This window comes from Eubalaena glacialis, chromosome 18 (genome assembly GCF_028564815.1).
Source record: "Eubalaena glacialis isolate mEubGla1 chromosome 18, mEubGla1.1.hap2.+ XY, whole genome shotgun sequence".
Lineage (NCBI taxonomy): Eukaryota > Metazoa > Chordata > Mammalia > Artiodactyla > Balaenidae > Eubalaena > Eubalaena glacialis.
This window is the reverse complement of record NC_083733.1, coordinates 58,255,137-58,383,156: the sequence shown is the minus strand read 5'-3', so window position 1 is coordinate 58,383,156 and position 128,020 is coordinate 58,255,137. Positions and strand designations below refer to the sequence as shown.

General features: G+C 55.3%; 4 protein-coding genes across 7 annotated transcripts; 1 reads left to right on the top strand and 3 right to left on the bottom strand.

Moving 5' to 3' along the window:
* Positions 1 to 29,365: 29,365 nt before the first annotated feature.
* On the bottom strand, positions 29,366 to 32,316 carry RABAC1 (Rab acceptor 1). The gene is made up of 5 exons (XM_061172677.1): positions 32,146 to 32,316; positions 31,641 to 31,853; positions 31,229 to 31,326; positions 29,697 to 29,798; positions 29,366 to 29,614 (listed from the first exon to the last, which is right to left on the bottom strand). Exons 1-5 carry the CDS (start codon positions 32,199 to 32,201, stop codon positions 29,526 to 29,528), a joined length of 558 nt encoding a protein of 185 aa, XP_061028660.1. The 5' UTR covers positions 32,202 to 32,316; the 3' UTR covers positions 29,366 to 29,525.
* A 5,431-nt stretch (positions 32,317 to 37,747) lies between these two features.
* On the bottom strand, positions 37,748 to 57,404 carry ATP1A3 (ATPase Na+/K+ transporting subunit alpha 3). Of its 2 annotated transcripts, XM_061173680.1 has the most exons (23): positions 57,393 to 57,404; positions 53,160 to 53,249; positions 53,005 to 53,064; positions 52,659 to 52,862; positions 51,088 to 51,201; positions 50,840 to 50,974; positions 50,378 to 50,495; positions 49,976 to 50,244; positions 48,500 to 48,698; positions 48,313 to 48,422; positions 48,096 to 48,230; positions 45,287 to 45,479; positions 44,815 to 44,990; positions 44,593 to 44,729; positions 43,790 to 43,940; positions 43,499 to 43,667; positions 40,893 to 41,047; positions 40,692 to 40,815; positions 39,770 to 39,915; positions 39,079 to 39,209; positions 38,444 to 38,545; positions 38,084 to 38,175; positions 37,748 to 37,776 (listed from the first exon to the last, which is right to left on the bottom strand). In XM_061173680.1, exons 1-23 carry the CDS (start codon positions 57,396 to 57,398, stop codon positions 37,748 to 37,750), a joined length of 3,045 nt encoding a protein of 1,014 aa, XP_061029663.1. In that variant the 5' UTR covers positions 57,399 to 57,404. The 2 variants fall into 2 exon arrangements, with proteins under 2 accessions (XP_061029663.1, XP_061029664.1); XM_061173681.1 differs by lacking the exons at positions 51,088 to 51,201; positions 57,393 to 57,404 and having other exon boundaries at positions 52,845 to 52,862; positions 53,160 to 53,207.
* A 4,407-nt stretch (positions 57,405 to 61,811) lies between these two features.
* On the bottom strand, positions 61,812 to 112,812 carry GRIK5 (glutamate ionotropic receptor kainate type subunit 5). Of its 2 annotated transcripts, XM_061174459.1 has the most exons (20): positions 111,865 to 112,812; positions 108,227 to 108,355; positions 107,756 to 107,920; positions 105,327 to 105,424; positions 105,063 to 105,228; positions 102,191 to 102,369; positions 100,350 to 100,403; positions 100,089 to 100,250; positions 98,035 to 98,187; positions 97,569 to 97,673; positions 97,336 to 97,443; positions 87,728 to 87,931; positions 75,128 to 75,241; positions 74,841 to 74,950; positions 74,256 to 74,429; positions 69,612 to 69,777; positions 68,837 to 69,062; positions 66,920 to 67,048; positions 66,704 to 66,825; positions 61,812 to 62,814 (listed from the first exon to the last, which is right to left on the bottom strand). In XM_061174459.1, exons 2-20 carry the CDS (start codon positions 108,303 to 108,305, stop codon positions 62,386 to 62,388), a joined length of 2,943 nt encoding a protein of 980 aa, XP_061030442.1. In that variant the 5' UTR covers positions 108,306 to 108,355; positions 111,865 to 112,812; the 3' UTR covers positions 61,812 to 62,385. The 2 variants fall into 2 exon arrangements, with proteins under 2 accessions (XP_061030442.1, XP_061030443.1); XM_061174460.1 differs by lacking the exons at positions 108,227 to 108,355; positions 111,865 to 112,812 and having other exon boundaries at positions 107,776 to 107,848.
* A 661-nt stretch (positions 112,813 to 113,473) lies between these two features.
* Positions 113,474 to 123,892, top strand: ZNF574 (zinc finger protein 574). 2 transcript variants are annotated; one of them, XM_061172877.1, is made up of 2 exons: positions 113,474 to 113,796; positions 120,921 to 123,892. In XM_061172877.1, the coding sequence occupies exons 1-2, from the start codon at positions 113,649 to 113,651 to the stop codon at positions 123,626 to 123,628; spliced, it is 2,856 nt and encodes a 951-aa protein (XP_061028860.1). In that variant the 5' UTR covers positions 113,474 to 113,648; the 3' UTR covers positions 123,629 to 123,892. The 2 variants fall into 2 exon arrangements, with proteins under 2 accessions (XP_061028860.1, XP_061028859.1); XM_061172876.1 differs by lacking the exon at positions 113,474 to 113,796 and adding an exon at positions 118,322 to 118,482.
* The last annotated feature ends 4,128 nt before the right edge of the window (positions 123,893 to 128,020 follow it).

The window sequence follows — 128,020 nt, the reverse complement described above, 5'->3', positions numbered from 1 at the left end:
GCACGGATGTCCCTGGGGCTGTGGCCAGCGCGCGGAACGGTGTCACTGGGGGGGGCTGGCGAGGGAGCGTCCCCGGGGAGGTGGGAGCCGCAGTGCCACGCACCCCGCCTACCAAACAGCACTGGGGGAAGGGAGAGGGAGGGAGGCACAGCAACCACAGATGGACCCGGAGCCCAGGCTGCTCCCCCACCCTTGCCCCTCCCCTCGGAGACCCAGAGAGATGGAGGAAGCGCAGGGGTGGGGAGAGACAGAGAGACGGAGAGACACCCACAGAGGGAGAGAGACAGAGACAGAGAGACAGAGTGATGGGGAGAGGGAGACAGAGAAGAGGGAAGCAGCACAGAGCAGGAAATAGATGGGAACAGAGATGGGAGAGACCCAGAGAAAAGATGGGAGGCCAGAGAGAGTCCCACAAAGACAGAGAGGGAGCGAGAAGCAAAGAGAGAGACAGAGAGACAGGGACAGGGCGGGAGATCGAGTTAGGGAAACCCAGGAAAGGGGAGTGAGTCAGAGAGGCTTCACAAAGTGAATTAGAGCTGGAGGTCACGAGGAGAGAGCTGCTGGGAGGAGAGACCCCGGGTCAGGGAGGAAGGAGAGGAGGGGGCAGAGATGCGGAAAATTGAGGGATTAGGGCAGAGGCAAAGGAGAGGATGAGGGAGAGCTGCGGGGAGCTGCAGGGCAGAGGCCGGAGCCACAGGAAAGTGAATCCGTCAGCTGGCCCAGGCAGATCCCAAGTGCGGGTTCACGGCCACCTTGACACCCACCCTGGCCCTTCTGCGGTCCTGGGGGGGGGTGTCAGTGTCCCCGCGGGGCCTGACCTAGCCCCTGGCTGCCACCCCAACTCCAAAACCCACCCCTCCCCCTCCTCCTCCTCACCTCCACCTGCCCCAGCCCCAACCCCAGCTCCAGCCCCAGCTCCAACCCCTGCCTCATCCTGAACCTCACCCTCTTCCCAACACCAAGTTGATTCTCAACTGCAGCTGTCTCCCTGTCCCATCCTCACACCCCAGGCCCTGCCCCACTGCCTGGGCTGGACCTTTTGGCCCCTTGCCCTCTACCAGCGACAGTGACAGACGTTTAGGGGCAATGACCTCGATGTGGTGGTGCTGGGGAGGGAGGTGGAGGGACAGGAGACCGAAGGCAAGTGTGATCAGCCAGTCCCAGGAGCCAAGAGACCGCGAGAGGCCCTCTGGACTGTACTGGCCAAGGGGCAGGGATGCTGTGTGTCCTGGTCATGGGGCTGGGCACCAAGTATGTGCTCAGGAAATACTGTTAAAATGGAACTCAGGCTAAAGGGAGCAAGGCAGGGAAACAGAGACAGAGAGATGGTGAGTCAAGGGACAGAAAGGCAGAGACCCAGGGACTGAGATGGAGGTGGGGAGGCAAGACCTGGGGCGAGGGGGCAGAGAGGTGGGGGATGGAGGGCAAGACCCCGTGCCTGGAGCCAGGTGTGGGGCCTGGGCTGGCTGGAACTGGGTGCCTGGGCTTCAGGGATCCCACAAGGGCCAGAGAAGGGCCAGAGAAGGGCCAGGGTCCGGCTGGGCTGGGGGAGGCTCGGGGCTCCAGTGGCATCGCGCGGTGCTAATTCAGCGCCATCGATCAGACGGGATGAGAGCAATAAATTATTGTGACAAGATGCAATCCTGGCCCGCGCACTGCCGCCGAGGCGGATCGATCTCTGTCCCCAGCCCCACACCGGGTCGCATGCCCAGGCCTCAGCCGGGCCAGGACGCCTCTGCCCACGTCTCTCTCCATTCCCCCCACCACACACACTTCCACTGACAGCCAGGTGGGGCTGCAGCCCTGGGAAAGAGACAAGAACAGAGAGGAACCCACAGAGGGAAGGTTGGCCCCTATCTGCCCCCAGTCCTCTTGCTTCCCTCCGCATCCCATCCTTACTACAACCTGGGAGGTAGCAACTGCCATGATGCCCATTTCACAGATGTGGAAACTGAGGCTCCGACAGGGAAAGTAACTTGGCCAAAGTCCCACAGGGGTGAGTGGTGATGCCTGGACTCAAATGCAGGTCAGTATAACTTCAAGCCCCCCAAGATTTCCACTGTCAGAGGGGAGGGCAAGAGACAGAAGAGGAGGGAGGTGACAGAGAGAGAATGAGACAGAGACAGAGAGTGCAGGACACAGAGAAACAGAGAGTCAGGGTGCTATAAAGAGATAGGGAGAGATACAGAGACACTGAGAGAGACAGAAATGGAGAAATACAGAGAACAAAGACAGGGAGGGAGAAAAAGAGACAGGACAGAGAGAGACAGAGAGATTCAGATTCAGGGATAGGCAGATGGGGGGAGATGGGCAGACGGAGCAGGGATGGAGTAGAGAGAGGGGATAAAAGACAAGTGAGCAGATAGGAAACAGGAGCTGGGAAAGAGGTGCGAGATGAGTAGTTCCGGAGACCAAGGTGTATCTGGGGAGACAGGTGTGTGTTAGCAGGAGGCTGCTGGCTCCATGCAGCTTGGGGGGTAGGTGGGAGCCAGGATGAGGATGACAAGCTCGGCCCGGGGAAGTCAGTGTCAGAGAGAGACAGGTGTGCCAGCAGGGAGGTGGGGCATGTCCGAGGGCAGGAGTGGAGGGAGGATGTGAGGCTGGGGTGTAGGAAAGCTGGCAGGTGATTGGGAAGCAAATGATGCCAAAGTGACAAGGTGGACAGTGTCTATGGAAGAAGGCGGTCGCCTGATAGGCAGGCGTGGGGGGCAAGGACACCTGGATGCCTGAAGTCAGATGGCCTCAGATGGATGCAAATCTCCAACATCTACCAGCTTCTGAGCCCAGAAATGACTCCATTTCTCTGGGTTCAGTTTCCTTCTCTGCAAAATGGGAATAAGGGTTAAGTGCCTGCCTCATAAGGGTCTTGTGAGGATGAAATGAGACAATGGATATGAAGAACTGAGGACACCGCCTGTCACAGAGATGGGTTTAATTAGCAGTAGCCGGGGACATGTTAGGAGCAGGTGCTACTCGTGAGTGGTCCGTGACCCAGCAGCAGCATCACCTGGAACTTGTTAGAAATGCAGAGTTTCAGGATCCTCATCAGACCTGCTGCACCAGGATCTCTGTGGTGAGACCCAGGCCTCTGTGGTCCACAAGCACTCCAGATCTTTCCGATGCCTGCTGCAGTCGGAGAACCTCTGACTTAAGGGCTTCTGCACGCTGCAGCGGGCAGGTGTGTGGTCGGCTGGGAACAGGTGTTTTATGTGTTTAACAAATGCTACAGGTGTTACTTATGCTCACTGAGAAAGGTGTTCCCTGAGGAGGTAGATGGCTGGTGACAGGTTCTATGAAAAGGGACAGGTCTTACTAGAGGGGAGCGGGCTGGAGACAGGTGTAGGGGATCTGAAGGTTAGGCTCTAAAGGGGTGGAGGTGACAGGTTGTGTGGGCAGTGGTTGAGAGGGGTGGGGTGGGTGCACAGCATCTGAAAAAGCTACGAAGGAATGAGGGCTACGTGGATGTGGGGGGAGGAGAAGGCTAGAGGGGGACCCAGTGTTGGGTGTCAGGTGCATGTCTGTGGGGCAGGAGTAGGAGTTCCTTTGGGGACAGGCTGGGGAGGCCAGGGGTATGGCAGAGACCCAGGTGAAGACAGAAAGCAGAGAGAGATTAAGGAGGTGGCATGTGGAGGGCTCAGTACTTGTTTGCTGAAGAAATGACTGAACGTGGTACCGGAGCAGTGATGCCTGAGGTAGACAGGTGAGCAACGGGCAGATGTGTGGAGATGTTGGTGTGACCTTGTGAGGCAAGGAAAAAGGAAGTGAGAAACATGGGAAATTAGGTATGTGGGAAGAGAAGAGAGTGGGTAGGTAGTACCTGAAGGACAGATATACAGGTGAAGCAGGTACCTGTGGCCAAGGACAGATTCCCTGCCCAAACATGTATAAGTGTGAAGTTGTGCATTGGGAGACACAGAGAGGCAGAGACAGAAAGACAAGGAGAAGGAGTCGGACGCAAGGCCAGCAGCAAGTGTGCAGGTGGGGTTGGTGGGGCTTTCAGAGCACAAGGGCATGTAGGAGACATCATGGCAGGGGAGGGACCCGAGGAAGAAGGATACATATGATACCTGGGGGCTATTGCATGTGTGAGCCATCAGGTGCGGAGCAGGGTCGGGGGGGTGGGTTAGGAGACACCTGGGGTTGGCGCATGTATTGTTGTCTGGGATGAGTTACCTGAAATGACAGGTATGGGGGAAGCCTTTGGAAGTAGGTGTACTTATGTTAAATGGTGGGAGATGGAGTGTGAGGGAGTTAGGTGCAGGCAGAGAGAGTGCCATGAAGCAGGTGTGTTCTCAAGTGACACATGCGTGGGATGCTCTTCTGGAAGGACGGTGTGATGGCAGACAAGGCCAGCATCGTAAGGGAGAGGTATGGGTGAGAGCCAGGAGGGTGGGAGGGAGCAGGCGTTACCTGAGGACAGAGAAGGAGGATGCGCGTGTGAGTGCCTACGTGCAAAGGAAAGGGTGTGCATGTGTGTGAGAGAGAGAGTGAACAGGTACTGCCTGAGGGGAGACAGAGATGAAGAAATATAGATGTGTGAGAAACAAGTGTGTTTAGAGCTTTAGGGGGGCAGGTGGGGTGGTGCACGTGCAGGAAGGAAGGGGATAATGGGGTATGAAATGAGGCAGATGCAGGCATTCAGGTGGAAAGGGTAAATTTTGGAGAACAGGTGTTACCTGGAGGTGCAGGTAAGCTATATCATGGGCATCTTTGAGGCAGGTTTCAAGGAACAATATTACCTGGGGGGGGGGGGCAGGTGAAAGGAAACAGGTGATACCTATAGGGGCAGATGAAGGGAACAGGTGTGGAGGAGAGGGGTTACCTACAGGGCACAGGTATAAGGAGACGAATGTTACCTGGAGGTCCAAATGTGGGGAACTAAAGGGGGAACATCGATGTGACAGGTGCGTTGATAGACAGGTGTGGGTGAAAGGTGTTACCTGAGGCCACAGGTGTGTGCAGCATGACTCTTCGGGGTGGTGTGCTACCTCCGTTTCACTCCTTACCCCCTCCACCCCTCCCCAGGGGCCAGCTGTGCTCTCCCACCCCTCCCAGGGCTCTGGCCCGCGGCAGGGCATGCAGTTAGCTCTGGGCTTGGCCTGCCGGGCAGCCGAGGCTCCTGAGGCTGCTTGGCGATGCGGAGCGCGTCTGGGCCTCGGCGGGCTGGCAGGGCGGGGGGAGCAGAAGGGGGGGCCGTTTAGCCGTGATAGATCCGCGCGCCGCTTGTCTCTTAATCTCCGGAGCGACCGATCGATTCGCTATTTCCCTTTGTTGCCAGAAAATTCGATCCTGGGCCTGGAATTAGGTCCCCGGCTTAATCTGAGCGGAAACCAGCGAGGGGGAGACAGAGATAGAGACACTGGGAGAGACAGAGACAGAGAGATATTGAGAGACAGAGAGAGGCAGAGACAGAGAGACAGAGAGATGCTGAGAAAGATAGGGGAAGGCAGAGATAGGCACAGAGATTCTGAGAGACAGTCTAAGGAGTTGCACCCAAAGAGGTAGAGACAGATGCTGCGAGAGACAGAGTCACAGAGACAGAGGGATAGATTCTGGAAGAGCTGGAGGTGGACACAGAGATCCTGGAAGAGACAGGGACAGAGAGTCAGTGAGGAGAGACCCAGCCAGGAAAGAGATGTCAGAGGTGGCCCAGCGTGGTCCTGGGACAGTTGTGAAATGACTGGGACAGAAAAGGTGTGTGGCACTAGGCCACCTGTCCCCATAAGGACACGCCCCCCCCAAAGGTCACGGCCAGGCCTGCACTCCCAGCCCGGAAGTGTGCAGACCCCAGAATTGGCCCAAATGTCCTTCCCACAGCCCCTGGAACCCCTCACACCAAACATCCCGACCCCAAATATCCAGAGCCAAATTTGCAGATCCTCAGCTCTGAACTCCAGCTCCAAATCCAGACCTCCCAGCGCCCCGAATCCAACCTCCCATGCTGACCCCAGCCCCAAATATCCACACCCCTAGTCCTGACCCCCAGCCCCAAACAGTCAGCCCTCAATCCCAAATATCCAGTCTCTTGGCTCTGAGCCCCCAGGTCCCAAATTTCAAGCCCTCAGCCCTGCTCTCTAAACCCAAGACTCTCGCCCGAAAAGTCCAGAACCACCCTCAGGTCGGCCCGCCAGCCCGCGCTCTCACCGCCGCATCTCCCGCGCTCTCAACACACTCTCCAGCGCCCTGGTCCTGGACCCCTGCCCCGAGGGCGCACCTCCAGCCCTCTCTCCCTCCCTCCTCCCGGGAGTCGGACGCATCCCCACCCGCCTCCCCGCCTCCGGCTCGGGGAGCCCAGCTCCGGAGGTCTCTCGGGAGCGCCTCCCGCGGCCCGGCCCCCGCCCCGGGAAGGAATCCCCGCCCCCCATCCCCGCCCCTGCGCCGGCCGCGGCGCTCACTCACTTTCCGGGGCTTGCGCATCCGCACCGGTCCGGGGAGAAGTGTTTAAAGTTCGGATCCCGCAGCCATGGCCCCCGCGGCGTCCTGGGGAGTGGGCACCGGGGCGGGGGACGGGGTGGGGGGAGATGCCCGGAGCCCCGGGGGGGGACGGAGCCAGAGGGGGCGCGAGCAGGGAGCGAGAGTCACTGAGAGACCGGGACACCGAGAGACGGCCAGAGACACAGAGACGGGGGCGGAGCAGAGACAGGGAGATGGAGAGACCCCGAAACAGAGACGCGCAAAGAGAGATACAGACGCGGGAAGCTGGGGACGGAGCTCCGGGCGGGCGGCGGCGCCACGAGCGAGGCGCGGGGCAGCAGGGCCGGGGCGTGGGGCGCGGGGGCGACCGGCCTCCTGCGCCTCCTCCCGCTCTTCCGCCTCCTCCTCCCGCTGCTCTTCGGCGCGCGCCGCGCGCCTCCCGCCCTCGCGGCCGCCCGGCCCGGCTCCGCGCGCAGATATATGGAGGCGGCGGCGGCGGCGGCGGCGGCGGGCGGTGCGGGGGAGGGGGCGGGAGCGCGATCGATGGAATATAATTTTCCTCAAACTCGGAAAATAAAGTTCAGAGCTGATCAAATTTGAAAACAGATGTCGAATCGCGACTCTAAATAAGGTTCGATCCCGGGACTGAGGGAGTGGGGGCTGCGGGCGGGGGTGGGTGGAGAGGTGGAGACCCCCCTCTTCTCCCTTTCCCTCCCCTCCGCGTCCCGCCCCTCCCGAGGAGGACGCGCGGACAAACCGACGGGCATGAGGTGGAGGTGGCAACTACGTGAGCAGGACCCCTGCTGGACACGCAGAACTGGACCTGGACACGACTCGCGCGCACACACAGTCTGGGTAGCAGACACACAGACACGGACATAGGGACACACGAATACACTAACACAGACAGTTCAAACACACACACAGAACACAGCCTATGGGCACATGGATACACAGCCGTAGCAGACACACACACACACATATACACCAACAGATGGACACACAGCCTGCACACACAGACCTACCCTGACTCACAGCCACTCCCTGATCCACGGACCCACAGACTGGACACATGGACACACACAGATCCATGGTGACATACAGCTACACTCCACCCCTGACACACAAACCCTCTGACACACGAGCCCAGGGCATGGGGACAGACACACAGACAATCACAGACAGAACCGAGGGCAGGCACACTGACACTCCCCTTCACATGCCCACGCGGTCACAGGAGCACATACCCACAACTGCAGTGACAGGGAAGGGCCCCATCCCAGCATCCGCTCCCATTGAAATAACAAGGAAATAGCCACTGGCCTCAGGGCCCTGAGAGCAGCCCCCAGCCCATAATTCAGCTCCCACTCAGGTGCCCTAGCCCAGCCTGACCCTGGTCCTCACTAGCCACTCTTCTTTTCCCTCTCTCGCACCTACCTCACCCCTTCTCCTTCTCCCCCTTGCTGCTTCCCTCCCCCACTTTTCTCTCCCATCCCAAGGTCAGGCTCCACCCCCAAGCCTCAGTGCCACCTCCTCAGGGGATCGCCCCTGGAGTCACCTGCCTCCAGAGGGGAAAGTGTCTGGGGCAAGACAATAGTGGCCAGGACAGCTCTGTGAGATCTCCCCAGCCCCACTGACCCTGAGGTGCCAATACCAAGGTGCTGAAGGGATGAAGAAGGCTTCAGACAGGCCCCAGCTCCAGCCCCATTCACCACTCCTCACCTGGGCAAGTCACTAAACATCCCCCAGTCTCAGTTTTCTCATCTGCAAAATGGGGCAATAATGTCAATTACATGCTAGGGTTAAACAGGGACATGGGAGAGCACTTGGCACCATGCCAAGCTCCAAATAAACACCCCTGCTCTGAGCGTTACTACTTCAAAATAATCATATTGAAAATACTAAACATTCGGCTGGAAAATGAGAACTCCTTCACTTCTCTCTACTTGTCTCTTCACTTGTCTCTACACTTGTCTCTCTTTCAAGTAGGCAGCAGGAAGCCCCTGCCCTGGGTGTCTCTATCCCGTCATTAAGCAGAACTTGAGACACCCTCAGGAAAGCCAGCATCCTCTGGGTATCTAGAACAACCTGGACTGTACACAGCATCCTTGAAGATAGCTCACCAGCTGGACCTGTACCCCTGGGGTGTCTGTGACACCCACCAGACTGTGGAGAACATCCTCCTGGCACCTTCACAGTGGGTGGCTCTGAATGTTCTGGAACACCCTCTGTAAGGTAGGACGCTTCAGCTGCACGTGGTGCCCTTTGGGAGAGAGACAACACCCTTCAGAAAAGCTAGAACACTGTCAGGGCATCAAAAACACCAACTGGGATGTATTTTATGACCATTAAATGTGCAAAAGGGCACCTGAGAAAAGAGAAAAAACACCTTCTAGGCAGAAAGAACTCAACTGACTGTATGTTATCCCCTTCAGTAAAACAGCACACCCTCTGAGAAGATACCATTTATTACGGTGTACCCAGCACCCATCCTCGGAATGTTAGTGGCACCCATAAGACAGCAGAAAGCATCAGCCAAGATAGCTTTCACACCGTATCTTTAAGCCCCACCTCCAGGAGAGATGAAGGCATCTCAGGGTGTCAGAAACACCCCTAGAGTGTAGGTAATACCCATGAGTGGCTTACAATGCCCAATCAGAGGGTATGGAGGACCCCAAGGAGAACTCTGATGCCCTCAGTGGCCAGGACCAGATAGGCTGTACAACACCCATCTGACTGCTCAGAACCCCCTTCCAGAGAAGATGGCTTCCTGATTTCTGGGCTGTGCATCTTTGGATGATCTATGTTCCCTCTCTGAGCCCCAGGTGGTTGGGAGGATTCCTGAGATGGACATCAGTGTGCCCTGCCCTGTGAGCAAACAGTAGCTGCTCAATAAAAGCCAGAGTTCTTGTTGTAAGACATTTCCGAGGAGGGGTGTAACACCCACCAGGGCTGTGTATTCACTCGTTAGCAGTATCACCAACACCTACTTGACTTGAAGGAAGCATCTCACAGGAGGGGGACCATTAAGCTGTAGTTAACATCCCCAGGGAGGCTGCAAGAGCAGACGACTGTAGTTAACACCCCGCTGAGAGAGAACGCCCTCAGGGTGTTTAATGCCCCCTGGAAATGAGAGAGAGAGAGAGAGAGAGAGGACACCCTCACCAGCCTGAAGCACCCAGTGGACTGAATTTATTACCCATGAAGGAGAGAGAACACCTCTGGGGTCTGTAACATCCATTAGACTCTTTTCAAACCCCTAGGGAGTACAAGGATTTTCCCCCCCCCCCCGCCACCTCTGTGAGGGCTAATGCATCCCTTTAGATTGAGGGTAACACCCCTGAAAGGGTCTCCAGGTGCCTGAACACTATTAAAGGTGACTGAGGGTGAAACCAGGAAGGGTATACGCTGACCCACCCCCCTCCTGCCACAGGAATCCATCCCCCTAACCCACTTCCAGGCGGGCAAGGTCCTCCCTGAACCACAGGAGCACAAGAGGCAAGGATGGCAGTTGTGGGGGGGTGGGGCGCGGAGGGTGGAGTTGGGCTGAATAGGGTCTGTACACAGTTACAATAGCCATGACAATTGTCACTTCAATGGTATTTGCTCTGAGCAGGCACTGGCCCAAACTCTATACATAGATTAACTAATTCTCTCAACAACAACCTATGAGATAGGTGCTGTTATTAGCGTCATTCCCATTTTACAGATGAGGAAACTGAGGCACAGAAGTCACTTGCCCCCTGTTACACAGCTAGTTAGTGTTGGAAGTAGGACCTGAGCCAAGGCAGCTGGCCGGGTGGGGGTGGGTTGAGTGGGGGTGGGTTGGGGGGTGGCAGTCTATGCTCCCAAGCAGCAGGCTATACTACCCTGCTGTATACACTCCCACGTTAGACGCTGATCTTCAGCTCTGACACCCCGCAAGCAGAGTCCACCGCACCCCCCAGGCTCTCTGCACTTCCTCTGGCAGTCTGACACCCCCCCACTCCGGCCTCCCCCCCTACCCAGCCTGGCTCAAGGCTCCCCGAGGGCAGGGCCTGTGTCGGATTCATCTCTGGGTCCCCACTGAAGGCAGAGTCTGGCACAGGGAGGGTCAGGAAGGGAGTGAGAGGAGGGAGGGGGAGGATGTTAAAGAGAGCAGGGAGGGGAGGAGGGGGGAGGCGGTAAAGAGGGGTTCAGGGAGGAGGGTAGGCAGCCCTGGGTTCCTAGGGAGGTGGCTGAAGGAGGGCCGGGGGAGCGGGGCTGCAACGAGGCCAGGCCTGGCCGAGGGTGTGGGGAGCGCTGAGGAAATCCAGAGCCGGGGGAGTCAAGTCTGCTGGGGGAGGGGGAGCAGACAGCATCCCCCCTCCCCCACCCTCCCCTACCCCCACCGCCTGGAACGTGGAGAAGGATGCAGGCAGGGGATGACACAGAGGGCAGACAGACAGCCACACGGACCGTCGGGAAGCCGGGGAGAGGCAGCCAGCCAGGGCAAATGCGTGTGTGGGGGTGGGGTGGGAGTCAGACAGACGGACAAAGGCGGGTGTTGAGAAGACTGGTGGACAGATGGGGGGAGGGGTCCCAGGAAAGGGACAGACAGGCTTAGGGCTTGGGGTTGGGGCGGAGAGGACAGACAGACAGCAGGGGAGAGTGGCCCCGTGCGAGGGGAGGACAGACAGAGGACATGCAGGGAATCGGCGGACAGATGGACGCCGGAGGGATGGCGGTGCAGGCGCGGCCCGCGAGGCCGGGGCCAGGCCGAGGGCGCGCGCGGTGGCGGCCAGAGCGGGGAGGCGGAGGCCGGGTGAGCGGCGGTGTTTGTGGAGCTGTCGGCTGCGCTGGAATTATGAAAAATAGCAGGCATCGGAGCCGGCCTTCAGCTTCGATTAGGGGAGATGGGACATGACAGGTGCGATCAATACGCAGCCGTTCTATAAAGTGTCAAGTAATGAATCAATTTCGACTAAATTTTCCATTTTTCAGAGGCCGTTCTCCGAGAGAAGAATATCCTCTTTTGTAAAGATATTATTATCGATTTCGGCGGCAATTTGACATCAGGGGTAGTTAATTCCACTCAGAATAAAATTGAAAACACTTGAGAGAGAAAAGAGAGGCGAAGAGTGAGACAGAGAGGGAGAGAGGGGGAGGTAGGGAGGGGCTGGGAGAAGAGAGAGATGGATGGACAGAGAGACAGAGAAGGAGAGACAGAGAAGGAGACAGACAGTGAGAGAGAAGCTCAGAGAGATGGGCAGGGGGAGACAGAGATATGCAGAGACACAGAGACACAGAGAGAGAAACATAGAGATGGCAAAGCCTGAAGTCATAGAGAGGGAGACAGAAACCGAGAGAGACTCAGAGATAGAGAGACTGGGGGGGGCACTAAGAAATCGAGAGAGTTTGAGAGACAAACTGAGAGAGTCTCAGAGAGAAACCCACGTGTTAGAGACTTGCCACAGAGGTGCAAAGAAATGGACAAAGACAAATTCAGAGAAAAAGATGGAGAAAGAGGCAGGAGAAACTGACAGACAGACAGAGATGGAAGAGACACTAAAAGTGAGAGATGAGGAGAAACTTAAGGATCTGGGGAGAGAGACTGAGGGAGTGTTGAGCACAGAGAGGAGAGAAAATGGAAAGGAGAGAGAAGGGATGGGGGGCAGAGGGGAGGAGAGGGGAGAGAGGCTGCTGAGAGGGAGGGGGAGGGGCGGGCAAGGTCACCCAGGAGGGGGCAGAGGCTGAGGGGTCCCGGGGGCTGAGGGTGCACACAGAGATGGGAGTCTGGGGAGAGCCTCCTGCCCTGCCTGTGTTGTCCCCCAAAATCACTCTGAATGGAGGGGAGGGTGTGTGTGCGCGCGCGCGCGCGTGTGTGTGTGTGTGTGTGTGTGTGTGTGTGTGTGTGTTCGGATGGCACAGTCTGAACTGCAGGGCTGGTTGAGGCAGAGTGTGAGTGTGTGTGTTGTGTGTCTGTGAGCTTCTCTGGGGGGCGAGGGGTCTGATCCAGGGCTCCCGGGTGTGACTGGGGTAGGGGGTCTGTGTGTGCCCTTGCATGTTATGACGGAATCCTATTACTTGTGTGTTTCCTGGAATCCATCTGTGTGTGTCCCTGTTCCCGTGCCTGCACATGCTGTGGGGCCCTGGCCTTGCAGCCCCATGGGTCTCAGCAGCAGGCAGTGGTGACAACATTTCTGGTTAGTGCCTGTCAGTCCCCCAGCTGAAATCTCCATTTAGCCCTGAGCAGGTCACAGCCTGCCTGGAAGGGAGGAAAGAGGGGGTGGGAGGAAGGACCCCTGGGTTCTGAGACAGAAGGTGACAGGGGATTCTAATGCTTGGGTCTGAGGGAGGAGGAGGCTGGGGGGCTGGGGTCCTAGGTCTGAGGGAGGAGGGCGTGGAGACCCAGACTTCTGGGTCTGAAGGAGGAGGGGGCTGGTTGGCCTGGACTCTCCTGAGTTGGGATGGCAGACAGGCAGTGGGACAGCTGGGAACCTCCTCAGCCATCGGGTCAGCCTCCCCACCAGAAAAGCCTGTACCTGCTGCCCCCTAGTGGACATGGAGATTGGGCTAGCCAAGGGATAGGGAGCTGACAGGTCAAGGAACCCCAGGAAGGGAAGGCAGAGGGACAGACCCAAATGGGAGCAGAGACAGAGAGACAGAAACTGAGAGATGGGGACAAAGAAACAGATGGACATGGGAACAGAGATGAAGAGAGGACAGAGAAGTAGGCAGATAAAGGGGCAAGGGTCAGGCAGATAGGCTTGAGATCCTGGTCAAAAGCGAGAGAGAAGGAAAGGACATGGCACAGGGGCCAAATTAGGGAGGGATGGGGGAAGATGGGGGACAGAGGGGGGTCTGCCCATAGACAGTGGGCACAGAGTAAGGGAGACAGAAAGACTGCTGTTGGACAGAGAGAGGCTGGGCTAGTGGGGAGACTCCCGTACAGATAGCACGAGAGACAGAGACAGAAGCCATGTGGACAGAAGGACAGTGTGACAGAGGGATGGCGGGTAGATCTAAAGAAGGGAGAAGAAGGGAGATGTAAAGAAGAAGAGAAAACCCAGTAAGGAGGCAGAGAGAAATCAGATGGACAGAGAGAGATGAAGGAAGTACAGGCTGACATAGAGAAAAGGAAAGAGAAAGAGATGGGCAGACACTCATAGACAGACAAATTGACAGAAACTGGCAGGCAAACCCAGAAAGACAAGAAAGAGGTGGACAGAGAAAGACAGGTGGACAGAGGGGTATGGAGAAGCCAGGGCCCCCAAAGCCAAGTGGACACCCCAGGATGGAGCAGAAAGTGGTACGTAGGGGTGAGGCTGGATCCAGGACTGGGGGAGACTTTGGCCTCGCAGGGGATCCAGGCTGAGGGGCTTCCCGAGGCACAGATTTGGAGTGGAGCTGGGGACCGGGCTCCCCTGGTCGGGGTCTCTGCCCGCCACCCCCTCCTAAACCCCAACCCCCCCCCGACCCGGCGGGCTGCCCGGCGGAGGCGACAGATTGAGCGATGAGACGCATTACGCTCTTAATCCGCCTGATTGAATGTTTTGCTTTCGCCCAAATTGAAACATTAAACAACACGGGACGAGAAGAGGCGGCCGCAAATCACTCATGAAAGATTCATCTTCTCCCCGGCAGCCGCCACCGCCCGCCTCCACCACCGCCCGCCCCAGCCGGGAAACCAGGGGCTGGGGGTGGGGGGGACCGGGGCGGTGCCCCTGCCCACTCTGTGGGGCCCCCCCAGCCGTCATGGCCCAGGGAAGTTCTTCTCACTGTCTGGCCTCCATCCCACAGGTGGTCTCAGAGACCGAGACCCTGGATCCCTGGATCAGCCAGGGCAACATGACCTTGGCCCTGCCCCTGTAGGAGGAGAAGCCCTTTTGCCCCCCTCTGGAGTCTACTTCTCTAGCTCCCTTCCTGGACCAGCCCAGGACCCTGGGGCATGGAAGGTGCTGCTCAGTTGGCCTGGAGCAGGGGGATGAGGTCTGAGAGCCTCCTCTCTGTGAAGGGGACTTTCTGGCTTCTGGATGCAGCAGTGGGGGGTGGCACCTGGGGGTGAGTCGGGGGGGCGGGTTGTGTCAGAATGAGTGGAGATGGGAGGACAGGGAATGTGTGTGTGTTTCCTGTCATTCTGGAGTTCAGTCTGTCTGTCCGTCTGCCTTGCAGGGATGACCATACTTTCTGTCTCCCTCTGCCTATGTTGTTGTAACTTGCTGTGTGACTGTGCCTGTCTTTGTGTGTCACTACCCCCATGCCTGTGTGATCCTGTGTGTGTAGTTGTAACTCTGTGGGCCTGTGCATGTCTGTCTGTCGGCCTGTGGGCGTCTGAGTGTAACTTTCTCCATCTGCATCTTGTGTGTAGTATCTTTGTGTGTCTGTGTCTATGTGACTTTCAGGGTGTGACTATATGTGACTTCCTGTGTGTTCCTCTGTGGGTGCCTGTGTGTCTGTCTGTCTGTCTTCCTGGGTTTGTGTCTATGTGCTGCTTGCTCTGGGTCTGAGGGTCTGCATTTAACTATTTCGTGTCCGGGTCTGTTTTGTGCATCCCCGTGTCTCTGTGACCGTGTGTCTCTCAATGTCTCTGTCTCTGGGTGTTCCTTTGTCTCTGGCTGAGAGAGCACCTGCTGGGGCCGGAGACAAGTCACCAGAACAAGTGGGGCCAGGGTAGGGAGAAGCAGGGGAGAGAGGAGGCAAGAAAGAGAAAGACAGGACAGCGGTGACGGTGACGTCTGAAAGCAGGGGAGCAGAGAGCAAGCGCGAGGGAGCTGGGGGGGCCGCAGTGGGCGCCACGGCTGGAGCGGGTGATCAATATTCGATTTAGGTTTTAATTCCGGGGCTTTCGGAGCCTGTCAGCCCTGATGTATGAGCTCACACCGGGGCCGCCCAGCCAGCCACCCCACGGATGCCCATGGCCTGGTGGCCTGTCCTGGCCCCAGCTCCCCTGCCCGGCTGGCTGCCTGCTGTGGACGAGGGGGAAGGGGAGAGTGGGGCTGCGGAGGAGGAGGCCCTGTGCAGGGGCAGAGGGAGGGGCTGCACACCCATGTGTGCACAAGTTCACCTGAGTTCACAGTTGAGTTCACGACTGGTCACTCACTTACCCAGAGGACCTGCAGACCTGCTCCAGCCTGCCTGTGCCTGTGCCGGAGGGAGACAGGAAGGGGACCCTGGCTCTGTCCCTAGGGACTCCCAGAGGTCTCAGGGACACCGTGCCAGAGTCCCACAGCCCTCCTGTCAGCACTGGTCACACACATCTAGACACACACATGCACACACACATGCTGCTGCGCTCACGCATACCTGTGTGCATACAAGCCCTGACACACGTGTCCACACACAAACCCCGACAGTCAGGTGTCCACACACTTGCCCCTGGACTCAAACACACATTCGCACACACTAACTCTGACACACATGTATCCTCTGACATACACACATGTCCACATACACATTCTGACACACGTATGTGTCTGCACACATAACCCCAAGACTCACACAGACACATGGATAAAGGCTCCCCATTAATGGGAAGTGGGAGCAATGTGGGGAGACAGCCTTCCAGCAAGAGATCATAAAGAGACAGAGAGACGCAGAAACTCAGACACAGAGACTGACATGGTGACAGAGATGGAAGAGACACAGGCAGGTAAAAGAAGCGACAGAGAAAACCAGGGGAGGCCGTGAGAAGAGCTAGGGGAGCAGGGATGTGGGGGTCAGTGTGGGAGGGGGATGGGGAACTCTCCCTTCCTCTCTGGATGCGGCCCCCCCCAACCCTGTCTCTCTCTCAGGAAGATGGATCCACCGCCCTCCCTGATGACAATGCTGTCTGCGCAAACTTTAATTAACACTTTGAGTTAATTAGTTCGAGATCATTTAGGAGTAAAATGTTTTTATTAGGGAGGCTGCGAGCCTGTTGATGGATGGGGCGCGATTCGCTCTTCCGCCCGCCGGGGACAGCCGGTAAACAGAAATCAATCAGGGGCCTCCCAACCCAGCCCCCCCCCCCACTGCCAAGCTCCCAGCCCAGGGCCCAGGAGTTCGGGCTCCTGGCGCCCTCGGCCTCCCAGGTTCCCCGAGTTCGGGTCCCGAGTCCACCACTCTCCCAGATCCAGGTTTCTGGAACCCCGGCTTTACCTTCCCCCTCGGGCCCCTGAAGGCCTTGACTCCTCCAGCCTCGGTGGGACCCTCCCCATCCCCACGCCCACTCCCTTCCCGGGCTCTTGGGCAGAGAATTAAGGACCGATTCGCTGTTGCGGGGCTTCCTGGGCTACCGATCAGACCCTTCCCTCAACTCCGTCCCACGGTCCCTGACTCCCGCGTCCCCGGAACTTTCTCTTCGTCGTCTGGGCGTCTCTGTCTGGCTGCCTCGTTTGGTCTCTGCGAGGGCCGTCTCGGTCGGGCTCCCGCAGCCCCTCCCGCCCCGCGGACGGCTTCATCAGGTGTCCGGGCGGCGGGGGCGGGGGACGCCGGGCCGGGCGAAGGGGGAGGCCCGGGGCGGAGGGGGGGGGGTTCCGGGGCCGATAAATCTTCATCAGGCGGCGGCGGGGGGGCCATTAGGCGCTAATGGGAAGATGGAGGGGCCTGTCGGCCGCGCGGGCCGGGCCTCATTTGTCCTGCTTCCCGCTCCATTGGCCGCCGCCCCCGCCCCGCCCCGCCCCTCCCCCGCCGCCGCCGCCGCAGCCGCCGCCGCCGCCGCGCGCCCCATTTCCGCTTCGAACCTTTGGAAGAGATGGGGGCGCAGAGAATCTGGGGGGTGGGATTGAAGAAGGAGGGAGTTGGATTGCGGGAACAGACTTAGAAAAGAAGGAGGGGGCGTCGGAGGCGGAGGGGAAGGCAGTTAGGCCGCAGAGGCAGAGTTTAGAACGTGGGCGACTCAGATAGAAAGCAGGCGGGGGGGAGGGGAAGATAACTGCGCGGGGGGGTGAGAACGTGGACATAGTAAATAGAACTCCCTGGAGGAAGGAAGAGCTCGGGAGGGGCACGTAGAACGCGAGAGGGGACCTGGACCGCGGGAGGGGTGGGACGGGAACTCGGCGGGGAGCGGGAGGGGCGCGGGGTTGGAATTAGGGGAGGGGTAGGATCACCGGCCCCGGCCTCTAGGGCGGTGTCCCTCGAGGCAGAGGCGCGGCCCCCGCCCGCCGCCGCCGCCGCCGCCGCCCGCTCCCGGACTCGCGCCCCCCGCGCGTCCACTCTGATTTCTCGGCCCATTTTTCTTCCTCTCCTGTCACTCCGGCTCTCGCCCTCCCGCCGCCGGCTGCCCCGCCGCGCTCTGCTTCCCGCGAGAACCCCCGCCGCAGCCAGCCCCGGGGACCGCAGCCCGGCTCTGCGCCTCAGGGCCCCCACTCCCGCCCCGCCCGGGCCCCCTCAGTCCCCTCCAGAACTACGTAGGCCAGGCGTGTGACCCCCAAATCGGTCACCCTCGAAATGGATCACCCCTCCCAAAAGATCCACAGGAGGGGCCCGACCTTGGGGGCAGCAATGGAGCTGGGGTCCCCAGACCTGGGGATGGGGTCTATAGCACTTCTGGGCCCCAGTCTCAGATTCCCCCAAAGGAGGGGGCTAGAAATCCAAGAACCAAGCAAGTGAGTCCCCACCGGCTCTCAGAAACCCCCAGGCAGACTGGAGACCCCTAGGATCAGATCCATACCTTGAGCTGAGTCACCCCAGGCCATATAAAGTTACCCAGACTCAGAAACGTATTCTACCCACAGCCCAGCCCCAGACACCCCCAAATGAGGGTTCTGGGCCCCAGCCCCATTCACCCCAAACCTCCAGCCCAAGACACTGATAGGATAAGGGAGACGGGCCTTAGATCAGTCACCCCAAAATAAGTAACTCCACAAGTCACCCCTAAAGTAGACATTTATTCCCTCAGACTCAGTCACCCCAGAGTTAAGCATCAGAGGCCCTAAAGTTGAAACACCTAAACTAGACTTTCCTCATTGAACCCTAAACAAACATCAGGACTTTGAGATAAGTCACCCATGAGCTAGACAAATGGGCCCCCAGCTGCTGTCACCCCACTCAGGGCATGAATGCTGTTCTCAACACAAACTAGGAAATGGGACTGAAATTCAGTCGCCCGTAAACTGAGTAACTCCAATCTTGACAACTGGAGCCCTAGACTAAATCAATCCAAACTTGGGATCTGGGCCCCACCCAGCTTAAGACTCTCCCAAACTAGACAGTTGGCTCCAGACTCAGTTTCCACTAAGACAAGGTCAGGAACCCCCCCAGCAAGTCACCTTGACACTAGTCATCTAGGTCTCTACCATCACCCCCAAACCTTGCATCTGGACCCAATCATTGGTAACCCTAACCCAGGCATTTGAACAAGCAGCTTTACTAGCTCTCCAACTTGCCATCTGGAACCCCGTCATCAGTTGCCCTTAAAATGCACATCTGAGCTCCCCCCGCATCACCTCCCCTAAGAGTTAAGAACTTAGTAAGTTAACCCACAAACTAGGCAGCTAGCCTCCCAACCTCAGACATCCCCAAAGACAGGACTCTGACACTGAAGCTTAGTGATCCCCAGCCTATACCTCTGGCCCCAACCTTCAGTTACCCCTACACTAACCATTAGTATCTCATAGGCTGTTACCCTAAAAGTAGGCAAATCAAGCCAAACACCCCCTAGTCAGGCATCTGGAGCTGACCCTCAAGGTCAGTCATCCTAAAATAAACTCTGGGAACCCCATAATCAGAAAGATTCAAACTCAGAATTTAGGGTGCCTGCCTCAAACACCCCTGTAGTGGGTTGTGATGGCCCCCCAAAAGATGTCCATGTCCTAAACTGCTAATGTGACATTATTTGGTAAAGAGTCTTTGAAGATGTCATTAAGTGACAGATCTCCAGATGAGACCACCCTGCATTACCTGGGGTGGCCCTAAATCCAATGACGATGGTGATGTCCTTATAAGAGACCGAGACTGAAGAGAAGCCTCAGAGGAGAAGGCCATGTGAAGATGGAGCCAGGAAGAGGCAAGGAAGGATCCTCCCCTAGAGCCTTTGCAGGGATGGCGGCCCTGCTGACACCTTCATTTTGGACTTCTGGCCTCCAGAACTGCGAGGGAATAAGTTTCTCCTGTTTTAAGCCACTTGGTTTGTTACCAGCCACAGGAGACTAATTCAAGACCCCCAAAGCCAAGCCTCTGTATCCCTCAACTCAGTGACCCCCCAAACTAGGGATGTGAACCCCACAGTCAGGTGCCCCAAACTAGCCTCTATTCCCCAGATCAAACTTCTGGATCTCAGCCCAATTACCCACCATCGCGACACCAGGGACCCACAGTCACCCCCAAATTTGTTAATTAGGCCCCGAGGCTCATTCAGCCCCAAAACGTGTACATGGATTCACAGCCACTGTCACCATTAAAATAAGTAGCAGGAACCCCCATGGGCAGTAACCTCCAACCTCTTCATCGCCACGGTCTCACAGACACCTGACTTTGAGACACCTCAAAAATAGGCAGCTGGGCCCCTGGTCTCAGTACCTCCCAAATGAAATACGCATTAGAGCCCCTCTAGGTGGCAAACCCTAAACTCAGCATCTGGGCCCCGAGGTTAGTTCACCCCGAACTAGGTATTGAGACCCGCCCCCATTAAGCCACCCCTAAACCAGGCATCTAGGCCCTCCAAGGTCTAAGCCGCCATGTCAGTCAACCCTTAACTAGGTACCTGGGTGATTAGCCTCAGACACCCCCATACTAGGCAACTCCAAACTGCATCACCCCTAAACCAAGTACAAGGAAGCCCAGTGACAGTCACGGCAAACCTTGGCAACTAGGCCTCGAGGCTCAGTGAACCCCAAATTGTATGTAAGTATTAGGAACTCTTAATAATCCCCAACTAGGCAGCTAGTCCCCCCTCTTAAATGCCCCCCAAAACTAGCCTTCCTTTTTTTTTTGGACCGCGCCGAGTGGCATGCAGGATCCTAGTTCCCACCAGGAATCAAACCCACGCCCCCTGCGGTGGAAGTGCAGAGTCTTAACCACTGGACCGCCAGGGAAGTCCAAGGCTTCTGATACACAAGAAGGACAGGGCCCCTCACCCCCAGGGAGGCATCTGAAGACACAGTCAACTGCAGGTGACTGAGGGGGTCACTGCCAAACCTGACACCTGGGCCCCAGCCGTCATCCCAAACTGGCATTAGGACTCCCCGTTGGTCATCTCAACCTCAGCATCTGGGCAGCCCATATGAGGCCCCCTTAAACTAGACATCTGAGTAGCTTGCCTCAGCTATCCCCAGACTATGGCTCTGGGTCCCCCAGCCACAGAACCTCCCATCTGGACACCAGGGTAAGTCACCTCTAATTTAGCATTTAGGGCCCCAGCCTTAATCCTCAAATTAGAATGCAGACCACAGTCTCACCCCTAAGTTTACCTTCAGGGCCCCGCAGTCGGTGAAGCCACAGCGAGTCTCTCTCAGAATAGCATCTGAACCCCACGGCTAGTCACCCACAAGCTCGGCATCTGGCCTCCCAGTGTCAGATACCCCCAAACCAGGGTGTGGGACGCCCAGGCTCAGCGAGCCCCAAACTGCAGTCAGCTCTAAAGTAATCAACAGGACCCCAAAATGAGCATATGGGCTGCCAAGTGTGGTCACCACTAAACCCCAGACCAGTCACTCTCAACTGGACAGCTGAGTCTCCAGACTCAGCCAGGCTTGACAGGGGAAGCAGCCCAGGAGGCCCCTCCTGTGTCACCAGCTAGGCCCCCGCTGTCAGCACTAATGCAGGCCTCCATGGCCCCCTCCAGCCCCCATGTAAGTCTGCACTGTCGCAGATCTAGAGCCTGGCTTTAGGCACCCAAATCAGGAACGTGGGCTCACGAGCACCAGAACTCGGCAGGAGGGACTCCGGTCACCCCAAATTCAGTATCCCCCCCAAGTAGGGATCTGGGTCCCCAGTTTTCATCACCTGCAGCAATGCATCTTGACCACCATAACCATGTGCCCCAATCTAGACTTTGACCCTCAGGACCCTGTTGTGTTTGACTAAGGCAGCTGAACCCCCCGAGCCAGAAAGCCCCATAGCCCACTGTGCCCCAGCCTCAGGGACCCCACCCCCCCGCCTCAGCCCTGCATTCGGGCCCTGTCCTCAATCCTCCCCACGCTGGGTGTCTCTGCCACAGTGTCCATCACCTCCACGCCCACGTGTTGAGATATCCCAGCCTTGAAAGCCCTTGGCCCTTTGTGTCACAGACGTCCCCAAACCCAATCAAGCACCCCTCAAGTGGATCCTGGGCCCTGGGGTCCTGACCTCTCAGGTTCCAAATGCCCGGCTTCTGTAACCCCCAAATGGGGCTCCACACCCAGGCCACGCTTACTCAGAAATCCACACTTGTCCAGGGACCCCACACCTGGGCGCAGGAGACCCCTGACTCAGTCACCCCAGGAACACTCAGGTGCCAGCACGCTCAGACGCAGCATTTGGAAGGCACCACGTCCCCAGGCTCTGCACCCCAAACTAGAGGACTGGAATGACAGTTCCTGCCTCCTCAGACTAAAACCGGTGACCTTCCGTCTTACCAAAGGGCACAACCACAACCCCAGTCTCTCTGCCCAAGCTACACAGCTGGCCCCCATGTTGCCACCCTCTACACAGTCGGATTCCTGGACTAATGTCCCAGACTAGGCCCTGGACCCTAATCTCTGACATGGGAAACTAGGTCCCCACACCCCTGGTCACACCACCGCAAACAGAGCACCAGACCCTTGGTATGAAAATATAACCGATCTCCACGATGCCGTGTGTCATCTCAAATTGGGCCATTGGATCCCCAGTTTGTGTCTCCCCAGACTAGACAACTAGGTCCCCATCTGTCATCCCAAAGTAGACTAGCAGAACTCTAGTCTCCTACACCCCAACAAGGTACCCTTGGTCTCTGTCATCCAAAGAAGGCAAGCTAGTCCCCCATCTCAATTCTTTCCAATAGGGGGACTTCCCTGGTGGTCCAGTGGTTAAGACTTCACCTTCCAATGCAGGGGGTGCGGGTTCGATCCCTGGTCGGGGAGCTAAGATCCCACATGCCTCAGGGCCAAAAAACTAAAACAGAAGCAATATTGTAACAAACTCAGTAAAGACAAAAAAAAATTCTTTCCAACTATTCACCAACACCCCCAATCTCGGTTACCCCATCCCATCACCCCCAAATAGATTGTGAAACTCCAACTCTATCATCCCAAAGTAGATGATTGGCCTCACACAGTTTCTGTCACCCTAAACTGAACCATTGTTCACATGAATTGGCTCCAGACCCAGGGACAGGTAGTCTCTGTCACCTGGCACTGAGAGATGGTACCCCCCCACTGATGTCACCTTGGACACCTGGTCTTATCACCTCAAACTAGACGATTGGTCCCAGGACCTGTCTCCCCCAAATGGACAATTGAACCCCAATTAATGTCAACCCAAACTGGACAAAAGACTCCAGTCCTTATCACCCCCAATTATAAAACAAGACCAAAAGTTTCTGTCACCCCATGTGGGCAACTAGACCTATAGTCTCTGTCACCCCAAACATGACAATGGATGAATAAAGTCTGCAACATCAGGGACTTCCCTGGTGGTCCAGTGGTTAAGACTCCGCGCTCCCAGTGCAGGGGGCACGGGTTCGATCCCCGGTCAGGGGGCTAAGATCCCACATGCCACAGCTAAGCCCGAGCACTGCAACTACTGAGCCCACGCGCTCTAGAGCCCGCGCACCGCAACGAAGAGCCCTCGCGCTGCAACAAAGACCCAGCGCAGCCAAAATAATTACATAAATAAATAAATATTTTTTTAAAAGTCTGCAACATCAAACTGGACAACCAGCACTCAAACTCTCTCCACCAGTTAACAAGCTGAGCACCCAATCCCCCACCCAGACCATACCACCAACCTCTGGTCTTAACCAGTCTGTCACCCCCAAAACATCCTGGGATGCCAGTCTCTCAGTCCTACAAAATAGACGACCACGTAGCAGGCTTTGTCATCCCAAATGCTCCCTGGGACCTCAGTCTCTGTCACACGAAATTAGAACCAGACCCTAAGCTCTGTCACCCCAGGTATGCTCTGGGACCTGAGTCCTTGTTCCACAAAACTAGACAGACTTCAATCTCTGCCACCCCAAATACTCTCTGAGATCCTAGTCAATATCTGAGCAAACTAGACAACCAGACCCCGGTCTCTGTCACCCCAAATATACCCTGGGACCCCAGTCTCTGATCTCCAAAACTAGACCACCAGACCCCCATTCTGTCATCCCCAATACACCCTGGGACCATGGCATCTGTCCTCTGAAAACCAGACAACCATGTCCCTGGTCTGTCACCCCAAATACACCCTGGGGCCCCAGTTTGTGATCCACAAAACTAGATAACAGGCCCACAGCCAAACCCCCAAATACTCCTTAGTACCCCCAAGTTGCCACTCAACAGCCAGATCCCAGTCTGTCACTCCAAATACACCCAGAACCCCAAACTCTGTCCCACAAAACTAGGCAACCAGACCTCCAGAGTGTGTCAACTGAATGTCCCTGGGACCCAGTTTTTTCCCCACAAAAGGATACAACCAAACCCTCAGTCTCTGACACCCCAAGTATGCCCTGGGACCCAGTCTTTGCCCCTCCCCCCCAAAACAAGACAACGGTACCTCTAGGCTCTGTCACTCCACTTTGGGCACCTGGGTACATAAATGTCACCTCAAACTAGAGACCTGACCCCACAGCCCGTGTAGCCTTCACCTTGTCAATCAAACTCCGGTCTGTCATCCTAAACTGGACCACCAGACCCCTGGTCCCACTCATGCCAGACTAGACGAGCAAACTCCCATTCTACGTCACCCTAAATGAGACCCCAGAGCTCTAGTCATTTCATCCCAAACTGGGCAACTGATCCCTAATCTCTGTCATCACAAACTAACCTCCTAGTCTCTGTCACCCCAAGCCGGGTCCTGAATCCCAGAACCTCTGGTCTCTGCCACTTCAATCTAGACACATGAACCCTCACTTCTGATGTCCCAAACTAGACATCTGGACCCCCAGGCTCTGGCACTTCGCACTAGACAAAGATACCCCACAGTCCTCTGAAATCTCATGACAGCGGCATCCCTGGTCTCTGCTTCCCAAGCCAAACAGAAAGAGCCCAGTCAGTCTGTCACCCAAACTAGGCAACCAGACCTGTACTGTCTGCTTCTTCAAACTAGCCAAATGGTCACCCCAAGGTCTCTCACCCCAGATCAGCACCCCAACCACAGTGTCATCACCCTAAACTAGATAACCAGTCCCTTGGTCTCTATAACCCCAAGCTAGACAATCGGCCTTGTGTTTCTGGCACCCCAAAAGGAATAACCAGACCACAAGCCTCAGACACCCCAATGGAGTTCACCAGACCCCCGATTTCTGTTGCTCCAAACTAGAAACTGAAACTTCAATCTGATATCCCAAACCTCAGAATTTTGATATCTCAACCTAACAACTAGACTATCATTCTGTCACCCCAAAAAAGATTAGACGCTAACTCTGATACCCCTAAGGAAACTCCAGGGCCCAGTCTTGGTCACCGAAAACTAGACAATAAGACCCCCAGTCTGTCAGCCCAGACTAGACTAGTCCCCATCACCCCAACGTTGACAAGAACCCCAGTATCTGACACCTCCAACTCCGGTCTCTGTCACTCCCAACCAGACAAAAGAGTCCTAAGTCTGTCACTTAAAATTTGAGAACTAGACCCAGTGTTTCCAGCCTCAAACAGGTCAAGCAGACATTCTCCAAACTAAAAAAAATGATCTCCTAGGGAGTTCCCTGGTGGTCTAGTGGTTAGGATTCGGCGCTTTCACTGCCGTGGCCCAGGGGTTCAATCCCTGGTTGGGGAACTGAGATCCCACGAGCCGCGTGGCACAGCCAAAAAAGAAAAGCAAATGTTGTCCAAAAAAAAAAAAAAATCTCCTAGTTGCTGTCACTTCACACTGGGCAGAGAACCCCCCAATCTCTGGTGTCCCAAATTACACAACAGGATCCCCAGGCTCTGTCACCACCAACCAGACAGTGTTGCCTGTCTCTGCCGCCTCAAGAAACAATCAGACCCCGATCAGGTTGCTTCCAGCCCAGGGGACACCTTACCTTGTCATCCCAAACTAGGGCCCTGGACTCCCAGTGTCCTCAGGAATCCCAGTCTGTCACCCCAAGCTAGATAAATGACCTCAAAGTTGATAAAAGATCCCCAATTTCTATTACCCCAAACCAGAGACTGGACTCCAAGCTGTCACCCCAAACAAGACAATCAGATGGCCAGTCTGACACCCCGAATGAAGTGCAGGTACTCCCTGACTCTGTCACTCTACACTGGACAAGTAGATCCCTTGTCCCTGTCACCCCAAACCTGGGCCCATGGGCTCTTTAATCATGAAGTTGATGGCCAGAGCCCCAATCTGTCACTCCAACCAGCTAACTGGACCCCCAGACTCTATCACCAAAATAGACAACCAGACTTTTGGTCCCTTGACGAGACACCAAGCCCCCAGTTTCTCTTTCCCAAAACCAAAACTCTCAACCCCAAGGTCATTCAGGAAGGGATAGAGGGGGAAGTGGCCCCCCAGTTCTGCCCACCCCCATGGAAGCTTCTGGTCTCAACATCAGTTAGGGACCTGGAGTTAGTCACCTCCAGATTAGGCCTCTGGCCTGAGTCTCAGCCTCCCACCACCAACCCCCAGACCCAGGCTGCTGATCCCTTGCCCCAGGGATCTCAGTCCCAGGTCCTTGGGTCCCCGGCTTCTGTCATCTCCAAACAAGTCAGCCTGACCACATTGACTCCAGGCCCTGCAATGGAAACTGGACAGAGTGACCACCCACCCCGAAGGGCAGTCTCCCCTGGGAATACTGGCAGCTGGATTAACAAACTAAACGTCCTCTGCTACCCCCAAGTTGGGGTTGGGACCCTGGCCTCTGAGTAGACTCTCCTCGTCAGGCACCCCAGGTCTCCTCGGCCAGGACAAGTCCATCCCTGGCTCCCTCCCTGCAGAAGGTCTGGAGGAAGCCCTTTTCTGCCCTCTGGTGGCAGCCACTGGAAGTGCAGCCCTGGTGACTGGGAACAGAGTGGGCCTGGACACCCAAGCCCCCTAATCTTCCCATTTTGCCAGAAGTGCGGGGTCACCCTTGCCTGCTCTCTCCCACTCAGCTCCGATGCAGGTCAGTCGCCAAGCGCCCACCCTTGTCTTCCTGAATCTGCCTTCCCGTCCGTCCTTTCTGTTCCACGTCCCTGCCTCATCTTCCCCAGCTTGGCTCATCCTCCCTGGTCTCACTCCTTCCAGCCCATCCCCCACACGACACCGAAGGGATATTTCTTTTTCTTCTTTTTTTTTTTTGCCCGTGCTGCACGGCTTGCAGGATCTTAGTTCCCCGATGAGGGACTGAAGCCGTGCCCCCTGCCGTGGAAGCGTGGAGTCCCAATCACTGGACCGCCGGGGAAGTCCCTCGGAGAGATATTTCTAACGTTCACACCTGACCCTGTCCCTCCCCTGCTCAAAAGCCTTCCACAGTTCCACATTACCTTAAGCTAAAATCCAAAGACCTCCCGTGGCTTGCAGGTCCGGCCTCATCTGGTCCCCGACATCCTCCCCACCATCATCTCCTACGTCACTCCCTTCACCCCAGCCACAGCGTTGCCTTGTCACTGGGCAGGTCCTACCTCAGGGCCTTTGCACTTGCAGTTCCTTCTGGCTGGAATACTCTCCCCCCAGACCTCTGAGAGGCAATCTCCTCCTCATTGCCCAGCAAGGCCCTGCCCCTCCCCTCTAAGCGAGTCCCTCCTTCCCCAGCTACCCTCCAGCCTCACCTGTTTCATTGGCTTCGCTGAGAGCTTCCTGCTTGTTGTTGCTTGGCTCATGAATGTGGGCCTCGTCTCTTTGTGGCGCTGCTGGTTCCCCAGCATCTAAGCCAGTGTGTCCAGTAGAAACAGGATATGAGCTACAGATGTAATGTTGTATTTTCTTTTTTTTTCTGGCCGTGCCGCGCGGCATGCGGGATCTTAGTTCCCTGACCAGGGATCAAACCTGTGCCCCCTGCCGTGGAAGCGCGGAGTCCTAACCACTGGACTGCCAGGGAAGTCCCCTGTGTTTTCTACCTAATTACATTTTAAAAAGTAAAAGAAAAAGGTGAACATAATAATTTACCCTGGCATATCCAACAGATTATCCTTCCAACACATAACCAATATACAAAATTATTAACGAGATATTTTACACCCTTTTCCTACTAAGTCTTTGAAATCTGGTGGGTATTTTACACTCACAGCACATCTCAATCTGGACCAGCCATGTTTCAAGTGCTCAGTAGCCACATGTGGCTGGTGGCCACCATATGTGACAGGATTCCAGAACAATGGTGAGCACTCAGCGGGCCCTGAATGAACGATGAACCGGTGAGTTTTGGTGATGAGACACGAAGGTGGGGAGGCCGGGGGATGGCACTGCCAGGCCTGGGCACTGGCTGTACCTCTGCTTAGGCCGCTCGGCCCGCAGCTCTTCCTGTGGCTGGCTCCGCTTCCCTCAGAGCTCACTGAAATGCCACCTCCTTGGAGAGCGCTCCCAGACCAGCCCCATCTGAAGTAGCGTTTCAGACCCTATCTGTTACCACACTTTGCTGTCACACCTGCCAAGTGCTTTCCCTACCACGTGCATTTCTCTTTTGTCAGCGGTCCCACAGAGCAGCCTATGCGTTACAATGAAAAGCAAATTGTGTCACTCTCACCTCACTCAGGAAAACCAAAGCTCCCCCCCACCATCTGCTCCAGCCATACCGGCCTCCTCGCTGTTCCTCAAACCTCCAGGCACACTGCTGTCTCTGGGCCTTTGCACCTAATGCTTCCTCTGTCCAGAACATTCTTCCTCCAAAAGATCTGCAGCGGCTCCCTCACTCAATTTAAGTCTTCATTCAACATCGTCTCAGGGAGGTCTTCTTTAAACTATAACTCATCTCCAGAACTTTCTCTATGAGGAAGAGTTAACACAGTAGGCCCAAGACTGCTGCCCTTAGAGAGGCCTGCTTGCGTAGTGGCCCTTGGCTGGCATCTGGGAACCTGGGTTTCAGCAAGGTTCTCACCACTCCCTGAAAGAGTGGCTCTCATGTCTAAACTGTTTGTGCAAACGATGTTGTTTATGCTGAACAACTGCTTTCCTTCTGGGTACTAAGTCTCTGATGAGCTTCTCCGAAGACAACATTTCACTGCTGGGGGTATTACACTCAACCCAGGTGGCTCCACTGGGAGAGGACTCTGGGCAGCTTGTGCCTGGTTTCCTCTGGATTTCGCCCATGTGCCTTTTTCCTTTGCTGATTTTGCTTCATAGTCTTTCATGATAGTAAATCACACCTGGGGACTTCCCTGGTGGTGCAGTGGTTAAGAATCTGCCTGCCAACGCAGGGGACAGGGGTTCGACACCTGGTCCGAGAAGATCCCACATGCTGCCGAGCGACTAAGCCCATGCGCCACAACTACTGAGCCCGCGTGCCACAACTACTGAAGCCCGTGCGCCTAGAGCCCGTGCTCCGCAACAAGAGAGAAAACACTGCAATGAGAAGCCCGCGCACCGCAACAAAGAGTAGCCCCCGCTTGCCGCAACTAGAGAAAGCCCGCGCACAGCAACGAAGACTCAACGTGGCCAAAAATAAATAAATTAAAAATAAAATAAAATAAAATAAAGCCCCAGTAAGTGGCAATTCATTAGCTTAAAAAAAAAAATCACATCTGTGAGTACAACTAGATACTGAGTCCTGAGTCCTCCTAGCAAATCACCGAATATGGGGGCGGTCTCGGGGGCCCCTGGGATACTCTTTTCTCCTCCTTAGAACCTGTCATCGCTGGCCGTCCTATCATATTTGTTATTCATCTTGCTTATTCTCCACCACCCTCCTCCCACCACGCCCGCGGCCCACTCGCTCCCCACCTTCTTGGCCTCTGCAGGATCCCAGCATCACCCGGCACAGACCCACAGAAGACCCTGGGAGAATATCTGCTGAACAACTGTTAACAGTTTTATTTCCAAAGTTGGAGTCCCTCCCTGGGCTTGTAATGGGAAGGGGGCCTTTGGCCAGACCTGCAGAGCCGAGCAGGACGGGGGTGAACGGGGACAGGGCAGCTGGCTCGGGAGGCTGGCAGGTCCGTGAAGCCACCTCACACAGGTTCCATTTGCAGCTCCTCCCCGTCCATGGCCTCCACCTGATGGAAGGCGGCGTGGGAGCCGATGACCACGAGGGTGGCTCCTGCAGGAAAACGGGCAGTTCAGGGCCTGACTACCTCACCTGGCCCCCACTGCCCACAGCGCTACCCAGATCCTGTACTCACCCAGGACCCAGAAGACGGCGGAGCCCGCGCCAGCCAGCCAGAAGAAGGGAAAGGAGACGGTCCCAGCCAGAGCATACTGATGGGCTGGGGTCACCTCTCGGCCTGGGGGCAGACGGCATTGGGGCAGCTGTTCCGATACTCGTGCCCTCTCCCAGAGTAACCCCTGAGACCCCCACCCCACCAATCTGGTGTCACAAGCTCCGGGAGCCTCAGGATCTAAACTCCTCGTGCCGAGGCCCTCCAAGTCCATGGGCCCCACCCATGTCTCCAATGTCCCCACCCACTGTCCGTGGGAATACAAGGGGCCTTCCTCAGCCCCCTCACCACCCTCTAAACTACAGCTCTCCTGCTCCAACCTGCACTCCCGTAGACCTAGAGTCTCCAACTGGTGGCCCAAGAGCCAAGTCTGACCCGTGGATGTGTCTTTTGAGTCTGCATATTATTCCACAAGAATTTGATTTGATTTGTGGCTGACCGAGAAACTGGATGATTTTTCTTTCTTTCATTTTTTTTTTGGGGGGCCGTGTTGTGCGGCACGCGGGATCTTAGTTCCCTGACGAGGGATGGAACCTGGGCCCCCTGCAGTGGAAGCACGGAGTCTTAACTACTGGACCGCCAGGGAATTCCTTGGATGATTTCACAAAACAATACAGTCAGTCCTCTGTATCCTCGGATGGAAACCCGTGGATCATTGTTCTTTGTCATTTTTTACAAAGGACTTGAGCATCTGTGGATTCTGGCATCCACGGGGGCTCCTGGAACAATCCCCTGTGGACACTGAGGGAGGGCTGTACAGATGTCTGCCTTCTCAAGGCAGACTGGAAGGTCGGGTCTGCAGGTCCTGGTGGCAGCAGTGGCTGAAGCCACGTCATGTCTATGCTCCAGGCGCTCCCTCCATGCCCTGGGCTTGCCCGACATGCCCCTCCACCCAGACCACCTTTGTCATGTACAAAACTGGCAGGCTTCTGAAGGATTCCGTCTTAGGTCTACCTGTTTGTCTGATCGCAATTCCCCCTTATCCCCACTCCAAACCTTGAGCCTCCCCTACTTGGGAACTCAGGCCCCTCTTTCTTCTCAGTGGTGCTTGGTGCCAGTCTGGGACCACATGAGCCACAGGCCTCAGCTTCCCTCTCTGAGAAGTCCCAAGATTTTTCCACTTCCACCCCAGGAAGCAGGAAAGGGGAGCACAGATATAGGCCAGTGCAAGGTCGCCACCTGGTGTCCAATGTGGGTACCTGCAGCTGATGCCTTTGGCAGGAGGTTAGGGAGGAGGGAGAGGGAAGGAGGAAGTTTAAGGGACAGGAGCAGGCGGAGGTGGGTTCTGGGATATCTTCTGGGCTTGGGGAATAGCAATTTGGGGGGCTGAGAGTGGGTGGAAGCATCCGGTGTGTCTGAGACTTTAAGGGATTGAGTTTGGGGGATCTAGTGTAGATCTAGGCTTGGGCAGACTTGGGTTCACAAGGACTGAGATTTGGAGTCAAAGGTTTGCATTCCAAGAGACCAGGATTTGAGGAGGGCAGGGGATTTCTCACCCATCAGCACAAACTTGGACTGCAACGTGCGCAGATAGAGGATGTAACAGGCGCCAAAGAAGACAGCCAGAGCCACCAGCAGCATGGGGGATGTCGCCCTGGAAGAGGGCAGGGAGGCATGCGTCAGGCAGCTGGGACTGGGCCAGACACGGAGGCCCTGACCTTCTACACTGGCGGATGACAGGCTACGTCCTTGGGGCCGGGGAAGTCTAGGTCACATTTGGTCACACTGAATCCTGGCCAGGCTGATGCGGGAGTAGGGACCTGGCCCTTGGGTCAAAAGGTCCGGCAGAGCTACCCCATGGGGACGGGGCCTGGCCAGTGAGAGGAGGGGCCGGATGCTGAGGGCGGGGCAGGCCAGTGCGGGCCTGGCAGCCTGGTGGGCGCGGGGCCGGGCCGGAGAGGCACTCACACACAGTACAGGATGAGGCCCAGGAACACGAACACATAGTTGCTCTGGTAGTACTCCACGTTGCGTACGAGGCGCTGGCACAGCTCGCCCAGGTTGCGGGGCCGCGAGAAGCGCCGCTGGTCCACGAAGGAGCCCCAGGGCCGGATGGTCGCACGGCGCCGCTCCAGCCACTCACGGCCCGCGCCGGACGGAATCAATTTCGGCAGCAGGGTCCTGGTGGGTGCGGGGCCAGGTCAGCGATAGACCGGGATGGAACCCGGACCCTCGAGCAAGAAGAGGACCGAGGGGGGCCGGACTCCGGGGTTCTGGGGAAGATATGGTCCCAGACTCCTGGATCCCCGGGGAGAAAGGGGCTGAGGGCCCAGACTCCAGAGTCCTCGAAGAGGACACCAGGGGCCCAGACTCATGTGTCTGGAGGCCGGGATTCCTAGGACCCCAGGGAGGAAGGGGCGGGGGACCAGGACTCCCGGGTCTCGGTCAGGGGGGCTAGATCCAGCTTGCTCACGTGGCGCTCAGCCCTTCCACCTCGGCATCCTTCTGCTGGTCCTTCTCGGCCGCCATGTCTGTGCTATGAGGGGAAGAACGGCTGTAACGAGCCCGGGGCCCTGCACACCCCGCGGGACCCGCCCGAGCCTGGCCTCACCCAGCGGAGCGGGAGCTGACGTGTAGCGGGTCTGGAGCCTCTGGGGGCGGTAGTTTTGCCGCCGAGCATTGTGGGAGTTGTAGTCCCGATGATGTCGGAGAGAGTGGGCGCCATGATGGTGGTATGGCTCGCGAAACACCTTGGGAGATGTAGTCGCGTAAAGTGACGCCTCTGGGCATTGTGGGAGTTGCAGTTTCAGAAGCAGGACGCGTGGAGTCGGGGAAGGTGGGTTGTCAGGAGTCAGGGCGTTATGCGAGCTCTAAAGTCAGAAGCCGGAGCTCTAAAGGCAGAAAACGTTGTGTACTCCCCCGTGCAGGGTACGATGGAGACCGTGTAGAGCTGTCATTCTGACTCTAGAAGGTATAAAAGAAAACACTTGCTAAAACACGCAGATGTTGATTCAGCAGATCTAGGGTGAGACCATTCATTTGCATTTCTAACAGGTTTCTAGGTGGTGTTGATGCTTCTGGTCCATGGCCCACATTTTGAATAGAGAGACTGTAGAGGATTTGTGGGAACCTATTTCTTCCTTCTTCAAGAGGCTAGTGATGGGGCCATGGTTGCTGGAGGCGGGGCATCTAAGGTAGGGGGCAAAGCTCCCCCCACAACCCTTGGGCTCCCAAGGATGAAAGGGTTAGGGTTAGGGACCTAGGGATGCCCCTGCTTTGGATAGGACGGAGGGAAGTGGGGGAAAGGAAAGGGTTGAGATTTTTTTTCATTTTATCACTTTGTTTTCTTCTAGTTTTATTGAAGGGGTGAAAAAAAATTTTTTTTAAACATTTATTTATTTTTTATTTATTTTTGGCTGCGTTGGGTCTCTGTTGCTGCCCGCGGGCTTTCTCTAGTTGCGGCGAGCGGGGGCTACTCTTCGTTGCGGTGCGCGGGCTTCTCATTGTGGTGGCTTCTCTTGTTGCGGGGCACGGGCTCTAGGCGCGCAGGCTTCAGTAGTTGTGGCACACGGGCTTAGTTGCTCTGCGGCATGTGGGATCTTCCCGGACCAGGGCTCGAACCCGTGTCCCCTGCATTGGCAGGCAGATTCTCAACCACTGCGCCACCAAGGAAGCCCCGGCAGGCGGATTCTTAACCACTGTGCCACCAGGGAAGCCCGGGGTGAGAATTTTTAAAAGACGGAGTTGTTATAACGAAAAGAGCTGGGATTCTGGGGTCAGAGGTCAAAATTCAGGCTGTGCTTGACCTCATCACCTCCCTGAACCTCGGTGTCCTCAACTGGACAGTGAAGATCCTGGTGGTACTGTTACCAAGTCCAAGCTTGCTCTGCTCGCCGCACGACAGGCCAATAAATCAGGAGATGAGGTGTTGAGGGAAGGAATAGCGACTTTATTCGGAAAGCCGGCAGACTGAGAAGATGGCGGACTAGTATCTCAAAAAGACCATCTGATTGGGGTCTGGATGCCAGTTTCTTTTATAGAACAGAGAAGGGGAGGAGGTGAGGAAGTAAAGTAAAAAGGCCATAAGTCTTGCAAATATCTCCTGGAATGGCCAGCCTCAGGGAGGGGATGTGTTAATTTCTTCTTTCTTGCAGCCATTCACAGGTGGACAGGGTCAGGATGTTTCCCTGAACAAAGGCACTTTGGTTTAACATTCAAGTAGAGGGGCAGGGTTCCCCAGGCAGGCCATTATGTATAGACAGTATCCTTTTAGTGAACAAATGAGAAGCAAAGGTTAAAGTAAAAGAAACAGATCCAACCTGTAGTCCGATTTTGTTCATCCTGTAATTGTACCACACTCACGGGGTTGAGATGGGGTTGAATGGTCCATGTAAAGTGCTTGAAAGAGTCTTGATATTTTATAACTGCTCAATAAATGGTAGTCCATATTATTGCCACTACATTATCATGACTGTTATGATTATTTCTAGAGTTCAGTCTTCTCAAACTTAGCAGTAACTTACTAGGGGCTGCTGGCCCCTTGGATGTCCCAAAGAGTGGCTGGCATCTGAGACATGGACCTTTCTTTCCCCTAGCTCTCACAGCCATAGTTCTCTCAGTCTTTGCCCCTGCCCCTGAGTGAGTTGTGGGAAAGAAGGGTGCACCAGCATGCCTCAAGAAATGCGTGTGGAAGTATTGGGAAGCCTGGGCTCCCTTACACAGATTGAGGACCTCATTTTCCAAGGTTGGGTGGGCCTGAAGGAGAATACTCACCTGGGATATCCAGGTGACTCTTAACTCCAACTCTGTCTTCCAAGGATCACATTCCTTTTGGTTTTGGGCTTTGAGGCCTGCTGGAGGGCATCCCCACAAGGTGGGGAAGATGACCCTGTCGAAGGGGCTGGTGGAGCAATAGGCAGGGAGGCCACAGGTGTGCGCGTGGGAGGGGGGGAGGTCCCAAGCTGAAACTGAATGAGCCATACTTTGAAGATCAGGTTGGCTAGTTACCGTTTACTTCCTCTTTGTCAGCCCCAGGCTTTTAGTAGAAGCTTGTTCAGATTTCCCACTTGGGTCGAGCTGGGCTTCAGGAAGTCAAGGGGGGGCCTGTGAGTCCACAGTTAGCCCAGAGCATTAATGGGGGAGCAGCACCTGAGTTCAAAGTGATGGGAGCAGCAGGGGTAACCAGAAGAGCCCCCAAGAGGAAGATGAATCTTGGGGAGCAGAGAGTTGGAAGCAGAGGTCCAGCTGCCTTCTTCCAGGGCCGACCTGGGGAAATTGGGGTTTGACTTTTGTTATGAGGGCTTTGGGGTTTCCTCATAGGAACACGAATAAAAGTGATTTCACTCATAACCCGCCAGTACGTGCTCTGAGCAGAAGACGTAACAGGCAAAGTCCTGGAGGTGTCAAAAGGCATGGGCCGGGCTTCCCTGGTGGCGCAGTGGTTGAGAATCTGCCTGCCAATGCAGGGGACACGGGTTCGAGCCCTGGTCTGGGAAGATCCCACATGCCGCGGAGCAACTAAGCCCGTGTGCCACAACTACTGAGCCTGCGCATCTGGAGCTTGTGCTCCGCAACGAGAGGCCGCGATAGTGAGAGGCCCGCGCACCGCGATGAAGAGTGGCCCCCGCTTGCCGCAACTAGAGAAAGCCCTCGCACAGAAACGAAGACCCAACACAGCCAAAAATAAATAAATAAATAATTTAAAATAAATAATTTTTTTAAAAAAGGCATGGGCCATGGATGGTGGAGTCCAGAGGCAAGGACATTGTTGGAGAGGAACCCTCTGAGTGGGGCAGGACAGGAACTTTGAATCAGGGGATTCTGAGGGGCCTTGGCATAGGAGCAATGTGGGGGAGGAGCCCCTTGAAACAGAGATTGTGGGAGAAGGGGCCCTAAGACAGAGATACTGCGAGAGATGGGAAGATCCGTGAGACAGGGGGATGAGGGGAGATGGGGGGAGAAGGGACCTATGGCAAGTGGGCCCTGAATTAGAAGGATGGTGGGAGATAAGGGGGTGCCTGAAAAGATTATGAGAGATGGGCCCTGGCCCTGTGGTCCTTCCACCTGAGGCCTCCTTCCTGCCTCTTGGATCCCTGGAGGAAGTGGAGCTGGGAGGGTAGGAGGACATTAGCATAGACAATCAGAAACCTGGGTTATTTTTCTGCTGTGTGACCTCAAGGAAGTCCCTGCCCTCTCTGGGCCTCAGATTGCCCACCTGTCTATGGGAGTATTTCTTACCCTGTACCTGATGAATAAAGTAGTTTCTCTGGCCTCCCCAGAAGAGGTCCAGGCTCATGTAACCCTTACCGGACTGGGCTCTGCCCTGGGCATCACAGGCGGTTTCTGGCACACATGGCCGCTGCCTTCTGACTGCCTTTCCCCTCAGATTCAGGCACTCCTCCTCAGCACGGTCTTGTGCAGTGGGCATGTGCACACACTCACACTCATGTGGACTCTCAGCATCCCGACCACCCAGACACCTGTGCTGGGAGGCAGGCAGGCCCGGACCAGCCCCAGGGCTTCCTCTCACTCCAATCTCTGGGCTGTGTTAGAAAGGCTGCCTTGAGGGAAGTGGTAGAGCTGCCCAACCAGAAGGGCTAAAATTCAAAAGACTGACAATAGCAAGTGTTGACATGGATGTGGAGCAACTGGAACTTTGATACACTGTTGGAATGCAGATGACACAAGAGCTTTGGAAAGGGTGTGACTATTTCTATTAAAGATAAACACTGTCTATCCCCCAATCAGCAATTCCATTCCTAAGCATGTACCCAACAGAGATGCACACATGTGTCATCAGAGGATATTACTAGAATGTTCCTCTTCCTAGAGGCTTCCAAAGTGGAAACAGCAAATGTCCATCAACAAGAAAATGGATCAACAAATCGTGTAATAGTCACACAGTGGAAAACTCCACAGAAATGAAAAAGAGCAGGCTACTGATACATGGAACACTGTGGATGACTCTCATAGACGTGGTGTGGAGGACAGGAAGCCAGACACATGAGACAGCATGCTGTAAGACTGCATTTCTACAAAGTCCAAGAACTGGTACAACTAAACGATGGTGACAGAAAGCAGATCAGCAGTTACCTCTGGAGGGGGGCTGACTGGAAAGGGGCATGAGAGAACTTTATGGCTAGTGGCTACGTGGAAGTAATTTTTTAAATCGCTGAGCTGTGCCCTTGAGACTTGTGCACATCACTGTATGAAAGTTTATCTCAACAAAAAGAGAGAGAAGAGCATAGTGACTTAGAGCTTGGACAGCCTAGGTTCAAATCCCAGATTTGTCACCTCTCAGCTGTGTGATCTTGGGCAGGTCACTTTCCCTCTCTGTGCCTTGTGACGATTGAGTGAGCTAATACACGTAGAGTGCTTAGAAGAGGGCAGAGCACAGGGTGGGAGTTCAATGAACCATTAGCATCATCGCCTCCCCGGGGACCTCTCCAATATGAGAGGATCCAGAGTGTGATTCCCTTCCTCTCCCCTGTTCTTATCCCATGATCCCATCTCCTGGCGAATTCAAGGTGCTCTCACTCTAACCCTTGTGGGGCTACAACTCCATGATTTGATGACTTTGAGATTCCATGACTCCCAAGCTCATGCCAGGCTAAATTCCTGGGGTTCTGTGAATCACCCAGCCACGGGTGCCAGCACAGGGAACACCGTCCTGCCCACACCCTGGGTCCACAAAGCAAGCACGACACACACGTGGCTTCTCTGTCCCCGCTGATATATTTGATAATTGTCCAGAACCAGAGACGGCGTCAGCCAGGGGGTCAGGGGGAGTAAAAAAGAGCCCAGGGAGGGGGCTGGGTGGCAGGGATGAGGAGAGGGAGAGGAACAGACACACACAAAAGAGAGAGAGGGGAGAGGCAGGGGGCGGGGCGGGGCGGGGGCGGGGAGAGAAGCCAGCCAGAGGGGGAAGAGGGGGAGGGAGGCGGGAGATAACTTGAGGGGGCGGGGCCAAGGGGAGAGTGGGCCCCTCCCCCCAGAATACAAAATGAGGGGGACCGGAGTGGGCTGTCCTGGGCTTGGGGGGCAGGGAAGAGACGGGCGATGTGGTGGGGTTGAGGTCAGTAGTAGGTTTCCTTCTCCACCCAACCTGGAGAGACAAAGGAGGAAAGAAACAGAGAGGAAGACGGGCACGGAGAGAAGCACAAGCAGAGACAGACAGCGGCACAGAAAGAAACCAAAAGGGGCAGAGACACAGGGAAAGACACAGAAAGGAGGAGGCCCAGAGAGCCAGGAAGAGAGAAGAGTTGCAAAGAGGGTGGAGAGACGACGCAGGAGGGAGGGGGTTGGGGGGAAACAGAGAGTGAGGTTAGTATCAGTCACACAGCGCTCTCTCGCCTCCCCTTCCAGCTGCCCCGTCCCCCCAGCCTCTCCCCTGTACCCAGTTAGCCCCTCACCCCCAGGGTTCCTGCGCAGGATAAGTTTGCGGATTTCATCATAGACGAAGATGAGAAAACTGTAGGGGAAGGCACAGAACCACCAGCTGGGCCTGCGGAGACAGAAGAGCAGGAGGGCGTCAGTGTGGGGCGGGGTTGGGGGGGGGGACACACAGAGGCAGGGTCCCAGAGGACAGGCGGGGCCGCACTGCGAGGATGCTCCCCTGGTCCTTCGTGCCCAAGGTGAGGGGTGCCCGGGCCACGGCTGTGGGCTGGGGTCTGCACAGCAACCCCCCCCCCCCGCCGTGAGGGCGTCCCGCGGGGAAGTCTCCCCGGAGGATCCTGGAGCAGGTGGTACATGGCAGGGGAGGGGGCACTCACTTGAGAGGGTACATGCGAAGGGCCACGTCCATGCCGGGGCAGTAGGACAGGAAGGCAGCCAGGGCCGTCTCCTCAAACAACCCGAAGATCAGGATCTTGTTCCTGGAGGCACAGGCAGGGCTGGACCCAGAGAACTCGAGCAGGCACCCCCATCCCACTGAGACAGAGGCTCTGCCAAGGCCAGATGCACAGAGACAGACACGGAGACACACAGAGATGGAGACCGAAAGAGGGAGAGAGGCACAGACGGGTCCAGGGAGATGGTGACACTGAAGTATAAAGACAGAGACAGTGACACACAGGCAGGGGTATGAAAAGATACAGCAGGGAATTCCCTGGCGGTCCAGTGGTTAGGACTCTGCGCTTCCACTGCAGGGTTCCATCTCTGGTGGGGGAACTAAGATCCCACATGCCGTGCGGCCAAATAAAAAGATAAAGCAGATCTGGAGAGGGACCAGGGACACCCCAGCAGTGTGCACACACACATATGGAGAGAGAGAGACAGACAGACAGACAGAGAATCCAAGATAGATGTGACCACTGGAGAGAAAATCAACTCAGAGGCAAAACTGAAACAGACAGACAGACAGACACGGGGCGGGACAGAGAGCAGGCCCGGCGCCCGCGGCCCTCACTTCATGCCCTGCTGGAAGACGGAGTTCCTCCTGGTCTTGCAGATGATCAGGTCAGCCCACTGCACGACCACTATGCTCACGAAGAAAGCCGTGTGGCACGTGAACTCCACCACTTTCCTCTGCTCGTAGGTCTGCAAGGGCGATGACGCGCGTGCCGGTCGACGGTCAGTGTGGCCGCAGCCCCAGGCCCCACCCCGGGCCCATGTGCTCCTTGTCTGCGCCCCTGCGTGGGGCCCCAGGGCAAAGCGGGGACTCTGTCCAGATGGGATCCCCTAAGGGGCGTGTCTTCCCTCTGTAGCTCAGAGCCCCGCGGGAAGAGTCAGGAAATGTACAAGGAATGAGAGAGGGTAATGGTGACCTCGGTTGTGGACCAGAGATCCTGGGGGCCTCCTGAGGGGACGCCAGCTGGGCTTTGAAGGCACAGACAGAGATGGGGAAGAGGGCAGCAAAGGCGTCTCGCCTGGTGGGGCAGAGAGCATGGCCGGTGGCCAGGACCGTGATGGGCTGGGGCAAGAGTGCCAGGAGGCCCCTTGTGTCTGGTGAGGATCTTGATGCCGCCCCTGGGGTAGAGGGACCATCACAGGAAGCTGCCCCTGCATGGTTGGGACGGCTCGCCCCAGCCCAGGACGCTGTGGGCAGGGACCCCGCCTGGGAGGTCCCAGGCCATGCTGTGGGACCCAGCCCTACGCACCCACTGCTGCCCGTAACTGTCCTCCAGGTCGTTGACGGTGCGGTCATCCCAGTTCAGCCGGATGCCCACCAGGTTGCCAGGCAAGAAGCCATTTTCTGCCAGGATCACAAAGTAGGAGAAGAAGCCACCAAGAGCCTGGATCATTCCTGGGGGAGGAGAGAAGGGAGATGAGGAGAGGCTCAGGTGGGGCAGGCAGCCAGCCCAGGGCACCTCTGAGGCCCCTTGAGACCCACACCGCGAGGATGGTGAGCTAACCTGTCCTCTTGCCTGACATCATCCGGGGCTGAGCTCCCAGAGGGCCATCTGAGGGTGCCCCCTGCTCGTAAGCCCCTGAGATTGGCCCCCTGGAGCAGGAACCTTGGAGACGGGGCTCTCCTGAGGGGAGAACCTGGAGGCTCCCTCCCACCTGAGCCAGGCCACCTGGACATCAGGAAACCCCTGAGGACCCCCTAGGCAGCAGTTACCTCCCTAGGCCTCTGACCACCGCCACCAAGCCTCTGCTTCCTGGGACACTCCCAGCTACAGGGCGCTCAGCACCTGTAAGACTGCATACCTCACCTCCAGCAAAGATGGAGGAGAAGGCAGGGTGGCGTGGGGCTCACTCCTGCCCTCAGAGAGCTCACAGGCTGACTGGTCCTTCCCAACACGGTAGCCGGTGGAGCAGTGGAGTGGCCATCCTGGGGCCAGCCCTGATCTGCCACTCAGTATCCCATGTGCTCCCCGGGTGCAGCCCCAAGCCTTTCCTCCACCTGTGCCAGCCCCACCTTGGTGACCACCACCCATCTGTAAGTCACTCCTTCCAAACCTCCAGCACCAGGTCCTACTTTTCACTCCACTCATTCAGCGCAAGTTTCTGAGCACCCACGGTGGGCCAGGCACCGGGCATCCAGCCGTAAGTGAGATGGGGTCCCCAGGTCCTCACCGATCTGTCCGTAGGCCATGCTGATGAGTCTCTCATTGACCAGCTTGTCAGTGCGTGGGTTCCTGGGCTGTCTCTTCATGATGTCACTCTCGGCAGCCTCGTACGCCAGCGAGATGGCAGGGACCTGGGCAGGAGAGGCCGGTAAGTCGGGGACGGGGGGGAACCTACCCTCCCGGAGCCTGGGGGTGGCCGGGGCCTCACCATGTCAGTGCCCAGGTCGATGCAGAGGATGGTGATGGTGCCCAGAGGCAGTGGGATGTTGGCCATGATGAACAGCAGGAAGGGTGTGATCTCGGGGATGTTGCTGGTCAGGGTGTAGGCGATGGACTTCTTCAGGTTGTCGAAGATCAGGCGGCCTGTTGGCAGGGGCAGGCTCAGACCTCAGCACCCACGCCAGGGCACCCTAGTCCCTCCGCCCCTTCCCTGCCCGGTCCATGCATCCTTTCTAATCCATCCCCCCACCGCCTGCCTTTCCATACAGATGCCCAACCATGTTGCCCCTGTTCAAACATTCTCAAAATACAACCACTTCGGAAGACTGCTTGGTAGTTTCTTTTCTTTTTTTTCCTTTTTTGGCCGCACAGTGTGGCTAGCGGGATCTTAGTTCCCCAACCGGGGATCAAACCAGCACCCTTGGCAGCAAAAGCATGGAGTCCTAACCACTGGACCACCAGGGAATTCCCAGCAGTTTCTGTTAAAAGTTAAACATCCCTGCCTTATTGACCCAGCAATCCTCACCTTAGGTTTATACGCAAGAGAAATGAGTGTTTATGTCCACCAAAAAGCAAGTACAAGAATGTTCACCATGGCATTAGTTATAATAGCCCAAAACCAGAACTGACCCGCTGGCCATCAGTAGGTGAGTGGATAAGTAAACTGTGGTCCGTCCATACAAAGGAATACCACCCGGCAAGAAAAAGGAACGAGCTACTGACACCACCAACTCCATGGATGAATCTCACTGATGTTATGTTGAGTGAAAAAAGGCCGGACACAGAAGCATTCATATCACATGATTCCATTTGGAAGAGGTTGGAAACGAACCCATGGTGTTGAAAGTCAGGATAGTGGTTATTTCTGGGAGGGGGGATATAGACTGGAGGGGACCTGATAGAACCCTAACGGGAGGCTGGAAATGTTCTCTATCTTGATGGGGGTCCGGTGGTTGTGTGGGTGTGTGCGTGCATAAAAAGTCACGGAGCTGCCTGACTTTGTGTGAATGCCATATCCCAATAAAGATTCAATCAGTACAGTGTGTATAAAGTAAAAAGAAACTAAAGATGAACCCAGCCAGCCCCTCCCGCCACCTTCCCCCGTGTGCTGAGATGAGCAACAAGGTGTGTCATTAAGAAGGCACAGAGGACTTCCCTGGCGGTCCAGTGGTTGACTCCACATTTCCACTGCAGGGGGCACGGGTTCCATCCCTGGTCAGGGAACTCAGATCCCGCAAACTGCGCGGCGCGGCCAAAAAATAAATAAATAAATAGGTAGGACCCCATCTATCATAGCACCCTGTTGGTTTTCTTCTTAGCACTTGTCACAATATGTAATTATGTTTGTTATGTTACAATTTGTTTGTTAACTTGCAGAAGGCTGTCTCTCCCAGCTCCTTGAGGGCAAGGACCCATGTCTGCTCTGCTCACAGCTGTATCTCCAGCCCCTGGCACCATACACAAGGTAAGGGGCCCAATAAATGTCTGGGCGGCGTGAACGCCTCCGTGAGTGTGTGCTCTGCAGGTGCACGGAGGATGTCCTGGGGATGAGAAAGGGTTAACCATGTGTCCTCTGGGCCATAGGAGACAAGGGATAAGGGCATTGAACCTGACACTGTAGGCTCAGCTTTTACCGTTTGAATGCTCTCTTATCATGAGTTATTTTTTACGCTGGGGACATTTCAAATAGGAGAGAGAGACAGGAAGAAAATGCAGCACAGCATGAACAGTGATTATTTCTGGATGGTAAGATTATGGGTGATTCCAATTTGCTTCTTAATGCTTTTCTACATTTTCTATAATTATCATGAATTACTTTGATAATCAGAATAAAACTGAATGTGAACAAGCCCCATCTGTGGCCGCATCCAGGCCCGTCAGGAGGTGATGCCCGGCGGCCCCGCCTGAGACCTTGAGGCCTTGCCTCTGTCTGCAACTCCCTTCGCTGGCACTTCTCTACGTGAAAATTGCCACATGGCCCTAGGGACTTGACACAGGCCATCCCTGTCCGCTTGGGGAGGCTTCCTTGGCCCCTGACTCCAGGCTGGGTGAGGGGCCCCTTCAGGGCTCCCTCAGGACCCTCTGCTTCCCTGAGGTTGTACTTATGAGTATTTTTTTTAAAGACTTTTTTGATATGGACCATTTTTAAAGTCTTTATTGAATTTGTTACAGTATTGCTTCTGTTTTCTGTTTTGGTTTTTTGGCCCTGAGGCATGTGGGATCCCAGCCCCCCAACCAGGGATCGAACCCGCACCCCCTGCATTGGAAGGCGAAGTCTTAACCACTGGACTGCCAGGGAAATCCCTATGAGTACTGTTTTTTAATACTTCCGAATGTGCCTTGCCCACCAGACTGGGCCTGTGCTGGGCGACACTGGGACCCAGAAATGAGTTGGCTGAGTCCTGCCCCCAGGGAGCCCCCAACTCCGCAGGGGAAGAAAACTGAAAAAGACAAGCTCAGGCTCTGCCCGGGGCCTGGTGGGATTCTGTGGTCTCCCGCCGTGCATCTGCTGCAGCCCTGGCCTGTTGCCCTCCCCCTTCTCGGGCTTCATGCAGGGACCCCAGTCTCCAGGGCCACCTAGGCCAACTCACTCACCCTCCTCCACACCCGTGACAATGGAGGCAAAGTTGTCATCCAGCAGAATCATGTCTGCTGCCTGTTTGGAGACGTCAGAGCCTGCAATGCCCATGGCCACCCCGATGTCAGCCTTCTTCAGGGCGGGGGAGTCGTTCACGCCATCCCCAGTCACAGCCACGATGGCTCCCTGGAGGGAGAGAGGGTGAGGATGACGCCCAGAGTCCTGGCCCCAAACCCTCTTCTCATCAAGGACCCTGGAGTCCAGACCCCCGGCCCCCTCCTCTCCGAGGGACCCCAGCCCGAGCCCACCTGTCTCTGACAGCCCTCCACGATGATGAGCTTCTGCTGGGGGGACGTGCGGGCGAAGACGATTTCAGTGTGGTTCTGCAGGATCTCGTCGATTTGCTCAGAGGTGAAGTCCTTGAGGTCGGTGCCATGGATCACACAGGCCTTGGCATCCCTGGGAAGAGCAGAGAGTGTTCAGGACATGTGGGGCAGTGACACCTGTTGGACAGACTCACAGACAGGAGAGACAGAGGACCAGGCTCTGAGAGAGGGACAAGGGCTCTGGGGCTCAGCGATGAAGGGAAACAGGGGAGGAGGGGGCTGCAGTAGGAGGGATGGAGGGCAGACCTCAGGAAGAACCTTGGAACACTGGACTTAGAGGAACAGAGATATGCAGGCAACTACAAAATAGAGGCAGACACAGAGAGACATGAGGGTGGGAAAGCTAAGGAAGTCAGAACAGAGATGAGAGACAGAGAGAGACAAAGACAAAGACATAAAAGAGAGATGGGAAGAGAGAATGACGGACACAGAAATAAGGGGTCTCATAGAATCCTCTCAGATGTGAATTACTAGCAGCCCATTTTAGAGAGGAGGAAACTGAGGCACAGAGAGGCTACGTGACTTGCCCAAGGTCACACAGCTCATGTGTGGCAAAGCTGGGATGCGAACCTACCCCTTGCTAACCCCACGCAGCTGCAACACCAGGCTGCCCATCCTCACGATGGAAGAGGAACAGGACCCAGATGCTGAGTCAACAGAAGAGGCCCAGGAGGAGGGGGACCCACAGTCCCAGAGGGACCTGAGCTGGGCAGGGCGGGGCTCACCGGGGGTTGACCTGGCTGACGGGAATGTTGAGCCGGGCGGCGATGTCCTCCACGGTCTCGTTGCCCTCGGAGATGATGCCCACACCCTTGGCAATGGCCTTTGCCGTGATGGGGTGATCGCCCGTGACCATGATGACCTGCGGGCATCATGTGCAAACGGTCCAGCCTCACCGCTGGCCGCTGGGGCCCTGGTCCTGCCTCCCCTGCTGCCCCGGGCCACACCTTGATGCCCGCACTGCGGCACTTGCCCACCGCGTCAGGGACGGCTGCCCGGGGAGGGTCGATCATGGACATGAGGCCCACGAAGCAGAGGTTGTCGGTGGTGAAGTTCACATCGTCACAGTCGAAGGCAAAGCCCTTAGGGAACTGCTCCTCGGGCAGGTAATAATGGCAGAAACCTGGTGCAGGGAGAGGGGCACAGGGGCTCCAGCCTCGGTCCTCCCTGCCTCCTGCCCACAGCTCCCGGTCCCAGCAGTCAGGCTCCCTAGTTGGCCAGACAGTCAGTCAACACGCATGTCTGAAAGATGCCTTCCTGTCTCATTCATTCATTCATTCATTCATTCATTCATGGTGCATTCTGGGAGGCCCTATTCTGAGCCAGGCTCTGGGCAGCCTCACATCCCTCCTTACCCTCAAGGGGCCCCCAGAGCTGGCCCAGCCCCTGCCCCAACTTGGCCCCACCCTTGGTGCGCACCAAGCACGCGTTCGCCCAGGCCCCCAAGCTCGAGGTAGGCGTTCTGGAAAGCCTCCTTCATCTCCTCGTCCAGCGGCTGCTCCTTGCCCTGCAGCAGGATGGTGGAGCACCGGTCCAGGATGCGCTCGGGGGCGCCCTTCATCACCAGCAGGTACCGGTTGTCATTGGGGTCCTCGGTCTCGTGGATGGAGAGCTGTGGACAGAGCAGAGGGCGGCCGCGCCTGAGCCTCACAGGGAGGGACCCGGAGGCTGCCCTGCACCCAGCTGGGGAAGAGGACCCCCCCGCCGCCCCGTCCAGAGCCACGGGTGCCAGGACAGACCACCGCCAGGCTCCCCCAGAGGGCACTGCCCAAATCTCTCTACCCGAGAGATCTTCATCTGTTTCTCGGGCTCTCTCACAGAGACCTCTGCTCATCCCTGCCCGTTTCTGTCTCTCCGTCTCGCAGGTATTTCTTCCCCTCTGTGTCTCTCTCACAGAAATCTCAGGGGTCCTTAGGATACGTGCTTCTCTCTCTGCCTTGCCCGACAACCTCTCATCCTGCATCTGACCCATCACCGAATCTGGTCAGCTTACCTCTGAAGTACCCAGATTCTGACCTCTTCTCACCTCCTCTGCCCTCCCATCCGGCCACCACCGTGTCTCATGAAATATCACAGCAGCCTCCACACTGAGTCCCTGTTTCTGCCCTCCCCTCCCTATAATATTTCCTCCCCATGGCAGCCAGAAGGAGCCTTTAAAATATGAGAGTCACGGGACTTCACTGGTGGCCCGGCGGCTAAGACTCCGCGCTCCCAATGCAGGGGGCCTGGGTTTGATCCCTGATCAGGGAACTAGATCCCACATGCTGCAACTAAGAGTTCGCATGCCGCAACTAAAGATCCCTCACGAGGCAACGAAGATCCTGTGTGCCACAGCTAAGACCCGGCACAGCCAAATAAATAAATATTTTTTTAAAAAATGAGAGTCAGTGAAAAATGGTGCAGCCACTTTGGAAAACAGTCTCTGGCAGTCCCCCAAAAGGTTAAACAGAGTTACCGCATAAGCCAGCAATTCCCAGATATATACCCAAGAGACATGCAAACGATGTCCACACAAAAACTTGGAGGCGAATGTTCATAGCAGCATCATTCATAGCAGCGAAAGGGTGCAAATAACCCAAATTCCATTGACAGATGAATGGATAAACAAAATGTGGTCTATCCATACAATGCAAAATTATTCAGCCATAAAAAGGAATGAAGCACTGATATATGCTACAACATGGAGGAACCTTGAAAACATTATGCTAAGTGAAAGAAGCCAGACATCAAAAAACACATATTGTATGATTCTGTTTATATGAAGTGTCCAGAATAGGCAAGTGCATAGAGACAGAACGTAGATTAGTGGTTGCTTAGGGCTCGGGGAGACGGGGGGAGGTAGGGGGATAAAGCCGAGGAGTGTGAGGTTGCTTTTTGAGGTGACGGAAATGCTCTAAAACTGACTGGGTAGGGACTTCCCTGGTGGTCCAGTGGGTAAGACTCTGAGCTCCCAATGCAGGGGACCCGGGTTCGATCCCTGGTCAGGGAACTAGATCCCACGTGCATGCAGCAACTAAAGATCCCGCATGCCGCAACTAAGACCCGGAGCAGCCAAAATAAATGAATAAATAAATAAATATTTTTTAAAAACCTGACTGGGCAGATGATAACACATATCGGTGAATATACTAAAACTATTGAATTATGCACATTAAGTGGGTGAGCTATGGTGTGTGAACTGTATCTCTCAATAAAGCAGTTTTTAAAAATGTGAGTCAGGTCCCACCTTGCCTCTGCTCGGTGGCTCATGTCCCCCTGAGGGGCACACCCAAGTCGTGTCCACAAGGCCCTATGGGACCTGACCCAGCACCCACTGCCCTCCCCTCCCACCACGTTTCCTGGCTCGACATTCCCTGGCTATTCAGTACATCAACACACTCCTTCGTCAAGACCTTTGCACACGCTGTGCCCGCTGCCCCCAGACGCCTGCAGGGCTCCCTCCCTCAGCATGGTGACTGGCTGACATATTCCAAATTTCCTAATGTCCTCATGCCTTTGTCATTGTCTGTCTCCTGGCACTAGAGCATAAGTTCCGTGAGAGGAGGGACTTCCCTGCCGTCTGTATCCCCAGCACCTAACACAAGTGCCTCTGACACGTAGTTGCTGCTCAAAAAAATATTTGTTGAATGGATGAATGAGATCTCCGGCTGGTTCCCACTCTGCTGCAGGAAGACCTTTACTCCCCTGCCGCTCACTCCAACAGAGATATTGCTCTCACTCCCGGGTCTGTGTTCCTCTCCCCACTGGGTGGATACTCTTGGGCTTATTTTACAGATGGGGAAACCAAGGCTCTGCGAAAGTTAATAACTTGTCCAAAGCAGGAGGGCAGCGGGGCAGAGCTGACTGCTTTTCGGGCGTCGTAGAGAAAGTGAGATCCATGGGGCTTCCCTGGTGGCACAGTGGTTGAGAGTCTGCCTGCCAATGCAGGGGACACGGGTTCGAGCCCTGGTCTGGGAAGATCCCACATGCCGCGGAGCAACTAGGCCCGTGAGCCACAACTACTGAGCCTGCGCGTCTGCAGCCTGTGCTCTGCAACAGGGGAGGCCGCGACAGTGAGAGGCCCGCGCACCGCGATGAAGAGTGGCCCCTGCTCGCCGCAACTAGAGAAAGCCCTCGCACAGAAACGAAGACCCAACACAGACAAAAATAAAAAATAAATAAATTAATTAAATAAATAAAAAAAAAGAAAGTGAGATCCAGGCCGACTCTCCTGGAGAGCCCAGGGTACCTGGTATTTGTTGGTGGAGTTGAAGGGGATCTCAGCCACTTTCTTATTGCGTTCGCGCATCAGCTTCACGGAGCCGGAGGACAACTCGATGCACTTGAGCAGGGCAGACTCGGAGGCATCCCCGGCCACATCCCTCTGTGGGGAGAGGGGGCTGTCAGAGCAGAGCAGCGCGGGGTGGGCAGGGGCCAAGCTGAGGCGAGCGGGAGGCCAGAGCCACCTTGAGCACAGGGATGTTGTCCTGACCCCCCTTGAAGACGGCACGGTTGCAGAGTCCAGCAATGTGAGACAGGGCCACCCAGGTGTGCGAGCTCTTGTCAAATGAAGTCCCTGAAAAAGGTACGAGTCAGGGCTGGGGGGTGTCCGGGAGCCAGGCCCACTCGGTCCTGCCTGGGCCCCACCCTCACCTGACTGGTCCTCAGTGGTGTCGGCCTCGTGGATCTGGTTGTCGAACCACATGTGGGCGACCGTCATGCGGTTCTGGGTGAGGGTCCCTGTCTTGTCCGAGCAGATGGTGGATGTGGAGCCCAGGGTCTCTACAGCCTCTAGGTTTTTCACAAGGCAGTTCTTCCGAGCCATGCGCTTGGCGGTCAGGGTCAGACACACCTGGGGTGTATGCAAGGGCAGGGGAGTTACAGGTAGAGTCAGGTGGTGGAGTTGGGCCAGCAACACAACTGCCAACAACCCAACTGCCCAGCCCAGAGAGAATCCTGGGCAAAGAATGGGGTGTCGCCCAGCCACTCCACCCAAGGTATAGACCCACAAAAATGGGCTCAGATGCACCCCAAAGAAATATACTAGAATGTTCATAGCAGCAACGTAATAGTCCCAAACTGCAAACAACCCAAATGTCCACTAACAGCAGTAGGGACAAATAAATTGGGGAATAAAAGATGGGAATACTATACAGCGGTGAAAAAGAACAAGCAACCGCTGCCTACAACTGCATGGGTGAAATTCAAAAACACAGTGTTCAGCGAAAAACGAGCCAGAAACAAGAGTTCCTGCTGAATGATTCCACTGATGTGAAGTACAAAAGCTACACTGTTTGAAGCCAGTCTATCCTAGGGGTAACCCTGGGGTTGGAGGGGAGGGGCTGAACAGGTCTTGAGGGGGCTTCTGGGGAACTAGATCTGGGTGCAGCTGACCTGGGGTGTGTTCAGTTGCCTCCAGCTCATCAGGCAGTACCTTCATATGTGCAACTCTTGTTTGTATAGTGTAGGTCAATAAAAGGCCTTTGACTTAGAGTAGCTTTGAATATGCTAATATGGAAAACTTTGCAGGATCTATTAAGTAAAAGCATCAAGGAGCAGAATAGTATTCCTAGGATGGTCCCTTCTGTGTACCCTGAAAACAATTACTACACACGTGGCACTATGCCCACCGTTGCCGGGAACAGGACAGAGAGCCTGCTTCTGGAGGGGGGCTGACGGCTGGGCAGTGGGTCGGGACTGTTATTTTATTTTTTAACTATTTTAATGTATTCTTTAGACTTTTTACCATGAGGTTGTGCTTCTTAATTTTGTAAGTTAACTTCAAAAATGATAGGGTTGTTAGCCCTTTCTGACTGGCAGTGTTTCTCAAGATTCTTTGTTGATTTTTTTTTTTTTTTTTTTTGGGCCATGCCTCTCAGCTTGTGGGATCTTAGTTCTCCAGCAGGTATTGAACTCGGGGGCCCTCAGCAGTGAAAGCGCGGAGTCCTAACCACTGGACCGCCAGGGGATTCCCTGTTGGTTGGTTTTGTCAGTGAGGCCCTCTGAGCCCCAGGACCCTCCTCATTCAACATCTGGCAGGCTTGGCCCTTGATGTCCAAGTTGCAATCAAGACTGTTGCCATCGGGCCCCAGCCCCCTCCTCCCTCAGACCCGAGGGTCCAGGCCTTACAGTGACAGTGGCCAGCAGGCCCTCTGGGACATTGGCCACGATGATGCCGATGAGGAAGATGACAGCCTCGAGCCAGGTGTATCCGAGAATGAGGGAGAGGATGAAGAAGGAGACGCCCAGGAAGACAGCCACGCCAGTGATGAGTTGGATAAAGTGCTCGATCTCAATGGCGATGGGCGTCTTGCCCACCTCCAGCCCGGAAGCCAGAGTGGCGATGCGGCCCATGACGGTGCGGTCACCCGTGGCCACCACCACGCCCCGAGCTGTGCCTGTGGGGTCAGAGGGGACTGGGCTGAGACTCGGCGAGCTTCAGAGGGACCCCGAGCCCCTGAGGCACGTCCATCTATCTGGACGAGCCCGGCCCCACCTGGGTGCCCGAACCGCCCCTCCCCCCTGCCTCACCTTCCACGCAGTTGGTGGAAAAGAAGGTGATGTTCCGAGTCTCCAAGGGGTTGTCGTGAGTGCAGTCGGGGGAGCGGGTCTGGGGCTCTGATTCGCCGGTCAGGGAAGAGTTGTCCACCTGGGGACATAGGAGACAGGTGTCAGCCCCGGGCCTGGGGTCAAGGGGCATTTGTCCAGAAGAGATTTCAAGATTTTTGTTTGTTCGTTTGTTTTGTTAATGAGGCTGAAGGCTGTGTCCCTGGAAGTCACAGCTAGAAGTCTGGGTGCCTGTGTCTGGGAGGACAGAGGTTGGGCTCTTGAAGCTGGGGAGGGTACACGGCTTCTTGCCAAGGCCTAAGGTACCTGTAGGTCTGAGGGAGGAGGAGGCCTGGACTGCAGGGTCCTGGGGGAGGAAGGGGCTGGGGCCTGGACTCCTGGGCCACTCCAGGAAGGGCAGAGCTGGGCCCCAGGCCCCTGGCCCACCTTGCAGCCGTGGGCTGAGATGATGCGCAGGTCGGCTGGGACTCGGTCTCCGCCCTTGATCTCCACCAGGTCCCCGACCACCACCTCCTCAGCATTTACCTGCATCTTCTCACCTTCCCGGATCACCAGGGCTTGCTGGGGGTGGAATGGAGAAGAGTCACCTCCCTGACTCCCTCTACCTGGGGTCACTCGGCATAGCCTTGCCCACCTGTTCACCCCCATCTGGCCCCTTCCTGGGTACCCCTCACCTGGGGAACCATGTTCTTGAAGGATTCCATGATCTTGGAGCTCTTGGCTTCCTGGTAGTAGGAGAAGCAGCCGGTGATGATGACCACGGCCGCCAGCACGATGCCCAGGTACAGCTGTGGGGAGATGCAGGGTCACAGCCCGCCCTGGAGCAACTCCCCACCACCCGCATCCCGAGGTTTGTGGAACCTGGGAAGAGAGCTTTGAGTCATTGGGGGTCTGTATTTGCATGTCTGACCTCAGGTTGTATCCATTTGAGGGTCTGTGTCTCTGTCTGCCTGTCCATGTTTGAGTCCCTCTTTCTTTTTTTCTCTTTTTTTAAAATGTTTGTTGTTTATGTATTTATTTATTTATCTCTCTATCTATTTATTTATTTATTGGCTGTTCCCTGACCAGGGATCGAAGCCAGGCCCTCGGCAGTGAAAGCACGGAGTCCTAACCACTGGACCGCCAGGGAATTCCCCTGAGTCCCTCTTTCTGAACATAGGTGTGTTTGAGCCTCTGAGTCTGTCCATCTCTCTATTTTGTGGGTTTGTCTGTCTTTCTGCCTGTGTCAGAGAATCTGAGTGTACGCTATTCTCTGTCCATGTGTCTGTCTGTGTTAAAGTCAATGTGTCTGTCTGCCTGCACGCCTGGCTTTAAATGTACGGGACTGTTTGTGTTTGTCTCTGTATGTGCATCTCTGTCTCTGTCTCTCTCTGCTGGTCTGTGTAGGTCTGAGACTCTGAGTCTGTCTGTTTGCCTGTTTAGGTTTTAATTTCTGAGAATACTGTCTGTACTCGATTCTCACATCTCTCTGTCTGTCACCAGGTTATGCCTGAAACTCTGTGTGTGTTTGATTTCCTATGTCTGTCTATCAGTAAATGTCTGTGTCTGTCTGTGCCTATGTGTCTGAATTAGGTGGCCGTGTTTGAATCTGTGTACAGGTGTGACTGTCTGCACTGACTCTCTGCACTGTTGTATATATGTGCATGTGTGCACATGTGTGTGTGCGAGGATCTCCATGTGGTCAGAATGTGGGTCTGTGCTTATGGGCATCGTGTCTGTTGAGACTGTGTGGTCCCATGTGTTGAGAGGATGGGTCCTGACAAATCAGCAGGTGCTTGTGCCTGGGTCTCTATGTGAGCCCACTCACCGTTTGAGCATCTTTCAGGCCATGACCACCTGCTGGTGTCTATCCTCAAGGCCGCTGAGGTCACACAGCTTTGGGATGAACCCCCAACTCACACTTCTTACTGTGTGACCTTGGGCAAGTTACTTGGCCTTTTTTTTTTTTTTGGTCAAGCCATGAAGCTTGTGGAATCTTAGTTCCCTGGCCAGGGATCGAACCCGTGCCCACTGCAGTGGAAGCATGGAGTTCTAACCACTGGACCACCAGGGAAGTCCCATACTTCGCCTTTCTGAGTCCCAGTTTTCCTCATAGCTTCTCTGGTTCTCTCACTGGGTGACTGTGAAAGTTAGATGAGAAAAAGTTGGAGGCTGGGCTTTGAAAAGTCTAAAGGGAGAAGTGGGGTGTGCATATGTGACCCTACATGTATGAGCCCTTGGGCACGGCAGGGTGGAGGGCACTCACGTTGTCGCCAGAAGGATCGTCCTCGGTGCCTGCCTGGATGCCGTAGGCCAGGAAGCAGAGGATGGCCCCGATCCACAGCAGGATTGAGAAGCCCCCAAAGAGCTGGCGGCAGAACTTGACCCACTCTGGGGTGGTGGGCGGCGGCGTGAGCGCGTTAGGCCCATCGCGGGCCAGGATCTCCTGGGCTTTGCTGTGGGTCAGACCCTAGGGGACACAGGACTCACACAGAACCCTCCCGGAGCAACCCTGGCACCCCCAACACTTCCCGAGTGCCCCCAGGCACCCAAGCGTCAGGGCTTCCCATCCCCTCCCACCTCGGACCCTTCTCCCTCCGGCCCGGCCCCACCTGCACACAGTCGGTGTTGTATTTCCGGCAGACCTCTTCCACTGACATCTTGTGCTCTGTCTGAGGAACAGGAGTTTGGGGGGATCGGGTGAGCGAGGAGGCCTGGCAGGGGCGGGTGGGGCCTGCTCTGGGTGGGTGCAGAGGGTGGGACTTACCATAGCCACCTCCTTTTTGAGGTCATCCAGGTCCCGGCGGTCTTTGGTGCCCTTGCTCTTCTTGGGCGAGCCTTTGTCATCTTTCTTGTCCTGCGAGGTGGCGACACGATAGCTGTCAGAGCCACCAGACTGCGGGCGAGAAGGGGTTACAAGGGGACACCAGCCCTGCGTCTGTGCAGCTGCGTCTCTGGGCAGGGGCTGGCTCTGGGGGCTCAGTCTGTCTCTGCCCTGCAGCTCTGGGTATCTCTGAGAACCCCTGGGTCTCATCTCTTCCTATTGGCCTCTCCGCCTCTGGCTCCATGTATCTCTGGGTCTCTGTCCCTGAGAGTCTCCATCTGGGTCTGTCTGTGCCTCTCTCTCTCTCTCTCTGTAGGTCTCTCCTATTCAGTCTCCATGTGTCTTTTTATCTCTTTGTGTCTTTTTCTCCCTCTCCCTGGGCACTTAGTCTGTCTTTTGCTAGGTCTGTCTGTCTCTCGCTACCTCTGTCTCTCTCTCTCGATCTGTCTCTCCAGGTCTCTGTGCCTCTCTGTCTTATTCTGTTTTGTCTCTGTCTCCTTGTACCTCTTTATCTCTCCTTCTCTTCATGTGTGTGTATCTCTGTTTCTCTGTGGCTGTTTCTCTGACCTCTCTCTCCCTCATCACTTCATATTGTCCGTCTCTCTCTCTCTCTCTCTCTCTCTCTCTCTCTGTCTCTGCGTCTGTGCGTGTGTCTCTCTTTGATTTTGGTCTCTCTCTGATCTCTGGCTCTTTATGTTTTCCATGTCATACAATATCTGTTTCTATCTCTTGAACTCTCTCTCCCTGAGTCTGGCTGAGTCTGTCTCTCTGGGTTCTCTCTGGGTTCCTATCTCTTTCCAAGTTGGTGTGCGGGGATCTCCGAGTGTCCGTATTTTCCGTCTGTATCTTTCTCCATCCTTATCTCTGCTTCTCTCTGATTTCATCTCTCGAGGTACCTCCCTTTCTGTAATGCTTGGTGTGTCTCTCCCTAACTATCTCTACTGTTTCAACCATCTTGTCTGTCTAGCTCTCACGATCTCGCTCTGCCATCTTCCTCTCTATCCCTGCATCTCTCCCTCTCCGAGTCCATCTCGGCATCTCTGTCCTTCCAGCTGAAGGTCTCCCCATATATCACTCTCCCTGTCTTTTCTGCCTGGCTCTTTTTCTGGGCCTCTCTCCCCAACCCCATGGATGTCTCTGTCTCTCAAAGGACCCAGCAAATCTTGGGAGACCCCACAGGCCTGGCAGGAAGGGGGAGGAAAGGGCGCTCCAGGTGTTAGTCACAGCTGGGACCAACGCCTGGGAGGCAGCCTACTGTGCACGGGGATGGTGGCCTGGCTGGACATGCAGCCAGTCCTGAGGGCCTTGACTCTCTCCTGGGGGCTGGTGGGAGCCATGGATAGGTTTGGACAAGGGGTTAGCATGGTTAGGCCTCTGGAGGACAGACTAGGAGCTGGCTGGGATTTGGGGTGCAGAACAGCAAGAGGCAAAAGCCCCCGGGCTTGGCTTGAACTGGATGTAGCGTGAGGGGGAGTGACTGAGGTTCCGGTTTGGGGACCTGAGCTGATGGGGAAGGCAGTGTCCTTGGAGGCTGGCAGGAGGGGTGGGGGTGAGGCCGGGTGCTGGTAGAGGAGCGCTGACAGATCCTACGGGTCCATCCAGGGCCAAGCTGGGATCCCAGGCTCAGTGCAGCTCAGCGCTAATCCCCTCGTGACCTTGTAGAGGGTTGAGCTGCCTGCTGTCTGCCCCCAGATTGGGAGGCTGAGCCTGGGAGGCTACTGCAGCCTGGAGGCCTGGGAGCCTGGGTTTCAGGGGGTGGGAGGGAGGCTTGGCCCTGGGCCAGCCCTGCAGCAGCACTGCGTCTGACATGGAACATGGAGGCTTGGGGGACAGGGAGGACACTCTTCCACCCACAGCTTCAGGAGGGGTCTCAGCCTCCACAGAGGGGCTGACCCAAGGACGGAGAGAGTGGAGATATAAGGTCATGGGCACAAGTTAGAGAAATAAGAGGAAGGCAGGAGAGGAAAGAGATGGAGGCCTGGAAGGCAGGAGAGGAGAAGTTGGGAAGAAAACCAGCTGCCCACTCCTGAAACCTCAGGGAAGGCTGGGGAGCTGATGCTTGGGTCCCTGTGAGGCCTAGGGGTGGGTTCCTGGACTCCTGGGTCTGAGGGAGGAGGGTCTGGGGACCCTGGACTCCTGGGTCTGAGGGAGGAGGGTCTGGGGGCCCTGGACTCCTGGGTCTGAGGGAGGAGGGGCTGGGGGCCCTGGACTCCTGGCTATGAGGGAGGAGGGGCTGGGGGCCTGGACTCCTGGCTATGAGGGAGGAGGGGCTGGGATACCCCAGTCCCTGGCAGACAAGCCTTGGCTCCTCCTTGCCCTTGCCATGACCAGACTCCCTTGGGGGCGGGCTTCCATCTGTTCGAGGGGGAGCCGAGGCTTTCCCAGTCAAGGCAGGAGGCCCAGATGGGCGCACTGCAGGGCGGGAGCACCTCTGAGGGTGGGGGACACGCCTGCCTCTCTGCAGCCTGCCTCTGCGGCTCCTCGCCATTTTCCATGCTGTCCGCCTCCCCTGACACCTGCCCAGCTCACGCAGCCTCTGCCCCTCAGCCTGCCTCTCCCTCCCCCTTTCAAGGTGTCTGAGGCCTCATCTCAGCGTCTCTCCCTCGACCTCCCCTTTTGCCCTCTGTCCTCTCTTCCTATCATTCAGGCTGCCTCTGCTTGTCTCTGGATAGGAAATGTCTGTCCTTGGGTCTCCTCATCTCAGCCTCAGTTTCTCTCTTTGTCTCTCCTTGTCTATGTCCCACTCATGTCTCTCTTCATCTTCCCATGTCTCTCTGCCTGTGTCTGTCTCTTTGTCTCTATGTCTCTTTTTCTCTGTCTCTTTCAGAGCATCTCTCTCAGTCTCTGCCCATTTCTCTCTGCTTTCCATGTCTCTGCCTCCCATGTCTAAAGAGCCTCACTTCTCCTCCTGTTCTCACGTCTTTTCCTAAGACCCTCCCGCTCCTTTTTTCTCTAAGGCACTTAGCCCCAGTCCTCTCCTCCAATCTGCCCTCGGCTTCCCCTCCATTTCCACTTACCTGGAAGCCATCACTGACTCCCACATCCCCCTTCTGTCTCCCAGTCCCCTCCCCACCCAGTTCTTCTCTCCTTCTCCCCTCGCCCACCCCAAGCCACAGATCTGCAGCCCCATTCTCCAGCTCCATCCCTGGGCCCATCAGCCCTCATCTGCCATCTTTCTCCTCATCCTTCATACTCCCTCTCCATTAGCCTCTCCCATCCCGACCCTCTCTCTCTCTTCATCCCACCCATCCCAGCCCACCCGCCTCCAACCCCCCCACGGCCCCGCCCGACAACGCAGGGAGGAATCCAGGGCTGCAGTGGGGGTCAGGTGGTCAGCCAGGGGAGGAGGCAGCATCTGTTGGAGAGACTCACAGACAGACAAGGACACACGGACACGGAGGAAAGGGCATAGCCAGGCATGCACAACCCCTCCCCCCATACACACACGTACTCATTTGCATACATACGCCCTCAGCCAGGCTCTCAGCCTCCCCGCCATGGCTCTCTTGCTCCCCCCAGCCCCTGTGTCTGCTCCCCCAGATTAGGAGCTAGACACACACTGCAGCCCCAGGCCACTCCGCATTGCGGAGCACCCCCATCCAGGCCTGGAAGGAGAAAGAGAGGTCATCTGGTGTTCATCCCATAGTCTGGACCTGTCCCCGCCTGGCCAGGGAAGCAGACGGGCTTCAACACCCCCAGACACAAACACCAGCTTTCAGACACATCCAGACACGGTTGCAGACATTCAGACACAAACCCGGGCCACACAATCGCAGGCGGACGGTGCTGCAGGGCCTGACAGAGCCAGAAGCACACACACGCACACATGCACACGCACACATACGGCTGGGCAGGCAACCGCACCAGGTCAAGCAGAGATGCTGAGGGCGGGTCCGTGCCCCGCGGGCCCCGCACACAAAGGACACACCAACATGCGCCACAGACCCCCGCCAAGCCAGGTGGCCCCGCGCACACACTCAACCAGAGACACAACCACACGGACGGGCTGGGTCAGCCGGCTCACAGGTTCCTGAACCCGGGTCCCGGAGAGCAGGGGTCCCAGAGTCCCCGGCCCCCGCAGACACCCAATCTCACAGGACCCACAATGTCACACACACACACACACACACACACACACACACACACACACATCGCCCGGCCGGCCCCAGCACCTACCCCCATCTTGGCGGCTCCGGGGGACAGGGGCAGGCGGGCGGGGCAGGGGCCGGGGCAGCGGCCTCAGGGTGGGCTCAGGCGCGGGCTCGCGCTGGGGGCCTCTGCAGCGCCCGCGCCTCGGTCCGCGCGTCCGTTCAGCGGTCAGCCCCACTGCACAGTCTGCGGCGGCCGCCGCCTCCGCCTCCTCATATGCCCGCGCCCGCCGGGGGGCCGACGCTGGCCAATCAGGGGCGCCGCCGCTCTGATGGACGGCCCGCGGCCCCGCCCCCGGTACTGCAGCTGTCCTCCCCGCCCCCCACCCTCCGCAAAGCGGCGGCGAGGCGGCGAAGGGGGAACGCTGCGGGAGGCGGAGAACCCGGAGACCCCCGAAATGAGGGACCTGGAAACCCCCGCAGTGTGGGGTGTCGGCTCCGAGGAAGGGGCGCCGAGGGGGGAGAGCCCCGGAATCCCCCTCATTGTGTGCCACCAGAGGGAGGAGTGCGCTGTGGAAGGTGGACACCACCGGGTGGGGGGAAAGCCCCGCAAATCACAGCAATAAGGCAGGAGGGCCAGAGCACCTTCTTCTGCAGTGAGGCAGGGGGGAACCCTGGAGACCGTGGGGTGCTGTTCAAGAGGGGGAGATGGAGGGGCACAAGGGGCAAGGAAGACCCCACAGTGAGCGGGGAAGTTGCAGAGTGGGTAGGAGCCCTGAGGCTCCCCTCACTGTGTGACCTCCCCCAAACACACGCACTATGGTATGGCAGTTATCCAACGAGACACAACTGCACAGGTACACAAGAGACACATCACAGCCAGAGGATTCCACCAAGCATCATACTCACACATGACCATCACCCAGACAGCACAGATGCTGTGGACACACACGGACACCACCCCACCACTCACCACCAGTTTCACAATCACATTCCATCACACACCAGCTAATACCCTCCCACACACCCTACACTACCCCATCAAACAACCCCAGGGACTCAAAAACATGTAGAAATGAAACACACATAGCACACACACCTTGCACACCCCATCACACCATAGAATCAGAGTCATAAAATGCCGTGTAGATTAACACACACCCTCAAAACACAACCTCACAGATATGCACATCACACACTCCATCAGAGCTGGCCTTAAACCACCTCACATAGAGAGCCATAACCATAAAATCCATGGACCCACAAGCCAGTACACATCTACACTCAGCACCATAGCACACCCACAGGCCTCACACTGCCCCAGACGCCACTTGAGGTTTTGTGAACACTGTTTCACAGTCACGCAACATCACACACACTCGTCCCCAATGTATCCGGGCATAAGCAAAGGCCCACAGTGCAAAATTGCCAAAGCGTTGCTAATTGTGAATGACAGACAAAAGGTGCACACAGACTCACACACAGCACAATAATTCACCGACACAGATCACACAACACCATCCCACACACCTCACACACTACACACATCATATATTGCAGTGCTATCTCATACCCCTCTGTTGTAGCTCCAAACACACCCCCAATGCCCACACCCACACACCATGCACATCCCATCCCGGTATGTATATACACACACAGATGCACAGCCAGCACCCACACCCCAGGCCTGTCACATACACACAACACCCCGTCAGCCACCCACTGGAGCCTGAGGAGTTACAGCCTCCTACCCCCACCTCTCTGCTCTATGAGGAACACTCCCAGGCTCTCCCTGGGAATGGCAGAAGGGGCAGAGAGCAGGCAAGAGCCTGTCCCTGTAGCTTTCTCAGAATGTGGCTATCCTCCCCACCTATGGGAGTGGAGATGTGGGGGACAGGCAAGGGGCAAGAATAAGCCTGGTGTATAGCAGGTGAAAGGGGGAGGTTAAGGACCTGGCCACCGAAATGTGTGAAAGGGTGAAGGCCAGAGTGAGACACACAAACTGAGAAAGACAAGAGTCAGAGATTCAAAGCCACAGAAAGATGGGCATAGACAGGGAAACTGGGCCAGAGAGTAAAAGGGGGCAGGGAGGTGGGTTCCTTGGCTTCCCCCAGCACCCAGAGCCTCAGCCCAATCCTGTACTCTGACCCATCCCCATCCCTCCCCGCTGTCCCTTGTTGCCATGGTAACAGGGAGGCCGCATATGCAGCAAAGGAGGCTGGGCTTGCAGACCTGGCCTGTCTCCATGGAGACTGGGGAAGGGGGGGAGGCACATCTTCTAGCCCTGGTAGTTGCCCCCCTACAACTCTACCCCCTTCCAGGGGGAGGGAGGGAAGGAGGGAGAACCTGTCAACATATTATCTTTTCCCCCTCCACCTTGTCCTACAGGAATGGGCTTGGACCATGGGAGGGAGATTGGGGTGACAGAGAAGCCTGGGGATGTCAGGATCCCAGGAGATTCTCGGCTTTCTCTCCTCCTGCTTTCCAGCTGGACTGGGGGAGACCCCGGTCCCCCACACCACATCCCAGACACAGGCTCATGAACCCCCCTCATGCACTCCTCAACCTGGTGAGACCGATGACTGTGCACCGTGTTCCCAGCGCGAGGCTTTGCGGAAGTTGGGTGGGGGGGGAGGGAAGATTTACGAAGGTCACAGGGATGGATGGGGACAAGAGAACTCGGCAAGAGAGATGGAGGGAGAGACTAAGAGAAGAAATGGACACACAGAGTTCAGAACCAGAGAGAGGCAAATAGGAACAGAAAAACAGAAAGACCAACAAAGACAGAGAGATGGGCAAAGACAGAAATGAGAAAACAGACGTAAGAGGCAGATCAACAGAATTACTTAGTGAAGATGACAGAGAGACACAGGGACATAGAAAGCCAGGCAGACACGTTTGGCACACTGGGGAGACTTAGAGATAAAGACTGGGGAGACAGAGCAGAAATGGGGGTGGGGGAGACTCAGAAATGGGGAAAGAGCCCAGAGGAGATCTGCTTGGTATTGGAACAGAGAGGGAGACAGACCAGAAATGTCTGCAATCATATTCTAGTCACCTTGACAGACTGACAGTCCCGCCCAAGGGCAGAGACATCAATTAGTCTGTGAGAGATGTGGAAACAAGAGACCCTGAGACACAAGCTCGTCCCCACACCTGTCTCTGAGGGGCACACACACGGCAAGGGTCTGAGACACAGAAGAGGCCAGATGGAGACTGGGGGCACTGTGTGCCAGGCGGGGTCCCCCGGGGTGTGGCCTGCCCAAACACTGAGAAGGCATGCAGGTCCTGCAAGGGAGGCAGGGCAGTGCTGCGCGCCAGGACCGCCAGGCCCAGCAGGCCGGTGCTGAACGGACAGCTCCCGAGCTCTGGGCCCCCTGCCCGAGGGGCGGGGCCCAGCCTCGCTCCTTTCCCTCGCTTGGTGGTCCCTCTCTCTGTCTAGCGTTCCTCACTGCTCGGGCCCCCTACCGTCTTCATCTAGTTTTCTACAGCTTCTTGTCTCACCTGTCTCTGTTCCACCTCAGTCTCTGCTTCTCTCAGCCCAAACTCCCCGGGTCTCTTATTAATTTCCTTGTTTTCTCTGTCTCCACCTCGTCCCCTTCTCCATTCTGTCTCACCCTCCTCCCACCTCATCATGGTATGTCTCCCTGTGTCTCCCCCTTTGCCCTATTTCCCCATCTCTCTCTGCCCCCCCATAGTCTCTCCCCATCTCTACCCCATCTCTGTCTCTTCCTTTTCTGTCTCTCCGCCATCCTCGCCCCATCTCTTTCTTTCTCTCCACCTCCCCATCTCTCCCCCTTCCACTCGGCCTCGGTTTGGCTCTGGCTGTGTGACCTTCACTTGTCCTTTCTCAGCTGCAGTTTCCACAGAAACCTCCAGCGGGGCGGGGGAGGGCGTGGACAGAAAGCAGACCCACTCTTCTCCCTGCTCAACCAGCCCTCAGCCTACCCCGCCCCACCTCCTCCCTCCCCCCACTGGGATTTCTCACTTCCTCTCTTGGGGGCTGGGGAGGTACGTTTTCTGCAGAAACACAGGGTCACAGTCACACAGCTGAAGATGGGTTCACGGATGTACACACATACACACATGCACATGACTACAAAGTCATGACAAATTACCCTGGCCCAGGCACACACTTGCCACCATACGGGCCACCCAGGCACCACCACACTGAACTGTTCACTCACCCTCCCCTCCCCCAGCCCCATCTGGTTTCTGTCTTTCTATGTCTCCTTTTCCTGGTGTCTCCGCCTCTCCAGATCCCTGTATCTCTCTCCATCTGTCTCAGGGTCTCTGTCGCAGCCTCCTTCTGTCCTGAGAGAAGGTCAGTGGAGAAGGGCCAGCTGCCCGGACCTGGGCTGACCTGCTGTCTGTGGGCAGGGCGGAGAATCAAGAGAGTGCAGGAGTGACCATCCAGTCTGCGGTTCTCAGCAGACTCCCTGGAGGGGGGAGCCCAAGCCTTCAGTGCCCTCGCACCCCTAGGAAATGAGACCCGGGTATCCCCAGTTTTGGGGTTTTGTTCTTTTTTTATTCCAACGGGGACTGGGGTGTGGCAGGGGGAGGGATGGGGGCCCAACTGACCCCCTCCCTGTGGGGGTCTCATAGAAATTCCGAGGTTTCTCCCCAAAAAAAAGAGAGAAAGAGAAGAGTCGAGGGGCACCAGGGGACACCCATCTGCCCAGAGGCCTCCCACTTCTCCAGAAGTGGGGAGGGCTGCGTTAAGTCTTGGGGATCCCGAGCAGTCCCAGGATGGGGTTCTCCCCGCGAACTGCGTTCCGCTTCCGGGAACAGCCACTGCAGTCCTCGGCCCCTGGAGTCCTCGGTTCCTGCGCTCCTCTTGTTCGCAGTGGGGGACGGAGTGCGGGCGTCCGCGGCACCCTCTGGCGAGTCCACTAGGGGGCGCAGGCAGGTTCCGGAGCCGAGCCTCAGCCTTCACCGGGAACCGAAGGCAAAATCGCGGCGTCCGGCGCGCGGGGGCACAAGTCCCGTCCCTCGCCCACTAGGGAAGCGAGGGCGGCCGGGGCCTGGGGCAAGCCCAGTCCCTGCGGTCAGTCCGGGCGCCCGCCCGGCCCCGCCCGTGATCACTCGTGCTCGGCCAGCTCGCGGGGGCCGGCGGGGCCGGGCCGGGCCCGGGGCGGGCTGGTGGCTTCAGCGGGGGCGCCCAGGCCACGCGGGGGCGCGCCGGCTCCGGAGGCCCGCAGCGCCTGGATGCGTCGGCACTCCTGACAGACACGCACGTGGGTGCAAGGGGTGGGGGCGGGGGGCCGGGCCCCGCCGGGCGGCCCCGGATCGTCCAGGAGGCGCTGGGGGCCCCCGTGCGCGCTGCCCGCATCCCCGCCCGCGCCGGCGGAGTAGAGCTTGCCGTTGCTGAGGCGCATCTCGCGGACGGCGCGTAGCGACAGCAGGGCCCGGCTTGGGCCTCCCGGGCGCCGGCGCCGGCGAGAACGCGACGTCTTGCGGCAGGACACCGCGTGCCGCAGCTCCTGCAGCATCTCCTGGCACACCGACACCTGGGGGCGGCGCGGGGCGCGGTGGTCACTGTCTGCGACCTCCTTGCCGCCGCCCCTCCCCGGTCCTTTCCCTTCTGGTCCTCTCGGCAACTTTCTCCACACCCTCCTGCTCTCCCTGCCCCACCTCCCACCTCTGTGTTCACCTCTCTTTCTCTTTCCTGCATGCCCTTTCACCTCCTCTCTTCCTTCCACCCTTTCCTCATTTCCCATTCTCTTCCCTCACAGTTCCCGTATTTCCCCGTGCTCTTCCTGTCTCGTCTCTCCACCTCTCAACTCCTGTCTCTCCTCCACTTCTCGCTCCCGCCTCCCTTCTTCTTTGGATTTGTTCTTAAATCTGCCCTTCACCTCCGATCCACGCTCCTCTCTTCCTACTCTTTCCTCTTGCCTTTTCACTCGAAAGTTTCTAACTGCTTCTAGTCCTTCCCTCGTACCCGCTCTCCACCCTCGGCCACTGATTCATGCACGCACTATTGCCAGACGTATTTGCTGACCGCCTACTGTGTTCCAGGCACTGTTTCGGGCACTGGGGATACAGCAGAGAACAAAACAGACAGAAGTCCCTGCCCTCATGGACGTTATATTCCAGTGTGCAGAGACAAAACATAAATATGTAAATATAAGTAGTATGTTAGATGGTGATGAGTGCTTTGGAGAAAAATTAAACTGGGAAAATAGGTGGGGGTGTGGGTGGGGAGTGATGCTGAATTTTGAGATGGGTCCTTAGGGGAGACTCATTGAGAAGAGGACCTGCAAGTAGACAAAGGCAGGGCGGGATGAGCTGCGTGGGGCCTGGCAGGAGGGAAGGCAGACAATTCAGCTGGATACAGGTGTGAGGTGCTGGAGGAATGTGGAGCAGGTCAGGGTGGCCAAGGTGCGGTGGGCAAAGGGGAGAGGGAGGAGATGAGGTCAGAGGAGCAATGGGGGCCGGCTTGCGTAAGGCCCAGAGGCCACTGTAAGGGTTTGGCTTTTACTCTGAGCCAGATGGGAGCCACTGGAGAGTTTTAAGCATAGGACTGCTGTGCTTTCACAGGATCACTCTGGAGCTGTGTTGAGAACAGACTGTAGGGAGGTCAAGGGCAAGAGCAGGGGGCCCACTAGGAAGCTGCTACGATCACCAGACAGGATATGGCGGTGGCTGGACCACAGTGGTGGTGGCCAAGGAGGTGAGAAGGGGTTGATTTCTGGGTATATTTCAAAGGTGGAGCCAACAGTTTTTGCTAAGAGATCAGATAGAGGGTGTGAGAAAGAGGGAGGAGTGAAGGGTGACTCCACATATTTTGCCCTGAGCAACTGGAATGATGGCATTGCCTGATGGGTGGGCAGGAGCTCTGTGTTGGCCACATGACGTCACGCACTACCTGGTGGACATCCACGTGGAGATGTCAAGTATGGAGCTGAATTTACAAACCGTGGGTTCAGGGAGAGGTCCCTGTAAGGGATACACATTTGAGGGTTATGGTAGGCAGCCTCCAAGATCCTGCCCCTGGGGTGTTCACACCCTTGTGTACTCCCCTTTGCCTTTGTACGAGGTTCACTGTGTGACCAACAGAATAAGGCTAGGTCAGCTGACATTTTGGCTTCCTCCTGGCTCTCTCTTGCATCACTCGCTCTGGGGAAACTCAGCTGCCACGGTGTGAGGACACTCAAGCGGCCCTATGGAGAAGTCCCTGTGTGAGGAACTGAGGCCTCCTGCCAACTGCTATGTGAATGAGTGTATTTTTATTCTCTCTATCTTAGGATGTTTTGACATCTGAAACATCTTGCTAGCCAGGGAGAGACTGCCCTCCCAGAGCTAGCCAATTGTTAGGGATAGCAAAGGGCTGGGAACCTGCCTTTCACATGAAAACCAACCAATCCTGAGTCTATACACCCCCTTTTTCTGACTCTCACACACCAAGCCAATATTTCCCCTGCCCTAAATCAACCCAGGGCCGGGTACCAGACAATTAGAGACCACCCCTCTAGTCAAGAGCCTGCTGACAGTATTCACACTGCCCAGTCCTAAGCCGTTTCCTTAGCTGCCTTGCCTTTCTCATGGAAACCCCAATAAAGGCCCTGCCCTAGGTTTCTCTCTCCCTTCTTCTGCCTCCTGACCAAATCTGGTGCTTTCCTTGTGGCCCTATGTGGCGTGGTAGGCCCCCTCCTGTCAGGTAATGTAAGTAATAAATTCTTCTTTCACTGGCATTGGCCTCTTCTGCTCAGTCACGTCCATAAATTAAAACCCCACAGGTACATTTTGAGACAGTGAGCCATCCTGGAAGTGGATCCTCCAGCCCCAGTCGAGCCTCCAGACAACAGCAGCCCCAGCCAACATCATGACCATGACCTTACCAGAGACACTGAGCAGCCAGAACCACCCAGCTAAGCTGCTCCCAGATTCCTGACCTATGGACACTGTGAACTGATAGAAGTTTGCTGTTTTAAGTTGCTAAATTGGGGGATAATTTGTTACATGGCAAAAGATAAATAATACAGGAGTCATCAGCATACAGATGGTCTTACAAACCATTTGGCTGGATGGGGTCACCAAGGGAATGGAGAAAGAGAAGAGAAGAAGTCCAAGGATCGAGCCCTAGGGCGCCCCAACAAAACAGTGCCAGAGGGGTAGGAGGAAAATGAGGCAGGAGCAGGGAAGAGAGGGTCATGAGGAGAGAGTGATCGGCTGTGCTGAAGCCCATGGCTGCCTCATGATGATGAGGCCGGAGACTCAGGCGCTGGATTTCAGATGCGGAGGTCACTGGTGGCAAGATTGGCTTCAGAAGAGAGATGGGGACAGAAGCTGGATGGGAGTGTGTCCAAGACTGAATGGGAAGACAGAAACTGGAAACAGCAGAGGGACACACCCTGTCAAGGCTACAACAGAAGGGGAGAAATGGGGCGGTGACTAGGAGGGGAAAGGGGGTCCAGAGAGGGTTCCTTGAAGATGGGAGAAATGACAGCACGTCTGTATGCTGCCCGGCTTGATCCAGTAGAGGGAGAAAAGCAGATGATGCGGGAGGGAAGGAGAGAACAGCTGAGGAATGTCCTTGGGAAGGCGAGAGAGGAGGAGACGGGGCGCGTGTGGAGAAACCTTAGCGAGGAGCGTGTATGTTCATCTGGAGTCACTAACGGGGCGAGTGGAGAAAGCATGAGGGTAGCTAGATGTAGAGGTGGGGCTCGACATGCTTTCCGACTCCTCTGCTTTTCTCAGGCCGGTAGAAGCAAGGTCATGGGCTCAAAGCAAGGAGGGGAAGGAGGGGCTGGAGGCTGGCAGAGAGAGGGAAAGGTTGGAATCGTGGAGGAGCACGGGGGCCCGCGGGGTTAGCACTGGAGCAGTATGGCTGGGTACCACCATGCCTGTGTATGGGCTGAGACCAGCCAGCAAGTCTGTCTTCCTGCTGTCGCATTCAGCTGCATTCTGCTTGCCCCTGTCTCTCCTCCTATTTCTTCTTGCTTTACCACCTCATTCTTTCCCCATATCCTTCTCTCTCTGCCCCTCCACACTCCTTCCCCTGCATCCTCATCTCTGCCTGCGCCCTCTTCCCCCTCTGTCCTTCCTCATGTCCGTGGACCCTCTCTCCCGTCTTCCGTCTGCTCTCACCTCTTTTTTTTTTTTTTTTCTGGCCGCACCGCGGCTTGGGGGATCTTAGTTCCCCCCACCAGCGATCGAACCTGGGCCCTCTGCAGTGACAGCGCAGAGTCCTAACCACTGGATCGTCAGGGAGTTCCCTGCTCTCACCTCTTCATGGACCTCCTGGACCCCTGGAGTCGCTCCGATCCTCTCACGTCCCCAGCTCCCAGCCCCCCAACCCTCGCATTCCTCCAGTAACAGCTCCCAATGCCATAGTCTTCACACCCCCTGCCCCTGGGGTCCCACTTCTCCCCGCACACCCTTCGCCAGCCTCCTCACCTCTTCTGACTCTGCCGACCTCCGCGTGGACCATATGAATTCCATGACTGCCACGAAGACAGCAATGATGAGGCCACAGATGAGCACGACAAAAATGCCGCCGATGTTCTCCATGCCCAAGCCTGGGGGTGGAGGGGGAGAGCCAGGGGTCGGGCTGTGTGGGCCAGGAGCGGCCAGGGGCCTTTGGGAAGGGCACGGCGTGCAGGGGTGGCTGACCTTTAGCTCGATGGTCCTCCTCCTTGGGGCACCGGCTCCCCTCCCACCACTTGCGCTTTAGGATCTCCAGCCGGTTGTTCTCCTGAAGCTGCAGAATGGCCAGTGTGATCTCATCCCGGAACGGGGAGCCTGGACCGGGCACACGGTGGGGTGGACGGTCATCAGGACCCTGGAGCCCTGCCTGCCCAAACCCCAGATGTTCCCTCCCCTCCGCAGCTCCTCTCCTCCCAGCTCTGCCGCGTCCCCAGCATCTTCCCGGCCCACCTTCAAATCTGACTACTGCTCGCCACCTCCCCTGTAACCACCCCTGGGCCAAGCCCCCACTTGCCACATTTGTCACCATTCCCCTCTCCCTGTGGCCCCCCCTCACTCTCCCCCCGCCAGGCTCTTCTCAACACAGCAGCCAGAGGGACAATTTCAGAAATATAGCCATAGATCATGCCTCTCTGGTGCTTAAAACTCTCCAATGGCTCTGTCTGCAGCTAGAAAAAAAAATGTTCAGATGTTCAACAAGATTCTGCGTTCACTGGTCCCACCACCTGGGGCTCCCTTAGGACCTTTGCCTCTGCCTGGAATGTTCCTTCCCTCACTTCACTCAGGACTCTGCTCACAGGGTGCCTCAGGGGCTCTTCTCTAACTCTGTTTAAAATGACAGCAAGCACCCCCCCTCCCTGTCCATCTCTTCCCCTTATTTACTTCAGAGCAGTTGACACTACTTGACATCACATTATAAAGCTATGTGTTTATTGTCTGTCTGCACCCCTAGTAGACGGCTGGAGGTGGGGGCTGGGCAGCTAGCTCCCCGCTGTGGCATCCCAGCACCCAGAGCAGTCCTGGCACACAGTAGGGCATCAGATCTGCCAAGTGAACGAATCCCCAGCCACACCTCTCCTCTGCGTGGCCCCAACCCTGGACCACCTCTCTCCTCTCTACCCTCAGATCCTCCCCTTAAACCATCCTTGGGCCCCAAACATCCCACCCATATCCTACCCTCTACTCATTTCTTCATTCACTACTATAATTCTTGAGCATCTACCAGGTGCCAGGAACTAGGGATACAGGCAAGTGGGGTGATTGGTATTTATCAGGCACTTACTATGTGCCAGACCCTTTGTCTACAGAAGTGTATTTAAGTCTCACGATAATCCTGTGAGGCACGTGTTACCTACCACCCTCATTATCTGCATGAAGCAGGTGACGCTCTTGCCTGAGTCAGGGAGGAAGCTGGGATTTGATTCCAGGTTGTTGTGACTCCAGAGCCTGTCCCTCAAAGCACCAGGCTGCACTGCTTCCCTGATACAGCACTGACCCTATCACAAAGCTGCTAAGATTTGGGGTAATTTGTTATGTAGTCATAGCTAAGAAATGCAGTGGTCATCAGAATATAGGTGGGTTTAAAAGCCAAAATGCCAAAATTTGGTGGCAAAATCGTTGGTGAGTTTCCAGCACCAAGCCCTGAAAAAGCATGTCCAAGTCCCCCTAGCAGATCCATCCATCATTCTTCCTCCCTCCTTCCCTCTCTCCCTCCCTTCCACCCATCCAGCAACATCCATTATGTTGCTGGAGCACCTGCTCTGAGCCAGGCTGTGGGTTTGGTGCAGAGAATATGAAGTAAATAAAACCGGGCAGCAAGCCTCACGGCTCACATGCACTGACTTGTGCACTATCTCACCGGGTTCTCGCAACAGCCCTCCAGGGCTGGAGCTGATTGCTCCTAGGCCTGTTTATATGCAGGTGGAAGGTGCGGAGGCTCAGGGAGGTGGCATCACCTTCCCAAGGCCACACAGCTAGGAGGCCACACACAGCACGCCCTGCCTGCTCGGGAAGGGCCTGGCCTACTCCCTGGCCTGCGCACACAGCTTGGTATCAGCTGCCTGGGGACCCACGGCCTCCCACCCCGCCCCACTGCCGCCATACCCAGCGGCATGCCGATGCCGTAGCCCTTGGTGTCCAGGAGGCCCCCGATCTGGGTGAGGTTGCAGTTGAGGCGCCGGTGGTACTCATTCATGGTGGACTCGAGCAGGAAGGCATAGCGGGAGTTGAGGACGCGGGCGATGCCCTCCTCTGTGCTCTTGACAAACACGCTGGGCTGCTTCGATTGCATGTAGTTCCACATACGCTGGTACGTCTGGTACCGTGAATTCTGGGCAGAGGGCGCATGAGGGGAAGACGGGTGAGGGTCTTTCCACTCCTGCCTTTCCCCTGAGTCCTGTCCCCTGCCCTCTAGAAAGTCTCCCTCAACCCGAGAGAGCGGGGGGACCAGAGGAAGACAGGAAGAGCCAAAGACAGAGGAGAGACACAAGACAGACAGACTGCTCAAGGCCAGATCCAAGCCAACCCCACACCCACCAGCCCAGCGAGGATCCTGAGGACCGAAGGCTTGGGAAGAAGGGGCCACAGCCTGTTTTTCAACCCGTTTTCTCTCTTCCACCCCTGGGCCTCGGCTCGGCTTGACACCCAGCCCTGTCTTCCCAGCGTCCCCAGGCCGTATTCAGAGAAGCCGGGAGCAGATGCTCCACCGCACCTACCCAGGGCCCAGCCTGCTGCAGGGAGACCTGTGTCCGAGCCAAACAGGGCAGCTTACTTCCTACAGGCCCCGCGGGAAGCGTCTGAGGAACGCACTGCCCCACCCTGAGCTGCTGTGCACGGCGGGGACCCCGAAACCAAGCCTGGGTGGCTCCGGGGGCCCTACCTGAAAGAAGGTCATGGTGGAGCCAGCGTGGATGGTGCCATACTCAATGTTGGTCTGGTCCGCCAGGTCGTCGGCCGACTCCACGGGCACCTCCATGCGCTGCACGGTGAGGAAGGCAGCCAGGTTGGCCGTGTAGGAGGAGATGATGATCAAGGTGAAGGCCCACCTGAGGGGTGGGAGGGGTGAGCTACAGGTTGGAGCCACCCCTGCCACCTTGCCCCTGTGGCCATGCACCCCGTTGGTGGTGCCCCCCTCAGTGACCCCAGCATCTAGAAGGCTGACTGCTGACTAGTGGAGGGGCTGGGAGCATGGAATCTGGAGCCAGACTCCCTGGGTTTAAAAATTGCTTCCAGAGGGCTTCCCTGGTGGCGCAGTGGTTAAGAATCCGCCTGCCAATGCAGGGGACACGGGTTCGAGCCCTGGTCTGGAAAGATTCCACATGCCGCGGAGCAACTAAGCCCGTGCGCCGCAGCTACTGAGCCTGGGCTCTAGAGCTCATGAGCCACAACTACTGAGCCCGTGTGCCGCAACTACTGAAGCCCGCGCGCCTAGAGCCCGTGCTCCACAACAAGAGAAGCCACCGCGATGAGAAGCCCGCGCACCGCAACGAAGAGTAGCCCCCGCTCGCCGCAACTAGGGAAAGCCCGCGTGCAGCAACGAAGACCCAACGCAGCCAAAAATTAATTAATTAATTAAAAGAAAAAAAAAAAGAAACGTTGATTTCCAAGGCAGAGCTGTCCTGAACCATGACGAGCCCTTGGGTGTGGCGGCAGGGGGCTATGGCCCGTGTGGACATGAGATGAGGGGCCCAGGAGGGGAGTTCTGGCCAAGCTGCTGCTATTCAGGTGGCGGCCAAGTCCCTAGGGCACTGGCACCCACCCCCGCCGCCCTACCACCGGCCCTGGCTTGCTGAATCACCAGGCCAAGGTCACATCTGGAGATTAAGAAACATCTGTTGAATGACTGAATGTGGGGGAAGACTCGGGGTGGAGACAAGAGTGAGCCTGGGGTCAAAGGCACCAGTGAGAGAGGGGGCATGACTGGGGGCTTCCTGGGTGACAGCGATGGGAAGGGGCAGAGAACGCCCAGCTGGGGAAGAGGGTCCCTGACTAAGCAGCAGAAGGGATGGGCTGTAGAGAGTTGGTCACTGGTCCCCCACCTGACTGGGGGACTCGGCCAGATTTGTCACAGCGGGTCCCTTCATGTCCTCTCAGCCGCCTCCTCACACGTGCCTCCCTCTCGTGCCTGGCTGGAATGCGCCTCCCTCTCTTTGGCAGGCATGCCTCTGTTTGCACCTTCAGATGAAACAGCCTAGATGTCACGTCCTCAGAGGGGCCCTTCCTGAGCATCCTCATTCTCTACTGTTCTCTTTCACTGCACCCTGTTTGGTTCTTCAATAGCACAGTTTACATACATCTGATACATCATTATATTAAAAATGTTGGGCTTCCCTGGTGGCACAGTGGTTGAGAGTCCGCCTGCCAATGCAGGGGACACGGGTTCGATCCCTGGTCTGGGAAGATCCCACATGCCGCGGAGCAACTAAGCCCGTGCGCCACAACTACTGAGCCTGCGCTCTGGAGCCTGCGAGCCACAGCTACTGAGCCCACATGCCTAGAGCCCGTGCTCCGCAACAAGAGAAGCCACCGCGATGAGAAGCCCGCGCACTGCAACGAAGAGTAGCCCCCGCTCTCTGCGGCTAGAGAAAGCCCTCGCACAGCAATGAAGACCCAACACAGCCAAAAATAAAAACAAATAAATAAATAAATTTATTTTTTAAAAAATGTTAATAAAGTTCAGTCGGGGTGTGTGGTAGGCAGAAGAAAGGCTTGCCCCCCAAAGATGTCTACATGCTCACCCCTGGAACTTGTGAGTATGTTCCCTCACAGGGTAAAAGGGTCTTTGCAGATATGATTAAGTTAAGAGTCTTGAGATGGGGAGATTAGCCTGGATTATCCTGTTGGGCCCATGGAATCACAAGGGTCCTTATGCGGAAGAAGGAGGTCAGAGTCAGAGAGAGAGATTTGAAGACGTTATGCTCTTGGCTTTGAAGATGGAGGAAGGGGCCACAAGCCCAGGAACGCAGGCAGCTTCTAAAAGCTGGAAAAGGCAAGGAAATGGATTCTCCCCCAAAGCCTCCAGAAGAACTGGCCCTGCCAACACCTTGATTTTAGCACGGTCATATCTATTTTGCACTTCTGACCTCCAGAACTATAAGAGAATAAATTTATGTTGTTTTTAAGCCACGAAGTTTGTGGTAATTTGTTGCAGCAGCAACAGGAAATGAATACAGGGTATAACTCCTGGCATGATGCCAATTCCAAAATGTTAAAAAAAGAAAAAAAATCATCAAGATTCAAAAGTTTAGGGATTTCCCTGGCGGTCCAGTGGTTAGGACTCCGAGCTTCCACTGCAGGGGGCACGGTTTCGATCCCTGGTCGGGGAACTAAGATCCCACATGCCACGTGGCGCATCCAGAAAATTTTAAAAATTAAAGAAAAAAAAAGTTTCAAAGCCCTGCTGCAACTAAGGAGCCCACGTGCTGCAACTAAGGAGCCCACGTGCTGCAACTAAGGAGCTCTGGAGCCGCAACTAAGGAGCCCTGGAGCCACAACTAAGGAGCCCCGCCTGGTACAACTAAGATCTGGTGCAACCAAAAAAAAAAAAAAAAAAAGTTTCAAAGCCAATGGACCAAGCAAATTGCAAACAACTGCCAGATGGTAGTTAGCCTCGCTTAGCTGGGAAAGAGAAAAACCTGCCACCATTATGGTTAGTCTTGAACAAACAAGTTTTGAATCAAACAATATCTTCGGGACATATTCTTGGCATAAAATATGATGTCCTTGTGTTTATTTATCTGTTTATTCTCAGTTCCTTTGCCTCTTGAGGACTGATTTTCTACCTGAGTGCCTGGCACATGGAAGGGCCTGAGAAGCACCTCTTGCTGAATGACTACTGAGCATGGATTCTGACTGATGGGGAGGAGGCCCAATGCCTCGGTTTGCCCTGGAGAGGTACCCAGGGCCTATGGGGTGGGTGGCACTGGGCGGGAGGCTGGCTCCGCCCAGCCCTGCCTCTAGCCAAATGCACGCTCTTTAGCAAACCACTTCCTCTCTCTGGGTCTCGGTCTTCTAATCCATAAAACCAGAGAATATTCCTTGTCCTAAGCATGCTCCTCGGCTTTCCGTGGTTCTAATGAGGAAAAGGAGCTGAGAAGAGTTATATGAACTGCAGCCAAGCCCAGCTGCTATTTCAAAGATAGGGTGGCAAATGTGAGTGCTTATGGAAGCCAGGCCAGAAAGTGACTGAAGGGGGACTTCCCTGGTGGCGCAGTGGTTAAGAATCCTCCTGCCAATGCAGGGGACACGGGTTCGAGCCCTGGTCGGGGAAGATCCCACAGGCCGCGGAGCAACTAAGCCCGTGCGCCACAACTACTGAGCCTGCGCTCTAGAGCCCTCGAGCCACAACTACTGAGCCCGTGCGCCACAACTACTGAAGCCCGTGCGCCTAGAGCCTGTGCTCCGCAAAAAGAGAAGCCACCGCAATGAGAAGCCCATGCACCGCAGTGAAGAGTAGCCCCCGCTCGCCTCAACTAGAGAAAGCTCGTGCACAGCAACAAAGAGCTAATGCAGACAAAAAAAAAAAAATTTTTTTTTTTTAAGTGACTGAAGGAGGGAGAGGACTGAGGCCAGTGCAACAGGCATCGACGGCAGGTGGGCATGCCAGCCGAGCACTATCAGATCTCCCAAATCTTCGAGAAAAGTGAGAAATCTGAATTTGGGGAGTTCCCTGGTGGCCTAGTGATTAGGATTCCGGGCTTTCACTGCTGTGCCCCGGAACAAAGATCCCGCAAGCCGCGCAGCGTGGCCAAAACAAAACAAAACAAAAAGAGACATCTGAATTTGTCAGTGAATTTACCCAATTTTTAAATGCCAACTAATTCAAAAAATTTTAAACTATGGGCCAGACACCACCAGTTTTCAGTGTCTGCTCTCTGACACATAGGTTCTTGGAGCTTGTCTTGGGGGCAAAATAAGTTCCGTTCAAAATAAGTTACTGGGTCTGGGTAATTCCCTGGCGGTCCAGTGGTTGGGACTTGGTGTGTTCACTGCTGAGGGTCCGAGTTCAATCCCTGGTCAAGGAACTAAGATCCCACAAGCCATGCGAGGTGTGGCCAAAAAAAAAAAGAAAAAATGTTACGGGATCCGCGTGGGACTTTGAGGGAGCAGATGTCCCTGTCTGGGCCTCAGCCTCAGCCTCTGGACAGTGAAGGCTGTCCTGGCTCAAGGATTCTAGTGTCTCTGTGACTGCCCGGGCAATGTCCGAGACAGCAGTAACAATGCCAATACTGTCCTGATTATAACCCCTCAGGTCAACAGAAGCACTTTCCCATCCCTTAGCCACACCGAATCCTTACAACCTGAGACATGGGCATTTTTATCCCCATTTTTCAGATGAGGAGACTGAGGCATGGAGACCCAAGGTCACACAGCCAGCGAGTGGCAGAGCTGGGGCTCAGCTGCCCCCACCCACTTCCTGTCACACAGCTGGGGTGGGGAATGGGAATGGGCCCAGGCCTCAGAAGCCCCCCCGCCCCCCCCACCCCCCGCCAACCCTGGTTGGGGCAGACAGGCAACCTCTCACCAGACTCCGCTGACGCAGCGTGTGGACAGTGCCCGGGGCATGATCTCCGAGCCCTGCTGCATGAAGCCGCCCACGGGGAACCAGAGGCTGTTGCCCAGCGTGTACTGATTCTCCAGGATGTGGGGACGTGCCCGCAGGCACGGGTGCGGGTTATACCACTCGTAGGGGCTCAGCCTGTGGAGAGACACGGGGAATGGGGAGAAAAAGGAGAGGAACAGAGGAAAGAGAGCCACCGTGATCAGAAGAGATGGGGGGACAAAAACGGAGGGGAAGAGAGACAGAGATGAACAGAGAGAGACACACACACACACGCAGAGAAACAGAGACAGTGGGGGCAAAAGGGGAGGGGGACAGAAAGAACGGGAAGGGGAGAGGCCCAGAGAGAACCACGGAGCAAAAGTCAGAACCACCAGAAGGAAATACAGAGACAGGGCCAGAAAGGGAGAAGGGAGGGTGCAGGGAATCCAAGGCCCCAAGTGGAGGCCGAGGATGGTCCAGACAGACGACAGAAAGGTCAGGCATGGAGACCCCAGCTCGTGCTTCCTCCCCGCCCTCTCCTTCCCAGGCAGCAGGTAGTGGACTCACCTGGCGGCCAGGAACAGGACGCAGCTGACAGCCAGGTAGGCAAGAAGCATGAAGAGCCACACAGCAGGGGAGAAGGGGTCCAGGAAGGAGAAGTAGCCAGGCTTGCGGCCCTGGTGGGAGAGGGAGTGAGAGCCGGAGCCACACAGACCTGAGCCCCTCCCCCAGCCCCGGGGCCCATGAGCCCCACCGGCCCATCCAAGGTCCAGCCCACAGCCTCTGCCTCCCTTGGGTGTCCGGCCCCAGGGCCAGCCCCCACCCCCGCCTCCATGTCTCCAGGGGAACCGTACCATGTGCACGCGGTAGAGGATGCTGATTCCCAGGGTCATGAAGGGTTTGGAAAAGTCGATGACCTTCTCCCGCTCAGCTGTGATGGTGAACGCAGCCACAGCCAGGTCTGCCTTCTGCTGGAGGGGAAGCGGGGCGGGGGCAGATGGGCGGGCCAGGGAGACAGATGGGCAGTTAGAGAGAACGCACTGAGGGAGCGACTTAGAATATCAGAAGCTGAGAGAGAGGCAAAGAGAGAGGACAGCAGAAGGAGCCAGGGGACCGGCTCCAAGAGTGCACCTCGGGCCTCCAGTCGGACCCTTGTCATCTCACGTCTGCTGTAAGCGGCTCCTGTGGCCTCCTTCCTGCCCGGCTGCCCTGCCTCATCCAATCTCTCCCGCTCCCCAGTCAAGTTCATCATTAAGACCCTGCTTTATAAAACCTACCACTGACCCCCCCCACTCCCACCATGCCGGGGTCCTGAAGAGAGAGCCTGAGATTGGAGTTGAGATGCCTGGACGCTGACCCACTCAGGACCCTCTTGGAGCCTTGGTTTTCTCTTCTGTATGAACAATTAACGGGTAACATTTATCAAGAGCTTACTATGTGCCAGGCTCCATGCTAGATGCCACTTTATATAGATTATCTTGTATAATCCTCTTAACAGCTCCCTGAGGGCCACTACTAGGCCCATTTTATAGAAGGGGAAACTGAGGCTCAGAGAGACAAAGGCACTAGGGAGTAAAGGCAGGGGCTGGGGACCATAAAGCAGAGACATGACCTCCACTCTCCTGCCCCTGGCAGACACCAGGGACCTAGATGTGTGCATGAAGCCACCCCTGACACACAGGACCACGCCCGGCTCAGCTGAGATAATGACCTCAGGAGAAGCTGCATGTGGTCTTGAGTCGGGGAGGGGTGGCTGGGGTCCAGGTCTGAAGTGGTGAAGGGTGGGCAGTGGGTGGGGTATGGCGGACAAAAGGGTGTGTGTTGGGGTCTGGCTGACACACTGGAATGCCTGATGCAAAGGGGCCATCTCGCTCTTGCCCAAGTGGACATCAGCCAGTCGTTAGCTGTGGGCAGGACACAGGCTGGGAAAAAACCTGGCACTTCACACACACGTACACATACACACACACACACACTGCACACGTGAGCACTGTACACGGTCAGGTCTACACCACCAACATGTGCACACCATGCCATATCCACACATGCGTGCCCAGACACAGGCTGACCCAGTGACATACTGTCCACGTGGACTCAGGCAGACAAACACGGCCCTGTACACGAGTGTAGGGAGGAGCGATGACATCGTGGGGGGCATTCCCTAGAGGCACAGTGCACACACCCGAACATGTGGCCTCACGTGTGCACATACATGACAGAGGGGGCAGGGCGATGGGAAGGGCCGGGGGTGGGAGTAGAGAGCCTGGCTCTGCCCCAAGCTCACTGGGTGACCAGGGGCAGGGGCTTCCATGTCTCTGGGCCTCAGTTTGGTCCTCTGTAAAATTGGGCGGGGGGAGGTGGTGAGCGAGATGTCTCCTGGGTTTGGGACCCGGCTCCGAGGATACTCCTTCCAGGCATACTGATTCCATCGCCCAGGGCTCAACTGGGCCCCAGTACTGACTCCAAATTCAAGTAGAGTCCTCCCCCCCCTGGGGCTGAAATAAGAGTCAAGGTCCCGGATCACTGGCCTGGGAGGAGGGACACACGCACCCCCCAAGGGGCTGAGACTGAGAGCACATGAGGTAATACAGACTGGGACAGAACTGGGGTGGGGAGAGAGGGCACAGGATCCAAAGATACTGCAAAGAGCGGTGGCACAGGCTGAAAACAAAACCAAGGTCAGGGAGAGATCACGTAGACCCAAAATGAAATCCAGGCTCTAGGAGAGAAGAGATCTGAAAGACAATTCGATGTCAGGGAAAGAGGACATACCCAGAAGATTAACCAAGAGTAGAGAGAGACGGCACAGGCGAAACAACTACAGCAGGGTGAGAGAGAGACGGCACGTCCCCAAGGCAGAATCCAGAGGCGGCCATGTGTGGCAAGGGTCCAGAACACACTGGATTCAGAGCATACCCCTGGGAATTCCTGGGTGTTGAGAGTAAGGAGTGGGTTTTCCCCCCTGTTTTTTTGGCCACACCCCACGGCTTGTGGGATCTTAGTTCCCCAACCAGGGATCGAACCCGCGCCCTCGGCAGTGAAAGAGCAGAGTCCCAACCACTGGACCACCAGGGAATTCCCGGTTTTCTCCTTTCTTGTGCACTTGCCACTCTCATGACTAATATGTGAATCGCTGGGAACAATGTTAGCTAATACAGGAATCTTTATTTTTATGCACCCACAGGAGGTCTGTCCTGGCAAAGGCCCCCCACGATAACCCATCAGCCTCCTCACTGGCCCCCTGCCTCTGCTCATAACACCCCCCCCCATCCAAAATGATAGTCACCTGTTTAAAAACCCTTGGGTGGCTTTCCCACTGCACCTAAGACAGTGTCCAGGGTGGCTGGAGCAGAAAGGGTGGTGGGGTGGTGGGAAATGCAGCAGAGTGGGAACCAGAGCCCTGCAGGGCCTTGCAGGCCAGGGGAAGGGGGCCGGATTCTACCCCAAGGGCAACAGAGGACATCACATCAGAGGGTGTGAGCAGCGGGGGGTAACGTGATCTGGCCGCCCTGAGAACAGACCACAGGGGCAAGAGTGGAAGCCGACTAAAGATGTCCACAGAGATGCTGGGGGCGGGGCTAAGTGGAGGTGGAGAGGAGGTGGTCCGACTTGAGATGAATTCCGAATGGAGGACAGACAGATCCTTAAATGCTGCAAGTTCTTCTAGACTCCTCTCAGAGTCTTTGGAACCCCTGCCCCCTTTCCACCTCCTCCTCCTCCCCCTTCATTTCCCAAAAGGGACACCTGTTCCTTAGAGAAGACTTCCCTCCCCAAGGGAACCCTGACAGTTTAATCTCTGGGATGAAATCAGGAAGAATCCAAATGATAAGCCACCTGTAGAAATGACAGGGGGATTGTCTAAATGCTTAAAAACCAACTAAAGCACTGGTGACTGTCCCTCTGCCCCAGCCCGCTCTGTACACCAGCTCTGTGCAAACCATCTGTGCTGTGCTATCAGCTCCCTGACAGGCTCTGCCAATAGGGGGCACTAGAGGAAGGCTGCAAGGCTGGAGGAAGGAGAGTTACCTGCTCCTTCTGGTCTACTCTCGGGTCTCCAGCCTTTCTGCACCAAAGGCAGCAGCATTTCTTCCACAGGGCAGCAGACAAATTCAGTCTGCAGCTTCCCAGCACTTGCAGAACCAGCCTCGCCGAGCCTTTCTTGGGGCACCAGCACCAGCTGGCGAGTGCCCCCTCCTCGGGGTCTGAGTTTCCGCCCCACAGAGCCCTTCCTCTAAGTTTCCGAGTTTCAGCTCTTCTCTGCTCCTTCAGAACTTGAGACAGAGCCACTTCCTGCCTTGCTACCTCCATGATGCCTGAGAGAGAGCAAGGGTGTGTAAACTATGGCCCTCAGGCCAAGTCTAGACCATCTGCCCGATTTTGTAAATAAAGTTTTATTGGAACACAGCCAGGCACACTTGTTTAGGTATTGTCTACAACTGCTTTCCATACAATGGAAGAGTTGAGTAGTGACACGATGACCTGGAAGCCGGAAATATTTACATCTGGTCCCTTGCAGAAAAACTGCTGATTCCTGCCTTGGACTTCAACTTTTACCCTCTCAGTTAACTAGTTAGCAACTTTATTCCTAGTAAATAATTCTCTTCATTCAAATATCTGGGGACTTCCCTGGTGGTCCTGTGGTTAAGAATCTGCCTTCCAATGCAGGGGATGCGGGTTTGATCCCTGGTCAGGGAACTAAGATCCCACGTGCCACGGGGCAACTAAGCCCACGTGCCACAACTACTGAGGCTGTGTGCCACAACTAGAGAGAAGCCCACGGGCCGCAACAAGAGCCTACACGCTGCAGCGGAGAATCCTGCATGCCGCAACAAAGATCCCGCATGCTGCAACTAAGACCCGTTGCAGCCAAAAATTAAATAAATTAATAAATATTTTTTAAAACCCCACAAATATCTGGAGTGATTAGTTTCCTGGTAGACCCCTGACTGATGCAAAAATGACAATACCCAGGTCACATGAGCGCTCAGGTCACAGGGTCACTCAATGTCCATGGGCGGGTGTTCAGTGTCTAGCAGGGCCCGGTAATGAGCGGTTTCTCAAAAGGAGAATAGTATCTGCAGAAAACAGCATGATTTGCTTCAAAACCCTAGAGGTCTGCATGCGAGTCACCTCTTGGTGCCTGCTTCCCTATTTGCCAGCAGCACGCTACACTTCCCGGGATCTGCCGGGTCATCAGGCCCAGGTGGCAGATCAGCTTGCATGAAGCCAGGACCTGCTGCAGAGCTTTTGCATGCTCTGGGCCTCCCTCAAAATGAAAAGCCTTACAGGTTGTTTGGTAAAGGGATTAAAGCAGCACACACAAGTTATACCCAGGTATAAGTTGTTGCTCAAAGCCAAAAAACCCACCAAATGTCCGCAATACCAGACAAACAGCAAAGGTCTGAGTTTCAGCTCTATTGGGACCCTCGTCTGAGTTTCTAAGGTTTAATCTTTCCAACTTCTTCCCCTTTCCCCTGAGCCCTCAGGGTGGTGGCTGCTTCCTCCAGCTGCTACCTTCAGGATCCATTAGCTTTCTTTTTACTCTTTCAGTTAGTGGGTTAACAACTTTACATCTAGTTAACAATTTTTTTTTTTTTTTTGGCTGCACTGAGTGGCTTGCAGAATCTTAGTTCCCTGATCAGGGGCTGAACCCGGGACCTCAGCAGTGAAAGCATGCAGTCCTAACCACTGGACCGCCAGGGAATCCCTAGTTAACAATTCTTTGTATTAAATTCTCTCTGTTCAAATAGCTGATAAGAGGGGAAATCCCTGGCGGTCCAGTGGTTAAGACTCCGCACTTCCACTGCAGGGGGCATGGGTTCGATCCCTGGTCAGGGAACTAAGATCCCACATGCCTCGAGGTGCAGCCAAAAAAACCAAAAAAACAAAACAAAACAAACAAACAAACAAAAATAGCTGATATGATTCTGTTCAAGTAACTGGTGTTGTTTTGTCTCCAGATTGGACACTGACTGACTGATATCAGCCGTGGGTTTATTGCCAACCTCCTCACTAAATGCTATTTCAGGCTCATAAGATCTGATCAGCAAAATGTTGCCAGTGTGATGGACCAGCGTCAAGAGACCAAGTTCTCGGTGTTCTATATCGGGGTCCCTAACCCCCGGGCCGTGGACCAATACAGGTCCACAGCCTGTTAGGAACCAGGCCGCACAGCAGGAGGTGAGTGGCGGGCGAGCGAGTGAAGCTTCATTTGCCGCTGCCCATGGCTCCCCATCACCCGCATTATCGCCTGAACCATCCCCCCGACCTGCCCCCCGCCAGTCTGTGGAAAAATTGTCTTCCACGAAACCAGTCCCTGGTGCCAAAAAGGTTGGGGACTGCTGGTCTATATGATGGCAGAAAGCAAGAGAGTTGATGTCAGCCTGAGGCAAGACTGAAGGTTTATACTCCTGGCTTCTGGTGGTCCTTGGAAAGTGGTATGGAGAAAAAAGCATTTGCTAGGTCAGTAGCTCACACCAGCTGCCGACGGCTGTGTTGACTTGCTCCAGTAAAGATAACTTCATTTGGGCCAGCATCTGCGATTGGAGTCACCACCTGATTGCATTTACAAGAATCCACAGTCATTCTCCAAGATCCACCTGCCTTCTGCACAGGCCAAACAGGCCAGTTGAACAGGGATGAGATCACTACTCCTGCTTCTTTCAAGCCATTAATGGCGGCACTAATCTCTGCAATTCCTCCAAAGGATGTAGAATTGCTTTTGGATTACTATCCTGGGAAACAGGGGGAGTTCTAGGGGCTTACACTGGCTCTTTCTACTGTAATGACCCTGACTCCACGGGTCAGAAAGCTTATTCCAATTATACAACCAGGACCTGGAAAAACACAGAGTGAGTCCAAGGGCCTATCAGGCCCACTCTGAGTGGAACTTGGGCTCAGACTCCATTTATCACTTGGCCACATAAGCCCTACTGTGGTCCACCAGACAAAGCAGGAAAAATCAAAATGACTTGCCATCTATGAAAATGACAGGAGGTTACTGAGCCTGCGCGTCTGGAGCCTGTGCTCCGCAACAAGAGGGGCCGCGATAGTGAGAGGCCCGCGCACCGCGATGAAGAGTGGCCCCCGCTCGCCGCAACTAGAGAAAGCCCTCGCACAGAAACGAAGACCCAACACAGCCAAAAATAAATAAATAAATAGATAAAGGAGTTCCTTTAAAAAAATTTTAAAAACTGCTTCTTTAAAAAAAAAAAAAAAAGGAAGGAGTCTGTATAGAAACTGGTGTTAAAAAAGAAAAAAAAAAAGAAACTGATGTAGTCTTTCTGGAAAGCAGTTCAACAGTATATAACAAAAGCCATACGAAGGGTTTTCCTCTTTCACCTGGTAATTCTATTGAGATTCAATCCTAATCAGCTACAATGCAAGCCAAGCTTTCATGCATAAAGATGTTTGCTTATGGTTGTTTGTAACAGCACAAACAAACATCTAAAAATACCTGGAAACAACTAAATATAAAAAATGCTTCAATAAATTACAGTACATCCACATGGGAGTTAATATGCAGCCATGTGACATTCTGCTTAGGTTAAAACAATGAGATATTTTTAGCCTTTCAGATTGGCAAAGGTTTTTTTAAAAGATTGAGGAAGAGATATGGCAACATATGTATATGTGTAACTGATTCACTTTGTTGTAAAGCAGAAGCTAGCACACCATTGTAAAGCAATTATACTTCAATAAAGATGTTAAAAAAAAAAAAATAAATAAATAAATTAAAAAATTAAAAAAAAAAAAAAAAAAGATTGATAACACCCATTGTTGGCAAGAGTGTGGAAAATTTGACATTCTCATGCACTTTTGGTGGGAATATAAATTGGTGGAACCTTTTTGAAGGGCCATTTGGCAGTATATACTTAAAAAACATTCATACCCTTTGAACCTCCACCACTTGGAACTTATCCCTCAGGAATACCCCCACCAATCCAATTGATGGTAGCATTGTCTATGCCTGCAAAAACTGGAAACCACCCAAATATCCATCAATAGTGGACAAGTTAAGTAAATAATTCATGCTCAGTCACACAAGGAAATCCTTTTGTCTCCCCCTTGAATTTCCAATAGGCATCTCAAACGACCCACGCCCAGAGATAACTCTTATCCCCTCGACCCCCGACCCCACCAAGCTGCTCCTCCTATGTCCTCCCCATGGTGGAAACTGGCCTTGCCATTTGCGCAGCTGCTTAGCCAAACCCTGAGTCACTCTTGATTCCTCTCACCCTCTGGCACACATCCCACCTGGTGGTACACCTGACACAGCTACCACTCGAGCACAAGCCAGCATCTTCTCTCTTCCACACTTTCCAATGGTCTCTGAGATGGACCACTTTGTCTCTACTCTTGGTCCACTGCAGTTATTTCTCAGCAGCCAGAATAATCATTTTTTAATGATTTTGAAATTAAATCAAGGTCCTATATCCATACAATGGAATATTAGTCAGCCCTAAAAAGGCAGTACTCATCATTTTACAACGTGGATGAACCTCAAGCACATCATGCTGTATGAGAAGCCAGACACAAAAGGCCACATATTGGCTGATTCCATTTATATGAAATGCCTAGAATAAGTAAATCCATGGAGACAGAGAGCAGAGTGGTGGTTGCCTGGAGCTGGGGAAGGGGGGAATTGGGAGTGACTGCTTAATGGGTTCGGGTTTTCTTTGGGGGTCATGAAAATGTCTTGGAACTATATAGAGGTGATGGTTGCACTATACTGTGAATATACTAAATGCCACTGAATTTGGTTAATTTTATGTTATATGAATTTCACCTCAATAAAAAAAAAGAATAAACAAATTAGATCATGGCACGTTCCCTGCTTAAAACCTTCCAGTGACTTCATAACACAGTAAAAATAACATCCAAAAAGGAGAAAAGGGACTTCCCTGGTGGCACAGTGGTTAAGAATCTGCCTGCCAATGCAGGGGACACGGGTTCAAGCCCTGGTCCGGGAAGATCCCACATGCTGTGGAGCAACTAAGCCCATGCGCCACAACTACTGAGCCTGCACTCTAGAGCCCGAGAGTCACAACTACTGAGCCAGCATGCCACAACTACTGAAGCCCGCGCGCCTAGAGCCCGTGCTCCGCAACAAGAGAAGCCACCACAGTAAGAAGCCCAGGCACCGCAACGAAGAGTAGCCCCCGCTCTCTGCAACTAGAGAAAGCCCACGCGCAGCAACGAGGGCCTAACGCAGCCAAAAATAAATAAATAAATAAATAAATAAAAGAGAAAAAAAGGGGGTGTGGATTCCCTGGCCATCCAGTGGTTGGGACTCGGTGCTTTCAATTCTGGGGCCCGGCTTCAATCCCAGGTCGGGGAACTAGGATCCTGCAAGCCACTTGGCTCGGTCAAAAAGAAAACAACAACAAGAACATCCAAACTCCTTACCTGCAAGACCCGGGTGACTCGGACTCTGTTCTGGGACCTCCAGCTTCCCCCTCACCCACTCCCCACAAAACTCTGTGAGGGAGGGAACATCGTTCCCACTTCAAGAGGGGAAGCTAGTTCAGAGAGATGAAGTGGCTTGCCAGGGACCACACGGGAAAGCAGGCAACCTGAAGCTGGCTGTGTCTGGCGTCTAACCAGCTCACAGTTGTAGTGGACACCATGGTGGCCGCCCAGACCCTCCTTCCGGATCAGGCACTCATGGCCCCAGGTGTTGGTGGCTGATTGCTCTGTAGGTGGAAGAACGCCTTTGCCCCAGGTCCTGACCCTCCCCGAGGACAGCCCTCATCCAATGACGTGTCGGTGGGGGGCATAAAAGCCTTCCCCCTTACCTCAGGGGGATGTCTTTGATGGCCATCCCAGCTCCAGAGCTGCCCGTAGGACGGCTGAGGCCCAGTCATGACTGCAGCACGACTCAACTCCTCCCTCTGCCCAAGCCTGCTCCTCTACTCCCTGCTTTCCGAGGGCACCCCACACACCTCCTGCCTGCTAATCTCCACCTCGGAATCTGCTTCCTGGAAACCCGACCTAAGATATCTGCCCTGTCCTTAAGGGCCAGACTGGAGGGCCCCGGGGGGTGACAGCTAAAGCCTGTGAGCGATAGGTCGGACTTGCATCGTACAAAGATCCTACTGGAGGACAAACTGGAATGGAGAGAGATGGGAGGCCAGGAGGCCCATGAGGAGGCTGGTGAGAGGGGCGGGGCCTGAATTCACAGCGCAGCAGTGACGGCAGGGAGAAAGGTAATTCCAGCAGTGGCCACTGGGTGGAACAAATGGACCATAATTCGAGACTGGCCTACAAGCCCTGAGCCTGGCCCGGGGGTGGGGGTGGGGGGGTAGCTGGGGGGATGCTGGTGCCCTGGGCTATCTTCCACCTGGAAGTCACTTGTCAGCTCTGGGCCAGCCTGCTGGGGTGCCAGCCCTGGCTCTGCCTGTCACTAGCCATGTGGCCTGGACGGTATCTTGGTGCCTTACTCTGTCCATTAGAGAAAACTGGGCAAACACCAGGCCTTCCTCAGGGGGTGCCCGTGAGGAGTCAAGGAGTTAACACAAGTTCATACAGTTCGGACAAGAGCCTGGCATGGCGTGGGCATCACCTTGACCACTCTAGGCTTCCCAAGTACCTGCTGGGTGTCTGGAAAGGACACAGGCCTTGGGTCAGTCACACCTGGCTGCAGCCCTGCGTGTTGGGGGCAAGTCCCTTCACTACTGAGCCCCTGATCTCACATCGGTAGGAGGGCAGTGATCCTCTGGGCCAGGAAGGATTGTTAGAAGAATTAAGGAACACCTGAAAAGTTCTTGGCACGTGGCGTGAAGTCCACAAACGTCAGCTGCTGCCGCCGTGAGGACGGTGCTGAGTATCTGTGCGAAGCTCAGTGTACTTGGCCATCCCACAGCAGGCAGCTGAGCCTTGGAGAGGCCAAACTCCGCCCATCCTTTGCACTCTGAGTCTGCTCCTCCTCCAGTGTTCTCTCCCTAAATGTCATCGCCATCGCCCAGCTGCCCAAGCCAGAAACAGAAGGAACGCTCACGTCCTCTCTCCTCCGCCCCCGCCACAGGCGGTCACCAAGTCCTGGCCCTCTCCAGCCTCCCCTGACCTCCCCGCAGGCCATCCAGCAGCCCCGATGATTCTGTTTCCTCATTTGAGCCAGCTCAGCCCTTTGTGTGCAGGGGGTGCATCCCATGGACCTCTGGCTGCGGGCCAAAGTCTTTAACCCTAAGAGCAAGGCCAGGCCAGGCCACTGAATCCCCAGGGTGTATCACAGGGCCTGGTATACAGTAGGCACTCAATAAATACTAGCTGGCTGGAGGACGGACGAACGCATGAATGTATGTACGTGCTGGCAGGAATAACACTAACAATGATCGAAAGAGAGCACAGGCACACAGCACCCACTACCTGCCAGGCCCTGTTCCAAGCCCCTACATGGATTAACTCCTTTCATGCTCACAACAGCCCTATGTGCTAGCATTTGTTATTTCCCCAGTTTTACAGGGAGATTACGTAACTCACCCAAGGTCACACAGCAAATGCTCAGCAGAGATTCAAACGGGACTCAGGACCACAAGAGCAGTAACCAATGAGAAAAGCTCCCAGCCCTGCTATGCTCACCCCAGGCACCTTCACACCAAGTCCTAAGGGAAGGCTCGAGGCACAGGGAGTTAAGACTCTTGCCCAAGGTCATACAGCTGTAAATAGGACTTCTTTGTTGATGAATAAACAGATGTCCAGTTGAATAAACAGATGTCCAGTTGATGGTGACTTTGGTTGGGGAGGGCTGCTTTCCTGGAGTCTAATTTCTGGGGGCCCTGATGAACAGAAGTTCTGAGCTTACGAGACTGGGGACCAGGCTATGGCAATGAGGTCACAGGGAAGCCTGCCAGCGAGGTGGGCGTCCGGCCACCAGCTCCTGCCTCCTATCTCCTCAGGCCCTGGCTTCAGACTCTTGAACCCACCCAGGGCAGAAGCTTTCAACCAGCTGGCTGCCTGTAGGGCAGTGCCTCGGGCCTGCCAGCTGGGTGGGGTGAGGGAGACCGAGCCACCAGAACCCGGGGGACACCCCGACCTCTGTCTCCCCCAGAGCAGCTCTGTTTTGTCCAGGGCTCTGAGGGCGCTTTCAAATGGAAAAAAGGCTCTGCAGTCAAAACACCTTTTGAAAATCAGTGCCTTACGGGATAAACATCCTTGTCAAGCAAAGTGGCCTTTTTGAGTCTCTCCTGGTGACATTCAGGGGCTCAGGAGGGTGAGAGTCTCTGACGCTGTCAGCCAAGTCCAATGTCAAGGCCACCTTGACCATTTGTGGCCACAGGTCCCTGCTCCACACACCTGGCCTGGACATGCCCCTAAGCTGGGGGCCTGTTTGTCTTTTTTGGGCATTCGCCCACATGGCTTCTCATGACTGGAATAAAAAGAAGAACCACCTATGACAAGCAATGTGTGCAGCGTGTCTGTAACCTTACTACAGACCTGTCAGGTATCATTATTCCCATCCTAGGGAGGGGAAACTGAGCTTCCGAGGAAAGAAATGACTCACCCCAGCACTCAAACCCAGGTTGGTCTGACTCCAAAATATTTTTTCCGCTGCACCCCTGCCTACCACCCCCCACCCCACTGCCTCTTGCCCTCCTCACCTACATTCAAATCCTGCCCACACTCAGGGCCCGGCTGCTCTTCTAAAATGCCCCACACCCAACTCGTTCTTACTCATGTTCCCACCCCAGCCCCCGCTGTTTGTAAATGCCATCAAACACGTTGCCCTTCTCCCATACCCCCCCTTCACCCTGCTGACTCCTTCACACTCTTTGGGAATCTGCTTGGGCGTCACCTCTTCTGGGAAGCCCTCCCTGGATGCCTGGCGGGTCAGGAGCCTCTGGGTCCCTCCTCTGAGTTTTCCCCATCAGCCAATGGCTCTGTCTTGTGGTCATTTGCTTTTCTGCATCTCAATGGGACCCTAAGTTGCTGGGAGCAGGGTCCAGGTCCCCTGTGCTCACCACTATATCCTGCGCCAGCGTGGTGCAAGGCACACACTAGGTGCTCAATAAACACCTACTGAATGCGTGGCCTTGTGAGTGCAATAGGTAGCCTCCATGTCCACCTCCTGGCAGGTGCTGGGCAGAGCGCACGTGAGGCGCCGTCCCGGCCGCCTAGCCCCATCCCTGCCTCTCACAGGAAGCCTTCTCCACCTCCTCCACGTCTGTCCAAGTCCCACTCCACGTCTCTTTCATTCACTCAACACATCTTCGAGCACCGACTAAGCCAAGGTGGCGTGAGGGAAGCACTTGAAAGCGGAACACGGGAAGGGATGCATCGCCCTTCTTACCCACTGTGCCCGCCCCGTGGTGCTCACCAGCCACACGGACACAGCGCACCATCGGCTCCTGCCCCTTGTATGCACCAGGCTGGTTCTGAGGCACCACTGGCTGCCCGCCTGTCCGCCCTTGCTCACCCGACCCACGGCCCCTTCCTCAGCCCCAGCCCCGCCGTACCCGGTTGATGAGCTCGCCGACCATGCCCGTCCAGGAGCCGTTGGGCTCGGGCGCCCCATACAGCCCGTCCTCCACCAACCGCAGGCGGTAGCGGAAGCGCAGCAGCTCGGCCAGCTCCCGCAGCATGTCCACGCAGAAGCCCTCAAAGCGTTCGTTCCCCGACAGGGCCTGGAAGTTGGGCCGGCGCATGACATACGGGTTCTCCTGGGGAAGCAGGAGAGAAAGGGGGGTGGTGGTCAGAGGCTGGGGCATCTGGGGTCTGGGTCGTGGGTCCCAGGGCCTAGGCTGCAGCCAGATCAGGAACCTGCTCGCAGAGTGGAGATGACGGAGTCCTTGCCTTCATCCCCTGCTTACAAATGCTCAGAGTCAGTGGCGGGCGGGGGTCGGGGGGGCATGTAAATTAGGAGGCTGGGATTAACATATACACACTGCTGTATATAAAATAGATAACCAACAAGGGCCTACTGTATGGCGCAGGGAACTCTACTCATATTTTGTAATAACCTATAAGGGAAAAGAATCTGAAAAAGAATATACGTATATATACATACATATATATGTATAACCTGAAACTAACAACACTGTAAATCAACTATACTTCAATTTAAAAACTAAAACTAAAAATAACTACCAAAACAAAAACAAATACTCAGAGCCAGGGAAAAAGCACAGGGACCCTGCCAGGCCCCAGCAGATCGCAGGAAACTGGTTTGATCGCCACCAGACAACCTCATCTCAAGCTCAAATGGCTACAAGGGAGGCAGGTAACTTGAGTGAATCAGACTGGATGGAGATCGTGCCAAACTTTCAAACTTTTGGCTAAAACCCGCAGTAAGATATATATTTTACTTGTAATCCAAGTCATACACATATGTCTATGTGCTCACAGTTGCACACATGTAACTAGACTTAGTTCCACAAAGCAGTCCTTTCCCTTACGACTATGGCAGAATACCCTGCTATTTTCCCTCCTGCTCTACTTCATTTTTCCACACAACCAATAACGACCCATTAAACTGACTTCATGAGCCACCAAGGGATCAAAGAGGATCTGCTCCACCAGGATTTAGCTCCAGCCCAACGCTGCCACAAGGGAAGCAGGCCTGAGATGCCAGATGGTCCAATGTCAAGAGAATTTGGAAACCCAGGTTGTTTTGTAAAATCTCCTGATTTTAAAGGTTAGCAACAGTTCAAATTCTAATACCAATTTTTTTTTTTAATGCTTTGCAGGCTAAACAAACACCGGACAGTTTGTAATCTCTGGCCTACAGCTGTTTTGCTATGTTGATGCTTATTTCTGAGGGGTTTGAGCAAACTTTACCGACCCTTTTTGTGCCAAATAAGGACAAAAGCAGAGAGAATATTCCAAGTGCTAGTAAGACGAGGCATATGAAGATGATGGTAACAAAAGGGATACTTATCTTACATAGTTATCGTCTAAATGGTTGTTTGTACAGTGTCACTTTGGACTTAGGAATAAAAGGAGTTAGGACTTAGGAATCAGCCAGAAGAGCTTTGGCAATAATATCCATATGGTTACCATGTGGATTGAACACCTGCGAAGTACCAGCCCCTGTGCTGTGTGTGTTCTCTGGATTTTATCAATTTAATTCCTCACAGTGGGAATTCCCTGGCGGTCCAGGGGTTAGGACTCCATGTTTTCACTGCCGAGGGCGCAGGTTCAATCCCTGGTGGGGGAACTAAGATCCCGCAAGCTGTGCGGTGCAGCCATTAAAAAAAAAAAAAAAAATTCCTCACAGTGACCTTACACGGGAGGTATCCTTAGACTCACTTTACACATGTGGAAACTGAGGCTCACAGAGGTCAAGTGACCTCTGCCACCTCTCGTTCATTCAGCATATAATTACTGAGCTCTGAGGTAGATGCCCAGTATTTTGCAGCTCCTTCCGTCAAGAGATAGAGCGGATTTCTCCACTCCTTGGGTCTGAGCGGCCCTCGAGACTTGCTTTGGACCACAGAATGCGTTGGAAGTAGTGCTGTGTGACTTTCAGAGCCTGGGCCCTCAGAGAGATCTCTTGGGACCCCAGTGTAAGGAAGCCCGGGCCAGGGACTTCCCCGGTAGTCCAGTGGTTAAGAATCCGCCTTCCAATGCAGGGGACGTGGGTTTGATCCCTGGTCAGGGAACTAAGATCCCACGTGCCGTGGGGCAACTAAGCCCACGCACTGCAACGATTGAGCCTGCGCACTCTGGAGCCCACGTGCCACAACGAAAGATCCCGCGTGCTGCAACTAAGACCCGATGCAGCCAAATAAATAAATAATTAAAAAAAAAAAAAAGGAAGCCCAGGCCAGCCTGCTGAAGGATGAGGGAGAATGAGTGAACTGAGACGTGCCGGCCAACAGCCCAGCCTAGACACCAGCTGAACGCAACCACAGTGAGCTCAGCAGAACTGCTTAGTTGGCCCGCAGAATTGTGAGAAATAATAATCGTTATTGTTGGAAGCCTCCAGGTTTTGGGGCGGTTTGTTATACAGCGATAGGTACGATAAGGTACCTATAGACTAGATACCAGGACCCCAACAAAGTCCCAGAGCTGAGGGGAGATGGGATGGAGGGAAGTCAGTGCTTTTCTCTCTCTCCCAAGCCACATTTTCAAATCCAAAACTGTGGAACCGGGAGTAGGAATGAGATAATACTAATAATAGCAGCAGCAGCTAGCATTTCTTGTGGGCTTGCTGTGTGACAGCTATTCTGTCAGCGTAGGAGGTCAGTATTATTACCTCTATTTGAGAGATGAGGACACAGGTCCCGAGAAGTGAAGTAGTGAGTGGCTGAGATGGACAAGTCAGGCTGAGTCCAAAGCTCTGCTCTTAAGCCCTATGCCAGACTAAACAAGAGCGGACCTGGGAGAAGCTAGACACAGAGACGGGGGTCCTGGCCGGATATCAAAGCTAGAGAATCAGAAATCAGGAATTCTCTAGACAAACACCCAGTGTTAGAGCTGGCAGGCGCTCATACAGTCCTCTTGATGTACACAGGAGGAAACCGAAGTTCAGAGAGGTCAGGTGTCTTGCCCAAGGTCACACAGCTGAAGCAGGGCAGTAGGAAGGGGAGATTGGGCAGAGCTGGGATTCAAAACTCAGTTGCTGTGCTCTCCAAAGCCCTTGTTCCTTCCACCAGGCCAAGCTGATCTTCAAATTCAAGACTGAGGCACCTGGGTTGTGGATTTGGGTTCGAGGCCTCAGGATCGGGTGGGAGCTGATAGAGCCAAAAACAGGGACTGAGGCCTGTGAACAGAACTCAAGGTCAGAAAACAATGATCTAGCACTCAACCTGCAGCCCCAGACCATCAGATCCAAGGGTTTTAAGAAGCCTCTAATCCAAGGTTTTCAGATTTCTTCAAAAAGAATCTTCTGCAGAAGCCCAGCATTACAGACGGACAGTGGGATGTTGCTAAGTCTGATTCTAAGAACTCATCCTACGAATGGCTATGCACCTGTACACAAAAATGTAGGTCCAGGAGAGTCATGGCAGCATTTCTTGTATCAGGAACAAAGACTGAAACAGCCTAATTTGGAACAGGTTAAAAGATTATTGATGTCATCAAAGAATCCCAGGCAACTGCTAAAATAACAAGTTCTATAAGATATATTCAGAGGAAAAAAACAAGCTACAGAACAACGTGTACAATATGCTATCCTTTGTGAAGGAAAAAGTGGGTATGGGCTTGTACATGCTCAGACATATCTGGGAGGATGGGGAAAAAAATGGGGGACGGGAGAGGGAAGGGGACGGATTTTTTCACTCCTCCCCTCCCCACACGCTTTGAATTCTATTTAATGTAGAATTAAACTGAATGCTACTTACTTCTATTTAATTAACTTCTGTCCCACCCCCAGTTTAAAATTTTAATATTAAAATATTTTAAAAATTTTAGAGATGATATTTAAATGCATATGGAAATGTAAAAGATCAAAAGAACCAAAGCAATCCTAAAGAAGAACATGAAAACTGGAGGATTTACCCTACTGGGTATTAAGACAATTTAAAACTGTGGTGTTTAAGACAATGTGGTATTAGAGCAAAGACAGACAAACAGACAATAGAATGGAGAGTTTGGAAACCCACACATAAATGGATACTTGATTTATGACAAGGGTAAGACTGTGCTGAAGAGGGAAAGAATGAACATTTTAATAAATGGTGCCATTCAATAAGACATCCATATGGAAAAAATGTATTCTGATCCCCCCTACCTCACATAATACATAAAAATCAATTCTAGGTGGATTGTAGATCTAAATGTAAAAGGCAAAATTATTATGTTTTCAAGAAACATATAGGAGACTAGCTTTATGAACTTGGGGTAGGCAGAGAATTCTTTTTTTTGGCCGTGCTGCATGGCATGTTGGATCTTAGTTCCCCGACCAGGGATCGAACCCATGCCCTCTGCCGTGGAAACGCGGGGTCTTAACCACAGGACCGCCAGGGAAATCCCAAGAATTCTTAAATTCTAAAAGCATTAACTGGACTTCTCTGGTGGTGCAGTGGTTAAGAATCCACCTGCCAATGCAGGGGACACGGGTTCGAGCCCTGGTCTGGGAAGATCCCACATGTCGTGGAGCAACTAAGCCCGTGCACCACAACTACTGAGCCCACTCGCCACAACTACTGAGCCCTCTCACCACAACTACTGAAGCCCACACGCTCTAGGACTCGTGCTCTGCAACAAGAGAAGCCACCACAATGAGAAGCCCACACACCGCAATGAAGAGTAGCCCCCGCTCGCCACAACTAGAGAAAGCCCGTGCGCAGCAACGAAGACCCAACGCAGCCAAAAATAAATAAGTAAGTAAGTAAGTAAATAAATAAATAAAAGCATTAACCGTAAAGCCAGGAGAAAAGGATAAAATGGACTTTAGGAAAATTAAAAATCTTTTCATCAAAAGATACCACTGGGGGCACTTCCCTGGTGGTCCAGTGACTAAGACTCTGCGCTCCCAATGCAGGGGGCCCGGGTTCAATCCCTGGTCAGGGAACTAGATTCCGCATGCTGCAAATAAAGAGTTCACAAGCTGCAACTAAAGATCCTGCACGCCGCAACGAAGATCCTGCACTCAGCAACAAAGATCCCGCATGCCGCAACTAAGACCTGGCGCGGCCAAATAAATAAATAAATATTTAAAAAAAAAAAAAAAAAAGATACGATTGAGGGGAATTCTCTGGCCATCCAGTGGTTAAGACTCCTCACTTTCACTGCCGAGGGCCCAGGTTCCATCCCTGGTCGGGGAACTAAGATCCCACAAGCTGCACGGCACAGCCAAAAAAAATACCACCAAGAGTGAAAAGGCAAGCCACAAAGTGGGAGAAGTTCTCTGCAATGCATATTCCAACAAAGAACTTATATCCAGAACATATAAATAGATTACAAATCAATAAAAAGGTCAGATATTCCAATTTTCTAAAAATAGAGAAAGATTTGAACAGGGACTTCCCAAAAGAAGGTTCCAAATAGGCACTAAATGAAAAAGTGGTCACCTTCCATGGTCGTTAAGGAAATGTAAGTTAAAACTACAATAGGGTTGGCACCTTCCTATACTCAGCACCGGCAAAACTGAGGAGCAACTGGAATTCTCCTTCACACACTGCCGGTGGGAATGGGGAGTGGTACCGCCACTTTGGAAAATGCTTTGGCAGTTATCTACCGAGGCTGGAAAACTCCAGCAATTCCACTCCTGCAAATACACTCGACAGAAATGCCTATACATGTTCACCGAAAGGCGTGTGGTAAGGTGTTCACAGCAGGACTATTCACAATAGCAAAAGAACTAGAAACAACTCCAATGCACATCAATTTGGTGGGTAAGTTAATCGCGGTTCCTTCATATAACAGGACATATATAACGAGACTAAACTATTTGTAGCAACGTGGGTGAATCTCACAAACACGTGTCATGCACAAGAAGGCAGACGAGAGAGAGAACATAGAATATGATGCCATTTATGTGAAGTTCAAAGCAGGCAAAGCTAACCTGGGGGGCGGTTAGAGACCAGAAGGGGCATATGGAGAGCTGGGGGTGGGAGAGCTGGTCCCACAGGTGTGTTCAGTTATTGAAAATTCAGTGAGTGGTACACTTAATGATTTGTGCAAGTTTCTGTATGCATGTTACACTTCTATAAAAATCCCTTGAAACTAAGAAATGTTAAAGCAGGGTGGGTTCTAGAACATTCCTCACAAGCTGCTTGCCTGGACCCTTTTATGAAGCCAGGACCCAATTCCATATCCAAGACTTCCTGGAGGGCAGTTTAAAGGACCCCGATCTAGTTTACAAGCTTCAGTTTATTATGAATATTTTAGTTCCCTCGTTTTACAGGAGGAAGCTGAGGACAGACAGAAGAGACACATCCAGGTCACAAAGTGTATGGACGGCAGGGCCAGGCCTAGAACGCAGAAGCGAGGGCTTGGAAAGAAGCAGAAATTGACGTGGTGTGGCGCAAGGTAGAAGCACGTGGGCTCTGCCATCCTCTAGTTGCGCGATTCACGTCACCTAACCCTCCTGCGCCTTAGTTTTGTCTGAAAATCGGAGTTCACAACGGTACCTGCCTCAGGGCTGCCATGAACGCCGAGTAACACCAGCAAAGAGCTCAGCATACAGCTCAAAGACTCTGGCCACGATGATTGCTATTCTTTACTTTTTTTGGCCCAACTACGTGGCTTGTGGGATCTTAGTTCCCCGACCGGGGATTGAACCCCGTCCCTCGGCCGTGAAAGCGCAGAGTCCTAACCACTGGACAGCCAGGGAATTCCCGACTGTTATTCTTACTGATGATGCCAGATGGGGAGAGAAAAGGGATTCACACGTGCTCAGCACATCTTCCTAGCAGGACACTGCCAGGGGGGCCTGCTGATCTCATGCCATCCTCCCACAGCCCTTCAAGGTGGGACTATTAGACCCATTTTACAGATGAAGGCATGGAGCCTAGAGAGTTGGATGACCTGAGGTCCAGGCAAAGCCAGGAATGCAAGTGAGGTCTGTCTGACCCCAGAGGCACCGAAGAGCAGGATGAGATGTCACAGCTTGATGAAGGGAGAACCTCCCTGGGAGGGGGCGGGGCCTGAGGCTGCGGAAGGGCCCTGCAAAGCCCCATCCCCTGGGGCCTCTCCTGCACCCCCAGCTTCCCTGAGGGACCTCTCTCGGTCTTGGCACCAGCCCGCCCTCTCTCAGCTCCAGATGTGTGGGCACCACCCCAGGGACAGCCCCAGCCTCCACCCCACCAAGGACCTTCTCCTGCTCCCTCCCCCAGCCCAGCCCATCAACATCCCACATCAGATCCCCTCCCTGCCCACAGCCCCAGACAGCTCAGGCCTCATCCTCCCCAACCTGGGGCGTCTCTCTCTCCTGCAGCCTCCCTCAGGGCCCAGCTTTTCTGACACCCAGATCTGGCCCTGCCCCTTCCTGCTTAACAGTCTCTAACGACCAGGATAAGCATAACTAAGTTCTCCAGAGACCCTTCCCCACCTCTGTCACAGCACTCACCACCCCTCCATGTTTGTCAGGTGCCAGGCACCACCCCAGGCCCGAGAGACAGAACAGGGAATAAGACAAGCCCTGAGAGCTTCTTGTCCCCGGCGCCCAGGTTGACTCACGTCTGAATCCCCAAGTGCCTGGAGCAGGCCCAGCCCTGAAACACAAGTCTGAAAATGTTAGTGAACGAACGGGCAGGTCCGGCTGTGCACACTGAGGCCGCTGCCTCCGCATCCGATCTGGCAAACGCTTCCTGAGGCCCCTGCTCCTGTGGTTCCTGCTGCCTGGAAGGCCAGGCCCCTCCTTCTCTGTGCACCCAACTCCTACACAGCTTCTAAAGCCCCGTCTAACACCACCTTCTCTGTGAAGCCTACTTCAGGCCTTTGAAGGCTGAGGCAGCCCCTCCTTTCTGTGGGGGTCTCTTATTACCCTGTGTGGAAATGATTGTGTCCAGGTCTGTCTCCATCAGACTGGGATCCCCCCTCCGAGGCCACTCAAGGATAGGGAGACCACGGGACCACCTGGGACTCATTCCTCCGCCTCCAGAATTTGTGTGAGGTCTGGCGCAGGGCAGCTTCAGTAAATATTTGTGGAATGAATGAGCAAATGAATGACTCCATCAAGAGAAGAATGAAGGTCAGGAAGAGGGCAACACTGGCTCAGGGGCCCTGGGGAGAACGGGAGACAAGTGTGGGAAAAGAATGGAAGCACCCCCCCCCCCCGGCCCCCGTCCTGGCGTCACAGCTCTGCTCTCCTGATATCCGCTCCCTGACCTCTGCCCCTGCTCCCCACCGAGAACCCCAGGAAGCCTCTGGGGTTGACTCCACTCCCACAGGTGCAGAGGTGCTCCCTCTCCCAGCCAGTCTGGCCTGGTCCTCAGGGCCCCTGAGTGAGGCTGTTACGAAGTGTTTGGTTTCCCGTCTGTAAGCCATCTGGCCCTCCCCAGGGGGAGGTCCACATTAGGTCAGGAGCTCCCTAGGGACAGAGGAAATAGCTCTGTGACGCGCTGCTTTAGGGGGCCTCCGACGTCCTGTGGAACCTGTGTAATCCTGTCAACCTCAGCATCCACAGCTATCAGCCGGCCCACCTCACAGTTACCGAGGGGCTTCCCCCAGACACCGGATGCCAGCGGGCCAGGGACCCAGCTGCTACGAAGCCCAGCTGCTAGAGGAAGCCTCCTGCTCCTCAGGTCCCGTGCGTCTCCCCTCCCTGACCTCCTGGCAGGAAGCAGCAGGGTGCAGGGGAGAGGGCAGGGGCTCCGAGCATGTCACTCAGCTCCAGCAGGGACTCGCCCTGTGACCTGTTTCCTTACCTTCAAAAGGAGGAAGATAGGACAAACCTCACCGACTAGCTGAGAGGTTTAATGAGTGACACCTGCAAGGGCCTAGCACAGTGCCTGGTGCAGAACAGGTGCTCTATATATCCTCGCTGACACACGAAGGCGCCTCGGTCTCTGGTCTGGTAAAATGCAGGAGTGACACCCCAGGGGCTGCAGGACCATCTCCACGGCTGGTGCTCAGGAAGGAGAGGACTGGACATTCAGAGCACAGTGGTTAAGACTCGGGCTCTGGAGACTCAGAGACGCGGCATCCATCCTGGCTATGCCTTATAAGAGACATGGCATTTGTCCTGGCTATGTCTTATACTTGCTGTGTGACCTGGGCAAGTCGCTTCACCTCTCTGAGCCTCTTCAAGATGGATATTAAATAAGTTGGCATGTGTCAACACACTCGGTGGGCAAATGTGACAAAACGACTGCTCTAGCAATGGTGATTTACAGGGGCCTACCCTGGGCCAGGCGCCGCGAGAGGCGCCCCGCCTGTACCGCCTCGTGGAATCATGATGCCAGTCGTTCCCATCTCTGCCGTGCATCGGCAGGTTGGCAGCACCCAGGGCTGGACCTGGCTCTGATGGCAGAGTCTGTGCCCACCGCTGCTCCAGCAGCAATTAGGTTGGTGACGTCGCGGCCACAATCAGGAGTTGTTGGGTGCCTGGGTCACGTCCCCACTGGTCTGTGTGCCGTGCCAGCCCAGGCATCCCTCCTCCTCACTAGGACTGGCCTGGGGCACCGCTCAGGAAAGGCACCTTCATCTATCGCCTGTCCCCACAAGGGCCACTCACCAGGATGGTCGTAACCACCAGCGTCTTATTGGCCAGTGTCTGTGACAGGTTGATGTCCAGGGTGGTGGCGTTCATCGCCAGGGTCCGGTTGGAGTACCACACCCCGATCTGAGGCAGAGAGGGCACGGTCAGCACAGGCCCTGTCTGAGGAGGCCTCAGCCCTCTGGGCTCCGCCCCGCCCTGCCCCGCCCCCAGCCCCATCCAGGCTCTGGCATCGTCCTGGGGATGCTTACCTCACGGTGGCCCTGCCGAGACTTCTCCAGGATGCGCAGGGTGTAGTTGGTCCTCTGCCCTTTGCTGTTGAACTCGACCCGCCCAGTCAGCCCGTCATACTCTACCTAGCAGGGCGGGAGGAGGGCAGAGGGAAGGGTGGCAGGGGCCCAGAGGGGAAGAGACAGAGATGGAGGAGACGAGAGAGAGGGAGAGGGACCAGGAAGGACCACAGTTAAACGAGTAAGACAACATGCCAGCAAACGAGAGGAGATGGAACAAAGAAGCGGGGCAAGAGAAGCGCAGACAGGCAGAGGAAGGCCGGGAGAGGAGAGACAGACGGGAGAGTGAGGCCCAGGGAGAGCAGGAGGCGGGGGCCAGGGTTGGAGGTGGGGGGACAGGGCAGGGGGGCCTCAGGGTGGACACAGTGAGCACCCCCCCGGGAGGCAGGCTGCCACGCCCCCTCGGCGCCCCCCGCTCCCGGCTCACCATGCGCAGGTAGTTCATGAGGCTGGTCCCGTGGGGCCAAATGTTGGCCGACGTACAGGCCAGCGGCTTCACACCGATCTCCTGGCTGCGGTTCAGCTCCCGGACGGCGCTCACCACCACGTGCACGGCGTCGAACATCAGGGCAGCTGACAGCTGGGGTGTGGGGTGTGTGGGGGGCAGAGATGGGGAGGGATGGGAAAGATGCAGTTCAGCCAGGGGAGCCCCAAAGCCCCGTGGTGCTACCCCCAAGCCCTGAGACAACTCTCCTCTCTCCAGGAACATAAAACCACGCAGGTCAGGAGCGAGGAGGGTCTTCTAGGGGATCGGAGATGACAGTGGGAAAGACGTGCATGCTGCCCACGCCGCCAGGGGGGCAGCTCTTCCTGACTGCGTGCGGCCCGTGTCTGTTTGGGGAAGGGCACGTCTGAGAGGGTTTGCCTGGATGGCCAGTTGTCACCCTCAGGGGGAATGTTTGGTGGGCGCAGGGATCCGTGTGTCTTTGTGGCTGATGTAGGGTCATGGAGGGTGGGCGGAGACAGCCACAGCCCCTGTCTGAGTGTGTCTGGGGACACATTTATGTGGGTGGGGCTGGACAAACGTGCCTATTTGTCTATATACAGGGTGGGCCTGATGTGCAGGAAGCAGGAGAGCGTAACGGTTATGAGTCCAGGGCTTGGGAGGCTCTGAGCTGGAGGCCCGGCTCTACTATTTCCTGTAGAGAGCCAAGTCCACACCTCTCTCAGAATCTCAGTTTCCTCCCTTGTAAAGGAAGGGTGATAGTTATCTCTGCCTCCGAGTGCTTATGTGGGGCTCAAGCGAGACAATGCATGCAAAGTGCTCAAAATAGCGCCTGGCACACAGTGAGGGCTCGACACAAACTGGCCACCGAGCGGTGACTGCCAACATGGGACGTGTGTCTGGGAGAGCGTGTCTTGGCTGGGTGGGGTGAAGGTCTGAATATCCGTGTTGGGTAGGTAGGTGCGGGGTGCGGATGGATGCTCCTCTGTCCGTGTATGTGTGCAATGGCCCTGCACGCACATGTCTGACTGCAAGGCTCAGTGTCTGTGTGAGTTTCTGTGCACGTAGGAGTGTCTCGGTATCTTGGTGTATGGCTAGATGTTTGTGAACAAATACACATAAATATGCATCTTTTGTATGTTTGCATTTATTCAACATATATTATCGGATACCTACTCTGAGCAGGTGGTTTTAGATGCTGGGGATACAATGGTGAACAAAACAGAAACGCCCGCCCTAGTGGAACTTACAAGCTAAATATCTGTACATACCTCTAAGCAAAACACAGAGCAAGCCACATGGTGATTAGGTAAGCAAAGATAGATGCTATGGAGAAAAATCTGGCAGGGAAGGTGGCTAAATAGTGGGTAGTGGGCTTCCCTGGTGGCGCAGTGGTTGAGAATCTGCCTGCCAATGCAGGGAACACGGGTTCGAGCCCTGGTCTGGGAAGATCCCACATGCCGAGGAGCAACTAGGCCCGTGAGCCACAACTACTGAGCATGCGCTCCGCAACAAGAGAGGCCGCGACAGTGAGAGGCCCGCGCACCGCGATGAAGAGCGGCCCCCGCTCGCCGCAACTAGAGAAAGCCCTCGCACAGAAACGAAGAACCAACACAGCCAAAAATAAAAATATATAAATAAATAAATATTAAAAAAAAAAATAGTGGGTAGTTTGCCATTTTGTAAATAGGGGGACATTTGAGCAGTAACTTGGAGAGGAGGGAGCAAATTGCTAGTTCCCTGGGGAAGTGCACGCAAAGCAGCAGGAAGAGCAAGTGCAAAGGCCCTGAGGTGTGCATGTGCTGGGGCCGCAAAGGCACCTGGAGGAGACCCATGTGGCTGGAGCGGCTTGGGAGGTGGAGAGGAAGAAAGGGGTCAGACTTAGCTCAGGGCCATGCTGTGAGGCCTCGTGGATGTTCTCAGACAGCGAGTGGGGCACCGGAAGGTTCTGAGCACAACTGGCCAAGGCCTGAAGGGGCCCCGGAAGTGTCTGTGTGCAGGGTGCCCGTGTGCCAGGGGCGAGGGTGTGAGCTCACCGCGGGGCCGGGGTAGGTGCTGGCTTCGCAGTTCTCCCTCCAGGACATGTTGAGGCTGCGCACAAACTCAGGATAGAAGGGGTGAGAGGTGTTGAACATGGAGAAGCCCAGGATGTTGGAGGAGTCCTCCACGATCCCGTCCAGGTGCAGGATGGGGAAGTCCTGGGACCGAGAAGAGGGGGTGAGGGAGGGGCTGGGCCCACGTCAGGGCAGATGCTGCAGAGGGAGATGGGGGCTTCAGGGGCTGCAGGGGGTACGCACCATGGTGGTGAGGATGTACTTGTAAAACGCTGAGGTCATTCCCAGCTCCGAGGCCTGGAGAACACAGGAGGCAGACACGGGGAGAAGACGAGAGAGCAAGAGAGATTTAGAGACAGGCCTTGCAAGGAGACACCCCATAAGGAACAGTAAGAGACACCCAGAGACAGAGAGAGACAGGGAAAAGGAGACAAGTGGGGACAGAGGGAGACCTTGGTCGCTCATGTCCCGCAGGGTGACTAGTGCCCCAGGTGGGATGAAGATTTTGTTGGAGGAGAGAATGACACCCTCAAGTGCCCGCCTCCCTCTTTAGGTCACTTAGAAGATTACCTTCTGGAGACAGGCAAAGGGACACCTCAGAAACAGGGTGGGGGAGGGTAATCTTAACCTTAACCTCAACCCCCAGATTTCCCCAAAGCCAAGTTTGGGCTGCTAATGTGTAGGGCTCAGCCTGATCACAGGTCAGAAAAACTACCCCCTGCAATCTTTAAAAGCACTTTGCAATGAAAGGCAGCCAATTTAAATCTCAAGATTCGGGAATTCTCTGGCGGTCCAGTGGTTGGGACTCCACGCTTCCACTGCATGGGGCACGGGTTCAATCTCTGGTCGGGGAACTAAGATCTCGCAAGCCATGCAGCGCGGCCAAAAAATAAATAAATAAAAAATAAATAAAAATAAATAAATCTCAAGATTCATGTTGTGGGCCCCCTTTCTCACAGTCCTCAAGGAAAACAAAGCTAGAAGACATCTCCATGCTAGGAGTACCCAGTTCTGTCCTGCTACCATCATTAGAACATGAAATGGCACCAGACTGCACTGCCTGTGTGGCAGGAGCTGTTATCACATGGGTTACAGCCCATTCCAGGACAGAAAAATGCAGGCTCGAGAGGAAAGTGACCACCGGTCACTTGGCTCACACAGGAGGGGCTGGGACACCGGCCCAGGCCTGCATTGTCTGCCTCCAGAGCCCGAAATCTTTTCTCTAAGCCTCAAGAGCCCTGTGGATTCTGTCCACACTTCTTCCTGTTAGCTACGATCGGCAATGATATATGGTTTTAATTTTTTAAAAACTGGAGAAAAATAAATAATACAGATTAGATTATGAGGAAAAATTAAGAGCAGGGAACAATGAATGATTAATGAATGTGGGTCACCATTGGATGGCATGCGGAGGGCCCATGGGGAAAGGTCCTGCGCTGGCCCTTCCTGGGTGGTGCCCTTGAGCCAGTCCATTCCCCACCGGCCCAGAACCCCTGCTTCTTCATCCAAAAAATGGTATCATACCTGCCCTGGCCTGCAGGTTGGGGTGAGAGCCAAATTACCTTTTTTTTTGTGGCCACACTGCACGGCTTGTGGGCTCCTAGATCCCCGACCAGGGATAGAACCAGGGACCCCCTGCAGTGGAAGCGCGGAGTCCTAACCACTGGACCGCCAGGGAAGTCCCGAGAGCCAAGTTAAAGAAGGCGCGCAAACACCCCGACACAGAGTAGGAGAGGCACTCAGTAAAGATGACAGGGCGCTCCCACTACGCCCGCGTTTATTCTGGGCCAGGGGCTGTACCAGCGCTTCCCCACCTTTCACTCATTAACCCTCACAGCACCCCACTGAGGTAGCAAGTATGCACAGAGAGGGAAGGCGACGGTCCAGGGTCCAACCAAGGGTGCAGCCGGCAAGCAGCTGAGCTGAGAGACAAAATTTCCTATTTAGCATTTGCACGTAGGAAGCGGGGCTCCGGACCGCCATGTGACAACTGAGGCCCGTGGGCCTTGGTTGACTTGTTCTGTCACCCCATGTTTCTGCTCCTGACCCTGTAGGGAAATCAGAGAGGGGGGGTGGGGACCCACCTTACGGAGAATGAGGTGGGAAATGGATGCGTTGGCGTCGATGATGATGGTGGACACTTTGTCATCTCGGATCTCCTTAAGCAGCGGCGTGGGGTCCCGGCTGTCGTCCAGCATCCTCACCGACAGCGTGTCCTTGGAGATGAGGAAGCCGCGCACCAGTTCCTCCAATCGCAGCAGGCCTGGGGTGGGGTGGGGGGCCCTGAGTTAGAGCCCCTCCGTGTGCCTGGAGATGGGGTGGCTGCTCCCTCCTCTCTGGCACGGGGTAGCTGGGGAGAGGACCGGGGCTCACTCAGGATGTGGGGTGGCAGTTCGGAGTGCAGCTGGCTCTCTTGGGGTGCTGGGCCCAGGGGCCTGATGCTCGGGTCCTCTCAAATTGAAGTCCCAACCGAGACCTCCCCCAACCTCCAGACCGCTGTCTCCTGTCACCTTTCTGCCCCCACCGGGCCGCGTGACAAGCGTCGCACGCTTCACGTGTGCATAGTCGCAATCTGCTCTCCTCACCAAACCACCACACCTCTCCGGGTCAGTGAACAGGCTCCAGCTGGCCAGGCGCTCAGGCCAGAGCCCTTGACGGCAGCCCGGCCCCTGTCTGTCTCTCACGCCCACGGCCAATCCACCCAGGCTCTACTTTCAAAACACACCCCGTGGCACCGCGTCCCGGTCACGGCCCTGGCCCGAGCCGCTGTGACATCAGCCACGCCTGCCCCCAGAGGGTCTGTTCCCTACACAGCAGCCAGAACTGCTGCTGGAAAGCAGATGTGTCCTCCTCTGTTCCAAACCCTCCAACGGCTTCTCGTTGGTTCAGAGTGAAGGCCAAAGTCCTCACGGCCTCCCAGGCCCTACTCCAACTGACCACTCGCCTCATTATGTCCCTGACCTCATCTCCTCCTCTCTCACTCGCTTGGCTCCGGCCACGCCGGCCTCCTTGTTGTCACACACACACACACACACACACACACACGTGCCCCATGGCCTCTGCGCTGACTATTCCCTCTGCCTAGAACGCTCCTCTCCAGATCCCCACATTCCAGACCTTTACTCAGATATCACCTCCTCAGTGAGGCCCACGCCAACCATTCTATTTCAAATTGCACCCCCTTACTCCAGCTCTCCCAGTTCCCGTCATCCTCCTCTATTTGTCCACAGGACTCACTACTCCTGACCAGACCACGTCTTCTCTATGTCCACTGCCTGGCTCTTCTCATTAGGTTTGACAAGGGCCTGGCTCATGCACTGCCACATCCCTAATACCAAGAACAATGTCTGGGGACTTCCCTGGTGGCTCAGTGGTTAAGAATCCACCTGCCAATGCACGGGTTCGAGCCCTGGTCCGGGAAGATCTCACATGCCTCGGAGCAACTAAGCCCGTGCACCACAACTACTGAGCCTGTGCTCTAGAGCCCACGAGCCACAACTACTGAGCCCGTGTGCCACAACTACTGAAGCCCGTGCGCCAGAGCCCGTGCTCCGCAACAAGAGAAGCCACTGCAATGAGAAGCCTGCGCACCGCACGAGTGGCCCCCGTTGGCCACAACTAGAGAAAGCCTGCACACAGCAACGAAGACCCAACACAGCCAAAAATAAATAAATAAAACAAATAAGTAAAAAAAAAAAAAAAAAAAAATGTCTGGATCACGGCAGGTGTGCAGTGAATACCTTTTGAAAGAGAAATCCCTCCTGGAGGTGACTGAGCATGGTCCTCTCTCTCTCCAGCGGCACCCACAAGTCCGTCAGCCTCCCAGACGTCTCCACTTGAATGTCTCAAAGACACCTCAAACCCAACGTGTGCCCCTGAACTGACTGTCCCTTCCTCCTCGGGCAGGACCTGGTCACCATCCATGACCCCACCCTCTCCCTTCCCTCACAACTCTCCTCAAATCCATTCTGGCCCCTCGGTCCCCGTGCCACCACCTGAGCCTTAACCAGGACCATCCCTCCCCGCCTCTAGCCGCTCTCCATGCCACATCTCGTGTCATGGAGTCTCCAAGTCTGCTCTCTATGGTGCAGCCAAAGAGCTCTTCCTGCAACACACTCATACCTGCCCGGTGTGGGTACTTTCCATGGCCCCCATCGTCTTCAGGAAAAAACATAAGGCCCTCAGTGATCATGCCCCATTCCCGGGTCCTGCTTCATTGCTCCCACACTGGGAGCATCTCTGAGCCTCCCGGGGCCTCGCCTCTGCCCTGCCCTGCCCTCTGCTTGGTACATGCTCCCTCTCTCCTCTCCCACCTCAACTCCTCCCTACCCTTCAGGTCCAGCTTAGAGGTCCCTTTCTCTGGGAGGCAGGCTCTGAACCTCCCAGACTAGGGTTGGATCACCCCCGCTTAACTCCTGAGAGCTCGCAACACTCCGCATCACAACTGCTCACCACGGTGTCCCCCAGTGGCCCCGGAGCTCCGGGAAGCTGGGGACCACGCCTAGCGTTGTCCACTGCTAAACCACCGGGACCTAGCAGGGGCCCTGCTCCGAGCACGTGCTCAGTCACTATCTGCGGACTAAAGAGTCTCTTTGGGGGTGGGAGCGGGTGGGGAGGGGGGTGGTCTGTGGAACCAGAGGTCTGGGTTCCTAAAGGGGAAGGGATGGTGGGAACTAGGAGAGCCTGTGTCTGGATCCCCCAGGCCTTAAAATCAGGGGGCCATTCATGACTGTGGGAGGCTAGATGTCTTAGGAAGGGGAGTTTGGGGAAATAGAAAACAAGGCATCCAGCTCTCCTCCCTCATGGGACTTCCCTGGCGGTCCAGTGGTTAGGACTCTGCACTCTCACTGCCAAGGGCCTGGGTTCAATCCCTGGTTGGGGAAACTAGGATCCCACAGGCCGGGCGGCGCGTCCAAAAAAGATAAAATAAAATAAAAAACAGTTCTCCTCCCTCACACTCGGCCTTGGCGCAGATGAGGCTGGCCGAGGGGTAGTTGAAGGACTTGAGGATCCGGGAGACCGCCAGGCTGACGTCCTCGTTACTCGGGTACAGGCTGACAGACGCGAAGCGAAGGTACTGAAGGCGGGGCATCTCCTCGGGACCCACCTTGACGTGGGGGATCTGAACAGAGAAGGACCTTTGCTTGCATCCTGCTCCCACCTCCCCAGCCCTCGCCTCCAGGGACCGCCCCCCACCCCAACCCCGCGCTCCCGCCTCACCTCCTTCTCCCCACAGATATGGCTCACGGTGGAGGCCGACGCAGGGCTGGAGGAGGGCCCCAGGACAGACACGACCCCCTTGGGTAGGATCTGACACACTGTGAGGGGTGGGAAGAGACCGCAGATTCAGGGACCCTCTTCCTCCTCTCTGTCCCCGCCCTCAGGGAACTGCCTTGGCCCAGGAGAGAACCCGACACTCCACATGGAGCTGCCTGATCTTGCCCCACCACCTGGGGACCCAGAAGCCCCGTCCCTGACCCAGCCCACCGCAGGAGACAAAAGGAGGGGGCACAAGACAGAAGGAGACAGGAAGACATGGCAACAGAGGGCCGGCTCAGACCAAGAGAGAAACAAAGGAAGAAATGAAGAGGATACACCAAAGACCTCCTTCTGGCTGCAAATCCAGTGTCTGGTTTCTCAGCTTTTGTCTCTCTTAAGCTTTTTAACCACGCACAGCCTAAGGTGCATCCAACACCCCCTCTACCCTGAACCCACAGCCAAGGTCCCCTCTACACTCTACACCCCAAACGCCATTCCTCTGTTGCATTTACTTGCTCCTCTTTCTTCCATTTTCTTTCTCCTTAAACATGCGTGCATCTCAAGACTGGGAGGTGGGCGGAAGCCTTGGTTTTTACCTGTCCAGTGCCCATCCCTGTGGCAGAACCCTAACTTTTCCTGAGGGAATCACATGGTTCCCAGAATTGATTGATACCTGACCCAGGATCAAAGGACCACATTGTGCTGGCCACAGGGATCGGTTCAGAGATGGGGACAGGCTCAAACTAGGCCACTGAGAGCTTTCCCCAGGTCCTCTGCTAAAATTATCACTGGGTTTGCTAAACTGGTGAGATGCAAAGTTTTGAGCAGTTGAGGCCATCTTGCCACCAGCTGGGGAGGGTATTCCTGAAAATGAAGCCAATTTAGAGGAAAGTAGGACCCAGAGATGAAGACACAGAGGTTCCTGGAACATCATTTGAGTGCCTGTATTAAGCCATGCCTGAAACAATCCTGGGATATCATTTGGGTACCTGGATTCAACCAAGCCTGAAATTAATCTTTAGGCCTTTTAGTGACATGAGCTGATAAGTTCTCTTTTTTCCTTAAGGCAGCCTGAGTTGGGTTTCTGCCACCCAACTAAGAGCATCGTAACTAAACGTCTCATCTTCCTCCAAACTTATTCCTCCTGTGCCTTCCATGTTGGTGACGGTCCCACCATTTACACACACCAAATACCTGGAAATGGTCCTTGCCTTCAATCTTCCTCCTAATGGCCAATTAGTCACCAAATCCTGTCTCTTTTTTGTCCCCAAATTTTCTCATATCTGTCCCCTTCTCTTCGACCCCTCCTCCCCTGTCCTACTTTAGGGTTGTCAACTCAGGCACGCACCAGTCTCCTCGCCAGCTACCCACATCTAGCTTCCAGATTCCACTTTCACCATCTCCCTGTTCCAAACCCATCAACGACTCCCCACTGCCTGCAGGTGAAGGTAGCGTCTTTCAGCCTGACCTGTAGACCTCCTCGAGCTGGCCTGTCAATCTGCCCAGCCTCACCTCCCACTGCCGAGCCACACTCCAGTCCAAAAGTCTCTCACGATCCCCCCAAACACGTCCTGAGTCCGGGTGTTCAGGATGGGTGCCACCCCACATCAAGTTCCTTGGCTCCAAATACTCAGCCCTCCCCTCCGCCCCAGCTCCCGGCTACAGGCACATGCCTGGAATACCATCTCCCTCCATACTCTCCAACCCGGTCTCTCATTGTGTTCTGTGCTATACCAGTCAAAAAAGTCCAGGAAACACTGGACCCCATTCTCCCTCTCAGTGATCTGAAACACACATGAACATAACAAAGACTCTGATAAAGGCCTGCAGGAAAGAAATCTGTCTAAAACACCTTTGAAGGCAGCATCTCCCGAAGGTCTATGTCCCCAGCACGTCTGTTCAAGGGACATTTGCTCAGTCCGTGAGTATTCAGCAGACTCATGCACCGCTACCATAGGGCTGGTTGTGTTCCACGGGGCATACCTTGAGCAACACCTCTCCCTCTATATCCTGCTCATCTTTCAGAGCTCAGCTTCAGTGTAGTCTTCTCCAGAACACCTTCGCTGTCCCTGCCCCTGAGGCACCCTGGCCTCGCTGCCTGGGCCCCTCATTACTTAGCTCTGGGGGTTAAGTGTCCCCAGCCAGCCGTGAAGCTTATCTTTCAAACGAGGCCCTCAGCTCCTCCAGGGCAGCACGGGGGCTGATGCTCTCCCCACCGCCCCAGGCCCAGCAGCACCATCTCTGGGAAGGAGAAGGCAGTGCAGACGGGAAGGAAGGGGCGGATGGCGCTAGAAGAGAACACGGCAAGCTGAGGCGGCCAAGGCCGAGGAACAGATGGAGGGCCGCCAGCCTGCCCTGCCTCACCCCACGGCCCCTGTGGCCCTGCTCACTGGTGTCCGTGGTCTCGTACTGGCTGTCCCGCTGCAGCTCAAAGATGTCTACTTCCACGCGGGCCTTGGCTGGGACCTCGATGATCCCGTTGATCTGCTCCCGGGCCAGGGCCAGGGCCAGACGTTCACCACGGCCACACACTGTCTGGTCGTCCAGGATGGCAGCTGAGGGGACACAGGAGTTGGGGACCATACTCCTGGGTCCTGAGGGAGGAAGGGCTGGGCTCCTGGATTCCTTGGCTCTGAGGGAGGGCTGGAGATGGGGTCCGGGCTCCAGACTCCCGGATCTGAGGTTGGAGAGAGCCGGGATCCGGACTCCTAGGTCCGGGGGAGGAAGGAGCCGGGGGCTGCTGGGCAGAGGCCCAGATCCCTGGGTCCTGAGGGGCTGGCAGGCCCAGGAAAGAGCCCCAGGGAGGGCTCTGGGAGGGCGTGTGAGGAGGCAGGGCCAGCGGGGGCGCTGTAGGGCCTCACCCATGCGCAGTGAGGAGAGCACCTGGCAGCTGGGGCTGGCGAAGGCAACAATCAGCAGCAGCAGCAGCTCAGCCGGCATCTTCCTCCCCTCCTCATGGGGACGCAGCTGCCGCGGCCCCCACTCGCCACCTGCAGGGAGACCCCCAGCCCACGGGGAGATCGCTGATACTGGGGCCTCTGAGCCCCTTTGGGGACTGCTGGATGGGGTGGTGACCACAGAGCCTGGGATGCTGTTGCCGAGCTCTGAAGGGCCCTGCCCTCATTAGAGCTGGAGATACTGAAGGCATCGCTGTAGGGGGAGCTGAGACTCAGAGGAGCACTAGCCGGGAGAAGCCCACAGCACACAGGCACTGAGTGGGAGAGACACTGCTAGAGCCACCAAAATGGGAGGCAGGCATGAAAAGGATCGCAGGTAAGAGCGAATTCCAGGAACCATCTCCACCCCAGGAGGAGACCAGGATGTGCCACCCCCCCACCCAGTTCCGCCCCTGTCTCTGGGCAGGCAGCTGTTACTAGGCAACAGAAACCGGCTGGAGAGGATGCAGTGGTTGCTAGGCAACCCCATCCCAGGCCTCACTTGCCACCTGCCTGACGTCCCTGGTTCCCACAATCCCACAGGGAGAGAGGCCTGGACATCCGGGGTCTGGAGGGGAGAGTATCCAGGAGTTAGGAAACTTGGGAAGAGAAAGACACATGGAGACACACAGATGGAGTCAGATGGTCAGACCCGAGGCACCTAAGGGACTAAAAAAGAAAAAAGGAAAAAAAGAAGGGTAAAGAGAGGGAAGGGGGGAAGCAGAAAGACAGAAAGAGGAAGAGAGGCCGGAGGTGGGAGGGATACCAAGAGACTCAGGAAAGGAGAAAGGGAAAATAGGCCAAAATATAAGGGAACAGAAAGATGATATGAAGACAAGAGAATGGGGATAGCAATGGAGAGAAACAGAGGAGAGTTACAGGAAGATGAGGACAGGACTAGGAAAGAGAAAGAGGGAATAGACAGGAAGACAGTGAGACACGGAGATGGAGAGAGAAAGGGCAGGGCAGGGAGAGGAAGAGAGCAGGCAGGCAGACGAGAGGGAAATCAAGACACAGGAGGGACACAGAATAGAACAGGAAGACAGAATGGAGAGAGGACACAAACCCACTCGAGATGCCACCAGAGACCTGGATGGGAAGACTGAGTAAAGCAAGGGGTACACTGTCTGCAGAAGCGGATGCCAAACTGTGCCCCTGCACCCTGTACCAGGAAGCTGAAGACTAGGGACAGACAGTGAGTCTCTGCTCCCCACAACTGCTCCAGGCGCCCTGGGCTTCCGCAGGGTGACCACTGGGCAGGGATGAGTCTGGCCAGATGCATGGTGCCCCCTGGCCAAGGGCCATGCCCCCAAGGGAAGGGACACTTGGGTTTCCGTGGGAGGGGGTTACTGAGAGGCCTAGAGTGCTGTGAGGTGAGCCTGGGGGGCTCCCCGCATCCCACTCATGCCCATGGAAGGAGGGCTCAAGCTGGTGAGATGGTAGAATGGAACTTGCTAATGGAGACAGAGGCACAGTGCAAAATTCAGATCGTCCCTTGAAGCCAGAAAACCTAGGCCAGGGCCACAAGAGACCCCCCTCAGTCCCTGCTCTGCCACCGACTCCCAGGTGACCTCGAGCAGATCCCTCTCTCTCGGGACCTCTGGGAAAGACAGGCTGGGGATGGGAGGGCCTGCTGGACAGCCTGGGGCCTGTGGACTGTAATCGACATCTAAGGTGAAGGCCTGTCAAGGATGGAGGAGCAAGGGAAGCAGGGAGAAACTGGAAGGAGAATTCACAGGGGGAGGGATGTGGAGGGCGGGGCTAGGAGAGAGGCGGGAGTGAGGGGGTCATCCTGAGACACCAGGGGCTTCTGGGGGCAAATCAGGGAGCAGAGACTAGAGGATAGATAGAAAGACCGAGAATGAGACAGGGGCCAGAAGGGCAGGGACCCACAGGTGGCAGACACAGGTGGGAGCCCAAAGAGACAGTCCAGGGACAGGGCTGGGGGCGGCAGATGGACACAGAGGCACAGGAAGGCACAGATAGAAAAACAGACAGACCAAAAGTAAGTAACTGGGGCTAAATGAGAGAGAAGGACACACAGACATCACCTACAAGTGGGACACCAAAGGGGACAGAGACAACACAGAGAGCGTGAGAGAGGAGGGGCAGGGAATCAGGCCCGAGCCTCACAGGCCCAGGTACTTAGGCAAAGCCAGATAAGGATGGGAACACAGCAGCTGAGTGAGCGGAAAGGGCCCTGCCAGGGCAGGAAGACAGACAAGTGGGCAAGTGAGAGATATCGCAAAGGGGAGAGGGCAAATGAGGTGAGGCAAAACAACTAACAGGTACAGGAACCGTGGGGAGAAGAGAAATTGCAAAACTCTGAAAAGAAGGAGGGCTAGTCGGAAAGAGACAGAGAGAAAAGGTATGTGAGCCACACAGTTTCTCTAGAGAAGAGGAAGGGGCAAGTGGGACAGACACAAGATAGAGAGACAGACTCCCAAACAAGGAGAGAGGAGAAGTGAGAGTCAGGGAGGGAAACTGAGGGAGGAAGAGTGAGTGACCTGGAGGGGCACAGGCAGGAGACAGGACAAGCACCCACATAAGGGGGGCAAGTCCACACAGAGGTGCATCACTCAGAGCACCTTGGAAGGGGCGGTCATTCCCAGAGCCTGCAAGCCCCAAAGGGAGGGAAGGAATGGGAACCAAAGGCCTGGCAGGGGAATGGAGAAGTGGGAAGAGAGAATGGGGGTGGGGGGGAGATCACCATAGAAAAGATAAAGTGGACCATGGAGGGGGGCAGTGGCTAAGGAGTGAGGGATGGAGGAGACAGGACGAGGAGTGGATCCGGGGGAAGAAAGCAGAAAAGTAAGAGAAGGAAGACGGCCTCCGAGCCCAGAGTTAGAGAGGCAGACAGGGGAGCAGAGGCACAGGCAAAGCAAACAGGGGACAGAGGGCAGTGGAGAGAGGGCTAGACCGGGCATGGGATCCTCCCAAAAGAGAGAGGAGAGACAGGGGAGTTTTGAGAGACAGAGGGAGGAGAGGGAGATGGAGACAGAGATCAGCAGAGACACACCAAGAAAGGGCTGGGCTAACAGCAAGGAGAAACAAGTTGGACAGAGCCAGAGAGAGGCCCAAGAGACACATGAAATGGAGATTCCAAAACGGAGAGACATTTCCAGGAGATAGAGACCGGCTGGGATGGGACGCATGGCAGGCAGAGAGGATGAGGCTCAGAGGAAAGAAGAGAGACTGAAACAGAGTGAGAGAGCAGAGCCGGTCACCGCGGGCTGAGGCTGGAGCAAGCAGGGGCGGAGACCAGCCAGGAGTCCCGGAGAGGGAGTGAGACCGCAAGTAAGAGCCAGCCAGCCCCTCAGGAGCCCAGCAGCTGGGGGCTGGGAGGCAAGATGAGCTGGGTACCCAGAGGAAGGGGTGAGGAAAGGCCAAGGGGAAAGGAGGTTGGGAGATGGAGGGCGCAGGGCAGGCCCCTGGTGGGGGAGGGTATTTGCCGTTCCGGGGAGCAGGGGAATGCGGGGGGGCCCCCCACCAGGCCGCAGTGAGCCCAGCCTTCCAGGACCCAGGCCCGGCCTCAGCCCAACCCCCATCCTGCAGACACTCACGGATCCTGGTGGGACGGAGGGCTGGGCTCCCTCGAGGCCCGAGGAACGACAAGGGGGAGATGCTCTGACGCTGGGCGGTGTGGCTGGGGCGGGGGGAGAGGGCAGTCCACAGGGCCCCCTCCCCCACCTCCGGCAGTGGCCCCCTACTAACCCAAAATGGGGGTGCTCCCAGGGCGCAGGGAGGAAGGACAGGTGGAAGAGGAGAGGGCGGGCCGGGGAGGGGAGGAAGGGGAAAGGAGAAAATGGAGGAGGGAAGGGGAGAGAGGAGAGGGGGAAGGAGCAAATGGAGGGGAAGGAGGGAGGAAAGGAGGGAGGAAGGTGAAAACGCAAGGGAGGGGGCACAGGCAGAGCCGGGGGAGGGGGAAGCCGGCCCAGTCAAGGGCCCCCGCCCCCTCCCCTAGCCGGGCCGGCCTGGGGGGGCCACGGGGGGCGAGGACTGGGTGGAGACAAGGAAGCCGGCCATCGGGAGAAGTGGGGGAGGGGAGGGCTTGGTGGGGGGGAGGGGGCCACCCCTTCCCCCCTCCCCCCTGGAGCCCCGGCCCTGCCCTGGAAGAGGCTAGGGCCTGGGGACCTCAAGCCCTCAGCCCCCGCGGGAAAGCATGCTGGGGGAGGGGAGAGGCGGAGGAGTGGAGGGGCTGGGGAGGACGGAGTGCCGGGAGACCCAGAGAGCGATGAGAGGGCCGGAGAGGTGGAGAGATAGGGAGGAGGGAGAGGAGGAGGGAGGGGAGGATGGAGAGAAGCAGGTGGAAGAGGGAGGCGGAGGAGGGTGGGGTGTCCCGGGGGCACCCAGCGCAGGGCCTCAGCAGGAGGGCCTGGCCATGGACCCCTGGTTCCCTATGAGGAGCAGCCGCCGGCTCCGGGTCCCCAGCTGGGCCTGCCTTCCTGCTGCTGGCTGCCACCACCGCCGCCGCCACCACCACCACTTCTCCTTCTCCCCTCCGAGGCCGCCGCCTGCCTGCCCGCCTGCCACCCGCGCTGGGTCCTGGAGCGCAGGGGGGCGGGGGGGAGAGAGATGAGGGAGGGAGGGAAGGAGGGAGGGAGGGAGGGAGACGGGGAGGAGGGCGGGCAGGAGGAAGGGAGGCAGGCAGGCAGAGAGAGAGAGAGAGAGAGAGATCGAGGGAGGGGAGTCGGGGGAGGGGGAGCCCGTATTGGTCCGAGGTGGGGGACCCCCGCGAGGAGAATGCTGATGAGGGGAAGGCGCTGCATTGGGGAGGGCCCACCGGGAGGGCCCACCCCCGGCCACCTTCTCCACCACACCATGCCACCGCCCTGCCCAGGCAGCCCTTGGGCACAGGAGTCCACGGAGACACAGCCGAGAGGCAGGGAGTCCTGGGGAGAAGGCCATGGAGCTGGGGGAGAGGGCTACAGAGATGAAGAAAAATGCAGAGAAACAGCAAGACAGCCATCAAGAGCCACAGAGGTGGACCAAGGTCCGCAAACCCCACAAGGACAAGGACAGGGAAAAGCCCAGAGCAAAGAAAGGGCCATCTAGACCAGGGAGCAGACCACAGAGACAAGCTAAGGACCTCGGAGACAAGGGCAGCTCGTGGACTCAGAGAGCCCCCCATGAAGATGGGGGCAGGGGGCAGCTCATAGACTCAGAGAGCCCCCAGGAAGATGGAGAGAGGCCCACAGGAGCAGAAAGCACTCCTCAGGCATGGGGAGTGGTCCATGGTGACAGGAGAAGACCACGGACAGGAGGAGAGGACCGCAGAAACTGGAACAAGGACGCATATTACAGAGACAAGGAGGAGGGCCAAGAAAAGTGGGAGAGGGTCACGGAAATGGAGGGAGGCCCACAGACACCAGAAAACCCACCAAGGCAGAATGTGGACACAAAAGGCCCACTGAGGCAGGAGCAGCCGGCCCATGGAGAAAAGGGAGAAGCCCCCAGAAATAGAAATAGCCCCCACGGAGGTGAAGGGATGGGTGGTGAGTATGGGAATTCTCCATCATGCAGAAAGAAATCCTGGGGACCTGAGTGGGTGGGGAGAAGATTCACCCAAGCATAGAGGCAGTGGGAAAGGGCAGGGAGCTGGAGGGCAGAGCCAGCAGAAGTGGAAGACTCCCTCCCTCTTGGAGAGAGCTGAGCGGGGCAGGGGGATGGAAGAGAGAAGCAGAGACACAGATCTTGGAGTGGGGGTGGGTGGTGCACGGCTGGGTGGGGGGTGAAATTTTGGGGGAAGGAACATGACAGTTGGCGCTGAAGGCTGAGTCCATGACTCACCACCACCCCCAATGCTCGTGATGGGGAGGAGACACTGAGACACTCACGTGCAGCCCCCAGCACACGTGACCGCATGCCTCGCGCGCACACACTCTGCACGTGGCAACTCTCACATCGGCCTGGCATGGGAGGCCCCCTGCATCCCCCACATGCTTCTGACACATACGTCTGACCCTGAAGGACCACCGACTTTACAAACACCTCCTCGCCCTACTTAAGGGGGCCCCAACACCCACCCTCAGCTCCAGCTTGCTCTGAAAGCCCAGACTCGCCCTGGCCTCTAGGCCTTTGCTTATGCAGGGACCCCAGCGTAGAATGCCTATCCTGGATTGAAGCTGTCCCAGAAGTCCTAGTCCTGTGCCACCACCTCCAGAAAAACTGATGCAGGCCTCAGCTTACTCCTGTATCATCTGAAGTGAAGGGACCTAGTCAATCCAGATAAATTGGGAAATACAAGCAGAAGGTCACAGCAGAAAGGGGCCTGATAAATCAAGCCTGACCCTTCCATTTTCAAGTGGGCAGGAGTGAGACTCTGCCCCAGGGCATGGAGCCTGTCAAAGGCTGAGTCTAGCTTCCAGGTTATCTGGTTCCTGCCCCTGGTGATTTCATCCTGAGGGCAAATCCAGATTACTAGCTTTAGAGCTCACTGGTTACCACCAATGTCTTTCCTTTACTTCTTGCATTCATCCATTTAGCATGCCACTCTGGACGTCCCACCTGCCAGGCAGTAGAGCCTGGGAGCCAAGAGTATAGACCTCGGAGTCAACTCCTGGGTTACAATCCTGGCTCTGTCTCTTCCTAATGATGGACAAGTTATTTAATTTCTCTGAGCCTCAGTTTCTTTGCAAAGTGAGAGCAATAGTTCCTCCCTCCCAGGGTTATTGAGAGGATTAAACTGGATGATGCATGGAAAGCACTGAGCATAATACTTAGCAAGTCATAACATACTCAAGACACATTAGCTATTATTACTAGGCTCCTTGAGATCCTAATAAAAATAACTTACATAGATTAAAAAAAATTTTTTTAATTAAAAAAATCTTACTGAAGTATAGTTGATTTACAATGTGTTCATTTCTGCTGTACAGCAAAGTGATTCAGTTATACCTATATATTCTTTTTCATTAGGGTTTATCACAGGATATTGAATATAGTTCCCTGTGCTATATAGTAGCACTTTGTTGTTTAATCCATCATACATATAATAGTTTTCATCTGCTAATCCCAAACTCTCAATCCTTCCCTCCCCCACCTCACCTCCTTGGCAACCACAAGTCTGTTGTCTATATCAGTGAGTCTGTTTGTTTCGTAGGTATCTTCATTTGTGTCATATTTTAGATTCCACATATAAGTGATATCATATGGTATTTGGCTTTCTCTTTCTGACTTACTTCACTTAGTATGATAATCTCAAGGTCCACCCGTGTTGCTGCAAATGGCATTATTTCATTCTTCTTTATGGCTGAGTACTATTCCATTGTATATATGTACCACATCTTCTTTACCCATTCATCTGTTGATGGACATTTAGGTTGCTCCCATGTCTTAGCTATTGTACATAGTGTTGCTATGAACATAGGGGTGCGTGTATATTTCCAAATTATAGTTTTGTCTGGATATATGCCCAGGAGTGGGATTGCTGGATCATAAAGCAACTCTATTTTTAGTTTTTTGAGGAACCTCCATACTGTTTTCCATAGTGGCTACACCAATTTACATTCCCACCAACAGTGTAGGAGGGTTCCCTTTTCTCCACACCCCCTCCAGCATTTAACTCTTACATAGCTTTTACTCTGTGCCTCACAACCACACAAGACAGGGGCTATTACCCTGCAAGTGAGGAAACTGAGGCACAGAGGAGTTGACTTGCCCAAGACAACAGCTAAGAAGTGGCAGGGCCAGGATTCCAATCCAGGCAGCCTGGTTTAATTACATGGGTCTGGAGTTAGAGTTTAATCTAGTAGAAAGTTAGGACACCCAGTTAGAATCCAATCGAAGGACATAGCAAGAAGAGTGGCTAAAGAGTCAGACCTAGGTCTGACTCAGTGTTTGGGGTCCCCTAGTAGCTTTTTGGCCTTAGGAAAGTAAATGACCAATTCCTCTAGACTCAATTTACTCATCTGAGAAATGGGGGGTGGGGTTAGAACAAGTGAATCTCCTGCAGCTCCTGTCCTTGGGAAGTAGCACTGGAAACGTAACAGAGCTGGGGCAACTTGCTCCCAAGGCTCTGAGGGCCAGAAGGGGACGTTGAGTAGGAATGGCCAGAGCTCCTTGAACATATAGGTACTCCAGCTTCCCTGAGCTGTGGGGGCATCAGCCTGGAAGGAGGGCACCCTAGAAGAAAGGAGAATATAGTCCAGACATTACAGGGTCACTTTCTTCAGGTTCTCACCCTGGTTGTCCTTCAGGTCATCTACCCCCTACATTTCCTGTTTCTTCAAATGAAACTGCCTGAGCTGTCTGAGGACTGGGCACTGTCACACCCACTGGCTCAGCCCTGGGGTCGGGACTGGCCTGAGACCTTAGTGACACCTGAGTAAGGGAGGTGGGACAGGGGCCAGGTTTCCCAAAAGGCAGGGATTCAGACCTCTGCCCTTGGCTAGAGGAAGCCTGTGGGTACCATGGCAGGGAGAGAAGGGGCCCTCGAGATCCCCATTGCAACTTCCTCTGTCCTGTCTGTCCTGGCTCTGAAAGCCTTGATAACAAAGGCGGGAGAGACACTGTCCTGGACTTGGTTTCCTTTGCGATTCTCTTGGACCAGGGCCTGGGCTGAGGGGAGCTTGGGGGAAAATGATGATCCATCCGGATAGTAGTTTACTGGCTAGCTTCTTCCTGTCATTTTTCAGTGACCTCAGAGAGAGGCCCTCCCTGCCACCCAAGTTCATTCCACGCCCTCTGCCCACCTGCTGTATTTTCTTTACAACAGTCACTGGCTGTCTACATTTATTTTTGTACCTGGTATTTTCTACCCTCACTCCTCACTAAAATGTAAACTCCATGAGGGCACAGACTTTTCTTGTTCCTTCTCTATCCCTACAAAGAAGATTAACCTTGACCTGGCATATCGTAGCCAGTTATTAAATAATCACGAATAGAAAACAAAACAAATGGAACTGCCCGTCCCTGATTTTATGTTTTCCCCTCCATTTCCCATTTCCTCCCTTATCCTTCAGGTTTTCCTTGTTCCCTCAGATTCCTTCTCTCCTTGCTTTTCCTCCGACATTTCTTCTCCCCCTCCCTCAAGAGTCCCTCGGTTTTTCTTCCCTTCCTTCTTGCTGCCTTTATTCCTCTTTTTTTTTTTAATTAATTAATTTATTTATTTTTGTCTGTGTTGGTTTTGTTGTTGTTGTTGCCAATCCGGGGCTTTCTCTAGTTGCAGAGAGCGGGGGCTACTCTTCGTGGCGGTGCGCGGGCTTCTCATTGCAGTGGCTTCCCTTGTTGTAGAGCACAGGCTCTAGGCGCCCGGGCTTCAGTAGTTGTGGCTCACGGGCTCCAGCAGTTGTGGCTCACGGGCTCCAGCAGTTGTGGCTCACGGGCTCTAGAGCGCAGGCTCGGTAGTTGTGGCGCATGGGTTTAGTTGCTCGGCGGCAATGTGGGACCTTCCCCGTCCAGGGCTCGAACCTGTGTCCCCTGCCTTGGCCGGCAGATTCTTAACCACTGCGCCATCAGGGAAGTCCCTACTCCTTTCTTTCTAATGAAGTGAGTCTGGAGCCTTGATTTCCCCTTTTTCTCTCTCCCTGCAATTAGTGCTATAGTTTCCCGTCTCCCCTTCGCGCTGACCGTGCTTCACTCTCTCCTTTCTTTCCTCTGGGATTCCTGCGCCTCGAGTCCCCCGCCTCCGCCCTCCGAGTGTCGGATGCCTCAATTTCCCCCACTTTCCCCCTCGACCCCGAGGCGCCTCCCGACCGGCACCCCCAACATGGCGCCCGAAGCAGCGCTCCACCGTCTGACGTCACCGCGCTATCCTCCCCTCTAGAGCCTTCAAACGGAATCGCTGAGGAGGTGGAGGAGGAACATCCTTCAGGGGGCGTAAGGGGGCGGGCACTATCAACCCGGGGGCCGGCCGGTGAGAGAACGTCGCTGGAGGATTGGTTGGGCGCTGTGGGGGATCCCAACGTCACATACTATTGGCCCAGGGCTCGGAGACGTGAGCGTCGATTGGCAGAACGGCAGGGGCCAGACGGGCGATGATTGGGCTCATTCGCCATCGGCGCGGCGGCCGACGAGGAAGGTGGGAGGGGCGTTCCTGAGGGCGATTGGGGGCGAGAGCGAGGTTGCGGAGCTGGCGAGAGGAGACGGCGGGAGCTAGAGAGGGCGCAGCACTAGGGTGGCCGCACGAGGGGAGGTGCGGCCCGGGCCCGGGCCCGGGGCGTGCGAGACGGCTGAGGCGGGTAAGTGCGGGCGGGCGTGTGAAGGGCCGGCCGGCTGGGCTCCCCACCCTCCCCCCGCGGCCTCCTCTCGTCACCTCGCCTGCGCACTGAGGGCCGGAGGGGGGCGCGCGCCGGGAGGTGAGGGCGGAGCGGTACCAACGGCCCGCGGGACGCGCGGGAGGCTGGGCGGGGGCCGGGCCGGGGTGGCGGGTGGGAAAGGGGCCAGAGTCCTGGGAAGGGCTAGTGAGGTGGGACGGGGCTCGGGCTGGGGGCTGGCAGGGACCTGGGTGGGAAGGGAGGCGTTAGAGCTGCCCCCGGGAGGGTCTCCAAGGCTCCTGGGAGTACGCGGCAAAGGGCTGGGCGCTGGGACAGTCCAGGACCGAAGGAGGGTGGACGGTTAGACGGCAGTAGGGTGCCCAGGGAGGGGTTTAGGCCGTGAGAACAGAGATTAAGTTAACATAAAGAGAAAGTCTAGTTATTCCTGGAGAGTTAGGCCAATGAGAGGGGTCTATGGTGTGAAAAGATATCAGGAAATGGATGTGCCTAGAGGGGAGATTTAGAGCTGAGGGAGAGGGAGAGGTCCCGGTGTGAAGAATGGGGTTACATTAATGTGAAGAGTTAAACCACAGTGTTGGGGGGGGGCGCGTTGGGTACCCTTGGAATGGGTTGAGAGGGGTCTCCGTGCAAAGAAGGGTTATGTTTTATGTTATGTTATGTGAAACTGGCGTCTGGGTGTTCCTAGAATAACTTGAGGAGAAATGGTCTTTCTGAAAAGTACTAGGAATTAGGTCAAGGTGAAGAGTAGGAATTGGGGGTCCCTGGAGGGGGTTAGGGTGGTGAGAGAGATCTGTGTGTTAAGGCGGGGAGGTCTGGGTAGCCGCAGGGTAGTAGGCTGGTCAGAGGGGCCTGGGTGTGAGGAAGAGGGGTCTGGCTATCTGTCAGGGTTAGGGTGGTGGTAGGAGGGGTTCTGCCGAAGAGGGGGTTTCAGGGTATTCTTAATGAGATTTGGACAGTGGGAGGGATATGTGGGAAAGGAGTTTAAGCCATTATGAAGTGTAGTGTGTATATCCTTGGATTGGAATAGAGTATGTGTGGGATCTTTTTGTGGAAAAGAGGAATTTTGATATGAAGAGGGGGGTCTGAGCATCCCTGGAATGGGTTAGGGTGGGGTTGGGTCTTTTTGCAAATAAGAGGGGCTTAGGTCGATACGAAGAATGGTGTCTGGGCATCCCTAGAATGGGTTGGGGTGGGGAGAAAGGGAGTCTTTTTGCAAAGAAGAAAAGTTAGGCTAATAATGTGAGGGGGGGGGGCGTCTGTCCCTGGAATGGGTTAGGGTGAGGGTGGGTCTTTTTGTAAAGAAGAGGGGTCTGGGTATCCCAAGAATGGGTTAGAGTGGGAGGGGTCTTTTTTGCAAAGAAGAATATGTGAAGAGAGGTTCCGGGAATCCCTGAATGGTCTAGGGTGGTTGTCTATAAAGAAGGAGGATTTAAATCAGTATGAAGAGGGGGTCTGGGTACCCCAGAGAGAATTAGAATTGTAGATGAGGTCTCAGTGCACAGAAGAGGTAAGTGATTAATGTGAAGGGTGTCTGGGTGCCCTGGAAACATGAGTTAGGGTGGTGGGAAGGGTCTGAATGTGAAGAAAGGATTAGGCTTTTGTGAAGATGGGTCTGGGTGTTCTGGATAGGCCCTTAGGGTTGTGGGAGAGGGCCTTGATTTGTAGAGGGAGTTAAATAATTTGAAGAGGGGGATCTGGGAATCACGGGGAAGTGGTTAAAGTTTGGAAAAGGTCTGCGTGTGGAGACGGGTTAGGCCAACGTGAGAAAAGTTTATTGATGTGAGGAACCTGGGCACCAAAGTGAGAAAGCAGGTGACGGCTTGTGTACAAAGGAGGAGGGTTGCACCATGAGAGCGTGCCGAAAGTGGCAGGGCCCTGGGGCAGTTTGAGTGGTCGGGGTGTAAAAAGAGATCAAGAACCTGGGGGTGGAAGCAGAGGAGGAGTGAAGCTGTGAATAGTGGGTGGTTTGGGCCTGTGTGAGGACTCTCCCCGGCAGCTGGGGGTAGGGATGGGGTAGTGAGTTGGTAAGAAGAGTCAGTGGAAGGAAATCTGACTGGAGAGGGTCCTGTGTGATAGGTTGGGGCTTTGGGCCAGCTGTGAGGCATGAGAATGAGAGATTGGACAGGTTGCAAGGATCTGGTAGGTGGAGTTTAATGCTAGCTGATTCAGAGGTGAGATTTGGGCAGATTCACTGGGAACGGACTGCGGGGAAGGTTTTGTGCTTGGTGCTCTTGTGTGTTCAGGAGAGGAAGGATTGTTAAGGAGTGGAAATATGGCAGCAAGAAGTTAGATGGGGAAATTGATCTAGGATTTTGGTAGGGGAATGATAAAGGGAAAGAATTTTCCCTAGGAAGGACTGAGGAAGCAGTAGCTTAGATACAATTTGTCCCCACCTCTCCCAGCCCAGGGTCTTGCTGCCGTCATGACTGAGGAGTCAGAGGAAACAGTCCTATACATTGAGCACCGCTATGTCTGCTCTGAGTGCAACCAGCTGTATGGATCCCTGGAGGAGGTGCTCATGCATCAGAACTCCCACGTGCCCCAGCAGCACTTTGAGCTGGTGGGTGTGGCCGACCCTGGAGTCACTGTGGCCACAGAGGCAGCTTCTGGCACGGGCCTCTATCAGACCCTAGTGCAGGAGAGCCAGTACCAGTGCCTGGAGTGTGGGCAGCTGCTGATGTCACCCAGCCAGCTCCTGGAACACCAGGAGCTGCACCTGAAGATGATGGCGCCCCAGGAGGCAGCGCCAGCTGAGCCAACACCCAAGGCGCCCCCCCTGAGCGCCAGTACCATCCACTATGAGTGTGTGGATTGCAAGGCTCTCTTCGCCAGCCAGGAGCTCTGGCTGAACCACCGGCAGACGCACCTCAGGGCCACTCCCACCAAGCCTCCGGCTCCAGTTGTCCTGGGATCCCCAGTTGTCTTGGGGTCCCCCGTGGGCCAGGCCCGCGTGGCTGTGGAGCACTCATACCGCAAGGCGGAAGAGGGTGGGGAAGGGGCAGCTGTCCCCTCTGCCGCTGCCACCACCGAGGTGGTGACTGAGGTGGAGCTGCTCCTCTACAAGTGTTCTGAGTGCTCGCAGCTCTTCCAGCTGCCAGGCGACTTCCTGGAGCATCAGGCCACCCACTTCCCGGCTCCCGCCCCAGAGTCTGAGGAGCCTGCCTTGCAGCAGGAGACTCTGACCCCATCACCTGCAGAGGTGCCTGTGTCTCAGCCTGACTCCCTGCCATCCTCTGACCACAGTTATGAGCTGCGCAACGGAGAAGCCATTGGACGCGATCGCCGGGGGCGCAGGGCACGGAGGAACAACAGTGGAGAGCCAGGCGGGGCAGCCACCCAGGAGCTCTTCTGCTCAGCCTGTGACCAGCTCTTCCTCTCACCTCACCAGCTACAGCAGCACCTGCGGAGTCACCGGGAGGGTGTCTTTAAGTGCCCCCTGTGCAGTCGTGTCTTCCCCAGCCCTTCCAGTCTGGACCAGCACCTCGGAGACCACAGCAGCGAGTCTCATTTCCTGTGCGTGGACTGTGGCCTGGCCTTTGGCACAGAGGCCCTCCTCCTGGCCCACCGGCGAGCCCACACCCCAAATCCTCTGCATTCGTGTCCATGTGGAAAGACCTTTGTCAACCTCACCAAGTTCCTTTATCACCGGCGTACCCATGGGGTTGGGGGTGTCCCTCTGCCCACAACACCAGTGCCACCGGAGGAGCCTGTCATTGGCTTCCCTGAGCCGGCCCCAGCAGAGACTGGAGAGCCAGAGGCCCCGGAGCCCCCCGCTGCTGAGGAGAGCCCAGCAGGGCCCGCTGCCCCAGGCACCTACCGCTGCCTCCTGTGCAGCCGCGAATTTGGCAAGGCGTTGCAACTGACACGGCACCAGCGTTTTGTGCACCGGCTGGAACGGCGCCATAAGTGTAGCATCTGCGGCAAGATGTTCAAGAAGAAGTCTCATGTGCGTAACCACCTGCGCACACACACAGGTGAACGGCCCTTCCCCTGCCCGGACTGCTCCAAGCCCTTCAACTCGCCCGCCAACCTGGCCCGCCACCGGCTCACGCACACAGGGGAGCGGCCCTACCGGTGTGGGGACTGCGGCAAGGCCTTCACACAGAGCTCCACCCTGAGGCAGCACCGCCTGGTGCATGCCCAGCACTTCCCCTACCGCTGCCAGGAGTGCGGAGTGCGTTTTCACCGCCCCTACCGCCTGCTCATGCACCGCTACCACCACACGGGCGAGTACCCCTACAAGTGTCGCGAGTGCCCCCGCTCCTTCTTGCTGCGCCGGCTGCTGGAGGTTCACCAGCTCGTGGCCCATGCCGGGCGCCAGCCCCACCGCTGCTCGTCCTGTGGTGCTGCCTTTCCTTCCTCGCTGCGGCTGCATGAGCACCGCTGTGCAGCTGCCGCTGCCCAGGCCCCGCGGCGCTTCGAGTGTGGCACCTGCGGCAAGAAAGTGGGCTCAGCTGCTCGGCTGCAGGCCCACGAGGCAGCCCACGCAGCCGCTGGGCCTGGGGAGGTCCTGGCTAAGGAGCCTCCGGCCCCTCGGGCCCCACGGGCTGCTCGCACACCAGTGGCCTCCCCAACGACCCTTGGAGGCATGGCCCCTGCGGCCCCTGCGGCCCCTGCCCGACGCCGTGGCCTGGAGTGCAGCGAGTGCAAGAAGCTGTTCAGCACGGAAACGTCACTGCAGGTACACCGGCGCATCCACACAGGCGAGCGGCCATACCCGTGTCCAGACTGTGGCAAGGCCTTCCGTCAGAGTACCCACCTGAAGGACCACCGCCGCCTGCACACTGGTGAGCGGCCGTTCGCCTGTGAAGTGTGTGGTAAAGCCTTTGCCATCTCGATGCGCCTGGCAGAACATCGCCGCATTCACACGGGCGAGCGGCCCTACTCCTGCCCCGATTGTGGCAAGAGCTACCGCTCCTTCTCCAACCTGTGGAAGCACCGTAAGACCCACCAGCAGCAGCATCAGGCAGCTGTGCGGCAGCAGCTGGCAGAGGCAGAGGCTGCCGTCGGCCTGGCTGTGATGGAGACTGCAGTGGAGGCTCTGCCCCTGGTGGAGGCCATTGAGATCTACCCTCTGGCTGAGGCTGAGGGGGTCCAGATCAGTGGCTGACCCTGCCTCATGTCCCTCTTCAGCACCACCATGCCCTCTTGCTGAAGAACTTTCTCTACCATCCCCTTAAGTCTCTGTACATACTGTGCCCCTTTTCTACCCCTCTCAACTGCCATGTAAGTTCTGTAACTGGATTTATTCTCTCTTCTGAGGGGGGTGCCCTGGGGTCCTTGATGTGCATAAAGGTGCCCCCCACACACACACACCTGTTAGCTCTGGTGGCCCCAAGGTGAAATGGTCAATAAAGACTGAGTTGGACATTTATGTGCTTTTGTCTGGCCCGGCCGTGTGGGGTGGTGGAATTTGGGAGCTGTGAGCCCCAGGTTCTTGGGTCTGACTTTTCATGGCTGCATTCCCAGTGCCTAGAACAGGGCCTGGCAAGTAGTGGAGCTCAGTAAACGGAAACTAAAGAGGAGGACTTAGAGTCCCTGGGCATGGCTTTCAGGGAGCAGGGACTTCACTCTGGTAGTAGATGGGGGCATCATGGTTCTCGTGCCACTAGAGGTCCCCACAGCCCCATAGAAGAGCCTGAAGCTGTTTCTGCTGGTGGCAGGAACATTTAGGAAAATTTTCAGGTTGTTCTCACCACCCCTGTCCCCTTCTCTCTGGCCTGATGTGAGCCGTTTCCTCCAAGGCCATCTGATTTTCTCACCTTGCATCCCTGAAGGCAAACGCAGGTCTCGGAAAGGCACGATCTCCAGGGCAGTAGAGGAGGTGGCTTCTGGGACAAGATCCAGCTGTGGGATTGGAGAAGATTCTGAGTAACAGCCTCTGGGGGTAGGAAGCCTCACAAGGGGAGGTGCTCTGACACCCACCTGGAGTTGGACTCCGGCTCAGCCCACAGATGTTTGTTGTGGGGAGAGGGGTGGTTGGGGTGGCTGACTGATGTTTGAATGCCTAATTTGTCTCAAGCATTTTCCTACATTTAGGGGAATGATCTTCACGCTGATCCCGTGAAGAGAACGTTTTGTAGGAAAGGAATCTGAAGTCAAAAGCGGTGAAGTGACTTGCCCAAGGTCATTCAAACCAGATAGGGCAGAGCTTGAATTTCAGTGTAGTTTGATTTGGTTTAATCACCTATACGCATTCCTCTACACTCTTTTGCCTTCTCCATACCTGGGGGAGGGCGGTGGAGAGAGGAGATGGTGAGTGTGTGACTGGTGGAAATGCTCGGCTCCTATGCTAGTCTTGTCTCTAAGAGCCACACTCCAAGAAAAATAACGCCCCCCACCCCCACCCCGCCGAAGGTTACTGTAGTCTTTTTGTTAGAATTCTTATTGGAACCCTAGTAAATGAGAGGTAAAGGGAAGCTGTTTGCATTGAAACGAGGGGAAAGGGAGGCCTGAGAACTGCCCACTCAGCCTCTCCATTACTCTCGACTCCCTTCAGCAATCCTGTAGCCCTCTACAGAAGCTTATGCTTCTCTTCATTTTTAAAAAGGTAAAGCACTCAGCCTTTTGATATCTCGACAGCTCCTAATGAAGTAGAGCACTTAATCTGTTAAGCAGTTGTTTTCGACCAGAGTGTGTTGATCGTGGGCACCATCTTTCAGTAACCTCATACCCTGCAGAAAGGACTCGAGCCATCTTAGCCCAGCATGCCAGAGCCCCTAAATCCACAGGTAAAGATTCATTCTCAAACTGCCTCCTTTCAGGAAGAGCTGTAACATCCAGAAAATCATATCAAATAAATGCTTAGAACAATTGGAGGATTTATCTTTGCAAAACCAGATAAAAATCAGGCTGAATCAAGGGACAGGAATGGAGGAAAAAACCCTGAGGGTTCTGGTTGACCCCAAGATAAAGATGCTTTCAGCAGAGAAGCAGCTGGGTGACAGTGGAGGGGATCACCCTTCCTCTATTGTGGTTCCTTTTTAGAGCCTCTAGTGAAAACTTTAGACTCCCACCCTGAGAAAAGTTTATGTGTGCAAGCATGTTTATGAACAAGAGTCATTGTTCACCGTCACCCTACTGAAACTTCTGTGGTCCTCAGTTGGACCACTCTCCTAAAAAAGATCGCACTAATCAAACCCTTCTTGGATGCTGGGCTTTGAGTTGGACAGGCAAAGGTTCTTGAACTTTAATGTGTGTTAGGCAATTTCCCCAGAGATTTGGATCCAGCAAGCATGTCTTGGTGAGACCTAGGAATCTGTGTTTTGAACACACCAATTCTGATGGAGGTGACTTGCAGACCCCACTAAAAAGAACCTTGCATTGCTTGGTTTTAGTTGGATATGGAAGCTGCTTAAGCAGAACTGTCAAGGGGACAGAACAGCGGTCCTCTAGTGACAATATGTTCTTGACGATATGAGGCCCAAGTATGACTGTACAGGGGAGACCATGTGGAGCAGTTGAGCACATTTATGAGGCTACAGGTGGATGCCTACTTCAGCTCCAGAGTGCTCTCAGGTGTGGCATCTGTGGTTGTCACAGGCTGGCCTGGGTGACAAAGACCTTTTGGGTCTATATGGTTCTGACTGCACCCCCTACAGTCAGGGGGCTGGAACAAATGACTTTCCTCGGGGTACTATTCTGAACCTCCAGCCCCAACATCCCACTGCCCCATCCCTACTGACTTGGCTTGAGAGTTGGAGAAGTACTTTTTTTTTCTCTCTTGCCAAAACGGTGCAGTACTAATACATTTTCTCTTTCGAAATGATCAAACCCTCTCCTACTCGTTTCCTTTCTCCTGTTCCCCTATCCCTCACTATTGAATTTGCAGAATCCCAGCACCTGTGTGCCAGGCATACGTTAGAGGATGGAACAATGAAAAGAAGACCTGACGGCAGTGAGAAAACACAGTTATTGACACCATTTCAGATTTTCAGCAGTGGGGTCCTGGGGATCAGCCCGTGGTCTGGCCTGTGAAACGGTTGTTCCTGCCAAATGACTTAGTCAAGATGAGCACAAAAATTTGAGTGAATGAGAGACCTAATGTTCTGAAAAAGAAGTCAGGTGCGTATCTTGTACCACCAGACAACTTCAAAGTCAACTCTGTTTTTAAAGGGTCTTGTTAGTCCTCTGTGGATGGAAGTAGGGAACTACTCACTCATTTCCTGCCTTTCTCATAGTTCTTATTTATTGAAGTCAGCGTGCTGGAGATCTGTCCTAAGCACCTACATCATCTCATTTAATTCTTACAACCCCACAGGCTACATATTGTCTCTGTGTTACAGATGTGGACACAAGCTCACATATTGAAGGTCACATATCTATAAAAGGGCAGAGCTGAGATTTAAATTCAGGAATTCGAATTCATTCTAAGTTCCAAGGCTTGTTTTTTTCTTTCTTTTTTTTTTTTTTTTGGCTGCATTGGGTCTTCGTTGCTGTGTGCAGGCTTTCTCTAGTTGCGGAGAGCAGGGGCTACTCTTCGTTGTGGTGCGCGGGCTTCTCATTGTGGTGGCTTCTCTTGTTGCAGAGCACAGGCTCTAGAGCACAGGCTCAGTAGTTGTGGCACACAGGCTCAGTAGTTGTGGCTCATGGGCTCTAGAGCAGAGGCTCAGTAGTTGTGGCGCACGGGCTTAGTTGCTCCGCGGCATGTGGGATCTTCCCGGACCAGGGCTCGAACCTGTGTCCCCTGCATTGGCAGGCGGATTCTTAACCACTGCACCACCAGGGAAGCCCCGAGGCTTGTTTTTTTAATTGGTAAAAAAAAAATTGCTCAGGCCTTACTTCTGAACATTCCCTGAACAGAAGTAAAGCCCTCCCCTCCACAACACACACACACCCACCCCATACCCTGATTTCCCTGCCACCTTTCCCAAGACAGAGAGGAGACCAAGGGAGAAGAGGCTGCATTTCTCTCTGTACAGTTTTTAATTTTTTATTTTTTGATGTTGTTCAGATGAATGACACACTCAAGTTACAAAAATGGGGCCTTAAAAGAAGCACATTGTACAATGAACAAGCAGATTGGAGTTAAGAACACTGAAACACTAACCCGCTACCACGAGAAGAGACAGGGAGGGGGTACAGGATGGGAAGGGAGGGGCTACCAACACAGGGGTCAAACAGAACTGAAAGGGGGGCTAACTTGTTGAGAATGGAGGAGAGGCAGGTCTCCTCCAGGGCCTACTCAATTTCCAGATGCCACTTCTTGGTCTCCCTTGCTCACTACTTGCCACCTCTTCCCATCCCCATTCCAACCTGGTCTTTCAAATGAGTAGGTGAGAGACACCCACCCCAGAAAGGGCCAAGCCAATCGGATCTTTACAAGGTGGGATGGTCACCTTGCCCTAGTGCACCCTTGGATTTGGGAGGAGATGGTGGCAGCAGTGGGATAAGAAGCCAGAAAGGAGCTAGCAGAGAGGAACTGACCAAAGATCAGGCCCCTGCTTTTCCCCAAAGACTCCTTGCCCCTTCCCCACCCTACCATAATTCAAAGGACCTCTCT

What these genes read in the sequence shown, in the direction of transcription:
- RABAC1 (XM_061172677.1), bottom strand. Translation starts at nt 32,201, where the DNA reads ATGGCGGCCGAGAAGGACCAGCAGAAGGATGCCGAGGTGGAAGGGCTG. An exon ending in GTCCAAGTTTGTGCTGATGG is followed by an intron (nt 29,799 to 31,228) that starts GTGAGAAATCCC and finishes GTCTGCCCCCAG; the next exon opens with GCCGAGAGGTGACCCCAGCC. An exon ending in CGCCGTCTTCTGGGTCCTGG is followed by an intron (nt 29,615 to 29,696) that starts GTGAGTACAGGA and finishes GTTTTCCTGCAG; the next exon opens with GAGCCACCCTCGTGGTCATC.
- ATP1A3 (XM_061173680.1), bottom strand. An exon ending in ACTCCACCAACAAATACCAG is followed by an intron (nt 45,480 to 48,095) that starts GTACCCTGGGCT and finishes CTCTGTCCACAG; the next exon opens with CTCTCCATCCACGAGACCGA. An exon ending in TCGACCTGGGCACTGACATG is followed by an intron (nt 40,816 to 40,892) that starts GTGAGGCCCCGG and finishes TCTCCTGCCCAG; the next exon opens with GTCCCTGCCATCTCGCTGGC.
- GRIK5 (XM_061174459.1), bottom strand. Translation starts at nt 108,305, where the DNA reads ATGCCGGCTGAGCTGCTGCTGCTGCTGATTGTTGCCTTCGCCAGCCCC. An exon ending in GTACGAGACCACGGACACCA is followed by an intron (nt 105,425 to 107,755) that starts GTGAGCAGGGCC and finishes CACCCCTCACAG; the next exon opens with TGTGTCAGATCCTACCCAAG. An exon ending in CCACCATGACCTTCTTTCAG is followed by an intron (nt 69,063 to 69,611) that starts GTAGGGCCCCCG and finishes CCCTCTGCCCAG; the next exon opens with AATTCACGGTACCAGACGTA.
- ZNF574 (XM_061172877.1), top strand. Translation starts at nt 113,649, where the DNA reads ATGGAGGGAGGCCCACAGACACCAGAAAACCCACCAAGGCAGAATGTG. An exon ending in CGGAGGTGAAGGGATGGGTG is followed by an intron (nt 113,797 to 120,920) that starts GTGAGTATGGGA and finishes CACCTCTCCCAG; the next exon opens with CCCAGGGTCTTGCTGCCGTC.